The sequence below is a fragment of the Ambystoma mexicanum genome, chromosome 10 (genome assembly GCF_040938575.1).
Source record: "Ambystoma mexicanum isolate Mex_15411 chromosome 10, UKY_AmexF1_1, whole genome shotgun sequence".
Taxonomy (NCBI): Eukaryota; Metazoa; Chordata; class Amphibia; order Caudata; family Ambystomatidae; genus Ambystoma; species Ambystoma mexicanum.
Window position 1 is genome coordinate 1,059,121,206 of NC_090932.1, and position 144,179 is coordinate 1,059,265,384.

Genomic DNA, 144,179 nt, shown 5'->3' on the forward strand with positions numbered 1-144,179 from the left:
GTGCCCCCACCTGCTAAACATATGCCTTTTCTCCCCCTCTCTTCCCCTTCACCACTGCCAAGGAACTGGTCATGTCCTCAGTCTAGGACCCCACAAACCTTCTACCCTATGTGTCACTGAGGTGGCAAATCGTCTCCCTCTTCATCATCTGAGTCCCACTCCTCCTCCTCTGCTGCTCCTACATCAACATCCAAACTTACTGACTCATAATCTAGACTCCCCACCCTAGGAAATTCCTCTCCATACCTGTCATTGTTATATCCCCATCATCCTTTTTCAACATGCACATCCCTAATTGCAGTGTTATCAATCCTAAATAAAATATCACCTGCTCTCTCTTCATCAGTGCATAATGGTGCTCTTTGCCCCTCTGCCTTTTTAGATTTACTTGCACAAGCTCTGCCTTTGTCTTCCGCAATGCTATGTCTAGCTCTCTTTGTGCCCTGTTCTCTGTTTCCATAGCTAATGAGGTGCACTTAGTATCATCTGCTGGGGGCTAGGAAATCTTTTCAGAGGTTGCAGGGGTCCTCTGTCACGCCGCTGCATGGGGCACACCCTCGGGTGGTATATCCTGGAGCTGCTTGCTTAGGATAACACCCCTGTGGGGGTGGTGGGGCTGTGGGTGTTGTCAGGGTTTCAATGGATTCAGGGGCTACACAAGGTGTTGTGATCACATGGGGCATTTGTATAACACCTTCTCCCCTTTGGGGTCCTCAGGGACATCTTCCAAATTCCTCTACCATTGTCCAAAGCTCCAAAATGCCCTTTCAATTCTTTAGCCTCTGCCCCTTATTTTTTGCAGCTAAATACATATACATATGGCCCAGAAAATCATTGTTATTCGTTCCTTCCTCTTGTATCTGCGACCCACTCCCTATGATATTTCATGATCTTCTCTTGGCACTGCAGAAGTGCCATACACATGTATTGAAGTGGGGTGAGCAAACACATAATTACGTCAAATGTACACTTATAAGAATACTTAGTTTTCTATACACAATTCAAGCAGTGCCAATCCACCAACCACTTCCCAATGCTGCCCACACTCCCCACCACTCCCATCCCTGTTCTCTTCACCCCACACACTACACAATTATCACACCTCTCAAAACACCAACCATCCACACCTCAATGAATCCCAAAACACCTTGAATCACAAATTAAAGCTACCACAATTATAAACAACTGGTTTAGACCCTTTCTTAGTCTCCTCTTTGAGACAAAGGAATTTACCTACTTATTCCCTCTTATGCCGATGAAGGGATCCCAAGCCCACCATATATTTGACCTACACAATAATGGATTAAAACCTTCCTCTAGCCTCGATAAGAGGGAATTTACCCCCTCTCACTCGCCTGATTCGACAGAGGGATCCCATAGAGGTGGTGTCCCATATAATGGACACCACCTCTATTATTTTTCCTGCGGTGTTGCCTTTCCTCTGCAATTTGACCTCATAGTGTACTGTGACGTAACCTTTCTTTCCATCAGAGGAGATCCCTATGGCCACTTCTATACATAAAAACCACTATATATTGCCATGTGGTTTTATATAATCCACACATTCCCAAGCAACTAATTCCATGCATACACACTCTCCACTCATTGGCCCTCATTACAACCTTGGCGGAGGACCATGGTGCTGTTAGCACCATGGTCCATGCCGCTAAGGTTACGATTCCGCCATGGTGGATGGCGGAATTACCGCCCCATTCCAAGGTGAGTGGGGCGGTAATTCCCCAATCACCATTTGCCCTTCCCCATTCCCATTTTTGCCCCCATAGGGCATAACGGGAATGGGGAAGGCGCTAATTACGGCACCGTAAATTACGGTGCAGTAATTAGCTCCAAAGTCCCTTTGCGGATTGGATTTTTGACGCTTGCTAAAAGCAGGCGGTAAACACCAACCCGCAAAGGGACACTTGTAATCAGGCGTTAAGGGTTAACGGCACCGACGGCGCCGTTAAACCCTTAACGCCTGAGTTGTAATGAGGGCCATTGTTTCCTCCTGCACATGTGCACTTACATCTATTTGTTCTCCAAAGCAGCTCCAAAGTGGGGTCCAGTCTACAGCCTTCTAATTCTGGGTGCAGCACACCATTCGGAGGAACAGACAGGCATTTATGAAAAACGGTGCCTGCGAACCTCTTCAGATCATACACAGGAACTGTTTACTGCAGATGGGCGCTGCACCCCTGGATGCACGGTTGGGACAAACCCGACCTCCCAGAGAGTCTCGGATCATGTCAGGGTCACCAAATTGTAAAGAAATAAGGATCCAAAAACCTAGACAAAAATAATCCAAAAGGCCAAATAACCACTGCACTTTGTTGCAAGGGAAAATAAGGTTTATTTCATGTAAAAAGGTCTCAGACAGTCAAGTAGAACTGAACTGACAAGGAGCTTGTCACAATCCGCGAATGTGGTTGTATAGATTACAATTTCAGGGATTTATCTGCTTTGGGTGTGTATGGAATTCATATGGGATGACATGTCTTGGGGACGGCAGTAGTGCTCTTAAATCACTGCTTGGCCTCTTGGCATTACAAGACCATGGGCCTCATTAGGACCCAGGCGGTAAGGGGTTTACGGCGGCCTAAACAGCGCCGACCCTTACCGCCTGATTCCGAGGTCCCTTAGCGCCATGGAGGTTTTAACACCTGCTTGTTAAAATCCATGGCGCTAAGGGACCTTGTTGTTAATTACGCCACCGTAATTTACGGTGGGGTAATTAACGCCTTCCCCACTCCCATTATGCCCTATGGGGCAAAAATGGGAATGGGGAAGGGTAAATGGGTTAATGGGGACTTACAGCCCCACTCACCTCGGAATGGGGCGGTAAGTCCGCCAACCACCATGGCGTAAACGTAGTTTACGCCATGGTGGTAAAGGTACGACCCAGGCGGTAACTTACTGCCTGGGTCGTAATGAGGCCCCATATGTCTTGTTCTCATGAGTTCAGTCTTCAAAGGGCTCATCCCTACCATCTCACATTCCATTCCTACCATGTTCATTTCCTGCAGCTTGATACAATTAGTGCTTATCAGTGACCTCGGCTTCGCTCCTTGGTACCGGGAAATGGGACTTGTTTTAGAGCTAAACTATTCAGAGCTGCAGCTCAGCATCAGGGCCTCCATTTGAGTATGCTCATGATGTGTTAGGCCTCAACTTCCAAAATGCCAACCCTTCTGCCATGTAACACACTGACCTTGCTTCTACCACACCACCTTTCTGACTCCATCTTCCACCTGTCTGAACTCTTCCCACACACCTTACTTTGGACTATTTATTTGAATAAAACAACTAAACACAGGATCTTGTAAGAACATATATATGGGGATTTTATATTCCAGTATGCACTACACAGTATGGAAATGCAGCCAGGTCCAGTTTTTCAAACTGCAGGCACTATTTCAGTAACAACCAGCAGGCACATTTTTCAGAATGTTTAGTAAAAAATAAAACAATACAATGTTTTAACACAGTGTGCTATCATTTCACATTTTATAAATTTGATGTTTTCATGTGTGCAAACTGCATTAGAAATACATAAATGATTAACCTTGTACTAACTGCATTACTAATATACTAATTTCAACCTCTAACATTATTAATGCAGTTGTACACAATGAAATGCATTCTATGTTTTTACATGTACGGTTTGAAATTCACTTCATTGTCCATGAAGAGCTGTACACTCAGTCCATGTGAGCGTTTTTTTTTTCTCTGTGGAGAGCAGAAATATGTACCAGAAGGAAAGGAAAATGAAACAGCTATTTTGGGGGGCTTAAGTCTTCATTGTTCTAGAAAGGCGAAGAATTAATGCAGCGCATTCTTTTATTATGATTGGTGGGAATTGGAGGTGGATGATCCACGTCAATAGAGGGCTGACCTAGAGTTTTCTTGAGGAATATCCAGGGGGAAGGATTCAGATCGTGCTGGGACAGAGAGACAGACGGTACTACATCTGATGGACTCCATGTGGGTGTGAGCGCTAGCTATGAACTCAACAGCCGGCAGCTCCCCAAACATGCAAAGGAGTTTCTGGCACTGGGTCTGCAAAGCGGCGAGGTCGTACAGACAAAATCCTGACAACGAAAATTTCAAACTTCACTGGCCTTGGTGAGTTAGTGCCAAGTGAGGAAAATAGAATGTTGAATGTGAGTTGATACAATGTATTGGCAGTGCAGGGAGTTAAAAGAAAAAAAAAACAGAATGTTTATTTCTCTCTATGTTTAAAGTACTAAAAACCAATTCGTTTTTTTGCAATATGCCTGTTTGTTCTGTTCTCTTTTATATCTTGCATAATGCTGTGATCTCATGTGGTAAGATGTATTGCTGTTTATAATTGTTATAATAATAGTGTACAAAAAAACAAAGGCTGGGCTTTTGGTGTCATTCATGCGTCTGTGAATCATTTTTATACAGGGGAATCACAAGGTTTGATGTTTATACCAGAGCGGTAAAGCATTTACTAACTTAAAACTGTAGCTACAATAGCACGCAAGGAAAAGTGAATAAATACCTGCAAGATAGGAAGGTGTGTAAGTGTTGTGATTGATTCCTTCCTGCATGTTGTAAAGAAGGCAGTGTCAGATGAGACACATAGATTATTGGATGTACATAACACCAGTAATACCAGCCACAAATCATAGGTTACGTTCTGAATAAACTCATTGGGCTCCGAAGTGATAGGTCTGGGGGTTCTCTACAGGTGACCAAAAGACATTCTAATAGAGAGGAAGGTTTGTTTTATGATGGGACTGTAGTATAAAACCCATGCTCACCACTATACCACACATATAAGGTAATTCTGAAAATACCACAAAATAAGATACCACTAAAGTTACCACCAACACAAACTAATATTATATTATTACTATTTGAACAAATTAAAGCGGCCAGGTCTGCCAATACAAAATATCAAAATTGGGCACGGTCAAGGAAAGCCGCACTATACCAATTAGATAGTGAAAGGTTTTTACAAATATGTTGTAATAAAAACTCTAGTTTAATCTGGGAACTGCTGAATAAATGTAGCACAGCTCCGCAAGCGCACTTCCAACTTAATGGCGTTCCTGAATCTGTGTGGATTAAACATTTCTCCACTTTATATGACGATCCTAAGATGAGTAACTACATTTATAATGGCAGTGCTGCAAGATGTTGGGAGCTGCAATGCACTGAAAATATCATCCAGTCCCTTATTAAAACAGCGTCCTCGTCAAGAGCAGCAGGCCTTGACGGACTTACCAACTGGATGTTTAAACAAAACATAAATGAATGGGCTCTAATCCTTAATAATGCATTTCATCATATTTTGCAAACCAAATGCTTACCAGATTCTTGGCGCTCGTCCGTGATTATCCCGATTTATAAGAAGGGTGATCGCATGGACGCCAAAGCTATCGCCCGATAGCGTTATTGGACGCTCCTGGGAAGTTGTTCACCAAGCTGGTATTAAGAGATTTCAATCTCTGGTGATCTGCAGCCTGTCAACGTGACCCAGCACAAACTGGTTTTGTGGCTGGCCTGGGCACTAGTGTTAACTTACTTACCTTAAATGCTATTCGACAACAAGCACAGTGTAAGAGACAGCCTAGATATTTTGCATTTGTGGATTTACATTCCGCCTTTGATTCGGTTTCAAGACCTAAACTTATTAACAAATTAATCAAGGCGGAGTGTCCCCCTACTCTTATAGATATCATTTTCGCATTGCATTCAAAAACTAAGATCTTTGTAAGATTAAACGCTGAAGGTCTTTTATCCCCCCCTGTTCATAAGTATAGAGGGTTAAAACAAGGATGTAGCTTAGCGTCAGCCTTGTTCAACTTCTTTATTAATGATGTCCGTTGGAACTTTACTAAAATAGCGGCCGATGCCCCAATGCTAAATGGCGTTAAAATTAGTGTATTATGGTATGCAGATGATCTTGTGCTTGTGTCAAAAACATCTAGTGGCCTACGTAATCTTTTGTCAGTACTTTGCAGCTATTTCAAAGAAAATGAGTTAATTGTAAATACTGCCAAAACACAGATTGTCACGTTTATCCCTAAAGGTTTACGCAAGCATTTGTTAGAGTGGCAAATTGAGACAATTCCCATAAAGATAGTTCCAAACTATGTTTATTTGGGTGTTATTTTTGACGGTTGTCCTACATTAAATTCACAGCTGAATAAAATTAAACAGAAGCTAACTATGGCAATTTGTCAGACTCGAATAATTGTATCCAAGTATGGCAAATTCTCACTTAAAGCAGCCCTTCTGTTTTGGAATCAAAATGTTGTACCAACTATTCTTTATGGTCTGGAAACGCAAATCTTACCAACTGGATTTCTTAACCAATTAGAAGCCAAATTTTGGCAAGCCATTCTGCATTTACCACAATGTATTCCTGGGGTGATGATGCGATATGAATTGGGCTTAATTTCATTAACTGCCCAACATAATTGGCGCTCATGCGCATTATTTCGTAAATGTTTGCTCTCAACACAAGACAACTCTACCTTGTCATCTATCTCCAGTTACATACTAAACTCAGCAGAAATGTTTCCGAAACAGTGGTCCTCAAATGTTCTCTCTATCATGGTAAAGGCCGATATTTCACTGAGCCTTTTATTAGATCAGCCAGAGAGAGCAAAGAAGAAAGTCCACATGACGGACTGGATTGAGACCCGAGTAAAGTGTTTAACCTATAAAGATTTTGATTCTGCAATATTTGGACCTAAAGCTTATAAAGTCACTGCCTCGTACCTGTGCTTGGCTCCTTCCTCTGCCATTAGATCTGATATCCTGAGGCTGCGGTTTAATATCTGGCCTACTAGGGAAGTTAAACTAAGAAGGAGACAAATCACAGCAGACCTCAATTGGTGCAGGTTTTGTCAAAACAAATCAATTGTTGAAACCTTGCAACATTTATTATTGGAGTGCACAGCCCCGGAACTTTCGAGTTTAAGAAATATTCACTTTGCCAAATATGTTGTGTATTTTGCTCAAATAGACCCAAGTAACAGATGGGTCGCTCTGGCTGCAACTGAATGTATGGGCATAAGGATTGCCACCATCAATTTTTTAAAATCTCTAAACATGGACTGACTGATATACATTATGTTAAATTGCTAATACTCTTAAATTGTGAAATATTGACTTGGAAGATGGTTGTAATTGTAATTGTAAATGGTTGTTTATTGATCTATTGCTCTTATTTACGAAAGAATGGATTTATGTAATATGTATAAAACTGAAAAAGTTGCTGTAATGCAACTATATTCAATAATAAAAAAAAATAAAAAATAAAAATATTATATTATCACCAAAATAGAGTAACACTAAACTATCTCTAAATATAAGGCCATTTTATCGCCAGTTTACCACCAACTTATCACAGTAGGAAAATACCACTAAATCCCAAATTTACCCCAATAAAACAAAACCTCTTACAGCCTATACTATTGCTGTATCTATAACCTCTGCAACCACAACAGAAATACATGTGTGGCTCTTTCTGTGTAGCTATATGTGAGTATGTAACATGTGTCATACCTAACTAAGATCAACATCCACACCTTTCGCTGTGAAACCTGTGCCTGCTCCTGCGATAGCTTGTGATAATAGGTTTTTCTCAACCTGTACCTCTTTGCCCTGGTGCAAACACTGTATGTGCATCCCAACATAGGTGAGGGGTCAGGTTTTGGCCATGTTTCTATAAGGAAGAGTATTGTGTGCTAAAATGTTAATTGTTTTTAAAATGTGTGTGGGCAGATGCAGAGTGACAATTGAGAAGAAAGCATGTCTAAGCAATTCGCTGTTTTAAAAGAGTGTTTTGTTGGAGTTAAAAATGATTGTTGTTTCTTTGCTTTGCATGAGGCATGTGTTCTGGCAAGCAGTGGCAAACAGGGGCTAACATGGAAGAACAAATGAAAATGGGAAAAGCCTTTGGTCGGGATTCCCAGGCAACTGGATGCCTAAGGAAATTGTTTAAATTCACAAAGAAAGCCAGATGTACTTTAGCAAGAAAGAGATATAAACAGGAAACAGGAAGCCAGTCCTCTTTTGAAAGTAAAAGCAGCAGTTGCAGAATCATAAAATGCTGGTAAGGAGAACAGAGCACTGCAAGGGAAACTCGAAGATGCAAAGTGACACCCCTACACTAAGGAGGAGGAGGACATCTAACCTACCTTCCCTCTTTAAATGGACGGCCCAGGGCAGAAGTATTCCAGTTGAGCTTCTCAATAAGGCTTGCCAGGGGAGATGTGATCAGCTTATAGATCAAATATGGATCATTATTTTAGGTTCCCTGGCCTCTGAAGACAGCCTCAGGAAGCTGTAATTAATGCCTCTGGTGGTGTTGTGCTGAGCTAAGTGTTCCTTGTAGCCCAGTTGAATCCCCTTCTGAAGATGAAAAACCCTCTAAAGGTGGCGGTTTTGAGGCCAGGGGTCATGTGATCATCCTGTACATTGGCCCTGGATGGTTTATGTACATCACATGAACTCTGCAGGCAACTGCAGACCGCTGAAGAAAGAACTTTCAAGAATGGCAATTTTGGGGTTGGGGTCATATGATCACTCATAGACCAACCCTGCATGGTTCTTGTGGGTCTCCTGACCTCTGCAGGTTGTCTCAGCAGTGACTACCTCTTGTGGTGTTGTGCTTAGCTTGGTGTTCCTCTCAGCCAAGTTGAAGCCACTGCTGAACATGATTCCATGCCCTGAACTCTCACCTCCCTCTCCATCTGTTACAACAAATCCTCCATCTGAAATAAACATGAATTGAAGTATCACACTCTGCCTTCTTATTAGATAATTGTACACAGTTGTTATAATGATAAGTCAAAAATATTTCAGTTCACAGATTCTCATCTGTTAGTGATGTTATTTCCAATGATTCAGCCGACACGTGTTTCGACCTGAGTTGTCCTCAGGATGATAAAATATCAATATAACCATCACACAAAATGTATATACAGGCATGAATATAATGTTGAATATTTAATTACAGAGAAAACATACATAAATGAAGGATTCATAAAATACACATTAGTGTGCGTTTGTTCATCCATGTTAAAAAAACTTTATTGAATATACCAATTGATTAAGCAACTAATAAAAGGTTCAAACCATGTTTACATACCCAAAGTCATGTCACAGATGGAAGTGTAGGTATTCCCAGAATAGTGCCTAGAAGTGAGTGTTGAGGTCCTTGCACATGTAAGATATAATGGACCTTCACTAATATATAGTGGGTTAGTGTGCGGTGCCCCTATAACCATTCACCACACTGTACGTCATCACCCAACAAGTGTAGATGTGTGAAGGATTGGTAAGAGAATCACCATATGTTCCATTGTTTTTGGTCTGGACCTAAAAAGAGTGATAACGTTGGAAAAGATTCTGGAAATGCTATGAATCCTCTATCTCAGTTGACATATTATATATGAATAGTTTGGTACATGTTCTACCAGTGTTTCTCATTGTAGTTTGTACGGAATAATTCCTTAAGAAATGGTCTCTGATGATTTATATTAATACAGGATTGTTTTCACCTAAAAAATGATATCTGTAAAGGAACAGAAATATGCATAAGCTGTAATGCCCCAGGTGCCTAGTAAGGTATATATTGTAAAGTTCAATCAAGTGCCGTTTCCAGTGGCTGGTGCATTTGTCATGTACAGACTTATCTTATAGTCGGTGTCCAGTAGTTGCCTTGTGTTCTAGGTTCAATCTCAAAGTCGGATCCTTAGACATCAAGGTTGCTTGTGTGTGAGAAACAATGGGTACAGATGTGTAATGCTATTAATCACCTTGCCCCAATCCAGGACAAGCAGTTGTGTCCATAATGTGTTAACCTGTAACAAAAACCCACACCGATTACCTTGCTTTGAGTGCATTCCAGTAAGCTCTTTCATGGGTCTAAACTCTGCTGCGGCTCATGTGCTAGTGAGCACCACTGCCATTTTTGTTGTTTGTGTGTAATGGACATGTGTGTGAGGTCAGGCACACAGCCTGGCTGATGCATGCAACGTCACATGTGCGGCACACCAGTGACATCTCTAGTCTAATGCCCGCATGAATGCCTTGAGATAAATGGTCTCCTGATCGTAACGAGATAAACAAAAGTGCTATTCTCACTAAGATATGCTGCAAAAAATGTTCTAACTACAGTTGAAGGTCTCCTGAAGGTGTAAATGATTGCTCAAGTTTCCATGAGTTAATTTTTGTATTATATATGGTGGGTCTGACCCTTTCTATCCTGTATACTTAGTGTCCTGAATGACGTGATGGTGCGAGTTCTCATATCTATTAGTACTTGCAACATGTAACTTAAATTCTAATGTTTAAATCTATGTCGGCTGTAAGTGCCGGGACCCCATATGCTAAGTTCAATGGGTACTGAAGCCTGTTGTTAGACAGATTACACATCTCAAATCAGTTATGAATCATCTGTAGGGTATCTTTTTCTGTATACTGTGTGAAGTCATGTATCAAGTGCTGTCATTGGTTGCACTATGTATCTCTTGTGCTAAGAATTTCAATACGAGGAATGAAGTGGCATGTAAGACAAATATCATACACACCTGTCCTCAAACAGTAGGATGTTGTTATATGACTGACATATACTGGTAGTAATTTTACGTAGATGTGAAGCTTGCTAGGTATCACATGTGCAGTATAGCTAGTGGATTAAGGTTCAAACGAAGGTAGTTGCCTCTAACAATAATGGGTGAATTATTAAAACAGGTCCACTTGTATAACATGAGTCACAAAAACACATTCATCTCATGGTTCTCTTTTAGACATACTTTAGTACAGCATAAGTAGCAAATGCATTTTTATTCCATTTGTCTAAGTTTAAATTATTTGACAACTCCTCCACTTTTTCCCCTCTTCACTTTGATAAGCCCAATATATCATAGATCTGACGTGTCTGTGTATTGGTGATTTTGTTCCCAATGCACAGCAAGTGGGAACTTCTGATCTTGGCTACTCATGCTGGCCAAGTGTTCCCTTATTCTGGGGCATAGCTGCCTAAGCCATTTATAGTTTTTGCAAACGCAAATGAATGCATAAACAACATATGTGGTCTGACAATTAATGAAATCTATAATTGTAACTTTCAACCCATTGAGATCTGTGTATTCGGTGCAGTCCCTATGTGCATGCTTGCACATGCTGCATGCGCCGCATTTATGAAAGCATTTAGCAGTTTTTAACCATTCACAGCTTTGCAGTTGCCTCATTGTACCAGTATCGTAGAATAATGGGCTCAGTTTATTCCTGATCACCTGTGGTTTAGTAAATACAAACTTAGGTTTGTCTGCCAAAAAAGGACGTAGATCACTGTCCAACAGTAAGATATTCCAATGTTTACAAACAAGTTTGTACAAGAGATGTGCATCTTGTGAAAGTGTGGTTAGTATGTCAATGTTCCTAGCTGGTTCAGTTTCTTTAACACAGGTTGCAGCATGGTTGTTCGATCAACTGATCTATTTTGCTGATATTACCTTGTTCATATCCTCTCACAGGGAATCTTTGGGCCAGGAAATCAAATGCATGTGCAAATTCTAGGTCATTGCTACAATTGAGACTTGCTCTAAAGAATTCCCCACCTGGTATATTATTAATGGTGGATTTGCAATGGCAACTTAGAGTATGAAGCATAGAGTTTACTTCAGTTGGCTTGCAAAAAGTCTTGGTATTGATCTTACTGTCCAGTATGGAGATATGGAGAGCAATAAAATCTATATTGGTTGTGTCACAGTGACTTGTTAATGTGATATCAAAAGTGTTATCATTGGTGTGCGCCTCAAATCTCTCAAAACCCTCCTTTCGTACCATGCTGTATGATCAGAATATCATCTATATAGAGCTTCCATGAAATGATGTTACCAGAAAGTCTGTTGTTATTAAAGAAGTGTGTCTCCTAAAATTGGCCCATAAATAAGTTGGCAGGGAAGGCGCATACTTGGCTCCCATGGCCACCACTTTTTTTTGGTCATAAAATACTTCATCAAACACAAAGGCCCTCATTACGACCCTGGCGGAAAGTGACTGACCGGACCGCCACAGCGTAAATAGCGTTTCCGCCATTGCACGATGGAGCAAAGTGCGGCCCATTCCGACCCATCGGGCACGAGCACCACGCCATGGCGGAAGTGCAAAGTCCGCGATGGCGGAAATGACCCCAAAACAGCCCACACCGCCGCCGTACGGCGCCCTAGGTGCAATACCGCCACCCATCATAGCGGACACCGCAGTGAGCGCCAACCGTAAAGTACGGCGACCGTAAATATACGGAAACGGAAGTAAAAACATGGGCCCGGAACGGGAAACAACACCCCGTACACCTATAAAACCACAAAATACACACAACCACTAAAAACACCACCCTGAGACACATCCCAACCCGTCATCCACCCTAGTGAAACCAAGAAAAATGGGAAAAGTAGCGAAGAAAGCGTGCGACCGCAAGCGGCAGGTCCACTTCTCCCGTGAGGAACTCACCGTGCTAACAGAGACCCTCCAGGAGAATGCCGCCGCCGTCTTCTCCACGCAAATGACCAGGACGGCACTTGCGAACAAGAAGGCCATATGGGCCCTGGTGGCACAGCGGGTAAGTGCGGTGGGGACCGCACCCCGCAACCCACAGGAATGCAGGAAGCGGTGGGACGACCTGCGGATACGCGTCCGTAGCATACTTTCTGCCAACCGCAACATTGCCACAGCCACCGGGGGAGGGTCGGAATCACCCATCAAGCTGACCCCCTGGGAAGAAATCTGTGCCTCCACCATTGGAATGGAGAGCATAGAGGGAGTCGGAGGGATGGAGAAAGGAGTGCAGACATCCGGAGAATCAGGTAGGTGGCCCAAACAAAACAATGCCAAAACCACAATGTACAATCATGTGAAGTACCACGTGCCCACATAGTGCAACAGAAACACATGGCCAGGAGAACGTCCACACACATTGGCCTGATAGCGCACTTTAAAACCACAATAAATACATAAATAATTAAAAACCCCAATAACACCCACTACACGTGCAGCAGGCACACCCTAACTGCAGGCTGCCAAACAACTGCACCCTCACTCCACACACAAATGAAAGCACCTCCAAGGCCCCGACCCAAATCACCCTCAGGTACCACCCCAATGCATGTGATACATTGCCATTCCAATTCCCACAGACCCATTAATAACGCTCGCCCTCCTTTACTCCACCACAGGGTCCGATCCAAACGACGAGCTCCAGGACACCCCTACCAGCACACCTGCAAAGAGGGCCAAGACCGACGGCCAAAGACCCTCCACCTCAGCTGCACGCATCAAGACACGGCAGCAGCACATATCAAGTGGCAGCACACAGGAGGGAACATCAACAGGCACCCCAGCAGCCAGCATGCCCACAACACCACCACCACAGGTCCCCCCAATGGATGCCACAGAAGGTACTGCCTCTGGTGGCAGCAGCACCATAGGTGACACCCCATTAATGGCAGCATGCTCCGACACAGAAGACGGGGATGTCGAAGTCAGATCCATCCATGACCTGTCCCAATCCCCCTGTCTGTTCCATCCCGTACACCATGAGGATACCACGCAGGGGCACCCACAAGACGACGACTGGCCATCCCCCACAAGCCCTGTGGCAGGGCAACATGAGGCGAACAGCCCCTCTGTGACACCACCGCAAATGGCCATGGCCCAGCAGAGGCAACAGTCCCTCGACCAGTTAATCGTGCAACAGCAGCAACTGGCCACGCTCCTCAAGGACCATGCCGATGGATGTGGGGGCACTAAGGCAGACATAGAAACATCAACTGAGACACTTAGGGCACAAATCGAGAGTAGCACCGAGAGCCTGAGAGTCCAAATGGAGAGTAGCACCGAGAGCCTGAGAGTCCAAATGGAGAGAAGCACCGAGAGCCTCAGGGGGGAACTGCATGCGACGTCCAAAGACGTATGTGCCGAACTTGCCGCAGTGCGCCGTGTGCTCACTGAGCTCTCACAAACCCTTAGGGACATGCATGGACGTGAGCAGGCAGAGACATCATCCGTTGCAAGTTCCGTCCAGGGCAGCCCCCAACGTAGATCTGGGAGGAACCTGCGCTCCACAGGCAGGGGTGCCCCTGATACCCGCAGAGGGGGCTTGCAATAGCGACTGCCCACTGACAATGAGCATCTTTGGACACTGGTGTTCGGGGGGGAGGTAGGAGGGTGGAGGGGGTGTGTTGGGCTCACTTGGGTGGCGGGTCGATAGGGTGTTCAACATGATATCACATATGCCATAAACAATGCACGATCAAACAATGAGATGTGTGGACAATGATCTTTGTGTACTAGGCCATCATAGGCGTACAGTCCATATTGTGCATGTACCAGACACACACAGTGCCACGAGTCCCGTGTCCATGTATCAGCCACCAGGCGTGAGTGCTAGAAGCATGCATCTATGAGATGCTGACGAATTTCACGGCCCTCCTGTGCCTCGCAGACTCCTTGAGGTGCTGCCACATCCCCACCCTCATCATGACCATCTTCAGGTGCTTGCAGTTCTGCGTCAGGGGGCATGGGCACATTTCTACGTACGCACATGTTGTGGAGCATGACACATGCCATCACCATCTTTGCAACCTTCTCATGGCGGTACAGGAGTGCCCCGCCAGACCTGCTGAGGCACCGGAAACGGGTCTTCAGTAGGCCGAATGCCTGTTCAATGACTACACGGGTACGTGAGTGGGCATGGTTGTAGTCCTCCTCATGCTGGTCCCGTGGGTTCCGGACTGGTGTGAGGAGCCATCTCTTCAGTGGATATCCGGCATCACCTGTATGTGGACGATAAACGAATTATGTGGAATGCCATTGCTACGTACGCACCCCCCCCCCTTCCTGCCAGGTCATTGCCGCATCACATACCCCACATCATCATGCATGAAATGAGACTCACCGAGTAGCCAGGATCTGTTCCCTGCGTGTCGCTCCATGTAGCGTGGTATTGTAGAGTTCCTCAAGACCATAGAATCATGGGTTGATCCAGGGAATCGGGCACAACAATGTGTAATGATCCTGTTGGAGTCACACACCATTTGTACATTCAGTGAATGAAATTGTTTTCGGTTGCGGTACTGGGCCTCCATGGCATGTGGGACGACCAATTCCACATGGGTGCAGTCGATGGCACCAATGCAACCCGGTATGCCGGCAAGTGCATGGAATCCCACTTTTGTGTTGGTAATTTCCTGCTCCGAGCGTGGTAGAGAGATGTAGTCGTCTGCGTGCTGCAGGAGGGCATCGTGCACTTGCAATAGTGTCCGTGAGAACAGTGGCTGAGAAATGCCATGCAACTGTCCGACTGTGTGCTGGTAGGTGCCTGTGGCCAGGAAGTGGAGTACAGACACCACCTTCAGTAGGGGTGGGATGGCGGTTGGGCTATATATCATGCTGACAAGGTCAGCCTGTGTCATGTCCACAATGGCGGCTATGGTGTCCCGGTCCAAACGGTAGAGGGTGTGGATCTGCTCATCAGTGAGGTTGAACGGATGTGCTCGGAGGTGTGGGATTGCGGGCTGCCTGCGTGGTGGTAGTGGCTGTGCTGGCGGCCCTTGCTGGCCATGCCTTGCCCTCCTCCTCCTCCTGCGTCTCCTCCGTGCGGCCGGTTGTAGTTGGTGTTCGTCTTCTTCTTGGAGTTGGAGTACTTGCAGTGCTATCAGGTCCCCCAGGGCCAACATCGCGAGTCCGGCCGGTAGCATTTCGGAGTGGTTGTGGGAGGAGACTGGGCGTGCAATTTATGTGTTTTCAGGCTGTATGGCCTCCACCTGTGGTGATTCATTCCACCTGTGCAAGCTGCTCTCCCCTTTGGGCGAGCACGTCCCGCACACAACGCTGCAATTCGAGGAATGGCATCTTGCTATTACAATCATGTATTAGTACCCGATGGCCGTGTAACATTGGTTTATATGTTCATTCGGCTATGGTCCCATTGTTTCACATGCATTCTTTGCAGTCGCGAACAGACTTGTGAAGGGTCAGTGGAACGTAGTACTCGAGTAACGGTGGGCCCTCATGCATCACTGTACCGAGTTGCACCGACGGGCGGGGCGTCCCTTTTGTGGGTGAAGGCAGTTGCCATTTTCACACACAGCCGCACTAGATGGATTAATTTGTGATTTCAAGCGGCCACAGATGCCTTTTCGACGTGATGTTGCAAATGAGGAATTCGAAGGGCGGCGCTTTCGGTCTTCAGCTAGCGGCGGGGAGATGCCCACAGGTCTGACTGCAAATATAACGTTCTATTGTTCAGTGTCCTTGGGACAGGGGCCATGGCGAGGATGCAATGATTGATATGAATAGTTTGGGATGCGCAATAGCGAAGTGGATGATGAGGCCGGACGTTCCCAAATACATGTTACTTCACAACACTGGAATTACGGGCTGGGCCACAGTGGATTTTGCAGGCTGCATAACGCACAGACTCAATGGAATTCTCACATGTTATGTGAGTATGGAAACAGGCGTTATCATTACGGGATGAGGGAATGATGAATGGATGCATGGGCAGATGATTTGATACGGTGTTTGCCATGTACAGGGCTTCTTGGAATCTGTCCGCCTCCCCTGCGCTATGTGATGCAGGGCTGCCATAGTGGGACCATCGTCTATCTGGCCTTGTTGAGCCCTCCCTGTCTCGACGCGCCTTCAGACACTTGTGTCCATGCACGTTACCAATCCCATCTGATGGATTCTGTTTTCACAGACGCATGCACAGGTACACTCGTTTGTGATGGTGTTTTCACCTCGATATGGATAGTTATGAGTCGCAAGTGGTTTTGGGGTGGTGATGATCCTTTGGAGTGGGCTAGCATGCATATGGCTGTGGATCTAGTGTGATCATTGAAGTGAGTTGTTCGAATGTAGTTCTGATGGCCATTCTTTTCTTTTTCTTTTCTTTTGGTTGACAGGTATCTCCTCCCCTTTTGCCACTGCCATCTGTATGCCACTCCTGCAGATGGGTTTTACTCCCGACACCTGCTGCTTCGTGTTAATCAGTGGAGCAGCATTACGATCTTATGGGACGATCGCCAATGGGCCACATGCCCTTAAGCAGTACTAGTGGCTCGGAGCAACATTTCGGCCTTTCAGCTGGACTAGTGCCTCCCTATTGGGACGGCCCTGCGGTTCTAGGCGCTTCCATGTTGCCTTTTCGTACGGAATGTAGCCCCTGTGTACCATGAGGGAACAGGGCGTCACACAGGAAGTAGCTGGTCATTTCTTGCGGATGCAGCCCACAATGGTGAAATGTGTTTTGGAGTTCATGGCCTAATGGCTGTATGGGCTTGGTGAATCTGTTGTGCATTAAATTTCTATTCTGATATGGGCCGTGTAGTGTTCTTCTTTGCAAGTGATGTGGCATATTCCTATTTGGGGAGCGATGTATTGTGAGGAGATCTGCATTGGGTTCCAGCTTCGGAGTATAGTTGCGTGGTACTGTGCTGGGCGCGTTTGCCTACGAAGCCCAGTGAGGTCAGGGGTGAGGGCTGCCAATATGACTGTTTGGATGATGTCATGCTCAGGGGCGGGGGGTAGGTTTTGTGTAACAGATGCCGGTCAGCCAGGTGGATTGGTGGAATGATGTGATTATCGGAATTATGCTGCCTGTGTTTGCGTGCGTTTCTTGGTGGGAGACTGGGGTCATGTCCATTGGTATAGCTTCTGTATTCGTGCCATCTGTGCCCTGCAGCTCCCATTGGCCCCTCTTGTGATTCTTTTGTTCGTTGGCATGCATGGGTGACTTGTACATTTCACTGGTTGCATTGTGACTTCGTTGCACCTACGGGGAGTTGTACTATGTGGCCAGGGAGCGGTGTACAAGCACTCAGTGGGGCCGTTTACGGTTGATTCGCGATGCCGTACTTCTCACCATGGCGGAATGGTACTTTCCGCCGTGCTTGATGGCGTTAGGTACATGTCCGCTAGGGTCGGAATTCGCGTACCCTTGCGCCATGGTGCTAATTACGGTTTGGCATGGCGCGCGCGCGCGTACTTGGTGCAGTTAGCGTTGGCGTTCACTACGGTGTCGCTAATGGCATCGTACTTTACGGTGACGGGTCATAGTCGCACCGAGCGCTATTCGATGGCGGTATTGCATTTCCGCCATCGTTTTTCGCTTTCCGCCAGGGTCGTAATGAGGGCCAAAGACATTGTTGATAAGGGTGAATCTAAGAAACATTTTCATCATTTCTATGTTCATGCAATAGGATGCTGAAAGGTTGGGATACATATAGAACACAGTTGCAATTGCCAACTCGTGATTGATGCTTGTGTTTAGGGTTGTCATGGCTAAGGTTGCCAAAATGTAACCCTCTTGGCAATGTAGATCCAATTAAAATTGCAGCGTGGTGTTCCTGATGTAAGATAGCATCTTTAGTATATGTTCTTTAAATGCATTGTCCAAATACTCTGAAATGCCCTCCATGGCCCAACCAATGCCACTCATGATGGGTCACACTTCAGGAAGAATTTCAAAAGCTTTATGGATTTTTGGTAAAAAGTATAATGTGGGCATTGTTGCCTCTGTAATGCTCAAAAAACATATTTTCTTCATTAGTGAGATAAACTAAACCGTACCATTCTTGAATCAGTGCCAATAGATCCTGAATGAATTTCTTGGCTGGATTAGAGGCTAGGCTTCTGTTACAATCTGGTGTAGCCAAGTGTTTCTTGTCCCATATCTATGGTATGGTTTAGGGCTAAACAGTGTGTGTGTGTGTGTGTGTGTGTACAGCTATGCTACACCAAACTCGATTGCTGTATAGGACAGAATTTAGCATACCTGTTGCTTTTAACTGTCTACACTGTGGGGAGAGAGGTTCCAGTGACAACAGAGCTGCCTCAGAAGCTGAGCAAGATGAGAGTGGCAGCGTTATTCTGCAGTGAGGGCAATTACATTTATGCTCCAAGAAAACGTGCACTCTGTGATATGTAGTCAGTGGAAGGGCTCTGTTGCATCTCTTTACAAAGGTTTTTGAGGAGTGATTCATTCTTCTTCGGAGTCCGGTAGCTTAACTTTGTAAGAAAGCTATGTTGTAAATGACACCCCACCCTGGAAGCCCGGCGTGCCGTGCTTGCAGAAACCAAGAGAAGGCCATGTGTTAGCAAGGATTGTATGATACATTCCATTATAAAAGTACAGGCAGTAAAATAAAACTGCCCATGCCAGTGCAGTTAATTATTTGCTGCCATAATTGAATGTGAAAGCAGAAGTCTTAAAAGTTAGAAAGCCATTTTGCAGAAATAATGCTTGAGGCTGGGGCTGCTCCTGTGGAATTGGGTTTGAGCCCACCCTCCTAACTTGAAAGACATCTCATTTAGAAACGTATAACAGCGTATGTTTGATTTTCTGCAGCTCGGGCACTGCCTCCACCTGATATCCTGCCAGGAACACAGCAGAGCTGTACAGTTCCCAACTTATAGCCACCTCACCTTCGGTGTACAGAGTAACAAACAATGTCAACGTGGGCAGCTAAGGGGAGCAAAATGGCAGTTTCCTTTTCAACAAAGGAAAACTCTTCTCAGCGAGATCACAGTACTAAGCTTACCTCACCAACACTTAAAAAGATTACAGTTAATACAAAACACCACTGCGTGCATGGTTGCAGACTGAAACACAAAGCTTCTGGGTCCATGACACTTCAGATCTCCAGAAACTGCACTGGCTTGTCACCTCAAGCAGCATCTTTGCAAGTCACAGTGAATGTGCATGGAGCTTTCTGGAGGAACCTGGATGTTCCAGTGCACCTTGGCAGCACAGTAATGAGAAGTGGCGCAGCTCACTTCTGAGCCCCGCCATCTCGCATTAGTTCTCAGTTTGTTGGAGAGCCAAACAGATCTACATACAAACAAAACTAGGAGGCTGTAATCCGATCACAGAGATCTGCCATTTTGTATAAATGGCTGGTGCCAACTAAATGTAGCATAGCGCTCATAAGGTAACAACCACGCCAGCCCCAGTTAAAACAAACGTTTAGGGCACTCTGATATCCCAAATTAGTCAATGATTGACTTATATTTAAATAAAAACAATCACAATAAAAACATGGTGTACGTAATTTCTTAGACAATAAAATGAAATTCAGACAATTAATTCAAGGTAAAAACGCATTTAGAATAACATATCAAAGTGAACAATATCAAGAATAATAAGTATTGCAAATTACTTTAGTTATTTAAAAATGATTATACACTTGTGATGCATGATATCTTTCCTATTCAAAAATGGCTGCCAGTTTTATCTTGTTTCCAGAGAGCTTCCTTAGAGACAGTCATCCAAGATGGTTGCTATTGAGAGAGCAGGTAATGGTAAGGCACCTTAACTATATACACTTCCTTCAACGATATATATTTATGCAACACAACTCCTTCCCTTTACCAGGTGATGATATTTGATGATACATTTTTTTTCTCCAATATACCATCAACAGCTCTGTTAGCATAAACATATCTTTTTTAACATCAACCATCTCAACTCAAGTCTATACCTCTCACGATAGCCACTCACTCTTTTCCCCATCTCTCTCATTAATCACTAACACAGTATTACCAAAATCCTTCACCACCTTCAATGGAAATGAAAACTTCATGCAGCCTTAATCCACTCTTCTTCCTTTCCTCACATTAACCAGCATACCCTCACTCAAAACACACTCCTTCACAAAGCTCTTCTCATCATACCTTTCCTAAGACCTCCTTTGCACATTCCTGTTAGGTAGTACTCCCACTGGTACTTCCTCATGCGCTCTTAAACATTTCTTCATCTACCCTGGATGCAATCTAGAATTTGGCACCATTTTCCTCAAGGCCTCAAACGGAGAAACTCCTGTCACCTTTTATGGTGCATTTCTATATTGTACCACCCATTCCTCCCTCACTGCCCGCTCCCAATCACCTCCTGCCTCACCAGCAATTCTGATTACTTCCATCAACGTCCTGTTAAATCTATCTACAGTGGCATTCCCTTTGGGAATATACAGGGCTGTTGTGGAATTACCAATCCCGTTGTCTTCCAAAAACGCCTCTATCTCCTTTCCCACAAACTTGAGGGCCATTTTCTGACACTATATTCCTGGGAAACCCCTCTCTCCAGAATACTGACTCCAAAAATGGTATGATCCTGTGGGAACTAATGTTTCTCACACTGCACACCTCCAGCCACTTTGACAAAATGTCTACCAGCACAACCAGATACACACTCTGGGATCGCATAATAGATATGAGACCCAAAATATCCATGGCCACCACATCCCAGATTGAACTAGGAGGCTCCACCATCTTCATCGGAGGCACTGTCCCCGTACTCATATTCCTTCAAAAATGTCTCAACATTGTGGTCCATTCCCAGCCACAAAAAATCTTGATGCAGCAGACCTTTTGTCTTACTGATTCCAAAATGCTCCTCGTGAGTAATTTTAAGCACTGTACTTTTCATGCCCTCCTGCACAACCATTCACTCCCCCGGGCCATAATTTCTCTCTCAGCGCTCAATTCCTGATTCACCTTCTTTTAACCCTTAACATCCAAGACCATTTTCACTCACATCCGTATACAATAATACTTCCCATGTATCATCAAATCCCTTCAAGATGAGGGCATTCAGCAAACAATTCCTTATGTCGTAAAATTCACTGTTGCACCGCTCACACCACTCGAATCTTGCATGTTTCTTCACCAGCATCCTCATGTTCTTGGTCGTCTCAGCCACATTTTGTATGAACTTCCCATAGAATTCAACTAATGCCCAATAAGAGGATCATTCTTTCTTATACTTTGGTGCTCTCATCCTTTTAATCACCTCAATGGTGAAATACTTTGGCTTCACACCTTCCGCTGACTATACATGGCCGAAATACTGCACTTTTTCCAACCTGAACTTGCACCTGTTGCACCCCTCACACCACTCAAATCATACACGTTTCTTCACCAGCATCCTCATGTACTTGGTCGTCTCAGCCACATTTTGTATGAACTTCCCATAGAATTCAACTAATCCCCAATAAGAGGATCATTCTTTCTTATCCTTTGGTGCTGTCATCTTCTTTAATCGCCTCAATGGTGGTATACTTGTGCTTCACACCTTCCGCTGACTATTCATGGCCCAAATACTGCTTCTTTTCCAACCTGAACCTGCGTTTGTCAATAGATTTAGTTAAAGCGGCTTCTGCTACTTTTTTTTAACACTTCTTTCAGCCGCATGTCATGCTCATCCATATTCTTGTCCCATACCAATATATGATCCTGGTAACAGCAAGTGCCTGACAGACCTTTGAGTAACTTAGTCATGACTCTTTGAAATACACTGGAGGCAGACACCAACCCAAAGGGCATTCTCTTACAGCGATACAGACCAAATGGTGTTATGAATGCATTGAGTCAGCATGCAGCTTAACCTGGTGATAAGCTGCTTTTAAGTCAATTCATGGCACCTCCTACTTCACCAAAAGATCATCTATTTTAGGAAGGGGAAATCAGTCTGGCATCACATTATTGTTAAGCCCCTTAAGATTAATGCACAGTCTCAGGCTCCCATTCTGTTTGCGTACAGCTACGATACCACGTATCCATTCAACTGCATCCCTCTCCTCTATAATTCTTTCACTCATCATATGGTTCAATTGATTTTCCAAATCCTCTCTCAAGGCAAGAAGTATGCTGCAAGCTCTCATCCTCACAGGTATGGCTCCTGGCTTCAACCTAATTAGATGGATGAAACCTTTTAGGCATCCCATCTTTTCTGCAAAAACCTCAGGACGAATGCCTTCACTTCCCTCCCTTTGACATCCATCCTCTTCTTGCTCACCATTTTGCCTTCATCCCCGTGTCCTTGCAGTTTACGTACATTAACTTGCTAAACAGCATTCACACTGATTGGTGTAGGTTTTCGCAGGCTCCGTATCCAAAGCCCTAATGCACTTTTCTGTTTCTTCCACCATTTTCGCAACTTTACTGACCCTCTCCAGTGAAAAGTTCACATCACTGGCTCCCTCTCTCCAAAGAGATTCCCTAATCTTATGATCATCACATCTTATCATTAACGGATCTCTGATGTGCTCATCTCTGCAGTGACTTGATGGAAAGACCATGAAGGACAGTGACACATTCTTCTATTGATTCTCCTCCTTTTTGATCCGTTATTGCGAAGTGATATACTGCTAAAAATTTGTTTTCCTTGACAATGAAATGCTTGTCCAATTTCAGTAGACTTTGTTCAAAGATAGACCGTCCTTCTGCTTCCTAACTCTGCTGCTATGGCGACTTCTTGAATATTGTTTGGCCCTCTTGGCCTAGACAGTGATATAAGAGAGAGTCTTTACGATTCGCAGCAAAATTGCTTCCATACACTCCATGCAAATACTTCATGAACCCCTCCTTCCAGTCTCCCCATTTGACTTTGGGCTCCTCTATGTGGGTTTAGAATAGGGTGGGTCATGGAATATTCTTTGAGCCAGTGAAATTGCCCCAAGGATAAAACCCTGCTGTTTTGTAAGAATGCACAAGTATGGGCAAACGACAGTAGAATTCCTTGAGTTCTAAAATACAAAAATGTCCATTCCTCTGTGCCTGAGACTACAATGGTAAGTTAACTGCACTTACTCAATCACAGTCTTCTCTAGGTTCAGTACGTGGCTACCCTTGTGCTTTCTCATTCATTGACTTCTCAGGGTTCACTGCAATGCTATTGCTGCCTGACCTTTTAATGTCTTTGCTACTCGTTTGCATACATCCTGGCTGCCGGTCCGCCTGACCTTAAAATGGCTGCCGCTATATCTCATGAGACTTTGCTTGAAATGAGGGAATATAGCAAGCAGTGTTCCAGGTCCTCCCCTCGATCCCAGCACACAGGGCCAGTAGACTTTGGGGCCCACTAACATGGCTGCTGGTCATGTGAGGCCACCTTTTTTCCTCACCTAGGAAGCTGTCCCTTACAGCTCTGCTGTCCCTCACAGCAGCTTCCTCTGGCCTGACTCCTTGGCGGTGTGAGGCTGCTTTTGCCTCCCCATGGAGCTGTCCCTCAGAGTTCCACAACAGTTTCAGTGGTCCTGGATGCTGCAATGAACAACATCCCTCACTGCTCCGCGTCTTTAAGGAGCTCCTTGAGCTTTGAGCGGCACACTACGCTGTTGATGACAGGCTAGGGCTGCTGCACTTCGGATCCTTGTCACAAGTATTCAGAGAGCAGGCACAGGTAAGGTTAACAGAATGTCTTTTATTCCTTCTAACGTTGCAGCAGCCCCAGACATCTGCAGCCAGGGCTCAACCGCCTACCACTTCTAAAACAAACATTCTCTCGTTGCTCACAGCTGATGACATGAATGGTGCTCCGTTATGCGACACCTGCACTCTACAATTCTTAAATCATGCATCACTGGAGTGCACCGTAACTATACACTTCCTTCAACTATACATATGCATGCAACAGTTGCCTCCATGTAAAAGCTAAAAAAACTCAAAGAGTTCTGAGATATGCAGGAATGGGTAGGATTAGCCACAGGGATTACATTGGCTAGGGGCAGTGAAAGATAGGGATTACAACTGTGTATCCCTACTCAAATGTCTTCTCCATTGCAGATACATTACAGGCCCTCATTCAAAGCCCATATTTGTAGTTCTTATGTTAATAACAATAGTGTTTCCTTTAATGGTAGAGATTTAAGTGTCATGCAATAGCCCAAACTAAAAATTAATGTTTTTCCTGTATTGTAATTGTAGTTCATTCAATTAAATGGGAGTCTTAGTGAAAGGAAACAGCTATATATGTGGCTGCATGTATATGTGTGTGATGTCATCAGTGGAGTGGATGAAAATGTAGAATGTGTGTGGAATGTACTTACCTAGGTGTCACACCAAAGGCATCTGGGAATATGTAGCTAGGTGGTCGGTATCGATGACCAATGGGTCCTTCTTTTTATAAATGGGGTAATATGTAACTGAAACTCTAATATAATAAAGCAACTTACCTTACATGGAAACTTACCTGAGCATCTGAAGAACCTGCTTTATAACGGTATGCACTGAATATAACTAATAACAAAATAACCAATCCAATTATAACAAACCCAAAATAACGAATTCCATAATAACAAATTTGGGAGAAAAACAAGGTTGGGAATAGGAATACTGTTGTTGGGGGTGGAGAAAAAGTAGTAGGGACAAAAAAGGGGAGTTGGTGTGGAAACTCCCCTTCCCCCAAAAACAATGACAAAGAAATGTGTTATTTTGCAATTCCTTATTTTGGTATTATTTGTAGTTGTATTAGTTCTTTTGGATTCAATGAAATCACATGCATCCTTTATAACTCTAGTGATAGGTCGGCTCCAAGAAATGGATTGAAACTGTGATGGGGGGAGCAGCCAGCTTTGAACTCACCACCCCCTCCAAAGAAAGTTCCACCGTCCTGGTGATAGTAGGAAATGACTGTTAATTATAGATGAATAAAATATGGGGGTAATTCATGGATTATTTGCGCCAAATAAAATGGGATTTGTGCACAATTCTGCCCATGATCTAGCAGGAGCACTCTATGTGTAGGCAGTCACAGGAGAAATGATGACGTTTGTTTTTTTGAGTTCAATGTGTGCTTCGTCAATATGCTGTGTGCATCATGAAAGAGCTTGGGGACACTAATTCCCTGCTTGGAAAAGAAACGCATGCAATAAACAGCTCCAGGTGGTGTACAGTGGTGCACCATACAGTACTTTTTGTTTGAGGCTTATAAGGCCTTGTTATTAAAAGAGAATTGCTTGGATTGCATTAGAATAAGAATAGCTTGACCTGCATTGCAAGAGGAAGTATGTTGTATATGTGAGTTCCAGAACTTCACACCAGCAGGCTCTGGAACACAGCATGATTCCAGCGGCTAATGGCTGAGAGGAGTTGTGAATCCAGCCGTCTCTGTACCGCCGATGTGGTCCCTTTCCAATAAACCCACTTCGCACTCACTGTTTGGCGTGTGATTATTCCACAACACATTGTGACGTGGTGGTTGGCGGGGTACCACGGCGGGAACTCTGCCAGTGCATGACAGAGTGGCATACTCTACCGAGCCTGCAATGGCCGTGAAGTAGGCCAAGAGGAATTTACTGAGATCAAAGAAGGGTGAGAGAAGCCCCAACACTCAAAATGTTTTCCCCATATGCAACTCACATACTCAATGTTGATGTGAGTGGCATTGGGCTGGGATGCATACTGAAGCAGATCCAAGATAGAAATGATGTAACGGTAGCGTTTGCTTCACGTGTCTTAAGCTAAGCTGAGCTGGATTACTCTACGATTGAAAGAGAAGCCTTAGGAATCTATTGGGCACTTCGACACTTCAGGATACTAATATGGGGTTTGCCAGTGACAATCAAGACAAACCACACACCTCTTGTTCATATTGTATGTTTATCCAAGTCTCTTTCCATTTCACCAAGAATCAACAGGTGGTTAGTAGATATAATGCAGTACAATGTTAAACTGACATACGTTCCCAGCTAAGAAAATGTAGTGGCAGACTGTTTGTCGAGATTGCCATGGGATGACACTGACAAGGAGAAGAAAGGAGATGAAGGAGAAGAATGTGTCATAGCAAAAATTCAACCTACCATCTATAAAGAATGGGAAGATAATGTGAAGAAGATGAAGAGATGACATGGCAGGAACATATGGTCCGAGAGGAGTGGAAGGACGGAGAACACACATTCTAAGGATGCACTCAACTGAGCAAAAAGATAAGTGCCAGCCACGGATGCTTACTCAGAGGAGAACGACTAAGTCCCCCACAATGCCTCCGTGGGAAAATCTTACAACTGGCACACAAAGGACATTTAGGGAAGAATCTTACCAAGAGACACCCAAGGGAGACATACTGGTGGCCAAGCATGATGAAAGAGGCAGAAGAGCTGGTGAAAACATGTCAACCTTGTGCCATTAGTGACAAGTCAAAAAAACCAGACACCGCGCCATTAATGCCTATAAAAATACCTGATAAGATTTGGTGCAAACTAGCAATGGGCATCACTGCTTCATTTGTGATTCTAGGGAACTATAAAATGTTCATCATATGTTTAGTGGACAACACATCCAAATAGGTGGAATGGGGTGTTGCCGAGGACACCATCACCACCGGGAGAGTTATCAAATTCTTAGAAGAAGTTTTGAATAGAGAAGGAAACCCACAAGAAATAGTGAAAGATAATGCAGTGCAGTTTGTCTCTGATGAAATACAAGCTTGCCTGAAAATGCAGTGACCAAACACAGACGTACATCACTCTGTGACCCTATGGAGAATGGCTTGGTTGAACATATCAATGGAGTAATCAAAAATACCATACAACTAGCTTTGGTGAATGCCTTGCCATGGAGGGAGACATTGAGAGAGGTACTCAATGCTTACAGAATGACCCCTAATTCCTCCGCCAGAGTTAAAACATTTGTAATGATGAGACGAAGAGCATTGTGCAAGAGACTTTTTCCATTTTTGGCAGAGAGGAATCATACCAGAAGTAAAGACATGGGAGAAATACTCAACAGAGTTCATGAAAATCAATGCAAATACAAGGGATACTATGACAAAACTATAGAGAAACTCATAATACATAATTTCAAGAAGGCAACTGGGTGCAGGTCAGGAACCCACAGAGGTTGTCAAGATACCGGGAATGTCCGCAAGTAAGAGATGTTGGACAGAAAAGTGTTAGACTGGAGTATTGTATGAAGTGGTTGACAGACAATGTGGTCCTTACCCCGAGGTACACAACTGTTGCCCAGCTGTTTACGTGTCACTAAGTTCACCACCCTGTGTGTAAACAAAAATGGGTGGGAGAGTGATTCAAGTTTTGGCATTCGTATACCATACAATTGTGGTGAAGGCTCATCCAGAAGATAGAAGAATAGTCCCTTGTCGAAGGAATAATTCCATTTACTATTGAAATTATTTAATGTTTTGTTCTCCTTTCCTTAACCCATCCTTCTTCCTCTCCTTCCCCCCATTTCATTCTTCTCTTCCTTCCCCCATCCCTCCTCATCTTGTTCTTGGTCATTTTATAGGGGGGAAATGTTTTATATGTGAGTTCCAGAACTTCACCCGTGTAGGCTCTGGAACTCAAAAGTGAGTCCAGAGTCTGATGGTTGAGAGGAGGAGTGAAACCAGCCGTCTCTGTACCACCGCTATGGTCCCTTTCCAGTATACCCACTTTGCACTCACCCCTTGTCAGTGTGATTATTCCACAACAAAGTATGAGCAGTATGGCGCCTCCTGTTCCTAAATCAGGAGATGACAGCATTTGATGTATGCTGCTGCCAGAAGCACGAGAGGCCGACTATTGTGTTCCAAAAAGGCCTAAAAGTCGATGGTCACTTTACGTATTTAAGAAAAGACGCAAGGTTTCTGGCAAAAGGATGACTGACTTAACTGTCATGGCATGTAAATGTTTTGAAAGTAGTATGCATCCTGACAAGGTCAAATGGTTGGTCATGTTTTAAACATTACAGGAATTTACTATGCTAACATTATATATTTCTTCTATCTGGGAGGCTGCCACTATTTCAGAAGTGTAATTGTTTGTATAAAAGAAATGTTTTAAAGGAGGCAATTCAGATGATTTGTTTTCTTCTAGAATTTGCAAGTATATTGTTGCAGAAGCGAGACAAAAGGTCTATAAGGCTCAGTAAAATGTAATTTATGGACTTATTGTGCCATGTGTATAATGTATAGGAGGGGTGAAGTGGTTTCTGTTGAGAAAGGTTATTGTATTTATTATTGTTATACAGTGTAAAGAAGTTTGAATGCATTGTAGTTGTCAATTGGGATGTGTAGTTATAATAGGGTTTATGGCAACATGTTAGGTGTGTGGCAGCAAACTGGAGTGTATCTAATATCATTGTTATTGGAGTAGCATGTGATGCATTGTGCCGGTGAATGGCTACTGGTGCATGGGTATGGATGAGTATGGAGTGTACTGACATTGCTTATTGTGGCATCACAAGTAGGTGTGACAGATGTTATGGAATGCATTCATATTCTTGTCCCCGTTGTTTGTGAATTGGGTTGCTATTTCTGCGCAGTGGAAGAAAATATATGTGTGTGTGTGTGTGTGTCTGTGTCAGTGTGTGTGTATGTATATTTGTGGGTGTGATTGTGTATCTGTTCAATAAAGAAGAGCGAGGTGGTGTAACTGTGTAAGCATATGTGTGTGTTGTCATCAGTGGAGTGGATGTGAATGTGCAGTGCCTCTGGAATTTACTGACCTAGGTGTTCCACCCTAAGCAGTTTGAAGTATGTAGCCTGAGTGGTGAACACCAGCTGGTCCTGCTCTTCATATACTAAGCCGCAACGGAAGAAGTAATTTAATAAAGCAACTTACAGGGAAACTAACCTGAGAATCTGGAGACCCTCCCTTATAACAGAAATAGTCAATCAACGTGCATGCCAGCCGTTGGACTGATTTTGATGGTGAAAATAATGAAAGGTGAGTTGGCGTTTCCAGTTGACTTCAAATAGTAAAAAAAGTAAAATGTGATTCACATATCTTTTTCATTGCTTTGTTGACTTCGCCGCTGATTCCTATTGTATTCCAGTGAGGAAAAGTGGGGAATAAGTAGACTTCCCAATTGACAAAATACTTTGCCCATTATTTGGCCAAAACAACTATGAATAAACTAAGCAAGGTAGAACCAAGAGGGTTCACACTTTTATGTTAGCATAGCAGCAGTTCCACAGCACACCCCGCTACTACTCTGTGCATGTGATGGGTTAAGAGTTACATTCAAGTTTACATTATGGATCACATTAAAGAAACTTTGCTTCAGTGCAAGTGCAATTAGCACTGGGGAAAATTCTCATGTGCTACTTTCAATGCACTTTTGTTGCAGGCCAAACGGTTATGACCACAGCAATAATTGTCTGTGTTTACAAATGCATTGAAAGAATATGTCTTTGGCACTACATCAACTTTTGCCCTAGTGCTAATTGAACTTGCACGGTTGAAAGCTTCCTGTAATATGGCCCTAGGTGTCCACACATACAGAGCAATATCACCCTTTTTAATTCTGGAAACATGTCATAAATTAGTGACATCTTGCAGTAAGGAATAGGTACCAGACCAGTTGATGTTTAATCCCTTGGATGTGGAGTTACAAGATGAACTGCTTCTCCCTGCCTTGGCCATGTTATAGCTGTATTTCTATTTTTGGCCTACTCTGATTGTCCAACAGACTATTCTACTACTATCACCATTAAACATGTACAGGATAAATAATGTTCAGGATACTTTTAGACACATACATGTTCTATGAAGAATCCATAATAGTCCCCAAATCTGATTGAAATTGTCTGTTATAACATATTTCTCTGCTTCATGGCAGTGCATTGATAAACCTTCAGGTATGAAAAATAAGCAAGAATGTTTAAGAACTTCAAAGGAAAGGAAATCGGCTATTCCTATAAATTATTATTCACCCACAGCGTTTATCAAGCATAATCCCTTCTCTTCCCGCTTAGCGTTCCTTGAGATGCATATGTTAAGAATATATAAATCGTAAAAATGCATTTGCTCTGCGCTGAAGCTTAACTCAGTGTAATAATGGCTTCCTTGCGAGCAGACTCGTACCACCCTAATTAAATAAGTATTGTTTATTGTTTGAAGTATTTAAAGACTCAAATTACTCTCCATAACTGTAAAATAAGGTGGTAGTTAATGATAATAACTCATCATTACCATAATAATATAAACTAAACAAGCACTGACTTCCATTTTTTTATTCCCACAAAACAATTGCCATTTTATCGCTGCGGAAATGGCTTTATAATTTAACAAAGATCATTTTTATGAACCTACAAACCTTTTTTCTTTCTTTTGCTTTCAATGCCAGTCCTCTATTTCACTCATAGAAAATGGTGTTTGGTTTATGGACCTTTTTTATGCATGTTTCAGAAGAGCGTTTTATTAAAGTCGATGTGTCCAAGTTTCACTGTGATATTGTGACTGTTTCTGCATCCCCCGTCTCGTTTCTCGTATTAAAGTTTGTGCGGTGTGCATTGCATGATACTGAACCAACTACAACAAGGTTGTTCCAAAGATGAGAGTACTCGTAAATGGCATTTTCGAGGCCAGAAGTGCATGTCTTGAGTTCCTAAGCAAAGATAATGTGACTTCCCCCCTATAAAACATTATACCTTGGCAGATATGTACCAGGGGGGATTAGTGCGTGTAAGGGCATAAGGCGATGGAGTGCCTGGAGCGAATGAGTGCCTGGAGTGAAGGAGTGCAGTACCACGAGCAAAGGAGTGCCTGGAACAAACCGATGTGCCACGTAGAGCAGACGAGTTGCGTAGAACGGATGATGACGTTGGGCTTGCATGGTTCAGACTCGTGAGCGCGGGGCAGTCTGGAGCGCGTGGGACGGACTAGATCGCGCAGAGTGAACTGGAATGCATGAGTGCGTGGAGTGGACAGGAATGTTGGGAACAGACTGGGTGCATGGAGTGGATTGGGTGCATGGAACGGATGTTGTGAAGTACAAAGGATAGTTGGAATGCTGAAAACGTTGGAATGATCATATAACCCACCATACGCTTACTCTCTCCTTTACACCACCACTCAACTAGAACACAGAGATACTATGAAACCATTCGGTATAACTGTTCTCATACCTAAAACCGCCACATACTCCAGATCACTCTATGTAAACACTGCTGGTTTCACACCCCCAGCCAAGCGTACTCCTCAGGCCTAATGCAGCCACATCCGGTCTGGATAAATCCTGCCAGAACAAACACATATTCCTGACCCCTCAATCACCACACCTATCGCTAAGAAGCAGCTATTACACGCCCCAGCTGCACACATACCTGGTGCTCACATGCACCTTTGACTCTCCCTACTCCCTCTACTGATCTGAACTTCGGTTCCCAAGGGCGTTCAACCTACCAGCGCCTTCAGAACATACCAATGGTATATAAGACGCTATATGAATGCAAAATAACATAACATAACATTTATGGCATATTCATATTCTGAAATATGAAGACACATGCCCACACTGATTTCCTCACTTTGAAGAGATGCTCCATTGAAAATGTTGGGGTTTTTAATAAAGGTCCCACGGGTAAAGAGAAGTGTGAATTCGCAAATTTGCAAATTGGCACAAATATAGTGTAGTTAATGTGAATGGGATACATGTTACTTCTATGGTTATGGGTGAAAGATGATACATTTTTAGATTTGCATGTGTGCAGCAATATAATGATAACTTTGTTTATATGGTCTAGACACCATATAAATGCATGGAGTGTCACTCAGCCTTAATGAGAAGCAAAGAGTTAAACATGTGCATTCGAGATAGAAGGTTGAGAATGGAGATTGTGATGAGGGGACACAATAGTCTATAACACATACATGCATGAAAATACATACACAGGAATCTTTTTGGGATAGTTGGGAGATATGGGGATATTATGAATACATGGTTCTGTGTGCTGTCTGTACCCTCATTGTGGGGATATTCTGTTAATCAACAAAGCTTAGTTCTTCGAGTTGAAACTTTGAATGGCCAGGCAACTGGTTTTTCGAGATTGAAGGCTGAGAGGGAGCAGCAGCTGCAGTCAGTTTCGACCAGGCATGTTCTATGGCCTGCTGCTATTTTGGAAGAGAGATGCAATCTCTGTAAGTACATGGGAGCCTGTTATTGAATGAATGAGGGATTCTGGTCACCTTCTCCCCGTTTAGCAGAGATACGGAAGGCCTTGCAGGAGATTCAGGTGGAATAGGCATACGCTAGGTAGGAAACTTTGGTTGTGAAGGCTCAGGTACATGGGTTAGTGGTGTAGGGAACTCCATTGCAGGCAACCAGTTCATGTGATCCATCAGATTAACAGGACGTGCCCCTAAGGTCATAGTGCAGAAACCAAGTAATGTGCTGCTAGCCTCTACAGAGAGATTTGCAGGTATGCCTGCATTATTTATGTAAATCTAATGCTTTTGAGAGCATACAGCATGCAGGATTGGGCAGTGTTTGTTATTTCATACTTGATGTTTGGTGCTGCAGCATGTACCATGCTGTTAGTACAAAAGGATGACCATCTGCTATATGATTGGGACTCCTTCCTTGCAGAATTTGGGAGATTGTTTGATAGACAGGAGGTGTCACTGGATCAGGATAGAGAACTTTTGGCTTTAGACCAAGGAGCATGAGATTTGGTTTCCTATGTCACCCAGTTCTATCGACTGGTAATTGAGACAGATTGGTCAGAAGCCGAACAGACAGTGTTTATAGGAGGAAGTCAAAGATGCAAAAGCACAGGTGTACTGCTATATTTGATTTGCCTTTCCGATTAGACTTTCGCATAAATGAACGAAAGGATAAAAAGAAGAGATCAGACGTGTCACCTTTTGTGTGCCTGGATAAGGGATGAGGATCAGGCATCAGAAGTTGAGCCCATGCAGATTGGGAGTGTAAGAGGACCATTGTCTCCTGAAGAGAAAGGCAAACAATCTGTGTTTGTATTGTGGTGAATCGGGAGATTTTGTTCAAATTTGTCCCTATGCTCCTCAGAAAGACTTGGGGTCAAACAAACAAGGTCTGGGGAGGAAAAGGGCAGGCTAGGCTTTAGGGGGCACAGGGGTGTCGGGCCAACTAGAATCCAAGTTTCCTGGTTGGGTGGCAAATACAATGTAGGGTAATACACCAAACTTGTATATTTTGGTAGGTTCCACAGGTAACTTCATAAATATTACGCTACCACTACAGGAAAAGCAAAGATCAGTTGGAGTACAATCAGTGGATGGATCCCCATTGACTTCAGGCCCATCACATGACAGACTCAATCGTTAAGGACAGTATTATCATCGGGACATGAGGAGGATATTACTTTTGATCTGATAGCTTTTCCCCAGTTTTGTCTCATTTTGGGCATGCCATGGTTAGTTAAGCACAATCCTGTGATTAACCGGGCTGAATATGAAAAAATACACTAGAGGAGTCGGGATGGCAAACTGACCTGTAAGTGTACCCTCGCGTTTTCACACATCGAACACACAGGTCTATGACTTCATTTATTTTCATATTACTGTTGTCAGTGTGTACAAGCTGTATTTCCCTCCAAACATGCGAACTAAGCCCTCCCGGGATGTTTAAACCCTAGTTTGTGCTGGGGTGCCGCTTATCTAGGGTTAGGGGACAGACGGAAGAGGCTTACCCTATCTAATTAAGGCAATTGGTGAGTTTCTCAGTAACACAATAAAAATAAAAAAACACACTTCTGCAAATACTGGTTATTGTACCCCAAAGCGTGATGCAGGTCATACATGAGAAGTATTTCTTTTTAATTTTCCTGTTTAGCGACCCCATAGTAAACTCAAAAACAAAAACGTTAAGTTAGGAAGGAAGGCGCCAATGAATGCAAGCTATCTCCTTTGCTGATGTTGGTACTCCAATAATGTTCCTTCAAGTGGTATTCAGTAACCACAAGAACCACACAACAAGCCTATCAGTTTCAGTGGCTTATCAAGTTATGCCACTTTCTTCAGGGTCTCAATACCATCTTGCCACCGACAAAGGTGGGCTTAGTCAGTAGGGATCACTGCATCTACAAATGGAAAGAGCGGGATGGGGGAATTTGGGAGAGAGACAGAAGTAGAGAGAGAGAGGGTTAGGAAAATCGTGTTTAAATACTTTCTCTTTTTACACAGTCCCAAAATTACTTTGTTTACTTTTAGCCCTCCAACACATTCTGTGGTCTCTTTGTACACCAATCTGCAGTGTCATGCCAAGCCACAGCTACATGGGGCATTATATGTGCCTCTTGTGGGTGTGGGTGTGGGACAAGTTCGAAGACCCAGGGGCCTACAAACAAACATTATTTTTGATGTAGGTATGCACGCTAGGAGGGATACGGTCACAGATACTTCTTATTTCAAAATTGCAATGCACGACATTTGTGTGCAGGTTTTAAAATGGCACGAGTGAGGAAGGGAACTGCCAAACGTTTAGCCGGACGATCCTAATCTTACCTTCAGTTTCATGAATGAAATCACTGGACAAAATGCAGCAAAAGGTAGCTCAATCTTTGTCATGTGGTTTTTCACCCGTTTATGTTTCTGCAAAAGTCAGGTCTTTTTACGTTGTGCATGCTCGTGAGTGCTGAGCTGCATTGGGAATACTGGAACCTCCGTCTTGGAGTGCTCCCAGGCTGTGATCTGTCAATATAAAACTTGTGCTGCCCCATCTGTTGGGATCAGTCACATTCCTAGGGTGATGCTCATTTTACATTATTCACACAAGGATGTCTGCGGTGACTAACAAATAGTAAATCCAAGTGCCCTCATTCTATTTATGTTGGACAAAGCTGGGCGTTTCTTAATTTGTGGACCCATGGTTTGGCTGGGGTGGTGGTATGCTTCCTGCTAGGCTGATCCACACTGCTGCCAGTCTGCTGGGATGTGCAATGTCTTATTGGCAGGTGTATTCCTGTTCTGCAGTACCCTAGGGAACTGTCTAAAGTTAGGCAAGTAACCATTGCACCCTGTGTGTGTATGTCTGACACACGTCTTCTGTGTGTTTTCTTCTAACCTTGTACTTCAAATATAACAGAAATATTTTATGCTCACTCTGGTCTGGAAGGTCATATATATCTATTCTATAAATCTGCTAGTGTGTGTCCATGAAGCAGTTGGCGCTAAAGCTAGGTATGCTCAGCCCCAGACCATCATGCTTGCTTGCTCATATAGGCTGACATTATCAGTGCCCCGCCTGAAAATCCCCAACTGCTCTCTCTTAAAGAGTAGTGCTTGCTGGTTACCTCTGCTGCATGGTACCTGGATTTTTTCTATTATGGCCCAGGTGAAATCTGATGGACCATGGTCTTTGTGTACAAAGTGATCTACCTGGGGTGCTGCCACTTCTTTATTCTAATGCAGCATCAATGTTCCCCCAGGTGAATTTTCACTGGACGGGTGGTCATGCTTATACATTTCAGATCAAATGGGCATGTAATCAGATAAATGATGTTACTGCCATTACAATTTTTTAAATATTTTTGTGCCCAAGGGTACTTCCAACCTATATCTATGGCGGTCAATCTTTTGGTTAGTGAGCAGACGCTGCACTGTTTGCATGGAGTATAGCTGACTGGGCGAATTCTGTTCCACAGGGTATTTGGTGCTTGTTCTATCGGTTCTTTATATGTGTTAATCAAAGAGTCTCACAAGTTGTGTCTCCTTTTTATTGCAAATCTTGGAGTGTCGATATTGGAATTGCCTACATTCAGCAATGGCCAAGGTTTTGTTACCTCTTGTATCTGTTTATCTTATTTATCAGAGGGGAAAAGCTGAAGACCACAGTGCTGGCATGCAGTGCGTCCATTCTCCTTTCATGGTGTTCAAAGGTCACATCTCTCTGAATATGTATAGCTCTTTTTCTGGCTTGTTTAACGGTACGTTTCGGGTAACCACGATTTGTGAGTTTCACTGCTAAATTAGTTGATTGTCGATCATATTCACTCAGGGTCATGCAGTTTTTTCTATAGTTGAGGAATTGTCCGAATGGAAGGTTCTTTCTCAAACACACAGGATACTACTATTGAAAAGCAGTAGAGAGTTGTGTTCCGTAGGTATATTAAAGACCGTGCTCTTGAGCTTCCCATCATCTGCACTAAGGACCAAGTCCAGGAAGTTCACTTGAGATATGCTACTGGTATCGGTGAACCTCAAGAACATGTTTCAAGAGTATTTCCTTGTCATAAATTCTGCAAGCTCATTCTCGTCACCTTCAAAAATCATCAAGATGTTGTTGATGTATCTCGCCCAGAGTTTTATCTTGTCAGCGAACGGGTTGTTGACATTGTAGATGTTCTTGTGTTCAAAGTCTGCCACATACAGATTTGCTAGACTACGAACAAATATCACACCCATGGCTGTCCCCAAGATCTGCTCAAAAAAGTATTTTTTGTAATAAAGTCATTTTTTGTCAGGGCTATTACTGCTAGCAGCATTATAAAGGTAACTGGGATCTCCACCGGAAGTTCCCTCAAGCTGATCATTTTTTCTATGATCTTCAGGGTTGTTGTCTGTGGGATACTTGTGTACAGTGATTCTCTATCCAGTGCCACCAGAATCTGGTGTGTTGGATTAAAGGGGCCGTCTATGGTGAGGCATAGAACAGCTGGTGTCTCCTTCAAATACAATATCATTTTGATGACCTGCGGTTTGATTAAGGCCCTAAAAGGAGCCAATACCGGAGACAATGGGTCTACCAGGTGGTGGATTGGTCTTCCATCTGTCCCCTAACCCTAGATTATTGGCACAACAGTGGGAACCAGGGTTTAAACTTCCCAGTAGGGCTTAGTTAGCATGGTTGGAGGGAAAGACAGGTTGTACACACCGACACAGTAATGTGAAAATAAATGAAGTCATTGACCAGTTTCTAAATAAGAAGTGTCCTTTGTTTCCCAATGGTGTAAGCTGCATGTTCAGGTTCCAATGGGCCCTGTCACATTCTTGGTGGCGGGTGCTCAGGTACAGCAAGTGATAGGGGCTGTGGAGATAGTTCTTCCTCATCAGTACATGATTTATGCAGAGGTGTTTGACAAATGGGGACGAGAAATTCCCTTCCCATCGAGTATATGACTGTGTAATAGAATTGGAACCAGGTACTAGGTTTCTGTGTAGTTCAATTTACACTCTCACTGAGGCAGAGAAGCAACACTTTAAGGAATAAATAGATGACACGTTAGAGAATGGATTTATACCTTATTCCATCTCACAAGCTTCTTCCCCTATATTTTTCATGCCAGAGAAATAGGGTACGCTCAGGACATGTATCGATTATCATGCCCTGAACAAGGTGACAATCAAAAATCAGTTTCCTCTGCCATTGATCGCAGTACTCCTAGATCAAGTCAAATCAGCAATAATCTACACAAAGTTGGATTTACGTGGGGCTTGGCAGGAGATGAGTGGAAAACATCCTTTAGAAAAAAATGTTGACTTTTTGAATACTTAGTTATGCCATTTGGTTTGTGTAATGCACCCGCTGCTTTCCAGAACTTCATGTAGGAATTTCTAAGGGATTACATTAATGTCTTTGTTATTGTACACATTGATGACATCTTGATTTACTCGGGATCCAAGGAACAACACGTGGGGCAGGTGAAAGCATGTGCAAGCAGTATTGCAGATTTTACAAGAATACCAGCTTTATGCTAAACTGGAGAAATGTGTATTCCACACTGAGAGGGTGCAGTTATTGGGATTTATTCTCATCCCGCTCTGCATCATCATGGATAGTAAGAAGGTACAAGCTGTAACAGATTGGCCCTCACCCCAGTGTGTGAAAGACATCGGGGGTCATGACGAGTTTGGAGGTAACCATGCCGATATTTGAGGCATGGCTGCCTCCAAACTCGGGTCCGGGTTCCGTGAATGAGAATTACCAGGCCATTGCAACCTTGGAGGACCCGGTAATTCCTCATTCAATTTACCCATCCCCATTCCCATTCGAGCCCCCATAGGGCTCAATGGGAATGGGGAGGGAGCTAACAACGGGCCTCATTAATGGGCCCGTTGTTAGCTTCCTGGTCCTTTAGTGGCTCCCGCTAAGGACGGATGGTTTATAAGGGACCTCGTAATGCAGCGGTAGGAGTTAACGGCACCTGCATCCTTACCAGTGCTGCTGACCCCTTATCACCGACCTCATAGTGAGGCCCATAGAGTCCTTTTTAGGATTTGCCAATTCGTATAGGAGATTCATCAGTAATTTCGCTCACATTGTGACACCGATAACACGGTTGCTCAAAAAGTCAGCACATTTGGGATGAAGGAGCAGAACGAACATTTCAGGTATTAAAGAAGGAATTTACAGGCACGCCTGTGTTAAGCCATCCAATACTAGAGAGAGCTTTTCAGATCGAAACGGATGTGTTCAAGATGGCATTTGGTGAAGTGTTGTCGCAGAAGGATGAGGGGGGCATATATCATCCAGTGGCATATTACTCTCGAATGCTCACTGGGTGCGAACAAAATGACTCTGTCATGGGTAAAGAACTGTTGGCTATTAGGGCGCATTTTTGGAATAGAGACACTATTTGTTGGGTGCTAGACATCAATTTGACAGTAGTGACAGACCATACAAATGTACAATATTTTAATACAGCCACCACACTAATCCTGAGACAACCAAGATGGCCTCAGTATTTTAATGAGTTTGATTTTGTGGTAACGTATCACCCAGGAAGGAAAAATGGGAAGGCAGATGTGTTAACATGGCAGCAACATTTAGAAAATGTGGTTCCAGTGATGAAGGCTATCATTCCTCCTGAAAAGATCATTGGCGCAGTTGTTGACGACCTATTAGGACAAGTGTGCAAGAGTATGGGGAGGAAGGAATTACAGGTCTGGGTGGCCAGTCACACTTTCTAGACAGTGCAGGAAGGTCTTCCATACCATTCAGAATGGTTGTATTTACCCACTAAGGAACTGCAGGAGAAGGCTCTGTATTGGTGTCACAAATCACCTTTGCCTTGGCATTCTGGGGAGCGAATAACCAAGTGTATGTTGGAAAAATATCTTTGGTGGCCAGACATGAAGAAGGATATGCAATGTACATTCAGGAATTTGAGACTTGTATGCAGAGTAAGGCAGATCACTCCAAGAGAAGGGGATTGTTATAACCCTTGCCTACACTCAAGAGTCAATGGACTCATGTTTCTATGGATTTCATTACAGATCTTCCAAAAGATACCAAACGTGATACCATTCTGGTTGTGGTAGATTATTTTTCCAAGCAGGCTCACTTCATTCCATTTGTTGGGGTTCCTAGTACCAGTCAGTTGGAAGAATTATCTTCCAGCATATTGTAAGGTTGCATGGTCTGTTAAGGAGTATTGCATCCAGTAGAGGACTACAGTTCACTTTTAGGTTTTGGCGTGCCTTTTGCAGCATGTTAGGAATCATTTGTGTACTATACACCAGCTACCATCCCCAAACAGACCGGCAGACAGAAAGTGTTAACCAGACCTTGGAACAGTACACACGGTGCTATTTAGGGGATGCTATGTCATCCTGGGAGCAAACATTGTGGTTAGCAGACTTTGGGCCTCATCACAAGTTGGGCGGTAACGCCGGCGCTAATGGCGCTGGCACTATCTGCCCTACTGCCAAACCCGCCGGCTATATTAGCTCCGAATAACGGGTTTGGTGGATTTGGAAATCCCCATTCCCCATTGAGCCCATTTGGGAATGCCCCATTCCCCATTGGGCTCAATGGGGAAATTTCACGCTCAAACCGCCGGCGGATTTCACGCCGGCGGTATGAGTGCACATTTTTGGAGCTCAGAGCTGGGGAGAAATCCGCCGAAGCCCTGATTTTGCGGACCCTTAAATCCGGCAGTAACAGTGCTACCGCCAGATTTAAGGGTTAACGCCAAACTCGTGAGGAAGCCCTTGCCTATAATAACACGGAAGATGCATCATTGGGTATGGCTCCTAATGAGTGCCATTATGGGCATGAACAGCAGAACATGATACCAGAAACATTCCCTGAATCAACTCAGATTCCCACCCTCCAAGAGCGAAAACAGCTGCTTCTTGACATTAGGCGAAGGGCACAACACAATTTAGCGAAAGCTAAGGCCACCTGCAAGGCTCAGGCAGATAAGAAACGCCGTAGTGCACCTAGGTACAAGGTAGGAGACAAAGTGTGGTTATCCATCCGGAACTTAAAACTGGAGGGACCATGCAAATTCGTACCCCAGTTTATTGGGCCATATGAGCTTGAGAAATGTGTATCACAAACAGCAATGTGTTTAAGGTTGTCTAAGAATTTAAAGATACAACTAGTTATCTATGTGTCTTTGCTTAAACCTGCAGCTCCAGGGGTCAGTACAAAGAGGCCACCATTCATCATTAAGGATGGACAAGACTATAAAGTAAAATGGATCCTGGATTCCAGGAGGAGACAGCAACAATTGTGCTGCTTGATAGAATGGCTTGGTTATGGAACTGAGGAGTGTTCATGGGAACCGGAGGAGGCAATCTAGGTACCAAGGTTGGTGAGACAATAACATGTGCAAACTCCTGGGAACCTAGGGCTGGTGAAATATCCTGAGAGAGGAGGTACCACCAGTAAATGGTTGGGGCATCCTGCATTCATCGTATTAGGGCCATCAGGTCCTGGAATTGTAGGGTTTGGAAGTCGCAAACTATGTTTCCCAGGCATCCCAGATCCAGATTATTGGGAATCAGGCGGGCACAGCGCTGGAGCAAGGCGGAGGGCCTGATTGGGCACAGCAAGCACTCGGGGGGAGAATGAGGACCTGGGCCATGCGGCGGTGACACTGCTGGAGCTCCGGTATTCTTCTGCAGTCTACAACATTGTCCTGGAGGCCTCATGGGGCTCACAGACTTCAGCCAATTGCTTCTACTGCAATCAATCAATGCATTCTTTTGGCTCCACGTTTTCTTAGTGCACATGCAGCAACTTCTACAAGTAGTTGATCCATACTGTTATTTTCGTTTCTAAATAAAAAACTTGCACATTTCTTGGGTCTTATTTATTGAGACTGCATGAGGGAATGTGTGGTGTCAAACTTGTTTCCAAACCAGAGCGGGTGAAGATAAAACATGTTAACAAGTCAGTGAGGGCAATTTTAGGGGAAAGACTTGTTTGCTTGCAACATGTTTGTGTTTGTTTTGTCCTTTCATGCCACGCTTTGCCTGTCAGGCCATGAGCCATGTGAATCATGTGGGGAGATTCCCCAGCTGTATGTTCCATTCTGCTTGCTATGTCCATTTAATGATGGTTCAGTTCACCATCATGTGTTCATCATGTTTTGCATTTCAGACCAGCTGTTGTTGGTTGCTCAAATTGGTGGGTGGATGAATGTAAATCTATGAATGCATGTTTATGACTCCAAGATAAGGTTCAAGGGAGAGTGCTGGTGTAAGTTTGTGTTTCATGCAGGTTTGGCAACAAATAGGTGAGGGCAGTTTACAGGAGCATGTATTACATGCTATAAAGGTGTTCTTTTTCCTAACTTCCACTAATCATCCGATCCTTTTACCCTAAACCTCTTTCCAGTTTCCCTAATTCCCCCTTCCTATCCACAACCTATCCCTGATTCCTCCACCCCCCCCCCCATTGGCTGCCATGTGGTTACCTGTACTTCTAATATCAGGGTCCCATGTGTAACATGGTGGGATGGCCGATCCCATTTCACTTCTATGGTTCGGGAGAGGATGTCGATTCTCACCCTCTTATGGTCTTGACATTAATGCTACAATGGACCCTCCCATCTCATGGTCTGCATTGAGGGAGGTGGATGTGAGGCATCAATCGGTTGTCATTGATCTGAAAATATACATCACTGTATACAGGATTTCACTGCTAGCCCACTTCACCCATGTGTGGCAATATCATGCAAGGTACATCTCATAGGACACATTCACAGAGTCATGCATGTGGATGGTGCATTGTGAATGCAAATCATGATTCACAATGAATTACATTTAGGTGAGGATGATGTCCGAGTCATCCATTCACTGGCCCTGGCCACCCGTGGACATGGATGAGCGAAAATGTCAGTGCTAAGATGTATGACGCTGTGTTCCAGACAGGATTTGCAGTGGCTGGCCAATATATGTTTGAGTATTATACATTGCACATTTAGAGTGTCAATAGTCAAGGGTCCATGCAAGTGTGCACTGGTTATGTCCATGTCACAGTCTCCTCACACATGGGTAAAATGCATGTGAGCATGACTAACCATGTATCTGGCCAAGTGTAATGTGCCAATGGGGTTTAGGGGGACTATGGCAACACATTTGCTTGCATGCAGTTTTGGTCAGCAAAAGAAGAGGTCAGACTTCCACATGTTGCAAGAAGACAAGGTTGCAGTAGAGTAGGGCCTCAGAAATGATGCACGGACCCCCATCCGGCCAACTGGAGGGAATTCATCTCTCATTCATGTCTGTATGTATGTAGGTTCTCCTCATATTCCAAACCATGGCGTTGTGCAGGGCCTAATAGATACCTTTATGATTGCACAGATCATCAAATGTCAGTCACCTGTGTAGCACAGTTCACAGTGTTCTCAGGTCCAATGTGTGATGTATGTGTGGCTAGCCATATTTTGCCTGTATGCATTGTAAATCACAAATGCATGTTCTGCCAGATATGCATGCCTCTGTATATTGTAGTCTGTCTTTGTGTAGGTGATGGCACAGCAGATGAGGAGATGGTGGAGAAGGGAGAAGGAGGAGGAGGAGAAGTACAAGGAAGAGGAGGATGTGGCACAATACAAAAGAGTGAGTGAGTGGGCACAACGTAAGTAACACAATCATAACAGTGTATTTCTTCAAAGGTATGGTCATGTTTTGTCGGGTACAAACACTACAAAATCGCCTGCGCATGTGATGCTCAAAGTGAATTCTAAGCAAAAGACCCAGGCCAGCCGGACTGTGGTGAGGGCTGCACACCCTTTACCCACTCAGAGTATTAGTAGAACACAATGGCCCTCATTACGAGCATGACGGTTTGGGAAGTATGGTACCGTAAGCATGCTGGTACCGTACTTCCCGGACAGCCATACTATGAGCTCTGCTTGTGGGAACCAGTTCACCCGCCAGGTTTTTCCTATGGGGCTGAATGGCGATGGGGAGGCCCTTGATTCCGGCACCCGAAAATGGGCAATTACTGGGTCCGCCTAACTCGGCATGATCCGGTTCTTGCCCATTCACAGGTGCCAGAAAAAATGCAACTCCAGCGGCAGCCGTGCCGTTTTTAACGGCTACCGCCAGAGTTGTAATGAGGGCCAATGTGTTTCAGAAATTATATTTGTCAATCTTGAATAACAAAAGGTGATCAATTCAATGCAATCATCTTATGACAGATGCGAGAAAAGAGGCCAATGCATTTCAGACCCAAATGGTCCATCTTCAGAACATAGTTCCTCATTATAAGTTCGCCGGTGCAGAAAAAAAGGTGGCGGTAAACTCACCGGCACCCTTCTTTCCGGACCGGCAAACTACGAGTTTGCCTGCCATGGCCACTGTGCCCGACAGGTCTGACCCGGCCTGGCTCAGCAGTCACAGTAGGCAGCCTGTTGACTGAAGAACCAGCACCATTGCTAATGGTGCCAGCCCTTCCGAGTCCCCACTCCCTTAGAGTCCCATAGGACTCTATGGGAATGGAGACTTACATGTTTACTGGAACCTGACTTGCCGGCCGCCAGACTCGTAATGAGCCGGAGGCGCTGGTAAATCATTATGATGATCGCCGGGCTCATAATGAAGCTCTTTGTCAATAATGTACAAAACATCCATGTTAACCCAAGACACACAGTCAAATGTCTGAAAATGTGCAAAACATCACATTAAAAATTACATTTCGATATTGTCAAAAAGCAAGTATATTGCAGTACGTGTGATTGAGGCGTGTATGATTGGTGGAAGGAGAATAGAGAAAAGAAAAAAGAAAAGAAAAATACATTTATTTCAAGCATATGCTAATGATTGCATCAACACCTTTGTCATTCAATCTGGGTACACATTATCAAAAAATACAAGCACTTCAATCTAAGGACTTTTCAACAGCACATATTGTTATATCTATAACAATCTGTCCTCTTCCAAATAGCCACATTGTGATCTCTAAGCTAGATATATTGTATCCCTACAGGTGCGTACTACTACATATTGTTGGCTTAATGAAAGTCAAGACCATATAAAGCAAAGAAAAAGTTTTGGCACGGCACCTCGAGCTTCCTAAACCAACAATTCTTACAAATATCACAAACAAAATTCATAACTGTACTACGACCAACCCTCATTGATGACAAAAATAGTCCATCACTTGTGTGGTGCTGTTAGTGCCAAATGGTGCACTGATAAAAATACGTGCTTGCTGTGGAAAGTGTTGCTAGTCCCTAAAAATATATTGGGATTTAAGATTGCATAATGTTGAATAGGCGTCCATGCCTGAAACGTTCTGCCGTGAACGTAGACTAAACAGCACCTGTATAAGAAGCTGATGGGAACGAACGTAGCAACAACACTAATGCACTGAAACTGGCCAGTTGAGTGAGGGGCTATGTCAGGAGTCTACTTTAGTGGATTAAAATTAAAATAACTTACTGTATACTGTGAGGGGTCAGACATGAAAGCAGGATACAAAGTTGTCATGCTTCTGCTAAATAGTTTTATTTAAAAGAATAAGGGTTAGGAAACTGCCTCCCTGACCCTATGCTCAAGAGGAGCTTTGCTTCCTAAAAAACAAAAACTAAGGATCTGTCTGTGGCAGGATGTTAATAACTGAAAAGCCATCCTTGTGCCCAACATGTCCTAGCCTGACCCTCACACTACAAACAAAACAATACAATGTGCAAGGAAATGTAATCAATCTGATATTGGGAACAAAATGTTCACAACTGAAGATTAGAATAACTCCAACAAAAATGTTCTCCAAGGTGATAGACCTTGATTTGATTTGATCAGGTTTGATTTTTGTATTTATACTGCGCATATCCTGAGAGGGAGCCTACCAGCAAGCTGCATCTTGTCGCAGATGAAATCTTTATTGAATGGACATAGATTACCTCTACCAAATGACTCAGGCAATTATCTGCACAGGTCCATTTTCAGTTGCTTCCTAAAAATAGTTAGAGAATCTATTAGCAGTAACCGGAGTGGAGGAGAGTTCCAGGCACGGGGACATGCAGAGGAAACACGTCTGTCGCCCCAGGTAGTGGTTCTGGAAGAAGGAGTGACTAACAGGCCTTTTCCCATAGATTGCACCGTGTGAGTGGGACAGTGAGTTACAATCCTGGATATCAGGTAGGTTGGTGCAAGGCCATGGCTACACTTCAAAACAAGACATATAATATTAAACTGTATGCACTGCTGAACTGGGAGCCTGTGAAGACCTTTTCTTAACTCTGAAATCAGTGTTTTTTGTGATAACGAATAAATCTGTCGCACCGCTGAGTTCTTTGTAACCTGTAGCCACTGAGGTTGGTATTTAGGTATACCTGCCAATGGGGGTTTCAGTAGTGCAATTTGGTTTCAGTGGGAGCTCCTAGAACCATTGGACTATCTTTCTCAGAAATAAGCTGGAGCAAAAGTTTTAGAAGTTTCATTTGGAAGTAACAGGCCTTAATAATTTGGTTGACCTGAAGGTTACAACTCATTCTGGACTGCCAGATGCAGTCCAGATTTTTTTTAAATGTCTGTGTGTATTAGGTGGCTACTCCAAACAAAGTTGGACAGGGCACCAGTTCCAACACATTGAACAGTTTCTTTTTTGGACCAAGGACGATAATCTCTGTTTTAGATGGATTTAATTGGAGTCTTTTGTCCAGCATCCAGGATTGAATTCTTTCAGCGCATTTTAACATCCGCTACACTGACTGCAGTGGTTGCTTCAAACAAACATATATCTGTATAGCGTGTCGTTTGCATATGAGTCTTAACGCAGATCGAATTTGGTCAAATATTTTGAGCAGTGGGCGGAGGTATTGAAAAATAATTGTGACAGGGATTCGTCCTGCAAACTCCACAATTCAGTGGCAAAGCATCAGAAGAATATGAGCCTGTCTTAACCTGTTGAGAGCGATTGGTCAGAAACAAAGTAAACCACTGAATGGCATTATCTGACACATATGCCAGTGATTGTTTACAGTGATTGTAACTCGGCGCAGCAGAGTACAAGGATACTTACTGCTTAGTTATAGGGTAGAGACAGAAAGCTGTTTCCACTGTTTTGTTTTTAGCCTAAATCTGGGTATTTGTAAGCAATGGGAGTTAACCGCTCTGGAGGAATGGGTGGAAGTTCTTCTGATTATTCTTTAGGTGAGATAAGGTGGGGCTGCGTTGTTTAGACATTTAAAGGTTACCGACACTGTTTTGAAGAGGATCCTATTGCGCATTTTAAGCCAGTGATGGTCTCTCCTTGTATTGGATGTGTTCTCTGGTCGGGAAGTTCAAGGCCATTCTGAGGGCGTTGTTTTGCAGTGTCTGGATTTTGTTAATAATGTATTTATTGGCTCCCAAATACAGGGCATTACAGTAGTTTAGATAATATTAGGGCATTAGCTAGGATAATGCAGCTGGCTTGTGTGAGGAATGACCTACATGATCTAATAGGTTTACAGGTGTAGGCGGTCGATGAGGCAAAGGAGTTTACCTGTTTTTTTAAGGTTAGGGTGGAGTCAAGGTAGAAGCCAAGTGTCTTCACCTCTTTGGCTACTGTAATTATGTTGCCATCGATGTTGATTGTAGAGTACTTACGTTTTTTGTAGATTAGAAGCTGAGCCAAGAATCAGGATCTCTGTTTTATCATCATTCAGGCAGACGCCATGAGTTACCATCCATGCCTGAATAAGGATGTATATTTCATTTACCAAGGCCGTATCAGTGATGAAATTGCCCGACAGGGGAATGAGGATCTGGGTGTCATCTGCGTAGCTTGTGTAGATGACACCTAGTCTGTCCAATTTGTCAAATAGGGGCTGTTAGGGAGAATTCTCTGTTTAGGCTGAATTTCCTAACCTAGTGAGTCCCCCAGCATCTTTGCTGGATTTCTGGAGTTTGTTTTTTCCATCCTGCCAAGAGTGAGACTCTTTTTCTCCCACTCTTGGACATGAATGTGTGTACTTCCTTTGAATGTCAGTGTGTTCTATGGGCTATGGGGTCTTTTACTCCATAGGGTCTCATATGTTTTTCTATGTGTGTGACACCGCACCCTACGTGCCGTAACACTGGGGCGTCCTAGCGGACCTCCATCATAGACTCCATACCCGGGGACTGACTACTGTCTCCCGGGCATGTAAAGTCACCATTGGCTTTACTAGACCTAAATTTACTAACATAACTAGTACAAACCATCCTATTGTGGACGTACTAGTAGGGGTCATTTGATTACTCCTAGGTTTGTTATTCGAGGGGGCACTGTCCCGTCCCCCCTCGTCGAGTTTTGGCTGGTGGCAGTGGAAACTACTTGTTATATTCGACCCCGAATATAACCCTATGGGATTCTTCCCATTGTTAGAGATTGATACTGTTTCTCGTTAATCTCTAACATACCACTGGTCTACTTATATTAAATAAGTCTATCAGATGGTATTTTCTGCCAGAACTCGGTTTTTAAAATGGCGTCTGTGTTCGTCTCTGTGACTCCTAAACCAAAGGTTGAGCCCTTTGTTCCACTTTTGGTGGGCCTCTGTACAGAGACCCTCCAAAGTGGTGCCATTCTGTCAGGGTTACCACAGGGGTGTGGGAGGGGGTTTAGGCACCCTGGACCGAGTTGCCTTACCAACTCCGGTCGCACTCTGGTGTGATTGGCCCAAGGGTTGAGCCTCCCAGCTCACCACTTAGCATGTGTTGATTGACAGCTAGGCTGAATGAATGGGGGTTTTCTGCATAAAAGCAGGGCTTTTGAGACTGGATCTTCAGAAGTCGCCACAGGACCTAAGAATCCGACGAGGGTAAAGCTGAGCCGACCTGCAATGACGACACCTCTGGTGGAGCCCTGCAGAACCGACTCACCACTTCCCGACGACAGAGGAGATCTCTCTGCCGGAGAGTCTCTTCCCCTGACTGGTGGGAACAACCAGTCCCCTTTGCTTTTTCTTCGCCTCAGGAAGTAGTGGTCGAATTGCCCGTGCAGAGCACCTCGGCAACCGGATAGCCATTACCGCTGTACCGCGACCAAAAGGTGGTGCCTTGTGACAGAGCACTCCGGGGCTGGTCTCTTCCCTGGTGGTGCACCGGACTTCACTTTTCTTCGACGACGAGATCATCTCTACTCTTGGCAAAGACCCGACGTGCATCCACCACCAGGAACACCTGCCCCCGCCGGAGCTGCCCTCCACAACAAGGTAACGTGTCTGCCTGGCTTCCCTTTCGATCGGATCGAGCAAGGTGTCTTAATCCTCTCCTTTCCGTGGGGTCGCCTCCAAGCTTTTTCTCACGTATTGATCTGAACTGGTTCAAATCTTCCAATAACAATTTGCTACAAAGACTCGAACGCATTTCCACTAAGAGACTTTTGGGACATATCACCTTGCCTCTCTCCGAGTGGGCCTGGCCTCTGAACTTTATGATCTATTTTGGTTCTTGCCTTCTTGCCTTGCATTTTTCCTGTGAAGTATTGAACTGCGTTGATTTCGTAACCTGCTTATTTTTCTCTCCCGTCCTAACTAATATTAGAGTGCCATCTAGGTTGAGGCATACACCTCTGTCTGCAAATAAGTGGTGCCGGTAGAAACTAGACTTGTCGAAATATTGTTAGGGGGATTGATCGTTTCTTCTTCGTAGAGTAATTGTATTTGACTTGTTTGCCATGATAGTGCCATAGTGTTTTTGATAGATGTTTCGTTATAAATAAATACCTTAATATCTTTAAACTGAAGCCTTATTGCGTGTTTGCTTGTCTTACTGTGAAGAATTGCCCTATATTGTATACTCCACATACTGCTTAACTCTTCTTGAGGGAAGTCTGACTGCTCAGCCACAGCTACCAAGTGAATCTGTGTGGTACAGACTGCTACCAAGTGGGTTTACTGCCAAACACCTGTAGTCCTAAATCTTTTGCAGTGGTCGCAGAGGGAACTGCACAGGTTTCCGCCTAACACTGGTGGCAGCGGTGGGATTTGTATCGAGTATACAGTTTAGAGTGCTTTTCGACACTTTAGGATAACTAACCACAAAGATTAGCACTAAAACGCAACTTTCAAAAACATGTCTGTGATGGAAACTTACAGTTAAGAGTCCTTGTCAGGTGAAAATACTGAGAGTTTGCGAGCTCTCTGTAGGCAAGAGAATCTTCCTGTAAGAGGCAAGAAGTTAGAACTAATAGAGAGATTGCTGGCGAACCAAAGTCTGGGTACTGGTTCCGAGGAACCAATTTCTCCAGCAAATGTAGATAACAGTGATGGTGTTGATCTAAATCGTAATCCTGATGATAGCGATGAAGAGGCTGAAGAGGAAGGAGAGGCTAATGAAACTGTCTCCCCTGCTCCTCTACCTGCCTTACCAGCTGTACCTACGGGGCCCATACCAGGTCCCACAAGTAACCCTGCTTATTTTGAACTCGAAAAAAATGAAGCTCGAATTAGAATACAAACGGTTCTTGGCTCAATCCGAACGAAACGAAGAGCTTGAGTTCAGACGGATGAATGCCCAGGCTGAGGAGAAGCAAGCTGAGTTAAGACTCAGGGAAATAGAACTTAATCACGAGTTAGAGATGAAAAAGTTGTCTATGGAAAATGCTTCTCTCTCCTCTGGTTCCTCTAGGAGCTCCAGTCCCAAAAGACCCCGGTTGCCGAAGGAATTAGTGGGTATGTATGAACCGAGATTGGATGTGTTGGATTGGTTAAAACTGTTTGAGTACAATCATGGGCTCCAGGACATCACCGGGAATGATTTACTTCCCTGGTTGTTCTCTAGGCTCCCTCCTGTTGCGACTGATGTGTAAATGGAGTTGGGGGAGGCGGATAAGACGGATTACGAAAGTGTGAAACTAGCTTTAATAGCTAGATTCGGGACGACCCCTTCCCAGTATCTTAAGAGGTTTAGAACCCTCAAAAAGCATGATGGTACCCCTTGGGCTACCTGGGTAAGTGAAGGGTTGAAAAACTTAGAGGCATGGATTAAGGGTTACAAAGTGAACACTTATGAGGGTATGAGGAATCTTTTTATGTTGGAGTCTATTTATGATGCCTGTTCTCCTGAGCTCAAACAGCACTTGGCTGATTCGAAGGAATTGGATTCCCGGAGGCTAGCTAAGGCTGCTGATTTATGGGTTGCCAACAGGGCTACTCATAAGGATTCTGGGGCAACTCAGAAAAAGGATGAGGGAAAACAGCCTAAAAAAGATTCAAAGGAGAATTCTAATAACTCACATTCCAAAGAGGGCCCCAAACAAAACCAGAAGAGTAAGCCACAAGGAAAACCACAGCAGAATAGTGTGTCTTCTGGTGCCAAACCGGAAGGAGGTCAGAACAAGCCACCATTCCAGAAAGCATTCGGTAAATGCTTCGTTTGTGGCTCGACTGACCACGTGAAAGGAGATCCCAGATGTAAGGGTAAACCTTCAGGGGTGCAGCTTGTCTCCTTAGCATTCGCTCCAGAGGAGGAAGTCCAAATGGCAAGTGGAAACTTTCTACTGCTAGCTGACGAACCCATTGGAGTCTCAGCCAGCATTTCTTTAGTATCTCTGGGGCTGTGGGAACAACAGAATTTAGATGTCTATAATTCTATCCCCGATAATACTAAAGAGTATTATAAGGACAGTGACCAGGTGAATGGCCAGGAGACTCCTGCCATTAGGGATACTGGGGCCAGCATAACTGTGGTGGATAAATCGTTTTTTCAGGCTGAGGATGTTGCTAAGGCACCCAAACGCCTCACCAAGTTAGCTGGAGGGCCTGTGCAGATGCTTCCCCAATTAAAAGTTCTCATCCAGTGTAACGACATGACTGTGAAGATACCTGTCAGCATACAGAGTGAGGTACCAGGATGCGTACTGTTGGGTAACGATTTGAAAACTCTCAGAGTTGTATCGCATACTCCCAGACCTCCTAGTAAACAGTTACAGGAGCTAACCAGACCCGCAAGAGAGAGGACCATGCGCGGTACTCTCCAGGAGGTGATGAAGAAAGAAATCACTCCTGCTCCACTGGAATTGTCGGCCGCTGTCTCCAAGAAATCAGAAGCGAAAGGGCAACCTAAGACTTCTATCCCGAAACCAGCAGCCAGCATTCCAGTGCAGCCAACACGGACTTCCCCGTGGTTGTCCAAAGTTACACCCGTAACTCCACCTCCAGCCGAGGCTGAGAGGGAGGTACAAACCTGTGTGGTAGAATTAGACTCTGAGGAAGAGCTAATGGAAGGCCAGGAACTCATTGGAGATCTGGATCCTGTTGACCATCCTGAGCTGCAGTCTTTACTGGCAGAAGGTGGACCCAGCAGGGCAGACTTCAGTAAGGGACAGAGGGAATGTCCAACTCTGGAAGGTCTTCGCCACCACGCAGAAGCTCAGGCTGAAGGGCAAGAGCCTGGGAAATACAGGTTGCACTGGGAAGATGGCCTCTTCTACAGTGAACCTACCGAGTCTGCACCTGGAGACTACAAACGACTTGTAGTACCCCAAGAGAACAGACCACAGTTCTTGCAGTTAGCCCACGAGATTCCTTTGGCTGGTCACTTGAGTTTCAAGAAGACTAAGGAAAGGCTCTCTCTCTACTTCTATTGGCCGAAGATGGGGGCCGAAGTGGAAAAACACTGCAGGAGCTGCCACACCTGCCAGACCTCTGGTAAGGTTGGCTCCAAGAATGTGGCACCTTTAGTGCCTCTCCCAGTTGTGGGAGTCCCATTTGAGAGAGTAGGGATTGACATTGTTGGTCCCCTTGATCCTTCAACCTCCTCAGGCAACAGGTTTATACTTGTTGTAGTAGACCATGCTACTAGGTATCCTGAGGCAATTCCTATGAGGACTGTTACGGCTCCGGCTGTGGCTAAGGCCCTCCTTGGTATTTTTACTAGGGTCGGGTTTCCTAAGGAAGTAATCTCTGACAGGGGGTCAAACTTTATGTCCCACTACATGAAAGCCATGTGGAAAACCTGCGGAGTTACTTACAAGTTCTCAACAGCTTACCACCCACAAACCAATGGGTTGGTAGAACGGTTCAACCGAACCATGAAGAGCATGATAGGTGCTTTAGAAGAACCCCTTAAGCGTAAGTGGGACCTTCTACTGCCATGCCTTCTCTTCGCTTATAGAGAAGTCCCTCACGAGGGAGTAGGTTACTCTCCCTTTGAGCTTCTCTATGGTCATCCCGTCAGAGGTCCATTGGCCCTGATTAAGGAGGGGTTGGAGAGTGTTCCTTCCCCCAAGCCAGTCAGAGTGACTGACTACGTGATAGGTCTCCGGAGGAGAATGTCGCACATGATGACGGAAGCGAGCGATAACTTGAAAGCTGGACAAGCCTTGGTCAAGCACTGGCACGATCAAAAGGCTAACATGGTTGAGTTCGCTCAAGACCAGCTCGTTCTCGTTATGATCCCAACAAGGCAGAGGTCCTTGCAAGATAAATGGATGGGACCCTTCAGAGTTGTGGGTAAACTCGGAGTGGTCAAATATCTGGTGGACTTGGGCAATCCCAAGGAGGCTCCGACAGTCTTCCACACCAACCGACTCAAAGCGTATGTCTCAAGACCCGATGTAGGAGCGTTGCTTCTAGCATCATCCGAGGAAGAAGAAGAGAGTGAAGCTCTTCCGGATCCCCTCAGAGGCTTACCTTTAGATGAAAAAATTGAAGGAGTAAATCTCTCCTCCAATCTGACACCCGAGCAACAAGAAGAGTGCAAATCTATGTTGAATCAGTTTGCCTCTCTGTTCTCGCTTTCACCAGGCTTGACCCCTTGGGGCCAGCACAACATACTCACTGTTGACTGTCTGCCGGTCAAAAGCAGAGGATACAGAATGTCAGAGAACGTACAAACCCACACCAAAGGTGAGGTCAGCAAGATGCTCGATCTCGGAGTAATAGAGCCCTCTACTAGTCCATGGTCTAGCCCAGTTGTATTAGTACCAAAGGCTGGATCTAAAGAACTTAGATTCTGCGTGGATTATAGAGCTCTTAATGCAGTCACCAAGACTGATGCCCACCCTTTGCCAAGAACAGATGAGTTGGTGGATAAACTTGGCGCCGCCAAGTTCCTCAGCACATTTGACTTGACGTCAGGCTATTGGCAAATAGCCCTGACAGACCATGTCAAGGAGAAAACTGCATTTTCTACCCCCGTTGGCTTATACCAGTTTAAGGTAATGCCTTTCGGATTGAAGAATGCACCTGCTATGTTTCAACGGATGGTAAACCAGGTTCTGAATGGGATGGAGGACTTCTGCATGGCATACTTGGATGACATCACAGTGTTCAGCAATTCCTGGGAAGAACATGTAACCCACCTGAGAGATGTTTTGCAGGCTCTTGGATGAGCCAATCTGACCATAAAGGCGAGTAAATGCCAAATTGGACAGAGTAAGGTAGTCTATCTTGGACATGAGGTAGGAGGTGGAGAAATTAGGCCTTTGCTCAGTAAGATTGAAGCTGTGCAAAATTGGACACCTACTACTCAAACCCAAGTGAGAGCCTTCCTAGGCCTCACTGGGTATTACAGGAATTTCATAGAGAACTATGGGACCATAGCTTCTCCACTGAATGTCATCTCCTCGCCCAAATTTCCTAAAAAGGTTAGATGGAACGAGGAGTGCAATCAGGCTTTTGAAAACCTGAAAAAGGCTCTTTGCCAATCCCCAGTACTCAGAGCTCCTGATTACCGCCAACACTTCATTGTGCAGACAGAAGCTTCTAATCTAGGGATAGGTGCCGTACTCAGTCAACTGGATGGGAAAGTAGGGAGCACCCCGTTTGGCTTCATCAGCCGCAAGCTGAAGGATCCTGAAATAAGGTGGGCAACATTCGAAAGAGATTGCTTTGCTATCGTGTGGGCTCTGAAGAAGTTTAGGCCGTACTTGTATGGTTCTACTTTTGTCATTCAGACTGACCACCAACCCTTGAGATGGTTAATGCAAATGAAAGGGGAAAACCCAAAACTATTGACATGGTTGATCTGCCTGCAAGGGTTTGATTTCACCATTGAGCACAAGTCAGGGTGTCACCACCAAAATGCTGATGGTCTCTCTAGGATGTATGTCATCGACGAGAGGTATAAGATTCATCCAGGAGTGGATTAAATCCTCCTGTCCCTTAGTGTGGGGGGGGGCAGTGTTAGGGAGAATTCTCTGTTTAGGCTGAATTTCCTAACCTAGTGAGTCCTCCAGCAGCTTTGCTGGATTTCTGGAGTTTGTTTTTTCCATCCTGCCAAGAGTGAGACTCTTTTTCTCCCACTCTTGGACATGAATGTGTGTAATTCCTTTGAATGTCAGTGGCCCTCATTACGACCCTTGCGGAAATCGACTGACCGGAGCGCCACAGCGTAAATAGCGTTTCCGCCATTGCACGAAGGAGCAAAGTGCGGCCTATTCCGACCCATCGGGCACGAGCACCACGGCATGGCGGAAGTGCTAAGTCCGCGATGGCGGAAAAGACCCCAAAACGGCCCACACCGCCGCCGTACGGGGCCCCAGGTGCAATACCGCCACCCCTCCTAGCGGTCACCGCAGTGTGCGCCTACCGGAAAGTACGGTGGCCGGAAATATACGGAAACGGAAGTTAAAACACGGGCCCGGAACGGGAAACATCCCGGCGTACACCTATAAATACACTAAAACCACACAACCACTAAAAACACTACCCTGAGACACACCCCACCCCGTCAACCACCCTAGCGAAACCAAGAAAAATGGGAAAAGCAGCGAAGAAAGCGTGCGACCGCAAGCGGCAGGTCCACTTCTCCCGTGAGGAACTCACCGTGCTAACAGAGACCCTCCAGGAGAATGCTGCCGTGGTCTTCTCCACGCAAATGACCAGGACGGCACTTGCAAACAAGAAGGCCATATGGGCTCTGGTGGCACAGCGGGTAAGTGCGGTGGGGACCGCACCCCGCACCCCACAGCAATGCCGCAAGCGATGGGACGACCTGCGGATACGCGTCCGCAGCATACTCTCTGCCAACCGCAACATTGCCACAGCCACCGGGGGAGGTCCTGAATCACCCATCAAGTTGACCCCCTGGGAAGAAATCTGTGCCTCCACCATCGGAATGGAGAGCATTGAGGGAGTCGGAGGGATGGAGAAAGGAGTGCAGACATCCGAAGATTCAGGTAGGTGGGCCAGACATAACAAGCCACACAGTCCATCCATGTGAAGCACCATGCGTCCACATAGTGCAACAGAAACACATGTCCAGGATAACGTCCACACACATCGGCCTGATAGCGCACGTTAAAACCCACAATAAATACATAAATAATTAAAAACCCCTAATACACGCACTACACGTGCAGCAGGCACACCCAAACTGCAGGCTGCCAAACAACTGCACCCTCACTCCACACACAAATGAAAGCACCTCCAAGGCCCCGACCCAAATCACCCTCAGGTACCACCCCAAAGCATGTGATACAATGCCATTCCAATTCCCACAGACCCATCAATAACCCTCGCCCTCCTTTACTCCACCACAGGGTCCGATCCAAACGACGAGCCACAGGACACCCCTACCAGCACACCTGCAAAGAGGGCCAAGACCAACGGCCAGAGACCCTCCACCTCAGCTGCACGCATCAAGACACGGCAGCAGCACAAATCAGGTGGTAGCACAGAGGAGGGAACATCAACAGGCACCCCAGCAGCCAGCATGGCCACAACACCACCACCACAGGTCCCCCCAATGGATGCCACAGAAGGCACTGCCTCTGGTGGCAGCAGCACCATAGGTGACACCCCATTGATGGCAGCATGCTCGGACACAGAAGACGGGGATGTCGAGGTCAGATCCATCCATGACCTGTCCCAATCCCCCTGTCTGTCCCATCCCGTACAACATGAGGATACCACGCAGGGGCAGCCACAAGACGACGACTGGCCATCCCCCCCAAGCCCTGTGGCAAGGCAACATGAGGACAACAGCCCCTCTGTGACACCCCCGCAAATGGGCATGGCCCAGCAGAGGCAACAGTCCCTCGACAAGTTAATCGTCCAACAGCAGCAAATGGCCACACTCCTCAAGGACCATGCCGATGAATGTGGGGGCACCAAGGCAGACATAGAAACATCAACAGAGACACTTAGGGCAGAAATGGAGAGATGTACAGAGACGCTAAGGGCACAAATTGAGAGTAGCACCGAGAGCCTGAGAGTCCAAATGGAGAGTAGCACCGAGAGCCTGAGAGTCCAAATGGAGAGAAGCACCGAGAGCCTGAGGGGGCAACTGCATGCGACGTCCAAAGACGTATGTGCCGAACTTGCCGCAGTGCGCCGTGTGCTCACTGAGCTCTCGCAAACCCTTAGGGACATGCATGGACGTGAGCAGGCAGACACATCATCCGTTGCAAGTTCCGTCCAGGGCAGCCCCCAACGTAGATCAGGGAGGAACCTGCGCTCCACAGGCAGGGGTGCCCCTGATACCCGCAGAGGGGGCTTGCAATAGCGACAGGCCACTGACAATGAGCATCTTTGGACACTGGTGTTCGGGTGGGAGGTAGGAGGGTGGAGGGGGTGTGTTGGGCTCACTTGGGTGGCGGGTCGATAGGGTGTTCAACATGATATCACATATGCCATAAAAAGTGCACGATCACCCAATGAGATGTGTGGACATTGATCTTTGTGTACTAGGCCATCATAGGCGTACAGTCCATATTGTGCATGTCCCAGACACACGCAGTGCCACGAGTCCCGTGTCCATGTATCAGCCCCCAGGCGTGAGTGCTAGAAGCATACATCAATGAGATGCTGACGGATGTCACGGCCCTCCGGTGCCTCGCAGACTCCTTGAGGTGCTGCCACATCCCCACCCTCATCATGACCATCATCCGGTGCTTGCAGTTCAGCGTCAGGGGGCATGGGCACATTTCTACGTACGCACATGTTGTGGAGCATGACACATGCCATGACCATCTTTGCAACCTTCTCATGGCGGTACAGGAGTGCCCCGCCAGACCTGCTGAGGCAGCGGAAACGAGTCTTCAGTAGGCCGAATGCCTGTTCTATGACTACACGGGTACGTGAGTGGGCATGGTTGTAGTCCTCCTCATGCAGGTCCCGTGGGTTCCGGACTGGTGTGAGGAGCCATCTCTTCAGTGGATATCCAGCATCACCTGTATGTGGACGATAAACGTAGGATGTGGAATGCCATTGATACGTACGCACACCCCCCCCCCTTCCTGCCAGTACATTGCCAAATCACATACCCCACATCATCATGCATGCAATGAGACTCACCGAGTAGCCAGGATCTGTACCCTGCGTGTCGCTCCATGTAGCGTGGTATGGTAGAGTTCCTCAAGACCATGGAATCATGGGTTGATCCAGGGAATCGTGCACAACAATGCGTAATGATCCTGTTGGAGTCACACACCATTTGTACATTCAGGGAATGAAATTGTTTTCGGTTGCGGTACTGGGCCTCCATGGCATGTGGGACGACCAATTCAACATGGGTGCAGTCGATGGCACCAATGCAACCCGGTATGCCGGCAAGTGCATGGAATCCCACTTTTGTGTTCGTAATTTCCTGCTCCGAGCGTGGTAGGGAGATGTAGTCGTCTGCGTGCTGCAGGAGGGCATCGAGCACTTGGAATAGTGTCCGTGAAAACAGTGGCTGTGATATGCCATGCAACTGTCCGACTGTGTGCTGGTAGGTGCCTGTGGCCAGGAAGTGGAGTACAGACACCACCTTCAGTAGGGGTGGGATTGCGGTTGGGCTATCTATCATGCTGACTAGGTCAGCCTGTGTCATGTCCACAATGGCGGCTATGGTGCCCCGGTCCAGACGGTAGAGGGTGTGGATCTGCTCATCAGTGAGGTTGAACGGATGTGCTCGGAGGCGTGGGATTGCGGGCTGCCTGCGTGGTGGTAGTGGCTGTGCTGCTGGGCCTTGCTGGCCCTGCCTTGGCCTCCTCCTCCTCCTGCGTCTCCTCCGTGCGGCTGGTTGTAGTTGTTGTTCGTCTTCTTCTTGGAGTCGGAGCACTTGCAGTGCTATCAGGTCCCCCAGGGCCAACATCGCGAGTCCTGCCGGTAGCATTTCGCTGTGGTTGTGGGAGGAGACTGGCTGTGCAATTTATGTGTTTTCAGGCTGTATGGCCTCCACCTGTGGTGATTGATTCCACCTGTGCAAACGGCTCTCCCCTTTGGCCGAGCACGTCCCGCGCACTACGCTGCAATTCGGGTAATGGTATCTTGCTATTGCAATCATGTATTTGTACCCGATGGGCGTGTAAGATTGGTTGATCTGTTCATTCTGCTGTGGTCCCATTGTTTCCCATACTATCTGTGCAGTCGCGAACAGACTTGTGAAGGGTCAGTGGAACGTAGTACTCGAGTAACGGTGGGCCCTCATGCATCACTGTACCGAGTTGCAACGACGGGCGGGGCGTCCCATTTGTGGGTGAAGGCAGTTGCCATTTTCACACACAGCCGCACTCGATGGAATAATTAGTGATTTCAAACGGCCACAGATGCCTTTTCGACGTGATGTTGCAAATGAGGAATTCGAAGGGCGGCGCTTTCGGTTTCCAGCTAGCGGCGAGGAGATGCCCACAGGTCTGACTGCAAATGTAACGTTCTATTGTTCTATGTCCTTGAGACAGGGCCCATGGCGAGGGAGCAATGATTGATATGAATAGTTTGGGATGCGCAATAGCTACGTGGGCGATGAGGCCGGCCATTCCCAAATACATGTTACTTCACAACACTGGATTTACGGGCTGGGGCACTGTGGATGTAGCAGGCTGCATTACGCACAGACTCAATGGACGTTTCTAATGTCATGTGAGTAATTATTCAGGCGTTTTGATCCCGGGATGAGGGAATGATGAATGGATGCATGGGCAGGTGATTTGGTGCAGAGTTTGCCATGTACAGGGCTTCTTGGGATCTATCCGCCTCCCCTACGCTATGTGATGCAGGGCTGCCATAGTGGGACCATCGTCTATCTGGCCTTGTTGAGCCCTCCCTGTCTCGACGCGCCCTCAGACACTTGTGTCCATGCACGTTAACATTCCCATCTGATGGATTCTGTTTTGGCAGACGCATGCACAGGTACACTCGTTCGTGATGGTGTTTACACCTAGGTATAGATGGTTATGAGTCGCAAGTGGCTTTGGGGTGTTGATGATCCTTTGGAGTGGGCTGGCATGCATATGGCTGTGGATTTCGTGTGCTCATTGAAGTGAGTTGTTCGAATGTAGTTCTGATAGCCATTCTGTTCTTGTTCTTTTCTTTTGGTTGACAGGTATCTCCTCCCCTTTTGCCACTGCCATCTGTATGCCACTCCTGCAGATGGATTTTACTCCCGACACCTGCTGCTTCGTGTTAATCGGTGGAGCAGCATTACGATCTTATGGGACGATCGCCAGTGGCCCACATGCCCTTACGCAGTACTGGTGGCTCGGAGCAACATTTCGGCCTTTCAGCTGGACTAGTGCCTCCCCATTGGGACGGCCCTGCGGTTGTGTGCGCTTCCTTTTTGCCTTTTCGTATGTGATTGTGGCTCTGTGTACCATGATGGGACAGGGCGTCACACAAGTAGTGGCTGGTCTTTTCTTGCGGATGCAGCCCACAATGGTGAAATGTGTTTTGGAGTTCATGGCCTGATGGCTGTATGGGCTTGGTGATTTTGTTGTGCATTAAATTTCTATTCTGATTTGGGCCGTGTAGCGTTTTTCTTTGCAAGTGATGTGGCATGTGCCTATATGTGGGGCGATGTATTGTGAGGAGATCTGCATTGGGTTCCTGCTTCGGGATTTAGTTGCGTGGTACTGTGCTGGGCGCGTTTGCCTACTGAGCCCGTGAGGTCAGGGATGGGGGCTGCCTATATGACAGTTTGGATGTTGTCATGCTCAGGGGCGGGGGATTGGGTTTTGTGTGACAGATGGCGGTCAGCCAGGTGGACTGGTGGAATGATGTTATTTTCGGAATGTTGCTGGTCACAGGTGCCTGTGTTTGCGTGCGTTTCGGGGGGGGGGACTGTGGTCATGTCCATTGGGATGGCTTCTGTATTCGTGCCATCTGTGCCCTGCAGCTCCCATTGGCCCCTGTTGTGTTTCTTTTGTTCGTTGGCATGCATGGGTGCTTTGTACATTTCAATGGTTGCATTGTGACTTCATTGCACCTACAGGGAGTTGTACTTTGTGGGCAGGGAGCGGTGTACAGGCACTCAGTGGGGCCGTTTACGGTTGATTCGCGATGCCGTACTTCTCGCCATGGCGGAATGGTCCATTCCGCCATGCCTGATGGCGTTAGGTACATGTCCGCTAGGGTCGGAATTGGCGTACCGTTGCACCATGGTGGTGTTTGCGGTTTGGCATGGCGCGCGCGCGCGTGCTTAGTGCAGTTAGCGTTGGCGTTCACTGCGGTGTCGCTAATGGCTTCGTACTTTGCGGTGACGGGTCATAGTCGCACCGAGCGCTATTCGATGGCGGTATTGCATTTCCGCCATCGTTTTCCCCTTTCCGCCAGGGTCGTAATGAGGGCCAGTGTGTTCTATGGGCTATGGGGTCTTTTTACTCCATAGGGTCTCATATGTTTTTCTATGTGTGTTACACCGCACCCTACGTGCCGTAACACTGGGACGTCCTAGCGGACCTCCATCATAGACTCCATACCCGGGGACTGACTACTGTCTCCCCGGGATGTAAAGTCACCATTGGCTTTACTAGACCTAAATTTACTAACAGAAATAGTACAAACCATCATATTGTGGACGTACTAGTAGGGGTAATTCGATTACTCCTAGGTCTGTTATTCAATGGGGCACTGTCCCGTCCCCCCTCGTCGGGTTTTGGCTGGTGGCAGTGGAAACTACTTGTTATATTCGACCCCAAATATAACCCTATGGGATTCTTCCCAATTTTAGAGATTGATACTGTTTCTCGTTAATCTCTAACATACCCCCGGTCTACTTATCTTAAATAAGTCTATCGAATGGTATTTTCTGCCAGAACTCGGTTTTTAAAATGGCTTCTATGTTCGTCTCTGTGACTCCAAAACCAAAGGTTGAGCCCGTTGTTCCACTTTTGGCGGGCCTCTGTACAGAGACCCTCCAAAGTGGTGCCATTCTGTCTGGGTTACCACAGGGGTGCGGGAGGGGGTTTAGGCACCCTGCACCGAGTTGCCTTGCCAACTCCGATCGCACTCTGGTGTGATTGGCCCAAGTGGTGAGCCTCCCCGCTCACCACTTAGCATGTGTTGATTGACAGCTAGGCTGAATGAATGGGGGTTTTCTGCATAAAAGCATGGCTTTTGGGACTGGATCTTCAGAAGTCGCCACAGGACCTAAGAATCCGACGAGGGTAAAGCTGAGCCGACCTGCAACGACGACACCTCCGGTGGAGCCCTGCTGAACCGACTCACCACCTCCCGACGACAGAGGAGATCTCCCTGCCGGAGAGTCTCTTCCCCTGACTGGTGGTAACAACAAGTCCCCTTTGCTTTTTCTTCGCCTCAGGACGCAGTGGTCGTATTGCCCGTGCAGAGCACCTCGGCAACCGGATAGCCACTACCCCTGTACCGCGACCAAAAGGTGGTGCCTTGTGACGGAACACTCCGCGGCTGGTCTCTTCCCTGGTGGTGCACCGGACTTCACTTTTCTTCGACGACGAGATCATCTCTACTCTTGGCAAAGACCCGACGTGCATCCACCACCAGGAACAACTGCCCCCGCCGGAGCATCCCTCCACAACAAGCTACCGTGTCCACCTGGCTTCCCTTTCGATCGGATCGAGCGAGGTGTCTTAATCCTCTCCTTTCCGTGGGGTCGCCTCCAAGCTTTTTCTCACGTATTGTTCTGAACTGGTTCAAATCTTCCAATAACAATTTGCTACAAAGACTCAAACGCATTTCCACTAAGAGACTTTTGTGACATATCGCTTTGCCTCTCTCCGAGTGGGCCTGGCCTCTGAACTTTATGATCTATTTTGGTTCTTGCCTTCTTGCCTTGCATTTTTCCCGTGAAGTATTGAACTGCGTTGATTTCGTAACCTGCTTATTTTTCTCTCCCGTCCTAACTAATATTAGAGTGCCATCTAGGTTGAGGCATACACCTCTGTCTGCAAATAAGTGGTGCCGGTAGAAACTAGACTTGTCGAAATATTGTTAGGGGGATTGATCGTTTTTTCTTCGTAGAGTAATTGTATTTGACTTGTTTGCCATGATAGTGCCATAGTGTTTTTGATAGATGTTTCGTTATAAATAAATACCTTAATATCTTTACACTGAAGCCTCGTTGCGTGTTTGCTTGTCTTACTGTGAAGAATTGCCCTAGATTGTATACTCCACATACTGCTTAACTCTTCTTGAGGGAAGTCTGACTGTTCAGCCACAGCTACCAAGTGAATCTGTGTGATACAGAGTGCTACCAAGTGGGTTTACTGCCAAACACCTGTAATCCTAAATCTTTTGCAGTGGTCCCAGAGGGAACTGCACAGGTTTCCGCCTAACAGGGGCTTGGTAAACATATTATAACTCGTTGGCGAGACACAGCAGCCCTGTGGGATGCCTCATGTTGTTTGAATCGGGTCTGCCGATGCCGAAGAGGAAAAAACTTGCATAGTTCTGTTGTCCAGGAATGACTTGACCCAAGCTATGGCTTCACACATTGATTGTCTTGTTTGTTTTCTGTGTGTCATGTGAGTGCTGACATGTGTATGATAGTTGATACTCACCAAGCAGCTAGGTTTTTCTGAAGGATCCTGATGCAAGAGACTGGTATATGGGGGAATGGCATAAGAAATAGCTGTCATGTGTGCATCCTGGATAATTTGATTTGACATGCACGTTGTGGTCATTGGCATCACAGATCACCAGCGCATTGATGGAATGCCAATGTTTCCTGTTGTGATAGATGTGCTCAGTCTCTCGGGGTGGGGGGGGTTGGAGCACATCATGTGTGCAGTCGATGGCTCCCAGGAACTGTGGAATGTGTGGAATTGCATATAATTGTTGACACACTCTCTGCCTTGCCTGCAGTGTGTGTTTCATGTACATGCCTATGCACATGTGTAAGGATGCAGAGGAATAACTGCTGGAGCCACCAGGATTGTGTGGGCTGTGATATGCCCCCGAAAATGGCTGTGGTGTCATAGAATGATCCAGGTTCCAGGAAGTGTAAGGCAGATAGTACTTTAAACAGGGTTTTTAGTGCATGCAAACACATGCTGGGTGATGCCAGGTAACATGGGGTGTGAATCAGTTTCTTCCATATACCTCCTCATCTGGCATTCCTAATAATGTTGTTTGCGGATGGAAGATTATGACCCTCCTCCTCATCCTCCTCCTCCTTCTTCCATGTAGTTGGATCAGTGTTAGTAAAGCAGACCCAAGCATTGTGGAAGTCATATTTTCGATAGGGTTCAATTCAAATTGGTATTTTTGCAATAATGGTTTGTGTTAGGGAGAATTCTCAGTTATGGCTAATTTCCCTCACCTAGTGAGTCCCCCAGCACCTTTGCTGGACTTCTGGAGTTTATTTTTTTCTACTTGGTAAGAGTATGAGCTTTTCCCCCCTCTTACCTGTGTTTTGCCATGTGTACTTTTCTGTTTTTGTGATTGTGGACTCTGAAGTACACCGCTTTAGTAGCCCCCTTCTTTTGTTTGTCACACAGCACCTTCAGTGCCGTGGCACAGGGTTGTCTTTGAGACTTCCGCCCGACTCCATTTCTGAGGCTGACTACAGTCCCCCAGAAAAGGGTCAAGTTGCCATTAACTTTACTTAGACAATCTACCACAGATCCAGTACACCCCATCTTCCATGGAGTACCGGAAAGGGTTAATTTGTATCCCTGTTTATCTGTACCTCCTAGAGCATTGTCTTGCTCTTTTAACATTTAGACTTGGCTGCTGGCAGTGGTATCTACCCTAACTTTTCTACCGCGATTATGTTAGATAAACGTGGTATTGTTCTTGGCTATTATATTATCCTCGAAAATAAACCCGCTTGACCAAATTGTCTTTCTTTTGGCTCCGGTTGGGTTTATTTGCCATTTCATTTTGTTAAAGTCCTTCTTGTGTTTTACTTTGTGCAGCAAACTAGGTTCGCTTTCTTTGTTTACCGTCTTTTGGTGGGCTTCTGCTCAGAAGCCCTCCACCAGGCGCCCGGGTGTCTAGGTGGGCTGAATATGAGGGAGGGGTGTAGTCACCCCCTGCACAGGGTATCCTAGGAAACCCAAGTCACACTTTGCCATGATTGGCTGAGGTGGTTGTCCAGGCTGGACAACCCCCCTGCTGGGTGACTGACAGCCAGGCTGTGTGAATGGGGTTTTGTGCATAAAAGGCAGGTCTCATGGGCTAGAAGTCAGAGAGTCACCACTGGAACTACAAGGAACTGAAGAGAAGCGGAGAGAACAACGACTGCTGCAACTACCCCTTCCCGGTGAAGCCCTGCTGCAGTCCTGAGCTATCTACCCTTCAACAACTAGGAGGAGATCCAGACCTGAGTCTTCTTCCCCTGAGCCTGGTGGGGATAACCAGCTCATCTTCCACAGCCAGAGGATCCACTTCCTTGTTCGAAATCACTGCACACTGCTGTAGTGGTCCGGATAGCTTTTGAAGAGCCTCTCCTGTTTTTAAGGAGCGCACCTTTTATTCATTGTCGCTGCTGCCGGCTTCATCCCTGTGTGGTGCAGACCCCCTTCAGACGTCCGCCTTCACAACAAAGCTCCAGGAATCGCCGCTCTGCGGGAAACCAACAGGAACAACTGCCAGGGCACCAGCTGCACCTTTGGAATAAGGTACTGTGTTCTGCTTGAGGAAACTGGGTGAACACCTTTTCTTCATCTCCAAGGCTTGCCCTTGTCTTCCCTCCTTCTTATAACTTTTGCTTCCGAACATTGACAATATTGAAGTACTCTTGGCTAAGTTGAACAGTGAACTGACTGTGTGATCTTCGGCAACAGGCCCCCGGTGTCACTTGACCATGGCTCCGGCCCTTTGACTCTTGAACTCCTGTCTCTGAGTGTTTCTCGATTCTGTCTGCCTAAACAAAATATTGCCTGTGATTTTTGCCTCCAACTCCCTCTGGGTATCTCATGTGCTAAGTGTGTTTTTGCCCCGGTAGCATTTGATGTCACGGATACGCGTTTAATTAGTAGACCGAACTGTCCAAAAGTTATCGCAATCGTATTTGCGGTAACATGTTTTGTTCGTAACACCGGTTCATCCAAACACAGGGTACTTACCTTGAGACATACTGTACAAAGTGAATTGGTTAGTTGTAGTATATTTGACGTGTGGTTTGTGTTTAAGTTTAATAGAAGTTTTGTGTTTATAACAAATGGTTTAAACATAAATGTACTTATATTTTTCTACCTGAAACTTTGAGTCAGTGTTTGCTTGAGTCACAGTAATTGTGGTGCCTTTGTGTAATATCTGCTACTCCTCATATACTCTTGAGATAAGCCTGGCTGCTCCACCACTGCTACCACTCTGACATAGTAGTACAGGCTTGTACCAAAGGTAAAACTTGTATTGCCCCCTGTAGTCTTAATTGTGTGTAGTGGTCCCTAAGTGCACTGCACAGGATTCTGCCTAACACTGGTGTACGGCGGTGAGGATTTGGAAGTAGAGTGATTACACTTAGAGTGCTGCTAATGCTTGGGTTTAACTAACCACAAGGCTAACACCACTAATTCTATTTAACTGAGAAATCATGTCAAATATGGAAAGCTACACTGAAGAGAGTGTTTTACCCTATACTGCTGAGGTTCTGAGAACCGTGTATAGGGATAAGAATTTCTCTGGTAAAGGAAAGAAATCTGAACTGATTGCAAAGTTAATGAGAAAAAGTCTGGAGAGTGGGTCAGAAGGGCCTACCAATCCAGCAAATGTGGATTTTGATATTTCTGATTCTGAGAGTGTTACTTTAGAAGAAGTAGATGCGTCCTTGTTAGGAAACCCTACAACTCCTTTGCCTGCTCAGAATGCACAACCTCTGTCCACAGGGACCCCCACAGGTCCTACAATTACTCCTGAGTTTATTGCACTTGAGAAAATGAGACTTGAATTGGAAGTGAAACATACTGATGCACAAACTGCCATGAAACATCAATAATTAAGGCTCAGAGAAATGGAGCTGAACCATGAACTAGAAATGAAGAAACTGTCTCTAGAAAATGCTTCTCTCCCAGAGTATTCTAGGACTTCCAGCCCTAAGAGACCCCGTATGCCAAAGGAAATGATTGGCATGTATGAGACTAAACGTGATGTTTTGGATTGGTTAGCAATGTTTGAGTACAATCATGGGATTCAAGGTATCTCAGGGAATCAGTTGATTCCTTGTCTTTTTTCGAGGCTCCCTCCTGTTGCAAGTGATCCTGTAATGGAATTGGGGTAGGTGGATAAACAGGATTATGAGTGTGTGGAACTAGCATTAATAGCTAGATTTGGGAAGACCCCTTCCCAGTATCTTAAGAGGTTTAGAACCCTCAAAAAGCATGATGGTACCCCTTGGGCTACCTGGGTGTGTGAATGTTTGAACAACTTAGGTGGTTGGGTTAAGGGTTACAAAGTGAACACTTATGCAGCTTTGAGGAATCTTGTAATGTTGGAGTCTATTTTTGATGTCTGCTCTCATGAGCTTAGACAGCACTTGGCTGATTCAAAGGAGATAGATCCTAAGAAGCTAACTAAGGCTGCTGATTTATGGGTTGCCAACAGGGCTACTCACAAGGATTCTGGGGCTACTCAGAAGACGGATGAGGGGAAGCAGCCAAAGAAAGACAACAAAGAGAATTCCAATAATTCCAATCCAAAAGAGGGCCCAAAACATAACCAGGGAAAGCCACAAGGTAAACCGAATCAGGCTAGTGTACCACCTGGTTCCACACCAGATGGAGGTCAGAGCGAACCCCCATTCGAGAGAGCATTTGGGAAATGCTTTGTTTGTGGGTTACCTTGCCATGTGAAAGGAGATCCCAAGTGTATGGGTAAACCTTCAGGGATCAACACTGTCTCCATAGCCTTCTCCCAAGTGGATAAAGTACCTATGACCAGTGGAAACTTTCAGCTACTAGCTGATGAGCCCATGAGAGTCTCAGCTAGTGTTTCTTTAGTGGCCTTGGGTCTTTGGGAACAACAGAACTTAGATGTCTATGGGCCTCATTACGACCCAGGCGGTAAGGGATTACCGGTACTGGTAAGGGCACTGGTGCCGGTAATCCCTTACCGCCCAATTACGAGGTCCCTTTGCTGGTCCCTACCATAACGGCTGTTTTACCAGCCGTTAAGGAAGGGACCCGCAAAGGGACCTTGGAGGTAATTACGGTACGACAATTTGTGGTGTCGTAATTACAGCCTTCCCCATTCCCATTGAGCCCTATGGGGGCAAGAATGGGAATGGGGAAGGGCCAATGGTGAATGGGGAATTACCGCCCCGCCAACCTTGGAATGGGGCGGTAATTCCAGCATTCACCATGGTGGAATCCGGTGTCAACCATGGCGCTAACAGCGCCATGGTAAACGCCTGGGTCGTAATGAGGCCTTATAACTCAATCCCAGATAATGCTAAAGAGTATTACAAAGATAGTGTTCCTGTGAATGGTCAGGAGACCCTTGCCATAAGAGACACTGGAGCCAGCATAACTGTGGTTGATTAATGTTTTTTCAAGGTGGAGGATGTTGCTAAGGCACCCAAACACTTAATCAAGTTAGCTGGAGGCCCTGTGCAAATGGTTCCCCAGTTACCAGCTCTCATCCAGTGTAATGACATGATTGTCAGAATACCTGCAAGTGTGCAAAATAACATACATGGGAGGGACCTGTTGGGTAATGACCTTACAACTCTTGGAGTTGTGCCTAGTACCCCCAGGCCTCCCAGCAGAAGGAAGCATGAGCTCACAAGGTCTGCAAGGGAGAGAACCTTATGAGGCTCTCCTGGGGACATGATAGAGGAAACTATCACCCCAAGTCCAAAAGACAAAGGGGAAACCTAAGTCTGCCAGCAAGAAACCAGCAAGCACTCCTGTGCCCAGAAGGACATCTCTGAGACTGTCCAAAGTCACACCTGTGACTCCCACACCAGCTGAAGCTGAGTGTGAGGTTCAACGCTGTATGGTCAAACTAGATACTGAGGAATCAGATCTAGAAGAGGATCTTACCTTGGTAGGAGATCTTGACCCTGTTGACCATCCTGAGCTGCAGTCTTTACTGGTAGAAGGTGGACCCAACAGGAAAGATTTCAGTAAGGGACAAAGAGAGCATCCTACCTTGGAAGGTCTTCGTCAACAGGTCACTTCTCAGCTCAATGGGACTGAGCCTGGGAAGTATAGGTTACACTGGGAGGATGGCCTCTTCTACAGTGAACCAACTGAGTCAACCCCTGGAGACTACAAAAGACTTGTAGTACCTCTAGTGAACCAACTCCAGTTTCTGCAGTTAGCCCATGAGGTACCTTTGGCTGGTCACTTAAGTTTTAAGAAGACCAAATAAAGGCTCTCTCTGCACTTCTACTGGCCCAAGATGGGTACAGAAGTAGACAAATTCTGCAGAAGCTGCCACACTTGCCAAACCTCTGGCAAGAGTGGATCCAAGAATGTGGCACCCTTAGTGCCTCTCTCAGTGCTGGGAGTTCCTTTTGAGAGGGTTGGGATTGACATTGTTGGTCCTCTTGACCATCCCACATCTTCAGGCAACAATTTCATCCTGGTTGTAGTGGACCATGCCACTAGATTTCCTGAAGCCATACCTATGAGGACTGTTATGGCTCCGGCTGTGGCTAAGGCCCTACTTGGTATTTTTACCAGGGTAGGTTTTCCTAAGGAGGTGATATCTGACAGGGGATCACATTTTATGTCCCACTACATGCAAACCATGTGGAAAACCTGTGGAGTCACCTACGAGTTCTCAACTGCATAAAACCCCCAAACCAATGGGCTGAGAGAGAGGTTTAACAGAACTATGAAGGGCATGATAGGTGCTTTAGAAGAACCCCTTAGAACAAAGTGGGACCTTCTACTGCCATGCCTTCTCTTTGCATATAGAGAAGTCCCTCAGTAGGGAGTAGGATTCAGTTCCTTCAAACTTCTCTATGGACATCCAGTCAGAGGTCCATTGGCCCTGATTAAGGAGGGGTTGGAGAGTGCTCCTTCCCCCAAGCTAGTCAGAGTGACTGACTATGCGATAGGTCTCCGAAGGAGAATGTCACACATGATGGCAGAGGCAAGTGATAACTTGAGGGCTGGTAAAGCTCTGGTCAAACATTGGCATGACCAGAAGTCTAACATGGTTGAGTTTACTCAAGACCAGCTTGTTCTTGTTATGGTCCCGACAAACGGATAGGACCCTTCAAGGTTGTGTGTAAACTTGGAGAGGTGAACTATCTGGTGGATTTAGGCAATCCTAAGGAGGCTCCCAGAGTCTTTCACACCAACCGTATAAAGGCTTATGTCTCTAGACCTGACATAGGAGCTCTGCTTCTAGCTTCAGCTCAGGAGGAAGAAGAGAGTGAACCTATGGCCTGCCCTCCGCAGAGGCTTACCTTTAGATGAGCAAGTGGAAGGAGTTCATCCCTCTTCCAGTCTCACATCTGACCAGCAGGATGAGTGCAAGTTACTGTTAAATCAGTTTGCTTCCCTGTTCTCACTTTCACCAGGCTTGACCCCTTGGGGCCAGCATGACATACACACTGGTGACTGTTTGCCTGTCAAAAGCAGGGGGTACAGAATGTCAGACAATTTCAGATCCCACATAAGGAACGAGGTCAACAAGATGCTTGAACTCGGGGTTATACAGCCCTCTACTAGCCCATGATCTAGCCCAGTTGTGCTTGTACCAAAGGCAGGATCCAAAGAGTTGAGATTCTGCGTGGACTATAGAGCTCTAAATGCAGTCACAACGACTGATGCCCATCCTTTGCCCAGGACAGATGAGCTGGTGGACAAACTTGGTGCAGCCAAGTACCTTAGCACATTTGACCTAACGTCAGGCTATTGGCAAATAGCCCTGACAGACCATGCCAAGGAGAAATCTGCATTCTACCCCCAGCTGGCCTCTACCAATTCAAGGTAATGCCTTTTGGATTAAAGAATGCACCTGCTACATTTCAGAGCATGGTCAATCAAGTTCTGAATGGGATGGAGGACTTCTGCATGGCATACTTGGATGACATTGCAGTGTTCAGCCCTACATGGAAAGAACATGTTGAACACCTAGGTTTTGTATTGCAGCCTCTTGAACAGGCCCATCTGACCATAAAGGCAAGCAAATGTCAAATTTGTCAGAGTTCAGTGGTCTACCTTGGGCATGTGGTAGGAGGAGGTGAAATAAGGCCTTTGCCTAGCAAAGTACAGGCTGTACACAACTGGGCCACCCCTACTACTCAAACCCAAGTGAGAGCCTTCCTAGGTCTCACTGGGTATTATAGGAACTTCATAGAGAACTATGGGACCATAGCTTCTCCCTTGAATGTCATCTCCTCTCCCACATTTCCTAAAATGGTCAGGTGGAATGAGGAGTGCAATCAAGCCTTTGAAGGTCTAAAGAAAGCCCTTTGTCAATCTCCAGTCCTAAGAGCTCCTGACTATCACCAACCCTTCATTGTACAGACTGATGCTTCTAATGTAGGTATAGGTGCAGTCCTTAGTCAACTGGATGGGAAAGGTAGGGAACACCCCATTTGTTTCATCAGCAGGAAGTTAAAGGATACTGAAACAAGGTGGGCAACAATAGAAAGAGAATGTTGTGCTATTGTGTGAGCACTGAAGATGTTTAGACCATACTTGTAAGTATCTACCTTCACTATTCAGACTGTCGACCAACCCTTGAAATGGCTGATGGAAATGAAAGGGGAAAACCCAAAGTTACTCAGATGGTCAATCTGTCTGCAAGGATTTGATTTTTCCATTGAGCACAGAGCAGGAAGTCACCACCAAAATGCTGATGGTCTCTCTAGGATGTTTGTAATCGACTAGCGGTATGAGGTCCATCCAGGAGTGGATTAAATCCTCCTGTCCCTTAGTCTGGGGGGGCAGTGTTAGGGAGAATTCTCAGGTATAGCTAATTTCCCTCACCTAGTGAGTCCCCCAGCAGCTTTGCTGGACTTCTGGAGTTTATTTTTTCTTTCACTTGGTAAGAGTATGAGCTTTTCCCCACTCTTGCCTGTGTTTTTCCATGTGTATTTTTCTGTTTTTGTGATTGTGGACTCTGAAGTACACCACTTCAGTAGCCCCCTTTTTTTGTGTGTCACACAGCACCTTCAGTGCCGTGGCACAGGGTTGTCTTTGAGACTTACCCCGACTCCATTTCTGAGGCTGACTAAAGTCTCCCAGAAAAGGGTAAAGTTGCCATTAACTTTAGTCAATCTACCATAGATCCAGTACACCCCATCTTACATGGAGTGCCAGAAAGGGTTAATTTGTATCCCTTTTTATCTGTAACTCCTAGAGCATTGTCTTGCTCTTTTAACATTTAGGGCCTCATTACACGGTAGGCATTAAGGGTTTACCGGTACCTGTATTTTACCGGTACCAGTAAACCCTTACCGCCTTACTACGAGGTCTCTTTGCGGGTTGGAGAATTTAACGCCTGCTTTTTGCAGCCGTTAAAAACCAACCCGCAAAGGGACCAGGGAGCTCATTACAGTACCGCAATTTGCGGTGCCGTAATTAGCACCTTCCCCATTCCCATTATGCCCTATGGGGAAAAGATGGGAATGGGGAAGGGCAATGGGGGAAGGGGGAATTACCGCCCCACCAACCTTGGAATAGGGCGGTAATCCCCCTTTCCACCAAGGCGGTGTGCTAATAGCACCTTGGTCCACCGTCGTCCGTGTAATGAGGCCCTAATACTTGGCTGGTGGCAGTGGTAGCTACCCTAACTTTTCTACCGCGATTATATTAGATAAACGTGGTATTGTTCTTGGCTATTATATTAGCCTCGAACATATACCCGCTTGACCAAATTGTCTTTCTTTTGGCTCCAGTTGTGTTTATTCACCATTTCTTTTTGTTAAAGTCCTTCTTGTGTTTTACTTTGCGTGGCAAACTAGGTTTGCCTTCTTTGTTCACCGTCTTTTGGCGGGCTTCTGCTCAGAAGCCCTCCACTACGCGCCTGGGTGTCTAGGTGGGCTGAATGTGAGGGAGGGGTGCAGTCACCCCCTGCACAGGTTATCCTAGGAAACCCAAGTCGCACTTTGTCATGAATGGCTGAGGTGGTTGTCCATGCTGGACAACCCCCCTGCTGGGTGATTGACAGCCAGGCTGTGTGAATGGGGGTTTTGCGCAAAAAAGGCAGGTCTCTTGGGCTAGAAGTCAGAGACGCCACTGGAACTAGAAGGAACCAAAGAGAAGCGGAGAGAACGACTGCTGCAACTACCCCGTTCCGGTGAAGCCCTGCTGCAGTCCTGAGCTATCTACCCTTCAACGACTAAGAGGAGATCCAGTCCGGAGTCTTCTTCCCTTGAGCCTGGTGGGGATAACCAGATCATCTTCCAAAGCCAGAGGATGAAGCTGCCGGTTTCAGCCCTGTGTGTCAGAGCCCCTTCAGACGTCCTCCTTCACAACGAAGCTCCAGGAATCGTGGGTCTGCGGGAAACCAACAGGAACAACTGCCAGGGCACCAGCTGCACCATTGGAATAAGGTACTGTGTTCTGCTAGAGGAAACTGGTTGAACCCCTTTTCTTCATCTGCAAGGCTTGCCCGTGTCTTCCTTCCTTCTTATAACTTTTGCTTTCGAACATTCACAATATCGAAGTACTCTTGGCTACGTTGAATCGTGAACTGTCTGACTGTGTGATCTTTGGCAACAGGCCCCCGGTGTCACTTGACCCTGGCTCCGGCCCTTTGACTCTTGAACTCCTGTTTGTGAGTGTTTCTCGATTCTGTCTGCCTAACCAAAATATTGCCTGTGATTTTTGCCTCCAACTCCCTCTGGGTATCTCAGGTGCTAAGTGTGTTTTTGCCCCGGTAGCATTTCATGTCACGGATACGCGTTTAATTAGTAGACCGAACTGTCAAAAAGTGATCGCAATCGTATTCGCGGTAACGTGTTTTGTTCGTAACACCGGTTCATCCAAACACACGATACTTACCTTGAGACATACTGTACAAAGTGAATTGGTTAGTTCTAGTATATTTGACATGTGGTTTGTGTTAAAAATTTAATATAAGTGTTGTGTTTATAACAAATGGTTTAAAAATAAATAAATGTATATTTTTCTACCTGAAACCTTGAGTCAGTGTTTGCTTGAGTCACAGTAATTGTGTTCCCTTTGTGTAATCTCTGCTACTGCTCATTTACTCTTGAGATAAGCATGGCTGCTCTGCCACTGCTACCACTCTGACATAGTAGTACAGGCTTGTATCAAAGGTAAAACTTGTATTGCCACCTGTAGTCTTAATTGTGTGTAGTCGTCCCTAATGGGACTGCACAGGATTCTGCCTAACAGTTTGTGACAATGTACATAGTCACTCTTTCCTGAAGTTATGTGCCTATTGGAATTTCTGCATTCATTAAAAGCATCCAGAGATTTTATCCCAATTTTCTGTGATTTATGTTTTGGAATGATTCAGGATAGTAACAGACCTGCCAAGGAAATTCATTTCAGTTGTACCAGACTTTTGACAATGGGCCTCATTACGAGGCCAGCGGTAATCCGCCGGTGCCACCAGCAGGTTGCTGTCGACCCTGTAACACCAAATCTGGTGCCTGACTTCCAGGTGTCACCGGGACATTAAATGTCCTGGTGGCGGGGGAAGTCAGACGCCAGATTCTGTAATTCCCATTCCCATGGAGTACCATAGGAGTCTATGGGAGTGGGGAGACGGAAGCACCATTGTTAACTGTGCTGGTGCTTCTGTGACTAATCTGTCTACTGGGGCCACTGTGCCCGGCAGGGTTAAACCTGTCTGGTGCAGCGGCCCCAGCAGACAAACTCATAGGGCCTCATCACGAGTTTGGCGGTAACCCTTAAATCCGGCGGTAGGACTGTTACCGTCGGATTTAAGGGTCCGCCAAATCAGGGCTTCGGCGGATTTCTCCCCAGCTCTGAGCTAGGGGGAAATCTGCCAAAAATTCACGCTCATACCGCCGACGGCGCTACCGCCCAACTCGTGATGAGGCCCATAGTGTGGTGGCCCGGTAACAAAGGTACAAATAAACCTACCAGCACCCTTTTTTCTGGTCCACCACACTTGTAATGAGGCCCACTGTTGCCTATTAAAGAGTGATGACATCCATGCCATACTGCTAATAATGGAATAACTATTGGATTGAATTTGAACTGTTTTATTAACTGTTCAAAACATTTAGAATATTGCATAATTAACAAAAGTCTATTTATGGAATTGCATTTCATTCTATTGTGTGAATGTGTTTTGTATTGTAATAATGAACTGTTTTATGGATATAATATTTCTGTAATAAACATATCACACATAACACACACACCCACTACATACACAAACACACACTCAATAATTTAAAAATACACACCAATCATATGCTCATAAACTACTCCACACATATGCACACAAGCTATGACCACACTCAGCATGTGTTCTCATCCCACAGCGTACACATTCCAACATACACTGTAGAAAACATAGCTTCAGCATGACCACACACAACATGCACACCCACCCCATTGCACATTCCAAATGATCTCAAGAAATAATAATAATAATAATAATAATAAATAATAAGAAATAACCACAGACACATGAGAAATACATATAAAAACTCATAGGTAATACAATAAGAATCACGTGTATAAAAATATGCATATAATCATGCTAAACTTAAACATAATAATTTGCATATAAAATACAAAATAGCATATGTCCACACATGCCTAACATACACAATTCACAATTCCAAATGCAAATATTGTGTGCATATACAACGTACTAAAACTGCACCTATTATTATTAAGCATGTTACTTAAATAACGCAGAAACACTATGAATATTCATGCATGGGTAATAACTAGAGTAATGCTACACGACAAATACTCATACATGTGTAATGCTAAATACACTTACATTGCGAATGTAGACAGGTATTTACTACAAAACATTCAGAACTCAAGATTCAGAATTACACATAATACAAACACAACACTTTTGCCCACACACTTACCTAGTATTTCATTTTTTTTTTTAAATGCAATGTGAATTTATTTAATAAAAAAAGCATTCGTTGTTTCACAAGCAGCACGTGCAAATAATTATCAACTGTGCATTTGTAATTTACATCAGCCTATCAACAAACAGAAACTCTCTGCGGTACTTATGTTACACCAAATGCACATGCCGTTCATCTTTAGATGCCCAAAAATGCATTGTATTTGACCACGCTTATTAATAATATGAATGGCAGAGTAAGGAGAGTGAGATAGAGTGAATTGTGGTGTGAGAGTCTCCTCTCTATCTCCTTTGTGCGATGTGATTGCTGCTGGAATGTTTGTTTGTTTGTTTGTTTGATGATTTGTAGGGCACACCAAACCCTTAGGTAACTCGGCACAACTAGGGTACAAGAATACTTACAGCTTAGTTACAGAGAAAGATACAGGGAGGCAGCAGGTCAAAACAACAGATACAGTAAAGTGCACAGGAAGGTACATAATGATATGATGCATAGTGACATAGGTAGGGTAGTGTACGTCATAGATCATTGGGACGTAACCAGGTAAGGGTATTGCACCTAAATCTAGAATAGGTCTGATCAGTTATAAGGTTGAGTCGTAGTGTGTTCCAGGACTGAGCAGATTTAACCGGCAAGCTGGTTCCACCTGATTTTTGAGGTTGAACCTGGGTATCTCTAGACAGTAGGAGTTGGCCGCTCTGGCCGGATGGGTTGAAGTTCTCCTAACCATTCTCTCAGATAGATAGGGGGGAGCTGTGTTGTTGAACCACTTAAATGTTAGAGATACAGTTTTGAGTAAGATTCTATCGCTAATCTTTAGCCAGTGGTGTTCTCTTCTCATGTTCGATACGTGTTCGATGTTGGGTATGTTTAGGACAGTTCTAAGGGAATTATTCTGTAGCGTTTGAATTTTGTCTGTGATATATTTATTGGCTCCTAGGAATAGGGTGTTGCAGTAGTCCAGTTTAGAGTTTATTTATGCATTGGCAAGGATGATGCAGCTGGCTTTAGTTCGGAATGGTCTACATGCCCTGATCAGCTTGCAAGTGTAAGCAGTAGATGACGCCATTCAGTTTACCTGTTTCTTTACAATACGGCAGAGCCGCGGAAGAGTAAGGAGAGTGAGATAGAGTGACTCGTGGTGTGAGAGTCTGCTCTCTCTTTTGTGCTACGTGATTGCTGGCTGGAATGTTTAAAATACCCAAAATACGGCAGAGCCGCGGCAGAGTAAGGAGAGTGAGATAGAGTGACTCGTGACCTGTGAACTGTAAGCTGGAGTCTGGAGAGGAGCACTTTTGGCTTTGCGACTCAGACCTTTCATTACAGCTTGAAGAGAAAGGTGAGAATATTGTCAGCATGATCCACATGTGCCCACTCCGCGTTTCCTAAACGCTATTGATTTGACTTTCTCTATGTTGGGTCCCGAACCGACATGTTTTTATGGACTGCCAATGACATATCTGAAGACAAGGGTGTGCTAACCTCACACTGTGATAAACTGACTACACTATGGTTTTATATAGGACATTCTTTTAAATTGGTAGCGTGATTAAATCAACACCCCCCTCCCGATCTCCCCCAAGCCCTCATAATTGGATATTGGGAGATCTGTATTCCCTAATATATGTGGATTTGTCTCCTAATTCCCAATTGCGGTGAAGGAGAGTAAAGAGTGTACTCTGATACTGAGTGGTACTATAGATTGGTGAAAATACTGTGGGCCAAAATGAAAACAAGAAATGTTAAATGGTGGGCCTTAGGAGTGATATGCTGCTGAAGGCAAAAAGACAGCAAAGCCCCGGGTTAGTACGAAAATTGAAAGTTCAACCTCAGAAGCAATGGTGAAACGGATAATGAAAAATTGAGCTGGCTACCTTGCACCTTCAACACTCAGCATAATAGCTAATACCTAAAATAACATGAGGAAGATATTTTGCAGATGGGGTCTTGGAATACGCGCGGATTTACCCATCTTCTTGGAAAAGTCCCAACTGAATTGACTAACTTAGATATACTTTGCTTACAAGAAACGTGTACATACATACATGCCTAGTGCACCCGGATTCGAAATAGTCCTAAACCCGGCAATAAAACAATCCAAAGGAAGACCTATGGCCGGTTTGTTAACAATGATAAATATCAAAAAAGATCTACAAAAGTAAGTTCTTCAAATCCTTTGCCCTACATGCAAGTAGCAAGTGTTAAAGTAAAGAAACATCAAATAGAAGATCACAGATGTTGTATATTATAAATATTTATTGGCAGCATTGGCAGCATAAAGCCATTGACGATCTGGAGTTTCTTGACTTGATATGTGAGGCGATCGACAACATCAGAAGTAAGGAAAAAAAACAAACGTAATACTTTGAGGAGATCTTTACTTGGAATGCATCTGGACACATGCTTTGAGTGTGAGCTTGGATAAAAAGAAAAACAAAGACCAGTGCCAAATGAGAAAAACTTGGGAAGAAGAAATGGAGGTGAGAGAAATGTCAAGACTAAATGGAAACACAAGTGGAGACAGTCCTCCCAAACCTACCTGGGAATGTGGGCAAAGTACATCAATTTTGGACTACTTCTATACTTCGGAGTCAATGACCACGAAGGTTAGAAAATTAAATGTATTGTGGATGCACCAGAGCGATCATAATTTGGTTCAAATAACGATTAACGGATTACAATGCGCCTTGAAGGAGGTCTGGCCTCATGCTGTTAATGTAAATTCAGGAAGAAACAGGCTTCGAGTTGATGAAAGAAAAAATGGAAATATAACAAACCAAGCAGAGAACAACAAAGTAGGTTTCAAACATAAACATACCTATGACCCAACAATTGTTACCAAGAAGCGTGAGTTAAAGAAAAACATAAGAGCTTTTAAGATTGGAAAAAAAGAACAACCAATGGAAATCAAAAGATTAAAACTAAGATGCAATAGGTGGTTATAATCACATAAAAGTGCAATGTTGCAGAAAGAGATGACTAACAATGCAAGAAGGTTCTGGACAATCCTAAACAACTTGGATGCCCCCCAGGGAGCACTACAATCCAGCATGGTGTCAGAGAGAAAATGGATAGCTCATTACACTGAACTATTCGTGAAACAAAGCCAATTACAACATACGCAAAAGCGCTCTTCGAAATCCTAAGACCTAGAAATTGCTAAGCAGGACATACTGGCTAACATACAAACACTTAGCAGTTCACGGGCCCTGGGACCTGATGGCCTTACAAATGCACTACTTAAGCAACATCCATCGGAATGGGCAAAATTCTGCAATAACCTATTCAAAAACATTATAGAACAAAGAAGAATTCCAAGATCCTGGAAAACTGCACTAATAGTGCCAATTTTTAAAAAAGGGATACACTCTGACCCGAGAAACTTTAGGCCAATTGCACTTCTGGACGTAATTGGGAAGATATTTGCGACCCAATTACTGAACCGTTCAACAGCATGGATTAAAGATGCAGAAGAAATTAACATTAGGCAGACTGGATCCGTGAAAGAAGTTGGCTGTGCTCTTAATTTGCTCTTGATTAATTTATTAAAGATGGAGGCAATTAAGAATAAGAGATGCTGTGGAAAAAACTATCAGCACAGCAATGCCCAACTAGCCTGATGGACGCAATTCAGGAGCTCTATACAGACATTGAGATAAAAATAAGATTGAACCAAAAAAGGTGTCCTCTCAAAAGCAGTAAAAACATCAAGAGGTGTTTAACAGGGTTGCCCCTTGGGGGCCACCATATTTAACCAATGTATCTCAGATGTATGTTCAAAATAAAGAATGTGGGATCTTTTCCACCAAGGATCAACGGAGAACCACTGAACTACATCCTGTATGCAGATGATATTGTGCTGCTTGATTCCACACCAATTAGACTAAAGCATACCTTGTCTGCCCTAAAACATTAAGAAAGAAAGAAATAGTAATTAACACAGCTAAAACAGAGATTATGGTTCTTCAGAATCTTTGGGGATCAAAAATCATCAAGAAACAGAATTTCACATGAACAATTGGTAAATATCAGATAATAACCTCTAATACAATTCAATATCTGGTAGTTCAACTTAGTTCGCATATAATGGATGACCCAATGGTCCAAAAAATAAAAAGGAAATGCAAGTTTCTTGTTGCCCAGGGTGCAGCTATATATACTAAGGTGGGAAAATTCTCATTAAAACCAATTCTGGAATTTTATAAAATGAAGGTGATACCATCATTGACATTTGCTTGTGAAGCCATGTTAGCGTGTCATTATTTGACATGGTCATGGTGCGAAAACTTCTTTTGGAGTGAAATCTTGCATCTGCCATGTGGTAGCCTAATTGCCTGTATGCATCACGAATTGGGATTAAACTCAATTAACGCAAGGGTGAATTGGAATACCCTATTGCTGTACCGGAAAGTGAAAGATGCTGACAATTTGTCTCAATTCAAGATTCTGAGCTCCTCAAAAAGGGAAAAAACAGAATCAACATTTGATGAATGGAAGTTAAGGTGTAAAGTAATCCCTGGGTCAATTAAACAAAAATGTGGAAACCTTGATTCAAAACCCTAATCAAGTAAAGAAAAAAATGCTGGATCTAGATTGGTGTGAAAACGTACAAACAAAGAAGAAAACACAGATGTATGACCTTGGTTCCCTCAGAAGCTAGAGCTAGGAACTCCCTCCCGAAATTCTTCGAGTTGTTCCCATGAACAAGAGGAACACTTTTATGACGTTTTGCATGAATATATTTAAAACAAAAGAAGTCATGAATTTGACAAAAAAAACGGTAGTTGATGAAAACTGCACATTCTGCGAGAAGTCGAGTAAAACCCTGAAGCATCTGGTCCTGGATAGCCAGGATCTAAGAGACGTAAGAACAGCATACCTCGGAAGGGTGATACTCGAAAGACCACATCTAAATGCAGAAGAGTAGTGGTGAGTGATGAGAGAAGGAACAGACAAAACGTTAACCTTTTCAGTAACTTTTTTCCTTAAAAAATTGTCTGGGAAACTAAACGCCAAAGATGGAAACTTTGATAATAAAAACTGAAAACCAAAAGAATTGAAAAAACTCAAATGCTCACCTTGAGCTAAATGAGATGAACAAAATATTGTGCCAAGAAATCTGCAATGTGTGTAAACTCTGGGGAAAAGAGAAAAATCCTCTTTTTTTCCTTTTTCTTATTCTTTTGTTATGGATTTGAAATATTTGATGGAAATTTTTAAGTTTGTAATGAACTACATGAAATAAAAAAAGAAAAACAAAACGGGGAAAGACTGATAATTTGGCAGCACAAACCACAAAACACAATACCAGGGTTCTTCAGTGGGCTTGATAAGGACAAAGCTAAGGCTAGAGGGCTAAAGCAATCAGTTCTTTCTGCTACTGACTTACCCTCTGGCCAGAACCCGGAGATGGATCCTGAGAATATCTCTGAAAACATTACCATCTCAGAGGTAGGAGCTGGAGAGATTCTCTCTGACATTAACAAGGGTGACATTAATAAGGATCTCATAATCGACTGCTCTTCCTCAGTGCACTCAATTGACAACAATGGATCTTTATTAAATGTATGTAAATCATTGCAACGAAAGCCAATGGGTATAATCCCCTGGAGAAAGAGGTGAAAAAATTGAGGAATCTTTCCTTAACACCTGATATGGAATGCTATTATGGAGGTATAGAATCCCTGGGTGTGGAAGAAAAGGGATGGGAAGTTCCTCTCACCCTGGCAACTTGCCATAACAGTTTGGAGTATAAAACAATCTCGGAAAGATTGAATGATATACACAGGATTTGCTCCAATTTGATATCATATCAGCTCAGAACCCAAATGCAATTGGATGTGGAGATTATGTCCTTGGGCATACGGTCTCTGGATCCTGTGTATCTGGGAGAAGGCAGGAAGTCTTGTCCTATGAAGGATAAACACATGGAGGAAGCGGCTATATCTAGTGCTGAGGTAGATAAAGCAGGAGCAGCCAGGTGCACTTACAAGTATGAAGAGAGAGCTAGCCATATGTCCTTTGATGATACTGAGAATACTTGGGGAACAGATGATTCAGTTAACATAGCGGAAGCAAATTAGCAAGATGCATTAGAAGCGCTGTGTGCTGAAATCTCGTTGATGGGCAGAGATAAACCCTTGGCAACTGGAAAATTAGGTGAACATTTGGACAAGGATCACCAGACTGAACCCCTGAAGGAACAAAATAAGTTGGTAATTAACCAGGAAGATTTTGAAAAAAAAACTCTATGGTAGCGACTAAAAAATTAGCAGCCTCTGAAAAAACAAAAAAAGTTACCCACGCACTAGCAGATGGGACTAGTAGAAGTGTGGTACTTAGAGGTCCTCTGGACAAATGGGCACAGCTGCAACCAGGGGGTGGAGAGCCAGCTACTATATCTTTGGTTAAAAGTACAGGGCCGACAGGTTTTTTACCTACTTTCATATTCTCTGCTGAATCTGGTCCTGATACGGAACGGGAAGTTGTAGGTGGTTTTCCCTGGGGGAATGGAATTCTAAAATAAGGTCGCCCCCACAGGTTATGTTTGCTCAAGGGACGTTGGGTGAAGTAACTCATCCCCTTTCGAGAAGGTGAACAGAGGCATAAAGTCCAAAATAGACTTTAAAGTAAATTTGTTGGATAAATCTGTAGCCCTACTTAGACCTGGATGTATGGTAAAACTGGTGGAGAAGAACACTAGAGTGGCCAGCCCGTTTATGAACAGATCTAATTTGCTGCGGATGTTGGCTAGGGTGCCATGGTTGTCCACCATTAAGTCTCTTGATATATTGGAACTGGATGTACCCGAATTGGACAGCCCCACAAATTGGGTATTGCTGAGAGTTGTCAGCCCGGTAGTGGCAGCTCTGAGGTGTGCCAATGTTGATGCTTTAGAAGCAATGGGTTTGAACTTGTTGATAAGTAGGAAATAATGAATGATAACCTGGATGGAAAGACAGGAAAATTGGTATATTTAGTGTACAGGAGTCACTGGGATCCTCAGAAACTATGCAGGGTGACCTTGGGGGGAGGGGGATTGTTGTTCTCCAGCAGAATAATGTTGATAAATGCTGACCCATCAAATTAATTAGCTGGAACACACATGGGCACGGTCATTTGTTTAATAAGGTTGGATCCATGGCTATACTGATGGGCACAGACATGTTTATGCTACAGGAGACTTGGCTGTATCACCTGCTGGCTAAGAAGGGTAAAAGAGGGAGACCTGCAGGAGGATTGATTATAGGTGTTAGCCAGAGGCTGAGTTCACACAAAGTATGGTGTACCAATGAGGTGGGGTTTGCCCTCGGGGTGGAGATTAGTTGCATTAATGGAAATCTAAAAACGGTTTTGTTGGTTATCAATGTGTATTTATCCCCAAGCTTAAAATCCACCTCGGGCTTTTTAAGCAAACTGGAAGTTTGTTTGGCTGAAAACCTTAAATTAAATGGGGTTGATGGATTAGTCCTGTTGGGCAGGGTGGGGGATTTTAATGCTCGCTGTATTGATACTTCTTTGGGCCCACTATACACAAATGTTGGGCCTAGAAGTAACATGCTTCAAGGAATAGATCATTGCAGTGGGAAGCAATTGGTTAGATTTTTTAAACAGTGGGACATTATTATGAATGGACGTACCAAGGGTGATCTCCCTGGCCAGTATACCGGGAGGGGAGTTACTACTTTTGCCACACTAGATTATTTGTTTGGCAATAATGTTTGGTGTATGGTAACCAAAAAACTGGAAGTGTGTGACCCAAGTTTCAGTGATCATTATATACTCTAACTGTCTTTGGAAATGATTAAGAGAAAGGAAAAACTGGAAGTATGGTCTGTGTGCTCAGGGGTACATACTAATCATTCAGGCAACCTTATAAGATGGAACAAAGGAAATTTGGTTAATATTGGTAGGGAAGTGGATAAACTTGACCCCAATAAGGTGCAGACTCTGGGATAGATGGGTGGACATTCCATTGAAGATTGAATTAGACAACTGACTAGGCTAACTGGGAAGTGTTACCCAGGGCACATACTTTCGACCCTGTGGTGTGAGATGCTAAGCACAATTTGCGCAAGGCAATAAAAAATAATAGGGACAACACTTTAACCCATAAAGTAAAAAGAATTCAAATATGTAGGGTTAAGAATGCCTATAGGGGATGGAGTAAACAGTGGAAACACTCCCTTCAAAATAAATGTTGGCAAGAAATGGTTGGGGTACTTGATAAGAGAAATTACAAGGATATTTGGTGACAATTGAATACAGCTAAAATGGCTAAAATGGCTAATGAAACCAGGACCCTCAACCCAGGTTAATGGAAATGGGAATGTTATGCCCCTTCCAAATTTTTCTCTGCAGGGGTAGTATTTGAAGATAAACGAGAGGGCACTAGAGGAAAAGATTGTGAGCTTAAGCAACTCTAAGCACCCGGGCCCAATGGGCTGGCCAACATTGTGCTTAAGGTCAACCCAGGGATGTGGCCAAAGATTTACAGGGTAATTCATGGAACAAATGTTCGCCGAAAAGGGGAGTGCTAGCGTGAAAATCGGCAAAATCTTGCTAAAGCCGTGCACGCAGCCGTTCATCGATTCATGGAATGCGCTGCGCTTGTGAAACCTGGGATGTGTGCCAAATCCGTTGGTGGCACACGTGGGCGCACCCGTCATTAAACGGCTTGTGCAACGTGCACAGGGAAAGCTCACATCGTGTAGCGCACACAAGAAAAGTGGGCAGAACACGGGGTGTAACACGCGGAATGGGGAACAACGCATGAAAATGTGGGCGTTACGGGGAAAGTACAGGAGGTAAGTGCTGGCAATGGCCACACGTGCGCTAACAACACGTATTCATGGAATCAAACAGGGAAAAGCCGTGTGCCAAACAAGACAAACTAATCCGGAAACACGTATGCCAGCAGGATGCAGGCGTAAGCGGCCCCGCGCAGCATAAAAGTGCCCGCAAACAACAAACAAGCGCATACGCTACGATGAATATACCGTTCCTTGCAGCAGTAGTCGTGGGACACCGCAGGAGGAGGAGGATAGCCAGGCACCCGCATTTTTTTACCCAGGACCAGCCTTTTTAGGATGCCTGATGATCAGGTGTATGGGAGGTATAGATTACCACCACTAATAATCCTAGAACTGGTCAGGGAGTGGGAAGATGACTTCACATCACCCACTCAGTGCTCCCAAGCACTGAGCCCCTTGGAAAAGGTGCTCAATGTACTGCACTTTTTGGCTACTGGGTCATTTCAGCGGACAACTGCCATAGTCGGGGGAGTCTCACAGGCCACGCAGTCACGCTGCCTACACCAGGTGTTGGCCATTATGACTGCACGCCCCTCAGTCCACAGGCACATATACATGCCCAGAACACCTGCAGAAAGGCAGGCTGTTGTCCAGGACTTTTACGGGGTGGCACACTTCCCCAAAGTGCTAGGTTCCCTTGATTGCACCCATGTGGCTCTACGCCCTCCCAGGGCCACTGAGCACATCTATAGAAACCGCAAGCACTGGCATTCCATCCACGTGCAGGTTGTATGTGATGCCAAGGGAATCATCACCTCAGTATATGCCAACTATCCAGGGTCCAGCCATGATAGTTTCATATTCAGAATGTCACCCCTAACCCGGGACCTGGAAGCTGGGCAGCATGGCGACACATGGCTAATTGGTGAAAATAAATGCCTCTGCACATGCATGCATGTCAGAGACTGAGAAATGTCAAAACCCCACTAATGACAACCATTATCACCACCCCAGGGGACATTGCCTACCCTCTGAGCACCTACATGATGACGCCAATTCAGAACCCCACCACACCACCCCAGGTAAGCTACAACACAGCACATATAGCAACCTGGGGCATAGTGGAGCGCACATTCGGAGTGCTGAAGTCACGCGTTCGCTCCCTTGACCGCTCTGGTGGGCAGCTGCTATATGCGCCCCCAGTAGTGTGCAGGATCATAGTGGCAGCATGTGTCCTGCACAACGTTGCGACCCAGCGTGGCGAGCTGGTGGACATGGTGGTGCCCCCACATCCCCAACCACATGCACGGCCGCTGCGATTGGGAGGTGAAAGGGCACATGGTGAGGCAGCCCGTACCCACCTTGTGGCAAATTACTTCACCTAAAATCACACCCATGTGGAGTGCACAAAGGCCTGGCACATACCAGCTGACATTCAATGATGATGACAAAAGGGACAGTCAACTGTCACAACCATACCAGCCTGAGATTGTTAACCTGGAAGTGCTACATTCTGTGCATCCATAGCTACTTGAAGAAACCCAATGCTGTGTCAGAAAAAGCCACACATTCATGCAGCATGAATGACTACCCCCTTGCAAAATACCACATCAAAATAGCGGCATGTCAGCCAATCCCTCCCCATCTCAGCTACGCAACACACCATGGCATGGCATGCAATGTGAAAGCAACAAAATAAATGCACAACACATGACACAAGTGTCACAAACTGCACTGTCCCAAATGGAAACAGGCCACAGACAATTTGCTCTCAGTAATGAATAAAAAACAACACACATGAACAAATACTTACCAGCAAGACAAAACATCAGTACATGATCAAACAGTGGCAATATATGACAGTAAAAAATTAAAGTAGTGCAAATGTCACAATCTGACTAAGGGAGCACATCGACCCCTTGCAACTGCAGAGTGTTGCTGGTAGGCAAATGTGTCAGTGTACTGCATACAACATGAACTGCATCTGCAAAGTAGACAGGCTTTTTAAGACATGAGGAAGGTACATGTATAGAAGGAAAACGTCATGGATGTAAAACCATATATTAATCCACCATGCAGTGGAGAATTGAACAACAATCCCTACTAGTGATGTATAAATAGTTTTGACTACAGACTGTCCACACAATTTATGGGAGCCCAATTTCACTGTGTAAGTTACTGTCACTTGGTCACACTCTTTGCGAGCCCATGGAAAGGGGAGGCAGGAGGGGTGTGTGTGTCAGGAACCCAAGTTCCCAACCCGAAGACAGGACAAGCCTGCATTTGCCAAGCTGGAAAACACAGTGGATGCCTACGGGAGCCACACAAAGCAACACACTGTAAAATTAAAAAAAATAATAAAAAATAAAAATAAATGGCCATGTGTGGACCATGGGGGGGGAGGCCACCCAGGAGGGACGAGGTACAGGGTGCACCCCAACACCCACATGCGTGGATGTTGAGAAAGAGAAAAAAACCTCCATGGGCTCATGGTCTTCATGACTACGGTACAGTGGGAGAACTGCCGTCGCTGTCATCACCATCTGGTGGTACATTAGAAGTTGGGCGTCATATGGGAGGTAGACCACGCAAAGCCCTTGCATGCTCCTCCATGCAAGCAACCATGCGGGTCTGAAAGATTTGGTTCTGCAGGATGATGGTACGGAGATCCCCATGCAGCACCTCACGGGTAGCACACATTTCTGCCTGCATGGCCTCGCGTGATGCCCGGATCTCCTGACGGGTTGCCTGGAGCTCAGCTGAGAGAGTGTGCATGTCAGCTGCTCTGGCTGCTGTTCTGACCTTGTACTCCGGGCCACCTCAAGTTCACCCAGAGTATTTCTGAGGGAGCTTTGTTCTAACCTCAGGGCTTCCCTGTGGGCCTGTGACTCTACAGATATGGCTGAGTGCAGAGTCTCCAGTCCAGCCCGTAGCTCCCTGTCGGATGCCAACATGTCCTCCCTGTGTGAGTGGCAAATGGACTCTGTTGTCTGCTGCTGGAGCTCCATCTGCCTTTCAAGGGGGAGAATGGAAGTGGCCACCCTATCCATTGCCTGAGCCATCATTTCACACAATGCCCCCTATTGTGCTGCTATAGTGTAGATGGAGTTCTCCCACACAGTATTTCCTGGTGGCGCACAGCCACCGCGTTGGCTGGCACCACACCTGTTTGGGACAAGGTGATGTGCACCTTGCTGTGCTGGCACTTCCTGAGGCTGCAGGACTGCATTCCTCCTTTGATCTGCTGGCCCAGGAACAGGAGCAAATATTATGGAGTGTGACCCTGCATCCTAACCGCCACAGGCGGACTTTCCAACACTGAAGGCCCCATACAGGGGTCTATCCCGGTGCAGGTGGGTTGGACAGAACAGCATCCCTGCCAGAAACACTCACCTGCGACGGCACATCTGTCTCAATGTTTGATTCAGCACCTGATTCAAAGAGGTCTCCGGAGGTGTACCCAGAGACACCCGTGGACAGTATGGCCTGTAGGAGTAATGGGTTTTCAACCACCCCACGTCCTCCAATGGTGCCCAGTTGTGGCTGTGAGTCCTCCTGGCTCTGTGCCATCTCCTCCGGCTCAACAGCATCAAGTGTCTCATCACCTGCAAAAACATCAAAAAAATTAAAGTAATGAAAACAGGCATGAGCACCATAGCCCACACACATAGGCATGACGAGGCAGACATCCAGTACATAAATGACACATGTCACACATGACAATAACTCTGGCATGCATGCACTTTCAATGAGTTGGAAGGGGAGGCAAAAAGCAGACACTGAGAACTCCAAGATGGAAACCAACACATGTGTTGCATGCTGGATAGCACTGGCATCACACATTAGCCTGTGAGTGGCATGGACAATCCACATACATGACACATGCCAGCACACAGATGGCACGTAGCATAGCCATGGCAGATTTGACAAGGACACCCAGATGGTAGCAAATCAGTACTGCCACTCATCCATGTGAGATGGACATCATGAAATAAAAGATGCAAAATAATGTGACAAAATGCGCATGTGCCACACGATGCAACAAAGCCAGTGTTCACTGATGCAGTGATTGCAGGCACATGCATACATCAATGGTTGGTCACTTCAACATAACAGAAAACAATTGTCATGTTCAACATTCAAACAGGGCCCCAAAATCATCGAGTAATGTGCACCTACACATGGCCTGCACACAATCAGCCTGACTGGTGAAATCATTTCCATAATAACGTAAGAAATGTGGGCCATTGTGGGGTGTAATCTATGACAGAAGTATGTTAAAATTGGGGCAGTACGGCACAAAAATCTGTGGTAAAAATGCTAAGGATTTCATCAATCAGGCAGAATGAACAGGAAAACAGTATGAACAATGTTGTGGCAAGATGACAATTGAAGGGCAAGTGCAGTAATCAGGTGCAAATTGTCAACTGCGGTCAGAAGGGATACTTTGAAACTGAAACCCAAGGCCGGGGGATGGTTTGGAGGTAGCACATGGCTGACAGATAGCAGTCATGAGTACACAGCCTCACCTGGCACTCAATCAGAGCACATCACCCAAGCAACATACACATGGATTGCACATAAATGCATGGGCACTCACCAGACATTGCTTAAAGATCTGGTAGGTCTCCAACGCCTTGGATCTGATCCTCTGTGATGAAGGCTCCCACGACAGACTCATGTTCAGTGAGAGGCATGATTGGAAGCCAGCTTGTTCTTTGCTCTGCGTTTCATGTCATTCCACCGCTTAGAGAAATCATCAGCTGTGCGCTTCACAAATCCAAGGGAACTAATGTGGTCCGCAATGGTCTGCCAGTTGCCCCTACATTGAGCAGGCGTAGTCTTGCACCCTGCAGTCACCACCATTTCGCGGCCATGGACCGACACGTAGACCACAAGGGCGTCTAGTTCTGCATCATTGAAACTAGGCTTCCTTGATGTGCCGGAGTGGGTAGCCGTGCCTGGGGTCCCAGCCTGTACCGCAAGAGCACCCTTCTTCCTCTTGAGAGGTCGTGCAGACCCTGAGTGGCTTACGCCGCTCTGGTTGGTAGGGGCAGAAGTGCAGGTGGAGTGGGCACTGGAAGTAGCCAAAGGCACGATGACCAAAGGTCTCACTGCAGGCATTGGCTCCTGGGTGATGTTGGTAGGACCAACCTCGGTGTGATGGACTTGGTCCAACACTGTCCCGGCTGGGTGACTCAGAGCTGGGGTGGATTGAGGTGCAGCTGACCCTGAAGCCTCCTCACCCTGGCTACTTGGGGCAGCAGATGACATTGCTGCCCCATATCCACAGGGCCTGGTGACAGCAACTTTCACTGCCACACGTGGCTTTGACTTGGTGACACGGAAGTCAGCCTCAGAGTCATCCTTTGCCGGTTCAGTTGACAGTATGGGGAGATAACAAGGCCTGAGCATCGACATAGATGTCGCTGATTGGTACTCCACACACTGGCTTCTTGGGCCACCCTACACATCCTGGCCACGTCCCCCACTGTGCCCACCTCTTGCAGGTCGGCCACCGTTGCCTCCCTTACCGTTTGGTCACCTCCCAAACATGGCACTGATGTTCTTGTGCAAATGGAAGGTGCAGTAAACAATTGTCCTGGGCAATTGGGGTGAAAGGGGTAGGGTACTAGATGGAATACGTACCCTGGTACACTAGAAAGGCTGTTTGTGACCCCTGGGGGAAGATGACGGGTCACGCAATGCTCAGGCACCCGGAAAACAAAATGTAATGTGCACGTGACCGCTGGTAGCCCACGCGCATGGAATAAAGAACACACACTATGCTGTGGCACCCAGAAACACAAAAATGAGCGTATGCATGCTACACGCTGGCTACAATGACCTCTGAATGGGTACGTAACACACGGGGAAACCACAGTTGTACAATACGAGTGCCACTCACCGTCTGCCTGGAAAAAGAATGTGAAAAAGATGCACGTGTGTGAGTTGGCAACACCCCTGCCAAAAGAAGAACAGAACTCTGTCCGAGTATAGAAGGAGTACGAACTGGAATCGCGTGTGAACCGACAAGAAGTACAAGAATCACCCATTCACTCTCCTCAAAAAGCACATACAAGAAAATGGCGTCCTGTGCATACCTTTTAAACCAGCCCACACTTGGAACGTCACTTACGCGTGTATGCACTAAGGGCCTTTCATCCAATTACCCGCATTAAAACTCGTATGTGCTGTTTCTTCACGTGCTGAATCACTATGCACCGTCACGAGGGAATCGCCCGCGCGCATAAGGTCACAGACGCGCTTATGCACTAAGGGCCTTTCCTCGAATTACACGCTGACGTGCAGTTTTTTCACTTGCCAAATCACTCCGTATCAAGCTGGCCACACGAAAACACACGGAAGACCACGCTCCTGCCCATAAGGCCATTTTCCTGCCCCCCAGAGCCCCGAGCACGCTCCCACATGCCATCTGTTGCTGCCTGCCTGCCTGCTGGCCACGTGCCCTGCTATTTGGTGCCTGCACGTCCGCCATCTGCAGGGGTCCAGTTGCTGTGACCACCCCTGCTGGAACAGAAGACTCCCAACTGGTATACCATCGCTCCAAAGCTCAGCCCCAGGACCCAGTTGCCCACCCACACCTGCCTTGGGGTTGCCATGTCCAACACAACACCATCTGGCACCAGTGGCAACCCCCCAGCAGAGAGGCAGAGAGCTGCCACCTTCAGTGACAAAGAAGTTGGCATCCTGGTGAAGCAAGTCCTGGAGCATTATGATGCCAACTTTGGAAGTTCACGCGCTGACTATGAAGGACGGAAGGGGATCTGGAAGGACATTGTGGCTGCCATCAACGTGGAGGGGGTGGCAGCCCGCAACATGCAACACGTCTGGAAGCGCTGGGAGGACTTCAAGTCCAGGACCCTCAGCAAGGCCCGGCGCCTCTTGAAGGCAGAGGATGCAGAGGGGTGCCGGGTCCGCCTGACCAACATCCAGACGAGGGCCCTGGAATGCATAAGCCCAGCGCTCCACGTCTAGATCCGTCAGAGACAGACCCTTCTGGGGTTGAGCAGTAAGTGGCCATGCATTGCTGTGTGAAACAGGGCATGTAGCAGTGTGCTGGTAGTCATCTACTTGCCTTTATGTGTGACATAGGCCATGTATGGATGTGTGTGTGCAGGGACATCATGGTGCTGCATGTGAGACCAGTCATGCATGAACCACATGGACGGTGCATGTGTTACAATGCAACATGCGGAGCAGCATGCGGAATGCACACATAAATGCATGCCTGTCTCTGTTCTTGGACATGGATGGGGTGTGAGAGATGGGTGCTGCTGTCATGGACATGTATGGTGTACATGTCTGTGTGTCTGAGTAGCGTGTGTGTGACTTTGAAACGCCATGGATGCATGACATATGTCCTTGACGATGTGTTGAATCACTGATGCAGTCTAGTCATCCTTGTATCCACTGTGTCTGTGGTGTACGAGGCCAGATGCATGAGCCTCCGGTGGTGCGAGTGCATGGGATCAGTATGACTCATGATGCATGTGAGTTTAAAGACAACATTGTATGTTAATAGAGGCCCTTGGACATGGATGCAAATGTTCATTGCATGCGCCATGCCTGTTTCTGCATGTGTGTTGCCTGCATTGACCCATGTGTTGTGGAGGGACATGATGGAAGTGACGTTTGACAGTGCCACTCATGTGCTATTGCTTCCTGTATAGGGGACTATTGTACAGTACCCTGATGCTTGTGCTCTATGTCTCCCTCTACACAGCGTCGAGTGAAGAAGAGGGCGGAGACAGCGCTGTGGAGCAAAGTGGCAGGGATGCTGTTAGGGAGAATTCTCTGTTTAGGCTGACCTAGTGCGTCCCCCAGCAGCTTTGCTGGATTTCTGGAGTTTGTTTTTTTTCCATCCTGCCAAGAGTGAGACTCTTTTCTCCCACTCTTGGACATGAATGTGGTTAATTCCTTTGAATGTCAATGGGCCTCATTACGACCCTGGCGCTAAGTGACAAACGATGGCGGTAAATGCTTACCGCCATCGTTTTCCGCCAGGTCCGATCATGACTCCTGACCGTAAACTACGATGCCAATAGCGGCATCGTAGTTAACGCTGCCGCTAACTGCGCTAAGGGTGCGCGCACGCGACCGCCCACACCGTACTTAGCGCCATGGCGGAAAGGCACGCAAATGCCGACCCAAGCGGACATGCACCTAACGCCATCACCGAGGCCGCAAAGTACCTTACCGCCATGGTGCAAATAACGCCATCGCGAACCAACCGTAAAGGGCCAATTCAAGTGAATGCAGCTGCCACAGGTGCACAGAAACAGCACAGGTGAAGGCAATACAGACTCAGGGGAGTACAAAAAGAGCACACCCCACCCCTACCCACACCCAGTCACACTCCACAATGATGCCAATACGACTAGCAATGTTGGGGCTGGAGGACCTGATAGCAATGCATGTGCTACTACAACAGCAACAACAACAACAACAACAGGCAGCACAGAGGAGACGCAGGAGGAGAAGGAGGGCAAGGCAGGCCCAGCAAGCCCCACCAGCACAGCCAGTGCCACCACGCAGGCAGCCCCCAATCCCACGCATCAGAGCCAATCCAAACAACCTCACTGCTGAGCAGATCCACACCCTGTACCGTTTGGACCGGGACACCATCACCGCCATCGTAGACATGATACACGATGACATCGTCAGCATGATAGAAAGTCCAACCGCCATCCCCCCCCTACTGAAGGTAGTGGCTGTACTCCACTTCCTGGCCACAGGCACCTACCAGCACACAGTGGGGCACCTGCATGGCATTTCACAACCATTATTCTCACGAACACTCATCCAAGTGCTCGATGCCCTCCTCAAGCACACAGACGACCACATCTCATTACCACGGACTGCCCAGGAGATTGCAAACACCAAAGTGGGTTTCCATGCACTAGCCAGCATACCCGGTTGCATTGGTGCCATCGACTGCACCCATGTGGAATTGGTGGTTCCACGTGCCATGGAGGTACCGTACCGCAACCGGAAACAGTTCCACTCTATCAACGTGCAAATGGTCTGTGACTCCAACAAGATCATCACACATTGTTGTGCCTGATTCCCCGGATCAACCCATGATTCCATGATCCTGAGGAACTCCACAATACCACGCTACATGGAGCGACATGCAGGCCCAAGATCCTGGCTACTCCGTGAGTGCTATGTCATGGAAGTGGGCATGGGAATGACGTACCAGTGCATACTCCACCTGGCAGAAAGGGGGGGGGGATGCATACTCCACCTGGCAGAAAGGGGGGGGGGATGCATACTCCACCTGGCAGAAAGGGGGGGGGGGATGATGCATACTCCACTGGCCTGTGAGTAACACAGAGAACGGATACAGAGGAAGGGCACTCACAATGCACAAAACCCCTCTGCATACATAGGGTGATGGCATGCAAAACAGGCCATGGCAGCAATGAGCATATACTGGTTGCATAGTGTGAATCAATTAGTGCATGTAGAAGTGAGCCAAGGTAACAGTTCCATGCCAGCCATGGTGGAACATCATGTTCCTGATCAGACAACATGACTGACACATACATTCTCGCCTACATACAGGTGATGCAGCCTACCCCCTGAAGAGGTGGCTCCTCACGCCAGTCCGGAACCCGCAGAACCAGCACGAGGAGGACTTCAACCGTGCACATACACGTACTCGTGTGGTCATAGAGCAGACATTCGGCCTCCTGAAGGCACGGTTCCGAAGCCTCAGCAGGTCTGGTGGGGCACTCCTGTATGGCCATGAGAAGGTGGCAAAGATCGTCATGGCATGTGTCATGCTGCACAATATGTGCGTCAGACGGAATGTGCCCCTGCCCCCTGACGCAGAACTGCAACCACCTGACGATGAGGATGAGGATGAGGAGGGTGCAGATGGGGCGCCACCACATGGAGGAGGCGATGTACAGGAGGGGCGTGCCATGCGCCAAAGTATCATCAACCACTGCTTCTAGCACACACGGCTGGTGTTCATCGCATGGAGACTGCACTTGGGGCACTGTGTGTCTCTGGGGCATGCACACTGTGGACTGTACACCAATAAAGCACACATACGCAATGAAAATGTCCACACATTTCCTTTTTGTGAAAGAAAAAAGTGTATTGGAACCATGAACTGTCGTGTCACACCCCCTCCCACCTCCCCCCTGCACACCCCAACACACCCCCTCCCACCTCCCCCCTCCCCCCTGCACACCCCAACACACCCCCTCCCCCCTCCCCCCTGCACACCCCAACACACCCCCTCCCACCTCCCCCCTCCCCCCTGCACACCCCAACACACCCCCTCCCCCCTCCCCCCTGCACACCCCAACACACCCCCTCCCACCTCCCCCCTGCACACCCCAACACACCCCCTCCCACCTCCCCCCTGCACACCCCAACACACCCCAAGTAGCTGTCAACAGATGCCTGTGACAGTGTCCACAGGCCGTCACAAGCCCCCTCTCCCGGCACCCGGGGCACCCCTGGCTGTGGAGCGCAGGTTGCGTCCGGAACGGCGCACGGGGCTGCTCTGCGCAGAACTGGCAGTGGAGGATGTCCCTGGCTGCTCCTGTGCATGCACGTCCTGTCGTGTGTGGGTGAGGCCAATGACCGCACGACGCAAGGCCGCAAGTTCTGCACAGATGTCCCTGGACATGGCCTGCATGGCATCCCTCAGGGTGGCAGTGCTCTGCGCCACTTCCGCCCTTAGTGTCTCCGTGGCCTGTTCAATGCTAATCCTAGCCCCCACACATTCCGCTGCATGCTCATCCAGCATTGCGGACAGTTGATGCTGCCGTTGAGTGATGTCCTCGAGGGACGGCTGGCCGTGCTGGCCCATGGCCAGTGCAGGTGGAGTGATGGAGGGGCTGGTCCCCTCCTGTGGAGTGTGGACAGGGCATGGGGTGGAAGGCCACTCCTCTGCCTCAGTGTGCCCCTGTGTGTCGCCCACATGGGGGCTGGCGTCTGAGAAACAGGGGGAATGTAGTTGGTCAGTGGGGCTTCTGACCTCCTGCTCCATGTCCGAGTCAGAACATGCAGCTGTTGCAGCTGTCTCCCCGATGTTGCTGCTGGCCGCTGACCCCCTGCCTTCTGTGGCAGGCAATGTCGGTGGAGGTGGAGCAGCAGCTGCTGGCCTGCTGCCAACAGGGGTGCTTGCCGGTGGGACCTCGGGTATGCCTGCAGTGGGACCTGCTTGTCGTGGGGTCTGCCTCACTGCAGCTGAGGTTGAGGGTGCAGGGAGGTTGTTGGTGGACTTCGCCCTCTTCGGCGCAGGGGTCTCCTGGTCCTCTGGGTGTGATTCTGTGCCTGTGGTGGAGCAAAGGTGGGAGGGCGTTATTGATGGGTATACGGACTTTTGGATGACAATGGTTGACATTATTTTGGCCAGTGGATGAGGCAGATTTCAGGCAGTGCCATGCAGGTTGTCTCCTTTTGGTGTGGCATGTGGATGCAGGTATGCGGGTGCCAGCAGTGTATGCAGGGTGGTGCTCGCATGTGGCTATGGGCAGTATTGATTTGTGTTGCATTTACACTCTAGGGCAACCTTGTGCTACACATGATTGGACTGCTGTGACTATGGCATGTCTTGTATGAGGCACCTACCTTCATCGCCTGATGTCGGGGCTCCCCTTTCCATCCCTCCAACGCCTTCGATGGATTCCATGCCGATGGTGGCAGCACAGATCTCCTCCCACGGTTGGAGTTTCAGGGGGGATTCTGACCCTCCACCGGTTCCCTGGGCAAGGTTGCGGTTTGCCGAGATGACGGCTCTGACCCGTATGCGCAGGTCATCCCAGCGTTTCCGGCACTGCTGTGGGGTGCGGGGTACGGTCCCCACCGCGCTGACGCGCTCAGCCACCAGGGCCCAGATGGCCTTCTTCTTCCCGATTGCTGTCCGGCTCATTTCAGGGGAGAAAACAACACCTGCGTTGTCCTGCAGGGTCTCCGCTAGCATGCAGAGTTCCTCCCGGCTGAATCGCTCCTGGCGCAGGCGGTCACAGGCCTTTTTCACGCATTTCGGCATTTTCGGGAACTTGGGTGGGTGGGTGTTTTGTCGGGACAGGTGTCAGGGTTGGGTCTGGTGTTGTTTGGTAGGATGGCGATGGATTGTGTTTTTAAAGATGGCCGACGGGCTGCTTCCCGTTCCGGCGCGATGACGCTATTTCCGGTTTGGCCTTTTACGGCCACCGTAAATTACGGTGGCCGTAAATTACGGTGGCCGTAAATTACGGTGGCCGCTACTTACGCTGGCGGATGGGCACCTTGCTCGCTTAGCGATGGCGGTAGGGGCCTTTTCCGCCATGGCGTTATTTGCATTACCGCCATGGCGTAATGCTCGTGCGCGATGGGTCGTGATGTGGCGCTCTTTACGCCATCGTCCCACGGCGTAAACGCTCATTACGCCATGGCGTTAATGACGGGCGCTTACCGCCAGGGTCGTAATGAGGCCCAATGTGTTCTATGGGCTATGGGGTCTTTTACCCAATTGGGTCTCATATGTTTTTCTATGTGTGTTACACCGCACCCCCATGCCGTAACACTGAGGCGTCCTAGAGGATCCCCACCATAGACTCCATACTTGGAGACTGACTACTGTCTCCTCAGGCATGTAAAGTCACCATTGGCTTTACTAGACCTAAATTTACTAACAGAACTAGTACAAACCATCCTATTGTGGACGTACTGGTAGGGGTAATTCGATTACCAATGGGTCTGTTATTCGAGGGGGCACTGTCCCGTCCCCCCTCGTCGAGTTTTGGCTGGTGGCAGTGGAAACTACTTGTTATATTCGACCCCGAATATAACTCTATGGGATTCTTCCCATTGTTGGAGGTTAATACTTTTTCTCGTTAATCTCTAACATACCACCGGTTTATTTATCTTAAATAAATCTATCGGTTGGTATTTTCTGCCAGAACTCGGTGTTTTAAAATGGCGTCTGTGTTCGTCTCTGTGACTCCTAAACCAAAGGTTGAGCCCTTTGTTCGACTTTTGGCGGGCTTCTGCACAGAGGCCCTCCAAAGTGGTGACATCCTGTCTGGGTACCACAGGGGGTGTGGGAGGGGGTTTAGGCACCCTGGACTGAGTAGCCTTGCCAACTCAAGTCGCACTCTGGTGTTATTGGCCCAAGTGGTGAGCCACCCCGCTCACCACTTAGCGTGTTTTGATTGACAGCTAGGCTGAATGAATGGGGGTTTTCTGCATAAAAGCAGGGCTTTTGGGACTGGATTTTCAGAAGTCGCCACAGGACCTAAGAATCCGACGAGGGTAAAGCTGAGCCGACCTGCAATGACGACACCTCTGGTGGAGCCCTGCTGAACCGACTCACCACTTCCCGACGACAGAGCAGATCTCCCCGGCGGAGAGTCTCTTCCCCTGACTGGTGGGAACAACCAGTCCCCTTTGCTTTTTCTTCACTTCCAGGGCGTAGTGGTTGAATTGCCCGTGCTGAGCACCCCGGCAACCGGATAGCCACTAACCCGTACCGCGACCAAAAGGTGATGCCCTGTGACGGAGCACTCCGCAGCTGGTCTCTTCCCTGGTGGTGCAACAATCTTCAACTTTCCTTCGACGACGAGATCATCTCTTCTCTTGGCAAAGCCCCGACTTGCATCCACCACCAGGAACAACTGCCCCCACCGGAGCTGTCTCTCCACATACAAGGTACCGTGTCCGCCTGGCTTCCCTTGTGTCGGTTAGCGTAAGGTGTCTTAATCCTTGTCTCTCCAGTGGGTCGCCTCCAAGCCTTTGTAACTTTCTGTTCTGAACTGGTCCAATCTTTCTGTGACAATTTGAGCCAAAGACTCGAAGTGCATTTCCACTGTGATACTTTTTGTAACATTTCGCCTTGCCTCTCTCCGAGTGGGCCTGGCCTCTGAACTTTGCGATCTACCGTAGACCCTGCCTTACTTGCCTTGCATTTGTTCGTAAAAGTGTTGGTATCGAGTTAATTTCATACCCTGCCTTTTCTCTCCCATCCTAAAGAATACTAGAGTGCCATCTAGGTTAAAGCATTCACCTCTGTCTGTAAATAAGTGGTGCCGTTGAACCTAGATTTGTGGAACTATTGTTAGGGAGATTGATTTACTTATAGTAATTGTGATTGAAGTTGTTTGCCGTATTAGTGCCGGAGTGTTTTCTATAGATGTGTTGTTATAAATAAATACCTATATATCTTTACACCCAAGCTCTGTTCCGTGTTTGCTTGTTCTACTGTGTAAATTGCCCTATTTTGTATACTCCATATACTGCCTAACTTTTCTTGAGAGAGGTCTGACTGCTCAGCCACAGCTACCAGGTGAATCTGTGTGGTACAGACAGCTACCAAGTGGGTTTACTGCCAACACCTGTAAGCCTAAATCTTTTGCAGCGGTCCCAGAGGGAACTGCACAGGTTTTCCGCTTAACAGATGCCTCCACCGGCCAGCGACGCAAGGCCCAGCCACCCTCCCAGGAATTACCATCATCCGGGAGCGAGGGGACTGGTGCCGCGTCTGCCACTACAGCTGCAGCGGAAGGGGTGGGTGAGCCCCCACAGGGGCTTGCGATGACAGAAGACGGTGCGGAGCCATCCAGGTTGGTGGTGTACACAGAGGAGGAGGAGGCCGCTACTGAGCCGCACATGGGGCCTGGCGGGGGTGGTACCACTGGTGCAAGTGGTGCAGTCCAGGGCCAGGGGCAGGAGGCAGCATAGGTCACCACAGAGGGGCACTGTCCCTGACCCTGTGACTGTACCACCATGCACCAGCAGGGTTGCCCCATCCCAGGCCTTTCCCCAGGTAGGGGGGAGGCCCATGTCATCTGGCAATCCACTACCTGCGGATGAGGAGACCCGTGACCGTATGGAGTCTGTCCTGATTGGTGTCATGTTGCGCACGCGTGACATTCGTGATGACGTGTGTGCTTCCTGGGAGGGAGCACGCACATCATCACGAAGAGTTGTGTGGCAACGTGGCCCAGTTGGGAGGGGCCCTGCTCGGAGGGTTCCTACATGTGTCGGGCACTCTGGGGGCCCTCTCCTCCTCTGTGCAGACTATGCGCCCGTCATTCTCTGTGCCGTCTTCTGGCCCAGATTCCACCAGGGCCCCCTGTGGATCTGCCCTGACCAACGCAGCCAGCTTGGTGGAGATCACATCCCTGCCACAGTCGGGAGTCGGAGGACCAGCAGGGGTGGACACCCCACCAACTGGAGACCAGCAGATGGAGGATTTGCCGGCATCATTGGGCAGGGCACATGAACGGCAACAACAGGCTCAAGGTGGGAGCGATGATGGCTCGGGGCCATCAACATCAGATGGGCAGGCATCGGCCGGATGGCAGGAGGACCCTGGAATGGGAGTGTCTTCTGTGTGGCAGTGATTGGGCCAGCGGATAGATGCTGAGTGGTGGCAGACGGAAGAGTCACGGCTCACTATGGTCAGGGCGGAGTACTCCATGTGCAGAGCGTTGAGGCGGGCTGAGTGCCTCGAGGCAACTCGCAGGGAGTTGGAACAGGCCATGACTGCTTCCCTGTGAGAGCTCGGGGACAGGGGAGAGGCCCGCCTTCGGGTCATCGACATGGAGTTTGATGATGCTCTGGCCCGGGACATCATAGAGTGAGCCGTAGGACTTGCCGCCGCCATTGTATATAGTTGATTAGTGTTAGGTTTCCTTTATATATTTTTTTTGGGGCGCATGGACTATGCCCCACCTTTTTGTATATAGTTGGTTATTATATAGTTTTTTTTTTAGTTTAGGTTTCCTTTGAATTGTTGGGCTCATGGACCCTGGATTTGTAAATTGTATACAGTTGAAGACGGGATTTGACCTCTATTTATTTGCCCATGGAGCAATGGATTTATCTTTTTTCATCCTTTGGATTTGGTTTGATGGACGGACACTTTGGAGGCATTTTCATTTGATTTTATTTGGATTCTGCATTGATATATTTTTTAGAATATTTTTTGGGACATCAAGCCTTTTGTTTGTTATCATTTTCTCTTGTGTGATTTTCTTTTATTCCATTGATTTTTCATTTAATACATTTTGGTTTCATACTTCAATTGTGTGGTATTCTCTCATTGGTTTCATGCATGTCACGATGTGGGTTTTCGCATTCACTTGCACCTATTGTGTGTGTGTGACGGACATGTATTGATGTGCATACTTGCCATTTGGGATGTTTCATGTAATGGGGATTTCAATGTGGGGTGGATGGAATACTTGGTTGGGGGTTTGGACTGGGGTGGTGAGGGGTGGGATTTGGGTGGCCATAAGAGCCCTGATTGTGGATGTTCATGACGTGTTGGGTGGGACATGTGTCGGGGCCTGCTGGCAGGTGCCCATCAATGCTGGGTGGGTGGGGATCCAGGGGGACATGTGTCGGGGCCTGCTGGCAGGTGCCCGTCAATGCTGGGTGGGTGGGGGTGCAGGGGACATGAGTCGGGGCCTGCTGGCAGGTGCCCGTCAATGGTTGGTGGGACATGTGTTGGTGCTCACGAGTGCATGGTGCCATGTAGGCTGCCTGCGGGGCATGCCCAGGGTGGATGGGATGCCTGCGGGGCATAGCCAGGGTGGATGGTCTGCCTGCAGGGCATGGCCAGGGTTGTAGGGTAGTCCCCTGTGGTGTGGGCAGCTTTCAGGGCCTGGGGAGGTGGGAGGGGACACACCCGGGAGGACGCACACTGACAAATCACGTTTGAAACTCCCTGCGCACCCCTCAGAATACACGTACCCCTCTCGCGCTAGCAAAAATGCATGTATGAGTTCCTGTGCACACCCGAAATACATGTACCACGCTCGCACAAGGCCTATCCCGTGTGAAACTCCCTGCATACCCCAGTAATAGACGTACCACGCTCGCACAAGGCCTGTCGCATGTGTAACTCCCTGCAAACCCCAGTAATACACGTACCACGCTCAGACAAAGCCTGTCACGTGTGTAAATCCCTGCGCACACCCAAAATACAAGTACCACGCTCGCACAAGGCATATTGCGCGTGAAACTCCCCATGTACCCCAGTAATACATGTACCATGCTCGCACAAGGCCTATCGCATGTGAAACTCCCTGCGTACCCCAGTAATACACGTAACACGCTCACATAAGGCCTATCGCGTGTGAAACTCCCTGCATACCCCAGTAATACACGTACCACGCTCGCACAAGGCCTGTCGCATGTGTAACTCCCCATGCACCCTCAAAATACACGTACCACGCTCGCACAAGTCCTATCGCGTGTGAAACTTCCCGCGTACCCCAGTAATACACGTACCACGCTCGCACAAAGCCTGTCACGTGTGTAAATCCCAGCGCACACCCAAAATACAAGTACCACGCTCACAGAAGGCATATTGCGTGTGAACCTCCCCACGTACCCCAGTAATACACGTACCACGCTCGCACAAGGCCTATCGCGTATGAAACTCCACACGTACCCCAGTAATACACATACCACGCTCGCACAAGGCCAGTCGCTAGTATTTTCACGCGATTACAGTGTAGCGGCCCTGTAGCATGGTCCACGGTTAGCGCAGGCCTTTGCGCTGCCTTGGCCATTTCAATGGCTTTTCCTTGCGCAAGAGCCGTTCTTTGGTTCGTAACTGGTGCTGCGGGATGTTCACTGCGCCAGCGCTCAAAATGGCTTAGTTACTCCATGAATACGTGTTGCACCAGAATGCTGTTTAGCATACACGGCTGGCACACGCAGGCGCACACTCCCTCTCTGCGCTGCTCGCCAGTGCTGCCTCTGCGCTGAAATCTATTTATTATCCCCTTAATATGTATTCTATAAAGGTGTATATATTTCACGTTGTATCCCCCATTCATGGAAGGAAGCAGTGTTAGTGCCTGTTTACAAAAAGGGGGTGCGTACAGCACCTGAGAATTAGAGGATTTGATCCTTGCTGGAGTCTAAAGGGAAAATATTGGGTCTTTTGTATTAGCAGCCCTACTAAAATGGGTTGGTGACCTAGGCATTTTGAATTTGCCCAAACAGGGTTTCGGCCAGGATGTAGCACATCCCATAATATTATGGTAATGGATACTCTTTACAGAGATGCAACGAGTAAGGGTGGGAAGACCATATATTCCATATTTGTGGATTTTTGGGCTGCCTTTGATTCGGTAATTAGACAAAAACTTTGGCCTAAAATGGAAAGATGGGGCTGCCCTGGGTGTCTGTTAAATGTTCTCAAAGGCTTGCACCATGATACATCAGTAAGGGTTAGGTTGGACGATAAGGGAGGTCTCTCTGTGCCTATCTGTACTAGTGTGGGGGTTAAGCAGGGATGCACGTTGGCGACCTTGCTTTATTGTCTATATATGGCAGATTTACCGCTTATATTTTCTCAATCTATGGGTTGCTCCCCTAAAGTTGGGGGGACAACTTTTGCCATGCATGTTATGACCTCGTTTTGTTTAACTATACCTATAGTGGGGTTAAGAGTATGTTCGAGAATTAGTCAAATATACGATTAATAATGATTTACTTATTAACCTGGACAAAACAAAGCTGATGGTAGTGGGAGTTAAATATACTAAAATCCCTGTCCTATCCACTACCAGAGAAATAATAGCGAAGGTTGAAAAATACTCCTACTTGGGTTTGATATGAGCTCATCCAGTGCCTATAGCTACATTAAAGAAACTAAAAGACTCAAGGCATTACAGTTGGCCAATCTAATTCATAAATTCACAAAACAGACTGCGGGTACTCCCTTGAGGGGATTGTGATATTATATAAGCAATGTTATGTTCCCTTGGTTACTTTATGGATTAAATGCACTGGCAATGAACGATGTGCAGTGGCTTGACAGATTAGAGAGTTATTTCTGGAACATTGTCCTTGGCCTGCCCTGATTGATGCCTATTTAATAGATAAGGTTGAAATTCGGCTTGACATCGCTAAGGGACAGGCCATAACAAGGCAAGGATCTATATAACTGAAAAAAAGCATTGTACCGCATTGTGAATTGCTTTCTCTTTTGGCAAATACCCAGGGTAATCCTCTAAAAGCGATAAGTAAGGATTTTGATAGCTGGGTTGAAAACTGTTTGGGAATGATTGCTTGAACTCCAGACTTCAGCCGTGGTACTAACTATGACGTCTTAAAGTGGATATTTAAAAAGAAGCTGAGTCTCTGGGATTGGACTAATAACTATGAACATCTGTATAGGCTGAAGTGGTGAGTGTTACCCACACCTACATTAGGGTGCATAAATACATTAAGTGTTGCCCGAGTCCGGCTTTAAGGATGTTCTTGTTACGTTTTAGGACTAACCAGCTACCCACATTGCTGAAGCTGGGACCACGATTTAACATTCTGCGTGAAGAATGCACATGCCGTATATGTAATAGTGAAAGTATACTTGAATCAGCAAGACATCTCTTTACGGAATGCTTTGGACTAGCTCTGGCTATTATTGAGATCCTTGGAGTCTTTGTTAACAATCTTGAGTATATACAAACAGATCATTTTTGGTCATATTGTTTGAATACGGAAAGTCAAATGTTACATTTTGCATTATATAGATTATGGAAACTTATAATGAGAAAATGGCTGAATGTATTGCCCTTGTGTAATTTGGGGAATGGAGGTTGTTGATTTAATTGTTCCAGTTTGATCGTTTTAGCTTTATATTCCTATTTTACTATTTATTATATTAATATTAATTGAATTGTATAATGAAATCTATATAAGAATTCTTAATGTGATTACAATATGTGTATGAATGCATTTTTTAATTATCCAAAAAATTCGAGGGTAACACTTATGATAGAGGTGTGTCGTCAGTGAGGTTGAGGCATTAATTGATCGTTTCCAGATAAGCTATTATATCAATTGGTTTCATCAGTTATATCAATTGGCTTTTTAGCTTTTTTTAGGCTTTTTAGGTTTGAAAACTTGTTACATGATGTTATTTGACAATGTGATTTTAGTAGATGTGTTATTTTTTATTTTTTTTTATTTTTTTATTTTTTTAATTTTTGTTTTAATTGTGTCACAATTTTTACAAAAATAAGACGTGAGTGGTCTTCATACATAGAACGTCCAGGTTCCTTTTAGACATATCTTTGTTCAGTGAGCTAGAGCATAGTGGGGTTCCTCCTGCTCAAGCTTCAAGGATTTGAGGAAGAGTGTTACTCCTAAGACACATCTGGTGTTAATCCCATTCGTCAGAAATGACCAGAGATTATCCTCATCGAGGGTGAGATGGTTTTTCAATGGGTCAGCAAGATACTTGTCTCTTTTCGTTTTGAGCCCAGAACATTCCATTAGCAGGTGTTTTGTGCTTTCTATAGCATTTATAGGCTGACAGAAGCGGCAGGTGCTCGATGGTACTTGGTTACGAATTGCCAAGATCTCGTTGGTTTTTATTTGGTTCAACTTGAATCTTAAAAACAGACGACTTAGGTTCTTATCTGGGAACTTCAATAAGTAACCTCGCGTGGCATTTAGCGTCATTGGAGCAGTTGGTAATTTTGCTGTGATGGAATACGACCAAGCCACTTCTTGAGTATGAATCCAGTCGGCTTCCAAAAGTTTTTTCGACACTCGATTTGGATTGTGTATGAGTTTCTCAACAGGCAGATCCAATTCTTCCAATATTCTCCGGTTGGATTGTTCCCAGGATTCAAGCATCCGATTGTTTCCCTCCGAAAGTTCTTTCCGTATCAGGTGCAATACTCGGGCTTCTGGATTATTTATTACCTTACGGTATAACATCAAGGTGGCTCTCAGTTTTATTGCCAACAGTGAGGAGGTGCATAACTCTCGTCTTATTAATGCAATTGGAGTAGATTGGGCTAAACCAAGGACCCTTCGCCAAAAATAAGCTTCCAGTTTCTCCCAGATGGTGTTCGGGGCTAGCAACATTGCATCCATCCCGTAGATTAGGGCCGGAACGACCTTGGCTTTATAGAATCTCACAATAGGTACGATCGAGAAGCGGCCGTGTTTCTTGTCCACAGCCTTGGCTTGGGCTGTAAGATTTTTTAATTTTGCCCAGAGTGTTTCCAACATGATTTTTTCCTCTTTGTCGTTACTAATTGTGATCCCAAGATATTTAAAGGCTTCCACTCTTTCCAGCCTCCTACCATCACAGTGCCAGGTGAATTTGGAGGTCCACTTTGGAGGTCTGCCCAGAATGAGCACTTTTGTCTTTACGTTATTTAGGCGCAAATTGTTTTCAGACATGTATGTTACCATGTTATCCAATTGCCGTTGAAGGCCTATAGGTGTTAAGTCCATCAAGATGATATCATCCGCGTACAGTAAGCGATCTATCTTCTCCCCTCCCATCGTCGGGGAAAATGTCTAATCGCAAGGGTGGAGTCTCCGTAGTCTGCGATGTAAGAGTTGTACAGTGATGGAGCCAAAGGACAACCCTGTTTGACTCCACGAGCTGTTACAATTTCTTCCGAGAGTCGACCATCTGCACTCAAGCGAACTCGAATTGATGTCCCTTGATGTAAGGCCTTTATTGGGTTTAAGATTGACTCCGGACATCCTTTTGATTCCAATTTCGCCCATAAGCGCTCCCTGTCTACCTGGTCAAACGCTTGGACCAGGTCGATAAAAACGACATAGATTGGTTTGCCACTTTGAAGAGCCTTTCCCTTTAAAGCACTCATGAGTAGGATGTTCGTTGAGGTTCCTGAGTTTCTGATAAAGCCATTCTGGAATGGGTCCAATACTTTTGACAAACGCGTCCACTCTTGGAACGCGTCTAGAGCCAGAGACGCGAATACTTTCCCCATTGTGTCCAGAAGGGCAATGGGCCTGTATTGATTCGGGTCATCAGTCGCACCTCTCTTGTAGATGGGCACAATGTTGGCTTTTCGCCAAGTTGGCGGTATAGCTCCTTTTCTGTTACAATTTGTGAAAAGCTCGCTCATGATGTTAGCCCAGCACTCCGGATTTTTTTTCAGTTCCAAATTACTGATCCCATCGGGTCCTGGAGCCCTCGAGTTGTTTAGTTTCTTAAGTTTGTCTAAGATAGACTCTTTGTCGTCAGGAATAGACCATGGGCTTATCTTTTTATGACGTTCACTCTTGGAAGTTTCAGTTACGTTCAGTGCCCTAATGGGTGCGAATAATTTTGAAAAATGATCAATTCAACGTGCCTCACTCACATTGTTCTGGATGCTCTCGTTAGCATTCTTTTGTGATCCTTTGATCAAGTTCCAGAATTCCTTAGGCTTTTTGCCGCAGATGGTTAACAGCATTTGCTGGGAATCGTTCAGATACAGCTTGTGGCGATGATTTTGAAGCCAGCTTTTGTAATGCCGTACCGATTTTTGCCATTTTTCGTTGTTCTCTGAAGATGGGGTTCTTTGTGCTAATCTTTTGAGTTTTCTACATTCCTTCCTTTTCTCTACAAGTTCTTTGTTGTATGCATGGGGATGAGATCGATCTTTCTTCTCCACCGATGCTTTAGCTGGATCCATTAGAAACCTGGTTAGTAGGGGTGTGTAGTCCAGATCAATCTCTTTTCTTTTTAGCACTGTCGGTCTTAGAGTTTGAGAACCAACAAATTGGGCTTCCAATTCCCGTATGCCCTTCGCAGATATTTTGACTCGCTTGCTTTTTTCTGTTGTCTCCAGTGGCAGATTGTTCAAAGTCGTTTGGGATTTGGCAGCCCAAACTTCTGTCTCTAAGAGATTATGATCGCTGTAAATTGTTGGCCTGATTGTAAAGGAACGAATCTCTGGCAAGATGTCTCTCGAGACGAATATGTGGTCTATCGTTCCTGTTTGTTCGTCTCGTTGCCATGAGGGAATTACCAGATTTGCCTTATTTCGCTGCCAGTGTAGATTGTGCATATCTCGTTCAGCCATGATCTTTTCAAGAAAGTTGCCTCTCTCCCGCGCGGGAGACTTTTGAGTAAACGATGTAGAGCGGTTGGCAATTCCTTCACAGATAGCGTTGAAGTCCCCGCTTATGATGGTACTGTGGTCACTCCGTATCTTCTGTGCTTCCTCGAAGACATTTTGAAGTTCATTGAGGAAATCTTCGTTGGTTGTTACCTGTGGATTCCAGTAGACATTGACCAAAAGAACCATACTTTCCTTTTGGTTCAGAGTGGAAGATTTTCTTGTTAGAAACATGGCCTGTGTCCAATAAGAAGTTTTTAATATTTCGAAAATTTCCAGGCCAGATCCTGCTTTAATGGCGGTGATGAGGCCTGCTGACGGTCTTCCCGATTCACCTTTTCTGGCACACGTAAATACTATGTCGTAACCGTCTAGTTGGAGTTTAGTAGTTAACCAGGTCTCCTGGAGGCAAAGTGCATCGAAATTTCCCAAGTTAACATTGGTTTCTCTTGTTAAATGAGCGAAGCCTCTCGTGTTCCAGCATCCAATTCTTAGTGGGTTTGGCGATTGAATTTGTGTCTCCCAAACTTTTGGCTTTCCCGAGCGCGTGGGAGTCTTCATTCCCATCGTTCGTTGCTAATAATTTTTTCGATTTGGTACTTCAGTTCTGTACCATGTCCATGATTCCACTTCGTTTGAACTTAGTCTACCATCATTGTTGGAAGACGGGTTATTACAGTTAGATTGTGTGGGTCTTTTGTTTCGATTAATGTTTTGTTCCCGTTGCGATTCTTTTTGAAGAATTATCTCGGATCTTTTTCTTTCTTTCTGGTTGACCACTCCTGATCTTGAGTAGTATGGACTTCGGCTCGTCGGACCAGGCTGCGCGTGAGGCATTTTACTGATGTATCTAGTGCTCATTTGCGGAGTGGCCTTCAGATTTCTCATGTCTCTATCGCTTCGTGTAGTAGAGTCCTCTTTTACGTGGGCATGTTTGGGGTCAGATAATTCAAATCCCATCGACAGTAGCTTTTCGGATTCTCTCATTATGTGGCGTTTGGTGTTCTCCGAAGAAAGGTGTATATAAGAATAATCAGATCTCCCGGTGGTACTTGGTTCTACTATCCACAGATCTTTATTTTCAATGTGCTGCAGGCTTGTGATTTGGGTCAAAATTTTTATAATATTAGTTCTGTTCATGATTATATCCTCTTGCTTTGAGTTGATGTTTTTCAGTCTTAACATATGGGCAGTAAAGATTTGTTTTACTGCTTTTTTCCGCTCGTGATCTTGTTCTAATATGCTTTCTCCTTTTTTTTTCAGGTTCACCTCAGTGATGTATTGGAGGTAAGAATCTGATATCTTTTTTTTGTTGTCATAGCTAAATTTGCGAGGCTTTATCTGCTCTCCTTTGTCTGCCTGACCTCGAGTATGAACCGGAGTAGACCGGTTTTTATTTTCCTTCCATATATTTGTGTCGTTTCTACGTCCCTCTTTTGTTCTTTGTTCTTCCTGAATGTTAGACCTTGGGTTCAAGGTAGATGTGGATTCAGCTTTATGCGGTCTTACGTTTTTCACTGTTACTGCTGTTGGCGAGTCAGGAATTTCGTACATGAGGACCTTATATGGTGGTTCGTTTATGGGAGAGTCCGTGATCGCTTTATGTGCCTTTCTCTTTGATGATTTTGTTGGGTGATTTTCGGATCCTGTCTCGTCCACAGTCACAATACTCCAATCCAACTGCTCCGCTACCGTAAGAACAGGCCCTTTTTCCTTTGCACAATTAGCTTGCTTTTCTCTCTCGTTAGTAGTCCGAGTAGTGGATTTCTTCGCTAGTTTGGTTGGAGGACCGTTTTTCCTAACGGCGACCTTTTGCTGCTTCGCTGATGTTTCAGAGACCAAAGAAACTGTTGGTCTATTCCCTTCCTTCTTTGAGGTTTGATTGACGATTGATTTTTGTTGCGAGAATATTCCAAATGTGAAGTTCTTTGGCTTTGCATTGATATCTTTACTGGGGTTCTTAACTTTTTCCCCAGTCTGGATATAGGAAAAGGGATTAGCTGTTTCTTGATTTGCCCCGTTCGTGACTGCTTCTTTTACCGTCACCATATGATTATCTCCTTCTTCAAGAATAGCTATAATATCATCCAATGGCTCGCCACCTTGTTCGATGTTGGAAATATTGGCGACTCTTTCGTCATGAACCTGCGACCTTACGGTTTCATCCTGTCCGAAAGGTGTGGCTGTCTGATCTATATTCGGATATTGTGATTGTTTGTTCTCAAGTTGCTCAGCTGTCGGGAGGGATCCATGGGCATAACCGCAGCGGCAGGTTTCAACCTGCCTTTTTTTTTTGCGTTCTTCCATCCGATTCGGAGTTTTGAGCCCCCATAATGTAGCCTTCCAAATATTGCAGTTTGGACTGCATTACGGTAAGCATAGACACCTGCTCCCGGAGTGTATCATTTATAGTCTCGTACATCTTTGTAAATGGCGCCATTGCTATCGTCACTGACGACATTAGTGAGGAATGATCCATACTTTGCGGCACGAGGTTTAGTGGAAGTAGTTGTTGAATTTCCTCGAGGCTCCGCGTCACGGCTCGTGCGGGATACAGTAGAGTTGTTTTTCCCCTGTTAATTTCATTTTCTTTTGGATTAGCAGTTGGTCCCCATTCGACTGGAGGCGACACTGCTCCGATGTCCATCACTTGCTTCTCATCTGCCTGTGGTCTCTTGATCTTATCGCTTTTAGAATCCATGTCTCGTGATTCTTTAATAAGGCTGCCTTCTGTAGTCGTAGTTTCGTGCAGGTCTGTATTAGGTTCTAGGGTCAAGATCTCTTCTTCAGTTCTCTCCTTATCTGTCCTTGGTTCAACCTCCGATGAAATTTGGGAGCTTAATTCAGTGATCTTTCCCGTTGATTCACTAAATTCAGTTGTCTTTTGGTAATTATTTGAGTAGTGCCATCTTAAAGGCGGGAAAGACCCTCCCTGCGTCTTGGCTGATGGACTGATCAGAGGTTTTGGACTTACGGGGGCCTCTACTGTGAGACAGTCTGGTTTTGATGTATTTGTTTCTGCTTCATCAAGACTCTCAAGAATTTCACAGTCAGACAACTCGTGACCTTGATTTAATTTTAACTCCAGCTTCGTTCTGAAAAAATCGTTCATGGCTGTCACTGTGCAGCCTTTGATAGGACCGATTTTTGGCCCCAGTTTTTTTTTTAAGAGAGTTTTCGGTCTAGGGGTCGTTCTGCTTCTCACTTTATTGTAGTTATGTCGATGCGGTTTGCAGATCGTCGTTAAGGGTAGGGTGTTCTGACACTCGTTGTCCGCTCCCGTTTTTTCTTTTTTCTTTTTCAGTTGGGTTTTCGTTTGGAAATATGCAACTGTCGGTTTTTCCGAAGTTTTAGTTTCAGTGCCCAATTCCGTAACGGATTCGATAACCTCAGTGCTTCCATCCACTGAGGAGTCGAAGACCGCCGGATTTCGATGTACAGTTTTACAATTAAATACTTCTCCAGGTTTTTCTATGGCCACAGTTTGCATCGGCCAGGGCTCCTTTATTTGACTCTCTTGATTTTCTGCTGCTGATGCAGTATGAATTTGCGCAGCACATAAAGTTTTCGTTGCAAACCCCAACGACTTGGACATGGCGTCTTGGGCGCTACCTCTGTTGTTTGGGTGTTCTGAAAAATCGCCGTTGGCTGCCACGTCCAACCTTGGGCGTTGTCCCACAAGTGTCTCTGTTTGGTCTTTATCACCCTTTGGGCTAATGCAATTCGCACCGGCAATAAGCAATGCATCGAGGGCCGTATGATTTCTAGTAGTCTGGCTCTCCTCCCCCTCTCGGCACACACGTGCAGATCGGGGGGCCGACACCGCTGACACAGTGGATCCTCCCCACTGAGCCTCCACTAACGAGTTGCCTCTCGGGTCCACCAAAGGCGAAGGCCCGACTTCTTCCGTTTCCGGTGTGATGCGGAGCGCTTCGTCGCTGGAATTACTCAGCAGGAGTCTCGCGGTCTTGAGTTTGGGTGTCACAGGAGACTCAGCTTGGTGAGACGAAATAGTGTGCTTCGGCACCCTCTTCGGAGCTGTGATCTTCTCTCCACGTTTCCGGGGAAAGCCTCTTCCCGGACAGGACTCCTTCAACGGTTTAAGCACCCGGTGATTTGTTGCAGTCTCCACCTCCAAGGTCGGACAGGTAAGGGAACGGGAAAGGGAAGGCAGGGAAAAAATAGGGGAGGTGGGTAGGGTAACGGGAAAGCAGGTTTCGTGAAGGGAAGGATTTTCCAACAAGGGATACGGAGAGGAGGGGCGGGCGGCAAGGAGGGCTGAAAAGTCCGCGACTGAAGGATCCTTTACAGAGTCCTCCATTCCCCGAGTATAGTGAAGGGGTGCCGCACCCGTACCTGTGACCGCTCCTGGTTGCGATAACTCCGCCCTTGCAACTCGCTGTTCGTTCACAATGTTCATTGCAAGTGTAGTCCTCTCAGACTCGTCTGTCCGCGGGTGTGTATCCATTTCGGTAGCTTTCCCCTTAGCCCACACTCTGGCCACAGTCTGCCACTGTCTGCAACCTCACTCTGCTGCTCACTCCGCGGCCGCTCCGCGGGTGGGAGGCCCCTTTGTAGACACAGGTATGCTGGGAAAAGTGGAGAAACAGCAGAAAGACTCCGGTCTGCCACTGTCTGCAACCTCACTCTGCTGCTCACTCCACGGCCGCTCCGCGGGTGGGAGGCCCCTTTGTAGACACAGGTATGCTGGGAAAAGTGGAGAAACAGCAGAAAGACTCCGGTCTGCCACTGTCTGCAACCTCACTCTGCTGCTCACTCCGCGGCCGCTCCGCGGGTGGGAGGCCCCTTTGTAGACACAGGTATGCTGGGAAAAGTGGAGAAACAGCAGAAAGACTCCGGTCTGCCACTGTCTGCAACCTCACTCTGCTGCTCACTCCGCGGCCGCTCCGCGGGTGGGAGGCCCCTTTGTAGACACAGGTATGCTGGGAAAAGTGGAGAAACAGCAGAAAGACTCCGGTCTGCCACTGTCTGCAACCTCACTCTGCTGCTCACTCCGCGGCCGCTCCGCGGGTGGGAGGCCCCTTTGTAGACACAGGTATGCTGGGAAAAGTGGAGAAACAGCAGAAAGACTCCGGTCTGCCACTGTCTGCAACCTCACTCTGCTGCTCACTCCGCGGCCGCTCCGCGGGTGGGAGGCCCCTTTGTAGACACAGGTATGCTGGGAAAAGTGGAGAAACAGCAGAAAGACTCCGGTCTGCCACTGTCTGCAACCTCACTCTGCTGCTCACTCTGCTGCTCACTCCGCGGCCGCTCCACGGGTGGGAGGCCCCTTTGTAGACACAGGTATGCTGGGAAAAGTGGAGAAACAGCAGAAAGACTCCGGTCTGCCATTGTCTGCAACCTCACTCTGCTGCTCACTCCGCCAGAGGACCTGTAGATGTGTTATTGTAAACTGTTAATATTTTAAACATTTGTAAAAGTTTTGATACTGATTACAAATTAATGAATACAATAATATGAATAATTTCAATTAAAGACTGTGACCACTATATGCACAGTAAATACCCTTTGCAAGCATATATATTTAGTTAACAATGATGTTAAACTTGTCATTTTTAAATTGGATTCTTTAAAATAAATATTGTATATTTTTTTTATTGCAGCACATTACATATCAACAAACACCCCTTTAGAGCTTTCAAATGAGCCAGGTTAAGAAACTTTTTTTTATTTATAAAATTCACTTTTACCAGTGAATGCAGCATTGCTTAAATGTGAACATTGTAAATAATAAAACCTCCCCTTTTAGATACTAATTTCATAATGAAATATAAAAATAACTATAAACTAGAAATAGAACTTAAAACAGTAGCATACTGTACATTTGTTGACAACTCAATACGCTTCAAATGCTGCATATCTTCAACAACTGTTAATGCAAAAGTCAATTATGTGTTTAATGCTAGATACAAATATAAATGTAACCATAGCATACTGTTAATAACACAATAAACACAATTTCACCAAAAATGTATGCATTATTGTACTATAAACATCACTATTTACATGCACACAATACAAAGGTACACACTAGCTTATTATAAATAGCCCTAGATAGACATTGTTAATAAAAAACGTTAAGTAGTAGCATGTAATCTCCTTACAGTTATAACATATAGGTGCACTCAGTTATATTTGTCATCTTGAATACAAAATGCAAATGTACCCACAAGTGTACTGTTAACAGCACTATACTCAAAATGGGTTAGTTTAGTTTAGTTTATTGATTTGTAGAGCGTGCCATGCCCATAGGCATCTGGATGCTATGCTTAAAGGTAACTATCAAGTACAGAGCATGGAATACAGCAGCATAATACATACAAGTTATATACATACATCAGATAAAAGAGATTACACGTATTTATACATGGCAGGCCATAAAAAAATATGATACATAACAGTTACATATCTACATCAGACACAGGAATTTTCATACATATATATATATATATGACAGATTGTGGTTATGCGACAGAAGTGAGGTCTTGCTCATGGAGCCATACCTTGACCTTATTCTGGAATAGGAGGTAGGAGGGTGCCTCTCTTAGTGAAATAGGGAGGGTATTCCATTTCTTTGCAGTGAGGAATGGGAAGCTAACCCCACCTGCTCATTGTTGTTTGAAGCGTGGGATATTTGCACAATGCGTCTGGGCTTTTCTGGTAGGATGGGTTGTAGTGTGCCGAGTGATACTATTGAACAAGTAGAGAGGAGCCTTGTTGGATAAGCACTCATTAGTAAGGGACAGTGTTTTAAGCGCAATTCTTTGCTTGATGTTGAGCCAGTTTAGTGTGTGTCTGGTTTCCGAAATGTGTTGTTTCCTAGAGATATTCAAGGCTGCTCTAATAGCATTCGTTTGCATAACTTGCATTTTATTAAAATTCTGTTGTGAAGTGCCTAGATGGAAAGTACTAGGGCTCTTGCTATTGTGATGCAGTTAGGTGTTGTCAGGAAAGGTCGGCAGGCAGTGATGAGATTACATGTGTAAGCAGTGGATGAAGCCATGGCATTGGTTTTTCTTGTTAGGGTTAATGCAGAATCTATGTAGATTTCTAAAGTTTTCACAACATTGGAGACTTTAATTATATTACTGTCAATATTAAAGGAGAGGAATAGAATGTTCAGTTTGTTCAATTTGGCAGGTGATCCTAGGAGGAGCAGCTCTGTCTTATCGTTGTTAAGACAGAGACCATGCTTTGCCATCCAGGCTTGTATAACGAGGTAAATTTCATTGAGAGTCCTGCTGTCTATAGTGTAATCACCAGTGATGGGGATGAGTATCTGTTTGGCATCTGCATAATTAGTGTAGGTGACACCCAGATAGTCTAGATCATCAAAATGTGATTTGGTGAATACATTAAAGAGAGTAGGAGACACACACAACCTCTGAGGGACCCCACAGGTAACGGGAGTAGGTATTGCAGTGGCTGAGGGTGCAAAGACCCATATGGATCTGTTGTTAAGGAAGGACTGGATCCAGGCATTCCCTTGGTCCGAGAAGTGCGCAGCAGATGACAGGTGTTTACATAGAAACTTCTGGTTCACCTGATCAAATGCTGCTGATAAATTGAGTAGAAGGAGCAGGGCCAGTTTTCCTTTGTCTTTCAAATTCTGTATTTGAGTCTTGAGGTTGATCAACACAGTTTCAGTCCCGTGTCTGGGTCTGAATCCTGACTGTCTAAGGCCTAGCAGGTTATTATATTCAAGATATTGCTGTATCTGTCCAATATTCTCATCAGAAAGGGTACCGTCGTAATGCGTCTATAGTTAAATGGATTGTTAGGGTCTAAGGATGTTTTTATTGAGAAGCGGGAGTACCCAAGCGTCTTTCAAGTTATTAGGTACTGTGCTAGATTTGAAAGAAGAGTTAATGAAGGAGGTGATGAAAGGGGCCATTCCTTCGCCATCTCCTTAATAAGAGGGGCAGGGCATGTTTCTCCCTGACAGTTTGAAGGTTTGAGTTTCATGATTATGGTCTCAACCTCTTTGATAGAGAGAGGTGTGAAGTTGAATTGAGGCTATAGGTTCCTAGTGGGAGAAGGTGGGTTTGGAATAGGCACAGCATTGGTAACAAGAGTTTTCTTTTGTTTTTTAGTTTCTATTTTGTTTTGGAGCATAGTAATTTTGTCTTGGAGAGTGTTTTGGATGTTAGTGCATCACAGGATATCTTTGGTGCAGGTATCTGGGAGTGGGGCAGGTGATTCTAATTCTTTCAAAATGTTAAAGAGTTCCTTAGTACTGGACTTGGCTTTGGTTATGCCGTCATTATAATTATCTTTTTTTGTTTGGACAATAGCTTCCTAGTAGTTGATGGGCGTTGTAGTGAAGTTGTCCTTATTGGCTAAAGAAGGGGTGCTTTTCCGCAGTGCCTCAGAGTTTCTTTTCAATTTCCTGAGAGACTTGAGATGTGGTGTGTACCAGGTGTTGAGGTGTGCATGTGGTTTTGATTTATATAAGAGTATTGATGGCCTTGAGGATATTATGAATGTACAAGTCCACTAAGGCCATAGGGTCTGAGAAAGTCATGGTAGGGTCGATGATAGGTTGAAGTAATGGTTTTATTTTCTCTAAGGTTAAATGACATTTATTTCTGGTCATCATGGCTGGTGCTTGATTTTGGTGATTGGGAGTCGAGGATTATTTTAAAGTGAACAGAATAAGGTGATAGTCAATCCATGCACAAGGAGTGTTAGATAGGATATTGATGTTACAATTTAAGTCAGCTAACCCATCAAGGGTTCTGCCTTTATTGTGAGAAGGTTTGGTTATGCGGTGTGTAAAGTCATTTTGTCCTTCAGGGCACAAGCTTTGGTGTCTTTAGTGTCTTGGAAACCTAAGTTAAAGTCTCTCAAGATAATAACTTGTGATTTGGTTTTGATGTTTGTGAAATATCGTTTTCGAAGGTGGAGGACAGTCCTAGTGGTAGATTAGGTGGATAGTAATAGTGGATCTGGGTGTTGTAGATAGTTTGATAGATAATAGTTCTGCAGATGGCATGGTTTGGTTTTTGACATTTCTTAAGCCTAATGAGGTTTTATAAATGAATGCAATACCTCCTCCTTTGGAGAGGTTGGCATCTCTGTCGGTTTGGATGATGGAATAGCTGTCCGGTATTGCAAGGGCCACAGATGGTCCTGCTGCTGCATGTAGCCAGGTCTCTGTGATAGCAATAAAGTTGAGGTTGTGTAAAGTTATAAGATTAGAGATATCTGATGAGTGGGAAGGTAGGGATCTAGCATTAATGAGGCCAGCTTTAATTTGAGGGGACGTGTTATCTCATTTACCATTCGGTCGAATCTGGCTGTGCTCATGTACTGGGGATGTAGTGGCTGGGTTAACAGGGATGTTAGCTAATGGAATAATACCTTTGGTGATAGAGGCGTTGTGCCATTGTGGAAATCTAGAGCTTAGTCTATGATTTCTGTGAAGCGTGAAGCACGGTGAAGTGGACATTGGTATTAGTGTAGTTAGTTACAGTGGCTGGGCGTTTGTACTGCAGAGAGGATTGCTTGCATAGGGTGGTGCTACAATGTTGTGGGAAGATGCTGTGGTCTTGTACTGGGCTTTCGGTTCAGTATGTATACAGGGAGGTAGTGTCCTCGATGTCCTGAGCGATTGCAGGAAGATAGATGGCGGTATAGTGGCAGATAACGGGAGGCTGGATGCCATAGACATGCAAATGTGGGACACTATCGGATTTGTGAGGGGTTCCATCATGGGTGGTAGATGAGGACTAGCTGTAGTGGGTACTCGTATGGACAAGTTTAAGCAGATGAGGTAATTCATGATGAAGGCTATGGCTTGGTAGGATAGATACATGGCTAAATTCTGTCTGGGTTGGGCAGGGTAGCTAGTTCTGCCCAATAAGAAATGCAGCATACAGGTTTGAGGTTCAATGCACATGTGTAGACAGGTGATCAATGTGTGCCGGTCTCAAGTGGTGGTAGACGTTATCACAGTAGTTAAGTAATACAGCTGAATAACAGTGCTGGGTTTAACAATGGGGGATTGCAACACAATAGCCCTACTGAATAACTCATCTGAGTCACACTGACAAATTTCAAAGATTAATAGCTAGAGGGTAGCAACTGGTTTTCGTCTTTAGCTAACATTGATAAACATAAGGTTACACTCGTAGGTGACAGAACTATGTAACACTATTGGATAGTAAGTAGAAGTTGCAGCTAGTTACACAGATGCAGACGTGCTGAGTTGTAATAGACAATAATGGAGAGGCTAAATTACACGTTATGGTGTTACATACAGAAGAGTTTGAAAGGCTAAGTAAAGCATCTCAATGACGGTAGGATAACACAGCTAGCTAGCATAACTTTGTGTCCTAATGATGTAGATTACACAATAGGTTGTTAACAAGGTAAATTGTGGCGAGTGCTTTAAGGCAGCAGGACACTAAAGATTACCCAAATATAATGATGGCATAGCACTAGGGTGTAAATGACCCAGTGCAAGGATAGGCGTGACTCAGGGATACACTGCAATATTGGTTTGTGCGGACCGCTACAATGGGCGCGTGTCATAGTGAGATAGATATCATGGATGTCTGGAAGGCATGGTTAGCTGAAGCGCAGGGAGGCTAAGTAACACAGGGGCTAATTTAGCACAGTAGCATAGTCTTAAAGACAATAAAACAGTCAGTTCAGCAACAGTAGGAATTGAATACCATGGCAAGCCACATCTCAAGGTTAGCTTGGGCATACAATGCAGTCGATGGAACATTTAGGCAAAGCCGTGCAGCGAACATATGAGGCGCACATTATGCAATGCTGTATAATCACGGGGTACGGAGTGTCAAGGTCGCTGGGTAAACTGGTGGCAGCAAAATTGTGGAATTTCGGCAATGTCCGGTAACTTTTGGTGACGGGTATGAGATTTGCGAGGTTGATGAGTTGCTGGGAGCTGCCGGTTTGAGGGGGGCAGTATGGTAGCACGGGCACAGAAGTGTTGGGCAAACCCTAGAGAAATGCTATGCGAGGCGCGTGGTGGTTACCAGATTGTTAGGGGATCAAATGGCAGATGGGGCGATACGCCAGGTCACAGAGTCAGCGTGGAAGGATTGAGGAGTAGTATGGCACGTGCGATACTCCAGGGTAGACACCAGAGGAATGGTGCGTGATAAGGGCAGGCCTGTGGTAGCACTTACATAGGCTGAGAGGGTAAGTGGTTCAGTATCTCCCTTTGGCAAACAGGGGAAAACAGTGCCTTTTTCGTCACCTTTTTTCACGGGCCAGCTTCTGCCTGCCAGCAGCGGGGATTGGTGGTAAGAGGTGCATGGTTGCTTAGCAACGGATCACAGCCTCATTCTTGGGCTGCATAGCGCCGGCCATTTTGCGGTCAGACATAGATGCAGGCGAAAATGGTAATTCAAATGTAGGCACTACCATATAATTAATATAATATGTTTCAAAATGGCAATACTAATGAAGGCACCAGCATACTATTAAAAATACTTTCTAGAAAATATTATTACACAACGTAAGCAGTTGCATGTAATCTTATTAATACATATTTCACAAATTCAAAGTAGCCACCACTGTCATCCGAAAAAATGAAAGCATCAAAGTTGAATAATTTCGTAATATTTTAACCAATTGTTTTAACCCAGAATACCCAAACATGAAAAATATATATTGAACACCCAAGCTGTGAAATTAATCAAAACTACAAACAACACTGAAATGCTCACAAGAAAATCATACTTTGCATGGGATTTGGAGTGGATTTGAGGTATGCTTTGTGAATCTGAGTTAGTTTTTGAGTGTTTTGACTGCCTTTTTCTTTACATTTGACTGGCACAACACTTTCAGGGTAATTCATGGAATAAAATGTGTGCCGAAAAGTGGAGCGCAAGCGTCAAAATCGCATCGCATGCGTGCAAAAGCTGCGCACGCAGCCGTTCGTCGATTCATGGAATGCGCTGCACGTGTAAATCTTGGGATGTGCACCAAATCCGTGGGTGGCGCACACGGGCCACACGCCACTGAACGCCGTGCGTGACGTGCACAGCAAAAGCGCACAACGTGTAGTGCACACAAGAAAAGTGGGCGGAACACAGGGCGTAAAACGCGGAATGGGGAACAACGCGTGAAAATGTGGCCATTACGGGGGAAGTAACAGAGGTAAATGCTCTCAACGCCCACACGCACGCTAACAACACGTATTCATGGAATTGGACAGGGGAAACCCGCGCGTACAAAAAAGACTTGCTAATCCATAAACACGTACGCCAGCAGGAAGCAGGCATAAGCGGCCCCACGCAGCATAAAAGTACGCGCAAACAACAAACACGTATATACAGCTACGAAGAATGTCCCATTCTGTGGCCCCCTAGGAGAAATGAGGTGTCACACAATGCCCACGCACCCCAAAAAATCAAGAAAAAGAGATACGCGAACCCTGTAGCCAACGTGTGCGTGAAAATCCCTGCACACCCCCAAAATACATGTTCCCAGTCCAATCGCGTGTGAATGGCTTGGGAAATCCATGAATACGTGGTGTGCCAGACTGTTGTTTAGCATACACAGCTGGCGCACGCTGGCGCACGCTCCCTCTCTGCGCTGCTCGCGTTTGCTGCTTCTGCGCTGACTTCTATGAATTACCCTGTTTGTCTTGTTCTTTATTCCTATGGAATATCGTGAGCATTTGCTCTTCATTTTATTTGTTTTTAATTAACTGACCTGATGTCAGGGTCTTAGGCTAGGCATGTTGCATTTGATTTTGAGCTTTCTTATGAGAGGGCACTTCAGTGTTATTTGTATTCTTGATTCACTTCAGATTGTGTATTCAATATATATTTTTCATGTTTGGGTAATCCAGGTTAGTGTTCTCTTTGGGCACAGAGTTTATTTTGTATGATGGTTTTAGTACTTGCATGCAGTCTATAGACGCAACTTTCTGTTCATTGGTTGAATATTTACTCACATCATTTTGCTTCTTTTTCAAAAAAAGAACCACAATAGGTTAAAATATTTAAAAAAATATTTAAGTTTGGTGCTTTTATTTTTTGGATGACCATGGTGGCCACTTTGAAATTGTGAAATATGTTTTAATAAGATTAGTACGCATAATATTGTGAACCATAGTTTGTTATAACTATTGCTTTTTCAGTTCTGCTCTGAAGAAGTGGATACTGTCCCCGAAACGCATTGAGCAGTCTACTTGACACTATAAAGCTTCTTCATTTCTTCTGCTTACATTTTTCCTAAAATTATTTTCTCTCAAAATTAAAAGTGGTTGTGCATATAATTTGTTCTAAAAGTGTGACTAGGGCTCTTTTATACAGCATTAAGGTGTGCAGGGGATGGGGTGTCCGGTTTTCGGACACCACACTCTATTTTTGAAACAGGACAAATTGTCCAGATTAATCGCAGTAGCCAATTGTGTGCTGCTTATAGCACCATGAACAAAATGTCAATACATATGGAGGCCCTAGTTTACTATAAATAGTACTAGACAGAACATGTTAATACGAATGCCCTTACACTTACAACATTCAACTGTGCACAGTAAACAGTTGGACAACTTAATACACATTAAATGGTGCATAGTGCCAACAAAATTGATTACTTCCAAATGCTAAATCAAAAATAGTACACAGGTAGCCACTATCATATCATTAATAGCACATTTCCGAATATGCCAATACCACTCTAGGCACTAGCATATTTTTCATACCAATATGTGCTGTGACAAATCCCTGGAAGCTGTCACTTCTCACCAAGGGGGGGGGGGCTCCTCCCATAGAACCCCTCAGGATGGTACTCAGCGGTTGGGTCTCATCGGGAGGGAAATTCCCTATGGGATCAGTGACGATTTAGGGAGAACATGGTATCCCCATATCCCACATAGCAATAACATACCTTCCTACCCCATTTCATCAACACTTTGCCTACTGTTCATATGTAACAACAATATAGGAAGTATTGGGACAAGGAAGAGTGTGGACTCCTTAAGGAGCATGTATCCCTTAAGTACTGAGATGAGGGAGAGACCAATTAACTAATTGGAAGATCTAAAGATCAGTACTGGAATGAGGAAGCAATGCAGAAGCAAAGAGAGCACTTGTTGTTCTTGAGAGCTGATTGGGCAAAAGTCAGTTAAAACTATAGTGGGAAATCATGAAGAAGAGAGAAGTCCTCTCTGCAGGAAACACAAGTGTGGTGAACGCTCGGCTTGGCAGAGAACCAGAGCAGCTACAGAAGAGCACAGTGGGCAGATGGAGAGGCTTTTACCTGTTCCAATGCAGAAGTACCCAGGCGAAGCAGAGCAGCGAACGTCCATGAAGCCAAGCTGAGGGACTGCACGGTTGAAAGATCTGCAAGTGCTGCAGAGATGCTGCAGCATGCTGCAAGAGTGGAGAAGCCTAGAGGTGCCAGAAACTGAGGGCAGAGAGCCCAGAGACTGACTAGGCTGATACGGTAGTGGCCCTAACATTACAAGGGCTACCAGGGTGGTTGGAACGGGTAACAGTGGGCCCTGGCAGACGCTGGAGCTAGAAAACTGGGGCACATTGGAAAGCCCTGGAGGAAGAGCTAAGAATCCGAATGAAAAAGAACTGGAGCACCAAGGGGAGAGAATCCCAGGGGTCTGGGAACCACACCCTTTTTTGAAGATCAAGTCAAGTTATTTTCAAAGTCACAGTATCTGGTAGGATAGTGAGCTGGGACTGCAATAACAACGGAGAAGAATTCTGTGGGTCTGGGACATGCACCCTTTTATGAAGATAGCCAAGTCATCTTCATAGTAGCACTATCTGTCAGGATAGTGAACAGGACTACAATAACACTGGAGATGAATCCTGTGGGTATGGGACGTGCACCCTTTTATGAAGATCAAGCCAAATCATCTTCATAGTTGCAGTACCTAACAGGAGTGTAAACCAGGTCTAACACTCCAAAGCAAGAGAAATACATGGGTTTGGGACCCGCACCCATGAGAATGGGAACTCATGTAAAGTGGGAGATTTGAAATGAAAAGCAAGCAGGGGAAGAGGAGGCACCGTCTCCTGATAATACTGAGCTGTGAATTGTGAAAAGATGAAGATTGTTAAAGGTTGAGTGGGTTTGAGAGGAAGGGAGCCATTCCGCCCAGTCCTTGTGAACTGGAACTTTGCTTTTTTGTCAGAAAGTAACTGAGACCTTGATAAGGAAGTTATTCTCACATGCAAACTTTCTGCTATGTTGGAAATTTTAGCTCATTGTCCAGAAGAAGGGAGCCACTCTTCTGGACCAGGAAGATCTACACCACTTTTCTATACTGCCAAAGGGTGGGGGATAGAAGTAGATATTTTGACACAATGGTGAATTCCTTTTATTTTAGTTGGACATTCTGACCGACTACTTAGTTCCTTAACAGAGGAAGGGAAAGCCCTTTTAGAGTTAGGGAGAGATTGGTTTCCTCGTCATTTTTGGTTAAATAGAAGTCTTTGCCAAACACCCTGCCACCATTGTCTCACACTCATAATTTGACACCTTTGCAATACTAAATTTTATTATGAATTTAAATATTCCTTACAATCAAAACACACAGATGTTATACAGTAAACAGTACAGCATTTTATATTGAAACACAATGGCTTATTTTCTATAGATGAAACATCATCATTAAGAGAATATGACAAATGTGAATACAAATGTAGGAACATGCATACTCTAAATAGTACTATACAAAAAAGGTTAACGCATATTAAATCAGTAGCATATCATGTCCTTACAATTATATGGTACAGGTATGCACAGTAAACTGTTGGACATCTTTCATATGCTGCATAGCTTCAATAAATGAGTATGCAACATTCCCATGTGTTTGTAATGAGGCATTAAATATTAATATGCATAAAGATATTAACATACTGGTAATAGAACCACATAAAACATGTCAATACAATTATATTACTAGTGTACCATACATACATTTATATACAAAATGGTATTACAAAAGTAAGCAGTAGCATCACATTTCTTTATGATTATAATATACAGGCGTACATAGTAAACAGGACAACATTAACAACATGTCTTCTTTTGTATAGGTGAAAAATCAACATTAAGAAGATGAAAAGAGGACAAAAAAGATCACAAACCCACAAGTCTTGTTAGCATTATCTATTATAAAAAAGCATACAACTTTCACCAAATGTATGTTTTTCACAAACAGCACATGTTAAACCTAAAAATGTAAAAATACATAAAATATAGTATTTTAATAAACAATCTATCCTTTATTTTTTAATTGCACAATGAAAACACAAGCTTGAAAATAAAACCATGAAAGATAAATGAAAACTTAAAGAAAAACACCACAAACATTCCTCAAAAAAGAACACAACCAAGAATATAAAAGCACACATGTAACTAGCCACCAGAATGCACAAATACACATTCCCACTGACTATATTACAACCATACCAACTATTGATAATATCACAGAAGAAGTAGTCAAACATAGATTTTAAAAGACCAACTTACAAACAAACAACAGCATTTATTGCAATAGTTGAAATCTCACCATCTGTATCCACAAGTCCTTTAGAAAAATGTAAAAGAAGCCACAAAAAATAGTAATACACATCTAAATAATCCCAATGTTACCACTGAGGCTACCTGTACCACATCCCAAAAATTAACTTCACAATGTGAAACACCTAAAGATAATACATTAAAATGACTACAGTACAAATTGAAAGTGTTGTTACACCACAAAAAAAACATACTTATAATAAATGTACTACTAGTACAACAATTGAAAGTCCACCAATCCAAAAAAAGAATTCACAAATACATCACCTACTACTATTACTACTATTACTAGTACTGTTTCAACGGTGCACAGTACTTTTATTTAACCCAAATAATGAATTTAAAGCATGCCCACTACTTCTATTTCTAAGAATCAAATTTGTGATATAAGTTAAAGCAAAACAACTAATTACCCAAAATCAACTCCAATAACAACTACAAAAAAAGCAACAGAAAACTCCTCCACTTTTAAATAGTAGATGCCCACGAAACAAAAACAAGATAATTTACGAAATACTACTACTCCTTTGACTTCTACATCACAAAGTTCAATAAATGAAAAAATATCACAACTGAATGCGTCTAGTACTGACAGTAGTCAAAGCAATTCAAACACCAGTACTAGCAAAAACAAAAGCAACATTGCCAAAATATAACTACATCTGGAATAATTCCAATTGCAAATTCAAATCTTGGGTTTGGGACTAATTTGAAACTCGCAAACTAGATGATGTGTGGAATGTAACAGAAACATTTTCACAACCAGCAAATCAAAATTAAAGAGGGATAACCCTCAAACATATAAATTAGGAAATTCAGCAATGTTAGAAGATATGCAAAATAAACTTGAGCAGATATATTTAAGAAATATTCCTAAAAATCAAACTACTGAGAAAACTTCTATAAAAAAACACTTTGACAACTACTTACTTTCATGCTTCACAGAAGGTTAACAGCCCTCAGGAGTGTCTTCATTTAGGTGTGCTTGAACTTCTTCCTCTTGATGGCATTCATTGTCCAACATGTTTTTTTTATTGCTTGCAATTGACATTTGTCATACTGCTTTTATTTGCATTAAAAGCAGCTCCAAATGTGTCATGGCTACCTAATAAATCCTCTTCTTTTCTCCATGTTTTAAATAGTTGCAGTAGGGCCATGCAGTAACGTTCTTTAGGTTCAGGAGTTTAAATTGATAATTTCATAGGATTAATTAGGCTGGGTTTGGTAAGTTCGGCGAGGCTTCCTTCACAAGCTGAGACCACATATTTTTGTAGTAGAATTGTTGGGCTATGTGGTACAGGCACATGTTTTCCAAAGCAGTACTTCTGTTCGGGTATTATGTGTCTAGAAAAAGTTTTTTTTTTAATTGTCCTGGCTGTTGGGATCATTTTTGTCTGTTGTTTCTATAACTTGGTAGGATTTCAGCATCTTTTTCTGGACGCAGCTGGTCAAAGGCTTAGCCAGACTATGTGCTCCGATATTCCATATATGGCTGTGCCTGTTAAACGGTCTGCAGCTTCGTAGCATCCACATTCTTTATGGGACAGCATTATTATGCCAAAGCTGTACAATTTTTGTGATAGTGTTTTGTCAGATGATATGTCATTCCAGAGATCTTTTGGCTCTGTTTCTCAGCTTTGGTTAGGTAGGCTGTGACATATCTTGGAACAGCAGTGGAATTATTTGCAATATATTGTATATCTATGTTTGCATCCCACAAGAGGGCAATGATTGCATTGTAATCATCGATGTACTTCTAAGTTTCATTTCCTTTAATGCTGTATGTGTTTTTAGGTGATTTGCCTTTCACACTGTGTCTAAGACATGAAGTTGTTCACTTGTCCTTTTTGCTGAAACTGGTCTAGGGAAACCAAAGTGGCATTTGGTGTAGTATTTACCTTTGTTTTTGTATCTGCGTCGACTTTATTTGCTACACTTATGTTTTTGGAAGTGTAACATTTGTGTGGTTTCTGAGGGGATATCACAGGATATGTATTTGTGAATAAACTGCAAAACAGTGGCATCCCTGTCATGACCAAATTTAGGAACATCTTTTATCCACAAAAGTATGTGGAGGTGTGGTGCTCTTTGGATTGATAGTCTTTCCTCCAAAAGAATTGTTCCACTTCTCTTAGAGGAGGGATATTTGCATTATAGAATGAGTGCAGCATGGCAATAAAACAGTGGTGAAAGTGTCATGATAAATGTACAGAGTCATTTACAGGGTCAAGAGAGCAGAGTTCTCCTTGGGTTTTTATGTCTATTCCTTATTTGTTTTAGTTTGCTATGCATGGGAAGTCATGCAAGTCATCCCATGCATATTCTGCGCAACTTAAAGTAACCCACCATGTGGGTGGGCCAAGGTTCCTTAGCATACACCGTACATCAGCGTGACGTTAGAACCAGTATTCTTTTGTACCACCCATGTTTGCCAAGACATTTGTGATACTTGACTGCAAAACTTCATCTTTGTTTATCTTTTGAAGTAGTTGGGTAGCAGACATGTCTAAAAGATCAGAGCCTCTTTTCAATGTGTGTGCAACTCTGTAAAATAGAATTGCTAGTTCACTTTCGAATAGGAGGTGGAATATGTTTTCAACATTTTGTCTGAATCTGGGGTCTTGAGAATACATTTGCTGTTATTTGTGTGGATCTTTCATCATACATTCCCCATTTTCCTGTTGGAAAGAGTCTAGGAAAGGCACATGCTTCTACACTTTTCGCCCATATACTGATTGGAGAGCTTTTGGCTTGACGCATTTGATATGTTTCTAATTGATCCACTATGGTGTCTTTGGTGTGACCAGTTGGTGATGAATCCTGAATTATTTGGGTGGTTTGCCTTAAGTTCTGTTCAATGTTTATATCTTTGTAGTACTCATTCTTTTCTTTTAGATATTGTAGGGCTTTTCTAACCTTGCTTAAGTCTACTAGTTGCTGCCAAATTGTGTTGTCTTTTGTTAGTACAACATTAACTAGGATAATCAACGATTGATCTATTGATCTATTGCCCGTTGCACATCTATAGTTACTGCATTTTCATTAAGATCTAATGGCAAATATACAACTTTGCCACAAAAGCATTTTAGTAATTCGGAAGGAGGGATTGGATTGAAGGCATATTATAGCTTGAAATGGGTGTACTGCTTGGATTATAATGCTCTCGTACAAATTAAGCTGTTGGAGAGGTTTTGGAAGTGGGAATATATCCAAGTTATTAGTGACAGCATGTGAAGGTATTTGGTTATTATGAAGCTGCGTATTTCATTATGTGCAACATATTGAGGGTTCACTTATGTTGTATTTATTTTCTGTTATAAGATATAGAGCTAATTGGAACAATTGGGATTTCTCATTGTCTTCTATTTTGTAAGTCATATCTACAATGTGTGTGTTCTTTTTATGAAACGTTTTGCGACAACACACACATACTTGGTTTGGTACTTCAGCAAATGTACTTTTAAAGGTTTCTATTTCCTTTTTGTATGTGTTTTATAGAAGATTGGCATGTGTACATTTTTCACTAATGTTCTCTACATTTACTGAATTTTCCAAGTCATCTTCACTTCCAAAGTATTGACTTTGGATGTGTTCTATTTGTTAAAGGAGTTATTTGGCTGTCCCATGTAGGAGAATGTAATTAAAAAGTTGCAGTTGTAAAGCAGGACACTTTTTGCATAGTATAGTCTCTGCAGAAGATTGCATATAGTGTAATGGTGTGTTACTAACATTTTGATGTGGTGGAAGGTGCTTAGGTCCCGAAATGCAGGCTAATGAATGTCCTTGAAGTCCAGTGTAGTTGCGCACTGGACAAGAGTCCATGGTTCGTAAAGTTGTTATTCTAATTTTGTCTTTTACTTTCACATAGTGACTGAGGAATTGTCATAAAGATTTGAAGGGTTGTTGCCGTATGATACACATTGTGCTGCACATGGCCATTTGTAGTCTGGACAAATTGGTTGGGTGTAAGGAACAGCTGATTGCAAATTTGTTAGGGAACTTCAATAAGGGTTCTTGTGCCATAATGGTGTTTTCTACCATTTCATACTCACAGCCATTACTATGTATGGCAACTGGGTTTGTCTGTTCTTGTTTATTAGCACCTCCATTTTAATAAGGTTCTGTGCTGCTTGTGTGAATCCATTCACCTTCCCAGAAGTTTGCAAAGGTATCTATGTTGACATTGCGCATGTTTAGAAGCACTTTTTGTAATTTACTGATCAATTTTGTTAGTGGTTTCATTCTTGTTAAAATTAATATGAACAATTTTCTTTTCAGCAGAATTGCACTGTCAATGAGATCTTCCAAGATTAGACTTCTACAGTAATTTTTAAGGGTTGAGCGTCGAGTGTGACTTTTCTGTTGTTTTCATAAGATTGTGAAGTACTCTACTATGGAACATTTTTTGTAAAATTACATTTTTGGAATGCTTAGCTGTGGCTACGTCAACATTGGTAGATGTAGTTTTAGGGTCATTAGCAGTTTTATTCTTCATTATACTTTTTTATTTTTATTTTTTGGAAGAGCGACCATAGTTTTTTTAGTGCTAGCTGTTTCAGTTTTATTGACTGACTGTATTAGAAGTTTTGTCTGAATAGTTGCCATAAATTCTGCTAGAGGTAGATAAATATTTGGCATGCTTTTTCTGTGTTTTCTACAGAGTTGCTTTTTAGTAGGCATTCTGTTGTGTCTGTTGGAGAAAAGAGGACATTGTGGGTTTGAAAGTTGTGAAATATATTTGTGTGTATTGTGAATGAGCAGGGGAATATGAGGGCAGACATAAATAGAAAACTGTGCAATTGTGCAATGGGCTGCTAGTTGTGGATGGTGAGGTTGTAAGGGTAGCTGTGTGGAGATTTGTGAAGGGCTTGGGTTAGTGTGTAAGAGAGTGGTAATGTGGATGAATAAGTTAGGGCAGTATGATGTTTTCAGTATAATAGTGGCAGCTATGATAATAGTGTTCAGATGAGAATACAAGGAATGTGCATGTTGAGGTGTAATGAATAAGAGAGAAATAAATGTTGTTGGTTTAAAATAAATTTTATAGGATACTATGTGGCTAGACTTTACTGTATGATTCACAGAAAGAATACTTCTGCTCTAGTACACTTACTTTGTAGGATGTGAAGAGTAGTTTTCTTAAGGTTTTTTTCTTCTAGGAGGTTGTTCTTCCCTGCAATTGTGAAAGAAAAAAAATGAGTGGGTATGCATGGCAATGGTGAATCATTTTAGTACAAGAAGACATTATTTGTGAATGAAGGAGGAGTTGTTGGGAAGAAGAGTTTATAACATATTGCCTCATTATGGGTATGGTGGTAACCCTGCTGTTTCTGCAGACGGGTTGGCACCTAATTTCTAAGTATTTTTCGGCAGCTAGCTTCCGGGTGCCAGCAGGACATTACAGGTCCTGTTGGCCTGGAAAGTCAGGTGCCGTAAAATGTTAGTCCCTATTTCTGTGAAGACGCATAGGATTCTACGGTAATGGGCACACGGAAGCAGTGGCAGGGTTGCTAATGGGGGCTGGTGGTCCAGTGATAAGTGTGCCTAATGGGGTCATAGCAAGAAAGTGTGACATTTTTACACAGTTCAAAATGGAAAATGCTGAGCGTTTAGAAAGCTGTCCTTTTTGGGAGGCTGTACTTGAAAGTAAAACAGAACATTTTTGTGTATTTATTTCAGCACTGTGCAGAACTTATTTTATAAAAAAAGAAATAGAGATGGAACATATTTGTAGAACACTTTTAAGTGGAATTTGTGTGAATGTTATGTTGTCAGTACATGCATACTTGCGAATGGGATGCAATTGGTAGTTGCAAATTAAATGATTTTTCTTTTGTTTGTATTGTGGGCGTTGTGGTTGCACTATTTACATTAGAACAGGTGCACTGCAAGTCCCAGAATGCAGAGAAAAATTGAGGAGCCAATAAGCACATACAGATTAGAAAAGGGATGTTAGCAATTATGTGTCATGACCATTGTGAGAGGGCACAAGTTGTGCCACAAGTAGGCTCCCACCAGAACCCAGAGGGCCTTAAAACCACTGTAAAAGTGCTCCTGGGGCCAGTCATGGCGCCTTTGGCACCAAGTTCATATGTAGGAAGGAAGGGCTGTTCAAACTAGGTCCCATTTATGTACATGGGCCTTTAAATCCAAGATGGAAGCACCCACATAGTCTAGTTCTAAGAACCAAGCCATGTGGTCTAGTGTTTTTGGTGTGGCAGGCCTGGAACTACTTTCCCTGGTACTACTTTACCTGGGCTATATAAACCATACCCTGAGTGCAGAACACGCTTCATGTTATTCTGCAACCCGGGCCGTGACTCTCACCGTGTCCAGCTCCTGGTCTTCAGCATCTTCCTGTAATCCTGCAAGAACAAGATTATTCTGTCTTACCTGAGAAAACACCATCCAACACTCAGCATCTCAACTGGGCTGCAATCTGTGGAAACCGAGAGAAGAAGAAACATCACTCACCTGTGAGTACTAGTTTATGGACTTCCGGCGAACCGCTACCACAGCTGCTGTTCGAACATTGCGACCTGCAATAACGAGAAAGGGAAAAACAATAATCAGAACGCCCATTTCCAAAACATCGAATTCCATCAGAGCACCACAGCAACATCTGCAAAGGAAAAGAGACATATTCAGGTTCGTTTTCAATATTAAACAACCGCACATCGCTTTACTTACCTTAACGGATTGGCCTGTTTTTCGTCGCGCTCTCATCCACTCGCAGCACCACAGCAGCCTGTGAGGAGAAGAAGAAGAAAACACAGGTTAGCTTTAAAAGTCAATAAAGACGCTGCGCTTCGTGCTTTCTCTTACCTAGAAAACGCACTTCCACATCCGGCAAGCCAGCATCAAGTCCTTCGCACCTGAAAAGAAAGAGATAAAGACATTAACAAATTCCCACCATAAACAGATCAAAGACTAACAATTAACAAACCTACCTGCCTTTTCCAAGGAAGGAGCATATCCTTACCTACATGCGGACTATCAGGGCCCAGTAAACTGGAGAGACCCAGACAATACATCACGGGCACCTATTCGCCAAAAGGTCACCTTCTCAGACACTTCATCAGATGAAGGAGATGGTTACCAAAAATGGAGGAGAAGCAATCAACAAAAACACAGGCAAAGGAACAGAGGGTTTCAAATAGGAGGTAGAAGAGGGAGACAAAATATGTTTTTCCAATATCCCCCCTACTTCTATCCACAAGGGTTTGCCCCTCCAGGGCAGATGCAACCATATCCACCTGAGGAACTCCCTTTTCCTCCACCACAAACAGGCCCACCCCCATTAGGAAACTTGTTCGAAACAAGAAGGAAATCGTACAGAAGATGAGCCCCCCTCAGCTGTTTACAACCTGTCTGATAATATTCTGACAACTAAGGAAGTATCTATATTAGAAAAAGGTTTTTCCTTTATTCCCATGAAGGATCCTAGTAAAATGGATTTGGCAACAGAATTAAGACGTTTTTTTTCTGGAAAATTAGACTTAAAGATTTTTTCGGCAGTTCCCTAAAAGATTTGGCCGTGAGTACGGCCAACACTCCATTCAAACCACCTTCCAGATTCACCCCCTCTCTGAACATGATATCTAAAGAGACAGACACATTTGAAAAGGCAGTACTTCGAGATTTCAATGCCATCTATGAGAGCAAAGACGAAAACAAATTTGATAAAAAATGCTTCAACTTTACTAAAGATGATTGGGCAGGACTGAAGAACTTACAATCAGACAGATCGGTTGTGATCAAAAAATCAGATAAGGGAGGAGGAGTTGGTGTGTGGGATGCCATCAAATATGATCTTGAGGTCATGAGACAACTTAATAATCAGGAGGTATATGTTAAACTGCAGGAAGATTCCTCGCAGAGTATCCTGAAAGAAATAGAAAGATTGGGGAAACATGCTTTAGAAAGGGAAATTATTACCCAAAAAGAATGTAACTTTCTTGTCCCTAAAAATACCAGGACACCCCTAATCTATGTGTTGCCTAAAATTCACAAAAGCATTGATGCACCACCTGGTCGACCTATTGTTTCTCTTAGCGGGTCTATTTTAGAACCAGTTGGGCAATATTTAGACTACTTTTTGAAACCATTGGCTAAAAACACTCCTACTTATCTGTCTGATTCAACTGACGTCATCAGAATGGTTGAGTCATTTCCCTTCAATAGCAACCACAATATGCTTATTACTCTAGACGTAGAGCCGCTATACTCTAATATCCCTCAGGCTGATTCACTGGGGCTTATGAATAGGCTTCTAAAAACAAGTACCGATATTACCTCAGTCCCGAGTGAATTTGTGGTAGAACTTTTGGAAATTGCACTCACCAAAAACTTCTTTAGATTTAAGAACATGTACTATATGCAGATCAAGGGGATGGCAACGGGGGCATCCTTTGCACCAAATTATGCCACCCTGTACATGTGGGATTTTGAGGAATCTAACATCATGACAGACTCGAATCCCTTTACACCAGCTCTTAAATTATATAAGAGGTATATTGACGACATACTTATCATCTGGGACAGCTCTAGAGGGCACTGCAATGCTTTCTTCCTATGGATTAATCATTTAAATCCTAATTTGAAGTTTACTATCCAAACTAGCAACAAGGAGATCACATTTCTAGACTTGCTGATTAAGGTGGACACAAATGCACTTGCAGTGGATCTTTACAGAAAGGAATTTGATAGAAATACCATACTGCACCACCAGAGCTTTCATGCCCAATCCTTGAAATCCAATATCCCTTATGGCCAGTTCCTGAGGGCTAGGAGAAATTGCACTAAAGTAGAAGATTTTATTAAGCAAGTTTCGGTGATTGAGGAAAGGCTGACAGAGAGAGGCTATCCTAAGAGATTGCTTAAACATTCTCAAAAATGTTGAAGATATCAGCATAGAGATGGCCTTTTGAGAAAGGACATCAAAGAAAGGAAGTTGGGAGAGGACGAATTAGTAGGTGCCCTCACGTTTAATACTCAACATAACAAAATCAAGGAGATAATATTGAATCATTGGCACTTACTCCAGCTTAATATGCTAAATTTGGCCAAACCCATCTATGCTTTCAAAAGGGGCAGGAATATTAAAAATTGGGTCCCTAAGGCTGACAGAAATCTTGTACAAGATAATCAACCCACTATTACTGCCTCCAGGGGTATGCTCCCCGTTATGGGACATTACCCGTGCGGTACTTGTTCCAATTGCTCCAGTACTTCTGCTACTGCTATGATTAAAATTCATGAAAGGGATTGGAAATTGAGGCATCATACCACCTGCCTCAGTGCCAATGTAATATATGTAATCATATTTCCTTGTAAGAAAGTTTACATTGGTAAGACATCTAGAGCAGTTAAATTACGCATAAGTGAGAATAAATCAAAGATCAGAATTGGCCAGCTGAATGCCCCCTTAACTATGCATTTTGCATAACTGAATCATAGGCCAGAAGTTTTAAAGTGGTGGGCTGTGGAAAACGTCTTTGGCACTGATGCGGCTAATGCCGCTGCATGCCTCGCTCAGAAGGAACAATGGTGGATTTACCACACTAATAGCCTAACTAGAGGTCTGAATCTACAGGAGGAATGGAACTGATTCCTCTCCCCTTGTAGAAGGATGAGGTTTGGTACAGCTGCTTTTCCTTCCTTCCCTTTTCTCTGCTTCCCTCCCTAGGGTCCTTTCCCATTTTCCCTTTTTGTCCAAAGCAGTAGTTTCCACGATTTATGATACATTATTTTGTACTCTGCCGGACGTAGTGGTTGCAATATAGGAGGAGCAAACATGCCGCGCTATACATTAGCGGTGAGTTTTCTCTCCTCTTTTGCTCCCTCTGGTTTCAGAATTCGAGGGAATTCTATTGCTGCCAACCTTAAATGCATTAGTGTACTAGGCTCTATCTAGTCGAAGTTCGCTAATGAGACAGACTATCTACATTCAAAGTGACACTCTTGCGACGCTTTTGGAGTCCTTTTTTTAGCTCAGGACTTCCGAAAGCATTCACATAGACGTCGCATTGGACGGATCGTAATATTGGTCCGTCTTTTGTCTCCATGACATAGGCTTGAAATAAAAGAAGGACCGTTTTGTGTACTGTCCGGTCCTCATTTCCCTGATGCCCGCTATTCGGCTACATCTTCGAGACGTAGCTTGCAAGGTAAGCGGTTCAACCCTAGGTGACTGTTTTGCCCATTTAAGCAGCAGCCCTTCTATAATGAAGCTGTTTCGATCTGTTTGTTTACAGATCACCACACGAGCGAATGCACGTGCCCATCTGGGAAGAGTTGTGTATTTACCTTCTCCAACTTCCACCGGCAGTTCAAACAAACAGGGAGCGGCCGAGTATGGATCTAGAACCATGCAATCGATAACCAATCTCTTCTGACCCTAAAAGTGAACGAGCCAGTCGATAGCATAATTTGCGGAATGAAGCTACACTTCCTATATGTTATTGTCCCATTTAGGGAGATTAGTATGGGCAGCTTGTGCTTTCTAGAATTGACACTGAGGACTTTGACGTTTTTTCTGTCTTTTCCTCTTGCTCTTAGATTATTTTTCTTTGAGAAATCCAGTATTATATATACACACCAGAGGCTACTGGAACACAAACCACTAGGCAAACTAAATTTGATTTGCAGGTATGATTCCACTTGAAACTGTTTTTCTGAAGCATGACAGGGTGTGGGCTTGGGGTGTGAATACAGTGGGTTGTACAGCACTAAGGGTAAGTGCTTATGATTAGGAATATGGTAGTAACATATTCCTTTTGAACCCTGGAGCCCCAAATGAGATTAGGGCTTAGATGGGTATATTAAACCAGACCGATTTGGCAGGTTGTGGGTTTTTTTCCTAAATTGGCTGCAGTAGGCTTAATTTTAAACATTTAATTATGTTTACAAGACCGTGGCAAAGAGTACTTCCACGTGGACATAGAGACAGATTTGTTCTGTCCTCTAATGTCTGGTTCACATAGTTAGCGAGATAAACTGATAGAAGGCTGACAGCGGTATATATTTTAAATAAAGTTTTAACTGTATATTCTGTTTGCTTTTAGAATTTTGTTAATGTTCATCCAATCCCGATGAAGACACACATAATTTGTCAAGTCGAAACTATTTACCAACTGAGAAGCCCTTTTCAAAAAGAAGATTGATACTTACGGGCACCAATAGTCGATATTTTGTCTGGAATGAACTGTCATCTACAATGAAATGTTGTTTGGAACCATTAATATCATAATGGAAATTAACATAATTCTCTTAACATCTTAGAATATCTATACTTTTTAGAGATTCAGTTAGTGAGTGAATGTATGAATGCATGATTAGTAGATTTATTTTTAAGAATTGATTAAAAGGTTCCATGATTTTTATACAAATCTAAATAAAATGAAAATAATGATTTGATTTGCATATCATTCTGCCCTCGTTCTTCAGTTGTTCTCTTTCTCTGGAACCACTTTTGTTGTATTATATGTCTCTACCTCAAGGTGCCAGTGATTATTGAGGTTCCCACCTTGGGTTTTGTGAATATGACAAGGTACACAAAAATGTGTGGCATTTCTGCTAACCTTGTATTGGAGGGAGTGGTGGCTTTTTGGTATGCTGTGCCTGGGCATAACTGGGAGAATTGATTTGCACATTTAAAAAATATGTCTCATTTCCAATGTCCAGATATCATTGTGGTGTATTGTGGAGGACATCATTTGGGGTATATCAGTGCAATAACTTTGCAGATTGCATTGAAAGATATGCTGAAGGCACTAATGGAACTGTTTCCATGTGGAAAGGTAATCTTTTCACAAATACTTCCTAGGGCACTATGGAGATGCACCAATGTGTTTTGTCCTCAAAAAGACACAGGAATGCGCCTTGTGAACAAAGGGGTATGTTCATTTGGGCATGTTGCTGGGATCACACCCTTCCCAAATGAGAACATTATGCTGGTTGGTGGGCGTACTTTGTTCAGTGATGGAATCCCTTTTACTGATTGTGGTGATACAATCTATCTTGACAATATTCAGAATGCACGGAGAAAGCTTTTTTCTAAATATCATATAGAGTGCATATGAGTAGTTTTAGGAAAGGAAATCTGAAAAGGCCACCAAAAAAAACAAAACAGAAAAAAAGGTTATTTTCTGAGCCACCACTAAAGAGTATATAACTTACATTGCATTTAATTTCTACCCACCACCTTCATTTGGATGATCTTTCTGCAGAAACTCTGGTGTTCCGTGAATGGCAGCTGCTCATCCTGGTCTTTTGAGGATGCCAGGCATGAAAATGCGACTGTGCAGCCCAGGGGATTAGCTAATAAGGTTTCCTGGCTGTTGTATGCAAGGAGAGGGTTTGGCAGAAGGTGTGTATGCTCAGAGGAGCACATATGTCTATTGCTATGGCTATGTGTTTCAGGATGCAGAGTGTGTGGATTTTGGAGGACTCCTGGTTTAATTCATTGAAGGTTTATGCAGAGTAGTGTGGAGTGGCTGAAAATCTAATCTAGGATTTCATGATGTTCGTGTGCAATGGTATGGAGTGCGCAGCATGAAGTGGGTGGACTTGCTCCAATTTAGTGCCAATGTGGTCACACTGAAATATCTGGACATAATCATTGTTCATTGTGGAGGAAACAGTTTAGGGCATGTCACTGGAATTTCACTGCAGTTTGCAATGAAGTATACATTTAGCAAATAGAAGGAAATGTTCCAGAATTCTAGACTGATTTTTTCTCACATTGCCGAGAGACAGATGTGGATGCGCTCAAGTTCATTTGGTCCACATATGGAGAAAGCGAGGTGCAATATCAATAAGGCTGTGAGTACATTTTTGGGAGATGTTGGCATGACTACTTTCCATAATGAAAATATTAAATTTGACATTGCCAATATTTTCCGTAGAGATTGAGTACAATTTACCTTTGCCAGTAATCAGGTTTTTCTGCAAACATTCAACAAGCTTTGAATCACTTTTTGTAAATATAGAAAGCATTGTCCAGTAGGGGAAAATAAAATGCATGGAAGCACAGCGAAAACAAAATGCCTACTGTTTTCCAAGTTGAAAGTAAAAGTTTAGTGTAGTAGAATGTTGCTTTGTTTACTTTAAAACTTGAACAAAACTTATAAAAACAAAAAATACAAAACAAGTTTATTTTCAGAGCCAGCACTTTCCCACCCAAAAGAGTTCAATGTTTTTGATACCACCACCACACACATTTTTTGATGTCCACTGACTACCGCTCTGTCCGTGTACTGGACAGGCTGCGTGAAGGCCTGTAACTTTTTTTGGTATTTCTTTTTGTGAACTGTGAAAGGTGTCTTTGAAAATAACCTTTTTATTTAGGATTTTTTGTGTTTTATATTTTTTGAGCTTTTTTTCTCAGAGAGACAAGGAAGGAGAGGGAAGGGAAGGAATGAACACTGAACCACAGGGACAAAGAGGAAGGGGGAGAGCGGAAGATGTTGGGCGGGCCTTAATCAGCTAGGGGATAGTGTTTCTCATGCTCCTTGACCACATCCTCAAAAGCACTCAGAACTGCTCCCCCCTACAGAGTGGTGTGTTACAGTACATGCACAGCACTGTCACCCTCAAAAGATAAGTGTTGACTGTGTTGCGGATGGCCTTCAAGGCTTCGACAGGGATTCTCTGCCCCACAGGAGTGTCCCTTGTTGTGGCCGGAGCAGATGATGAGGGTGAGATAGGGACCATCAGCCTACTCGTCCCTTCAAAAGGTACAACCTTTCAACCTGCTGCCTTGTGATTGGACCTGAGGTGGCACTGCATGGAGGTGGTCCTGTAGCTGTACAGACCTGGTTTTCAGTGACTGAGTACAACCTTGCCCTCAGTGCATCAAACTATGTCCATTCAAGCCTTAGGTACACCTCCAATGGTGAAAAAAGCTTCCACACCCAGGATTCAGGTTGGGGGCTGGAGAGAGGGACTTCCAGTACCTCATCCTCATCATCCTCTTAATCCCCTTCTGTATAAGCATGCCTGTTCCCCTCACCAGGCTCTCCAGATGGTGCTGGTGATGGTGGTGGGGCAGCTACAGTGGCCATGGAAGACATTGTCTCCAACAAGCACACAAGCACAGATAACAGCAAAACCAGCAGCAGGTGCTCGCTCCTGGACAGTCAGAAACACAATGAGGACCAGTAATGGTTGGGTACCTTTAGAGGGCTGCCCGGGATGGCGCGACTCTCTGCGGACAGTCAATCCACACATAGGGCTTAAAAAAATGGCAGATCAACTAAGACATGGTCTAGGAGCTCTGCAAGGGTAACGTTTCAGCTTCAAACACCCTGGATTGGCAGATAATACAGTCTTAACCTGTCCAGGGGTATAGACACTGTCCGAGGATACTCCCAATGTGCAGCGTGTGTGTGGTCACATGATGACGTCCCAAGACGGCCAAAGACACAATGGCTGTCCTGCGGACATCTATTGTGCGGAAGACGGTGTGCACATGCATGCTAGTGTCCGTAAGACAGGGCTGGAGTCCCTGTACTAATTAAAAGCGTGACACGTGAGATCAGACATGTCCAGACAGGCAAGGTGTCCGGAGGCACAATGAGCTCAGATGTGCATGCATGCTAGTGTCCATAGGACATGGCTGAAGTCCCAGAATGAATTCAAAGTGCAACACTTGCAAGCAGACATGTCCGGACAGGCGCGTTGTCTGAGGCACAATGAGATCAGGTATGCATGTGTGCCAGTGTCCGCAAGACAGGGGCGGAGTCCCCAAACTAATTAAAAGTATGGCAAGTGTGAGAGGACATGTCTCAACAGGTGTGGTGTCCGGGGGCACCTCCATTTTTGTTATGGACAGCCCAGACAGTTGTGCAGTCCGCGTCCTCGAAATTGGGCTTTTAAAAAAAGCACACACCAACAGTATACACACACACATTTATTCATACAAAAACATTCAATCAATTAGGAAGGAGATGTGGAATCAGAATGGGAATCATATATGGGAGAATTGGAGTTTTCTACGCAAGGTTCATACGGGGAGTTAGGGATTGAGGTTTCATCACAGCATCTTTCATTTAGGGAATTTGATGGGGATGATTGGCTGGGACCGGGTGAATGGGCAAAGGTACAAGTCGGGCAGTACTATTGTGATGTCCTGGGTGTTAGTCTTAGCAGTGCGCGGTGGTGCCACAAGTTATGGTTGTTTACCTTACCATAACTTGCAAAATTCAGAGGTTTTTTGGGTTTTACAGTCTTTAAGTCCGCGGACTTCAAATTGGGCTTTTAAAAAAAAAAACACATGCCACCAGTACACACACACACACAATTTATTCAAACAAAAACATTCAATCAATTAGGAAAGAGATGTGGAATCAGAATGGGAAACATATATGAGAGAATTGGTGTTTTCTATGCACTGTTCATAAGGGGAGGAAGGGATTATACACAAATGTTTCAACGCGCAACGAGGCAAGGGAGGTGGAACGAAGGGAGAACAGACAACGATCCTACTAGGCCAAGTGTCATTCAAATTGTTCAAGTGCATGGGATGGGGGAAAGGTGAAAGTTTGGGCGGAGGGAAGTGAGAGTGCAGTACATGAGACTAGAATAATAATAATAAGTAAACATAACGGCCAGCAGGTGGCAAGTGCAAAGCTAAGTGCAGAAATCAGGTGTCAAGTGCTGGTAGTGAGACTGTAGGGATACAGAAACAGTCCCCAAGTGCAGGGGTTGCCATGCAGACAGTGCAGGTGTGTGAGACTGATGAGGGAGGGACCTGGGCCCGAGATCAGAGGGTGACCAGGTAACCACCTGCAGTTTCATTTTCAGCCAGGCGGTCAGCAGGGAAGAGGAGGAGTAAAAGCAGAAGCAAAGAGAAAAGTTTTTAGGTGCTTACTGAACCGGAGATGGTTCTCCTCAAGTTTGAGAGAGGCAGGGAGGCTGTTCCAGAGGGAGGTACCAGCCGAAGAAAGAGATCTACCACCATCTCCTTGCTTGGAGAATCGACTGACCCTGAGGGAGTTGGAGGCCGATGAGTGAAGAGTTCGAGAGGAAGATATTTAGGAAGAGCGATTGAAGGTATTGAGGCCCCAGGCCCCAGAAGGCCTTGTGAACAATGCAGAAGGTTTTAAACTTATCCCTCGCAGCCACTGGGAGCCAGTGCAGTGATTTCAGTCCTGGAGAGATACGATCCTGGGCTTGAGGCTAAGGACAAGTCTCACAGTCCTGTCCTTGATGAGTTGCAGAGGGCGGAGAGTAGAAACAGGCAGATTTAGAAAGAGGCTGTTGCAATAGTCCAGCCTAATGAGAACCAGAGCTCTGGAGACAGTGAGCTTCTGGGGGAAGGAGAGGAAAGGAAGAATACCTCTGAGGAGGTGCAGCTGGTAGTGTGACTTCTTAGAGATGTCAGAGATGTGAGGCGAGCAGGAGAGTGTGGAGTTGAAGATCACCCTGAGGTTTTTAGCCTCGCAGATGGGAGCAAGAAGAGGGCAGAGAGAGACCGGCCAGAGAGCGACAGGAAAGGAGGGAGTGGGTGTGCCTATGAGGAGAATCTCAGTCTTACTTGCATTAAAGCAGAGGTCATTGGTGGCACACCACTCCTGGATAGCAGACAGACAGTCAGTGATGAGAGACGGGGAAGAGGTGGCCGAAGGTATCCTGAAAATGAGCTGAGTGTCATCGGCATAGCACTGAAAGTTGGGGCAGAGAGCGGCGATGCGGTGGGCAAGAAGTGTCAGGTATTGGTTGAATAGCATCTTTCAGTTAGGGAATTTGATGGGGATGATTGGCTGGGACCGGGTGAATGTGCACAGGTACAAGTCGGGCAGTACTATTGTGATGTCCTGGGTGTTAGTCTTAGCAATGCGCGGTGGTGCCGCAAGTTATGGTTGTTTACCTTACCATAACTTGCAAAATTCAGAGGTTTTTTGGGTTTTACAGTCTTTAAGTCCGCGGACTTCAAATTGGGCTTTTAAAAAAAAACACATGCCACCAGTACACACACAGACACAATTTATTCAAACAAAAACATTCAATCAATTAGGAAAGAGATGTGGAATCAGAATGGGAAACATATATCAGAGAATTGGTGTTTTCTATGCACTGTTCATAAGGGGAGGAAGGGATTATACACAAATGTTTCAAAGCGCAACGAGGCAAGGGAGGTGGAACGAAGGGAGAACAGACAACAATCCTACTATGCCAAGTGTCATTCAAATTGTTCAAGTGCATGGGATGGGGGAAAGGTGAAAGTTTGGGCGGAGGGAAGTGAGAGTGCAGTACATGAGACTAGAATAATAATAATAAGTAAACATAACAGCCAGCAGGTGGCAAGTGCAAAGGTAAGTGCAGAAATCAGGTGTCAAGTGCTGGTAGTGAGACTGTAGGGATACAGAAACAGTCCCCAAGTGCAGGGGTTGCCATGCAGACAGTGCAGGTGTGTGAGACTGGTGAGGGAGGGACCTGGGCCCGAGATCAAAGGGTGACCAGGTGACCGCCTGCAGTTTCATTTTCAGCCAGGCGGTCAGCAGGGGAGAGGAGGAGAAAAAGCAGAAGCAAAGAGAAAGGTTTTTAGGTGCTTACTGAACCGGAGATGGTTCTCCTCAAGTTTGAGAGAGGCAGGGAGGCTGTTCCAGAGGGAGGTACCAGCCGAAGAAAGAGATCTACCACCATCTTCTTGCTTGGAGAATCGACTGACCCTGAGGGAGTTGGAGGCCGATGAGTGAAGAGTTCGAGAGGAAGATATTTAGGAAGAGCGACTTGAAGGTATTGAGGCCCCAGGCCCCAGAAGGCCTTGTGGACAATGCAGAAGGTTTTGAACTTATCCTTCGCAGCCACTGGGAGCCAGTGCAGTGATTTCAGTCCTGGAGAGATACGATTGTGGGCTTGAGGCTAAGGACAAGTCTCACAGTCCTGTTCTTGATGAGTTGCAGAGGGCGGAGAGTAGAAACAGGCAGATTTAGAAAGAGGCTGTTGCAATAGTCCAGCCTAATGAGAACCAGAGCTCTGGAGACAGTGAGCTTCTGGGGGAAGGAGAGGAAAGGAAGAATACCTCTGAGGAGGTGCAGCTGGTAGTGTGACTTCTTAGAGATGTCAGAGATGTGAGGAGAGAAGGAGAGTGTGGAGTCGAAGATCACCCTGAGGTTTTTAGCCTCGCAGATGGGAGCAAGAAGAGGGCAGAGAGAGACCAGCCAGAGAGCGACAGGAAAGGAGGGAGTGGGTGTGCCTATGAGGAGAATCTCAGTCTTACTTGAGGTTTTTCGGTTTTACTTTTAACAATAACATCCCTTCAACAAAGTTTTCCACTGAATTTATTACGGTTTAATTAGTGCACCTTAACCACAACATCTCTTTAACAACATTTTTATCACTGAATATATATAAATTACAGTGCCTGCGGTAGCAGCCCTGTAGTTATTGTTAAGTTGCTCAAACCATAGGAAGATAACTTTTTGAGAGGCTTATAACTTTGCCCCCCTCTCAACGAATCCTCACACAAACAAAGTACATGGCCCCCTAGGAAGTCTGGTGAGGTTTTGTCAAGGGTGTGCAAAGTTATAAGGGGCCCAAAATGTGTTTTTTTCCCATAGACGCAATGAAAAAAAAATTTGCTCACATCTACATCCCAAAACACTGGAAAGATATTCACCATATCTGCTGCAGGAGCAGCGGCTTGGTCCCAAAAGTGTTCTTTCATAAATTTAGTGTAAATCCGTCCAGCATTTTCTTTTTAAATGACCAAAAACTAGGTGAAAAGAAAGTAGTGATATCTGAGTTCTGTCCGCCGACTCACTTCCCTACTCGGTCCACGGACGGGCCTCCGATAGGCTGAGAGGCCGACGTGAGGTCCACGAACATCGGGCGCACCCACTGATTGGAGGGGGAAAAGCATGAAGTGGATCAGATTTTTGGAAATGCCCGCCATGTTGGATTCACGGATAGGTGGCAGTGTCCACTTGCATTGCATTAAAACATGTTATAAAACACAACATTGCGCGGTTGGTGAAAAGCAGTTTTTGGATGTCTTATAACGTTGGTGCTGCTCAATGAAACTGCATTAAATCTTGGAATTGCATTCTGAACCTGCTCCTGAATGGTTTAGGAAAGTGTGCTTCTGTTTTGTCAAGAGGGAAAACATTTAGAGGGGGAGTCCCAAAATATTGTAAAGGCTTATGAATGTGGTGCCATTTGATGAATATGCACACGTGTTTGCAAAGTTTGGTGGAGTTGTGTCAAGAGGATGCTAAATTAGAGGGGGGCTATCAACACTTTTACATGGCTTATAACTTTGTTGCAGCTAGACAAATGTAGACAAAAGTTTTCAGAAGGATTAGAGACCCAACCTTGAATATTTGTGCAAAGTCTGAATGGATTTTGTCAAGTGGGGGCTAAGTTATATGACTATTGTATGTACATACATTTTGACACTTTAAAACATGGTTTTGCACATGTGCCTGTGTGTTTTTTTTAAAGTGTCCTAATGTAGGTACAAAATAGTGATATACCTTTGGTGACTGAGGGTAGCGTATGGAGCATTGGCAAAGAACTGAATGCATGGTTTTGTAAATGTGTTCATGTTTTTTTTTTCTAACACTATGACCATGAGCGAAAACCAATGGGGATAAAGTGACCATGTCCACCAGGAACCGGCTATGTGGTAAGGTTTTTTGAAATTGGGGGAGATTTGAAAGGGATTTGAAAGGGAAAAACCTTCTGCAGGTCACCATGGAAAGGGAAGTGGGGCTCTGTACGGAATCCCACTTTCCCTTTCTATGGTGGCCATTTTTTAAAAGGATTTTCCTTCCTACAGCGGGATTCTGCACGCATCCTGGTGTAGGAAGAAAAATCCTTTTTTTTTTAGAACCTCAGGTTACCCCTTTGGCTACCTAGGGTGGTAGTGGCCTTAATCCCCCATTGCAGGGGCTGTAACAGGGGATAACGATCTGGAGCCCTTGGTATCCATCCTCTCTTTCTTTGGCTGACAGGCCGTTATCCCCCACTCCAGTGACTAGGAACGCCACATTATTCCCATTAGCATAACATAAAATGCTAATGGAAATGTTGGAAAATTGTATTGTGTCTATGCACTTTACTCAGAAATGTAAAGGAGATGGACTCTATGCGATTTTCTTTTTGTTCTATTTTGTGAAAGGTTGTTCCTATAGGAAAAATGTATTGGTTGTTTTTTTATATATGTGTTTTTTGCCAGAGCGCTTTGAACCTAGTGTTGGGAGGGGAATCAGGGAAGA